The sequence below is a fragment of the Brassica napus genome, chromosome C6 (genome assembly GCF_020379485.1).
Source record: "Brassica napus cultivar Da-Ae chromosome C6, Da-Ae, whole genome shotgun sequence".
Classification (NCBI taxonomy): domain Eukaryota; kingdom Viridiplantae; phylum Streptophyta; class Magnoliopsida; order Brassicales; family Brassicaceae; genus Brassica; species Brassica napus.
This window is the reverse complement of record NC_063449.1, coordinates 4,211,126-4,341,308: the sequence shown is the minus strand read 5'-3', so window position 1 is coordinate 4,341,308 and position 130,183 is coordinate 4,211,126. Positions and strand designations below refer to the sequence as shown.

Below are 130,183 nucleotides of genomic sequence, written 5' to 3'. Positions count from 1 at the left end.
TTTCTTAAAAGTAAATAACTTTCCTTTTTAATAGATAATTGTATGTTAAAAAATTAAGACAAAAAATAACTACAAATATTTTACATTTTTTTTGTCATCTATTAGATTAAAAATAGGTTTGCAATAGTTCTTACACAAAGCCGGCAATGGACTAATCCTTTCCGGAGCCATAAGCCGGCGCGATACAAGTTACACCCGGAGACACACGATGATACAACCCAAACTTAAGAAAACAAAGAAGTGAAAAAGAGGCTAGAAGCATACTGGAGACTACATAAGGACTTCAATAACGATGAAACTGATCTGAACCGGAAGCAGGATTGAGAGGAAAAACGAAACACGTCTAAATTATTAGAGTTGAGCTGAAATCTCCACCACTGTTCCCTTAGGGAACCATACAGTCAAACTAACACACTTACCACTTCTTCAAACAACAGAAGCCCCCAAAGAACAAGCCATCAACTCGAGCAGCCAACGATGAGACACATACACGTTTGGCGATCGACTACTCCAAGACCGTCGCAATTGAGCATAAGCTCCACAGCCCATTACCAAGAATCCGGAGAACCCGTAGGTTGCAAACTAAGGAGCTGCACAACTTCCCCGTTCCGATGCTTCATCAAATGAAAACCTAAAAACGACCCCAATGTTGAACGACCAGACTAACCAGAGACCACACGAAGCAGAATCCGGACACCTGAAAGAAGAAAGGACAGCCTAGAGCCCACAGCAGATAGACTCCAAATGAAAGACCCAAGCAAGATCTCCTTCCACCCAAGTCGCCACACCAACCAAACTCCAGAACGCCATAACCTCTAACACTCCTTACACAACCGAGAGACAGAAAATGAGATATAAGCAAAATAAATCACCAAAGACATGCTTGAAAGCCACTTGACCAGGTTCGATGGAAGAATTATACACCCACATCAGAGCCAGTTTAAACTTGCCACCGCACACTAGAAAACAGTTTCGAAACCAGAGAAGTACGCCAAGCTGTCTGAAGAGTGATTAAAATACTCAATCCCAAAACAAAGATCCCCAGACAGGAGACGTCAACACAAACAACCTGAAGACCAAGCTTCACCAATCTCAACACCTTAAGAGAAAGTACAAACAGGAGGAGTTCAAAAACAGTACAAAATCCTTAAACTTCCCGCACCGGAACCCTACCATCAATCCTGCAACCACCGCAAAGAAGCTTGCCAGACCTCAACCTACTGAACCTCCAACCCAGCTCGAGCAAGAGAGGATCCACAGAACAAGCGAATCTCTCCCCAAAACCATATCGAACCTTCTACCAACAAAGACGTTGAGAGCCGAGATGAAGAAACCAAAAACTAAGAGCAAGACTTACAATAGACGGAGCAAGGAAGAGAACTAGACCGGCGGTGGCGCTATCGGAGCCACCACGCGCCGGTCGACGGAGATCCAAACCTTTGACGGCTGATGAGCGTTTGGGGGAGACGAGAGAGTATTTTAGAAAATTTGATTTTTTTTCTATCGAGGAGTGTGACAAATATTTTACGTATATATTTAGGTTTAAGCTTTCACATATTATTTTTACAAAACACAATAGTATTTACATGAAAAGTATTACCTGAGTATTTTTTTTTAATTTCCTGATACAACTCAACTTATTATTATCCTTATGACATCTTATGATGCTAGCATAACTTTTAATTTTGATGTTATTGTCGTACATAGGTATATGTGCATATGATAAATATGTGTTTATATGTATAAGATAAAATATATAAATAATTAAACCGAATTTTTCTATTAAAAATAAAATAGTTGTATAAAAAATCTAAAAGAAATAAAATAATTAATTTCCTTTTTTAAAAGTCTAAATAAAATAAAAAAGTGAATGTAATCTTATTTTTTTTTATAATTAACTAACTTTACTTTTTAATAATTTTGTGTTAAAAAATATAAACCAAAATTAACTTCAAATATTTCACCTCATATGATTGTAATAGGTGTCGATTAAAAAAAATTAGATTGTGAATGTGTCAATAGAACTTCCATTATGTGAAAATAACTTCTTCTTTCCTAAAATCTTAAATAAAAAAGATTTCTAAAAGAAAATTCTTTTCTAATCTTAATCAATTAAGAATTTTTCTTTTTTTTTAAATCCTGACCAGAGAGAATTGTAAAATTTTATTTAATACTAATTTTTACTTCAAAGATTTAATGATAAACATGATAGTAACAATTATTCAATTTACAAAGAAAATTTGTAAAAATATTAATGATATTGAAAAAATGAATTTTGAAAATTGCAACTTTTAAAAATAGTTAATATTAACTGGAAATAGTTATTTGATAGAATTGTTTTTTAAAATCCTAGACAAAATATAATAGTAAAATATTATGTAATATTAATTTTCTTTTTTTAAAATCCTTCAAAACTGTATAAGAATATTGATAGTTTTTTTCCATTTTTATAAAAAAAAATCGTAAACAAAAGAAATTTGTATAATATTTTTAAGTCCTAACCAAAAAAGAATTGTAAAACTTTATTTGATATTTTTTTAAGAGAGTGTTTGATGATGAACATGGTAATAAAATTTTTTAATTAACAAAAGAAGTGTAAAATTAGTATTGGTACGAATTGTGAAAATAGCAATTTTAAAAATATTTATTAATAACTAAAATAATTATTTGATAGCAATATATTTTTGGGTTTTTTGCCAAAACTAACCCACAACTTAATTTTATCCCAAACTTGAATCAAATGCAAAACTAACCAAAAAGCCTAGTGAAATTACAGCTCAACCCCTTGTGACCAAACAAAAAAAATAGAAGCCATTTTTACGAATATAGCCCCAGTAAATCGTCTGAGTCGTTTGAGATGTTGGAAGTCGTCTGGACGACTGAAGTTTAAGTCGTCTGGTACCAGTTTATTTTAAAAACAATTTATAAATCTTGTAAAAAATATTTTGATGCGTGAAAAATAAAAATCAAGTAATTATAAACAATTTTAAGTGATATAAATTAAGATATGATAAAATTGATTTGTTTTGAAGATAGATGAGTGGAAGTAGTGAATCATGAAATACTTTGGTTTAGGAGTTTGGCAAACATGTATTGTTAGGGTTAGATTTTGGAAAACTAAAATGTTTTTTTTCAAAAATTAGTTTTCACCTATATGTGTTTATTTATGTGTATAGTAAACACTTTTCAAGTTTGATTTGATTTTATGAAGTCTTTAATTAGATAATTAAGTTTAGGGGTTATGTTTAGGGTGTGGGCGACTTATATTTCAGTCGTCTGTTGAATAATTTACTCGGACGACGTATATTTAGTCGTCTGTTGAATAATTTACTCGGACGACTTACATTTCAGTCGTCTGGTGAAGAAATTAAAACAGATGACTTACATGTAAGTCGTCCAAATATTCCCGCCTAAAATTTTTTTTAAAAATTATTTTCCCGCTTAAATAATTTAAACCAGACGACTTACTTGTAAGTCGTCTAGAAAGTCTTCTATTTTAGTTTCCTGCTAAAAATATTTAATTTCCCGCTAAAAATATTAAACTCTTCTGGACGACTTACATGTAAGTCGTCTGTTTTAATTTCTTCACCAGACGACTGAAATGTAAGTCGTCCAGGAAGTCGTCTGAGTAAAAAATATTTAATCTAATTGGATTTTTTGTCTCCCTATATAAAGAAAAATTCACATATTCTCTCTCCTCCTCTCAAATGGCTGCAACAAAAATGTAATGTTCATCATTCTAAAACTCTCCAACCTCTCTCTAATCTCTTTGACTTGAAAACACCAAACTTCATATGAATTTTTCAGTTTTGTCTCATGTATTTCTTACTAATTTATCTCTTTTACAGGTTTTTAATCAAATGGTACTCATCTTCCATTAATTTAAAGGTAAATTTATTAATTTTAGATATGTATTTTTGTGTGTTCTATAAATGTAGATTTATCTAATCTTCCACTCATTTTCTCTATTTTTAAGTCATTTGAACGTTTTTGGATATGCAGGTTTTTCAGATCTGGAAGACTTCTTGGACGACTTACCTGTTAGTCGTCTGGAAGTCGTCTGGAAGTCGTCTGGACTTCTTGGAAGTCTTCTGACAAAGTCGTCTGGACTTCCAGGAAGTCGTCTGGACTTCCAGGAAGTCGTCTGGACTTCAGGGAAGTCGTCTGGACTTCCAGGAAGTCGTCTGAACTTCATGGAAGTCTTCTGACGAAGTCTCCCTTTCATAATAAATCTGAGCGTTTTGGTAAGTTCTTATGTCTGATTTTTCTTCATTTGGGAACTTCTTGTTGTATAAAGTTCTTACTTTTTTCCCAAACTAAAACTCTCCAAACCCACTCTAATCTCTTTGACTTGAAAACACCAAACTTTATATGAATTTTCCAGTTTTGTCTCATGTCTTTCTTACTAATCTATCTTTTTTGTAGGTTTTTAATTAGATGAACTCATCTTCCACTAATTTAAAGGTAGATCTATTATTTTTAGATATGTATTTTTGTGTGTTCTGTAAAGGTAGATTTATCTAATCTTTCACTCATTTTTTTCTGTTTTTAAGCCATTTGAACGTTTTTGGATATGCAGGTTTTTCAGATCTGGATTTAATATGCAGGTTTTTCAGATCTGGAAGACTTCTGGGACGACTTACCTGTTAGTCGTCTGGAAGTCGTCTGGAAGTCGTCTGGACTTCTTGGAAGTCTTCTGACAAATTAGTGGTCTGGACTTCCTGTAAAGTCGTCTGGACTTCCTGTAAAGTCGTCTGGACTTCCTGTAAAGTCGTCTGGAAGTCGTCTGAACTTCCTGTAAAGTCGTCTGGACTTCCTGTAAAGTCGTCTGGACTTCCTGTAAAGTCGTCTGGACTTCCTGTAAAGTCGTCTGGACTTCCTGTAAAGTCGTCTGGACTTCCTGTAAAGTCGTCTGGAAGTCGTCTGAACTTCCTAAAAGTCTTCTGACAAAGTCGTCTGAACTTCTTGGAAGTCGTCTGAACTTCTTGGAAGTCGTCTGGACTTCTTAAAAGTCGTGTGGTCTTGTCTACTCAAGTGGAATCCAAGCTTGTCTTTGTAGAGGAATGATCTATAATAGTTTTGTTTGTGGTCTGTTTTGTGAATTGCATGTCTACTCTTTTAGTTGTGAATTTTTTGTAAAATCAGTAATAATGTTTTCCAAGATGTATTAAATGTGCTAACAATGTGTTTACACATTTACAAATCAATGAAATAATAGACTTCAGTAGCCTTTTTCTTATCTTTGGATCTCTCATATGCAATAATAAACTCCAATGGCCTTTTTCTCATCTTAATAAACAAGAATGTTGGTACCTTTATATTGATACAACATTTTAAGAAGTATTTTAACCTTTCTTCCAACTCATAACAATAGTCATCATTATTGTCTATAACAATAATACTTAAGAGATGGAAACAAACAATAGTAACTAGTCAAAGCATATCATATTTTATTATAAGTTTGCGTTGAAAAACTTAGTCAAATTTAGTAAAACTAAGGGAGAGAACATATTTTGTAAATATGAGTTTTACATATCTTGAAGTTACTTATCACTCTTAAAAATACAAGTTATTCAAAAACTAACGTAGAAGACTTAAAAACTAGCGGAGAAGACGCGGACGACTTCAATCTAAGTTGTCCAGACGACTAAACTATACATTGTCTGGTCAACACAGAGGTTATTTTTGCAATTGACTTTGAAATCTGTTATTTCGGACGACTGAAAAATAAGTCGTCTACTATTGTTTGGCTAAAAAAAAAACTCCAAAAAAGCTAGACGACTTACATTTCAGTCGTCATAGGTTAGTTTTGCATTTGACTGGATAATTTCAGAAGTTTGACTTTTCTGGACGACTTACATTTCAGTGGTCTAGTGAAAATTAAAATAATAATATTTTTTTAAAAGTAGACGACTTACAGTTAAGTCGTCATAGGTTAGTTTTGCAATTGAAAAAAAAAACTTCAAGATTTAATTATATACAGACGACTTATAATTCAGTCGTCCACGAGACGACTGAAATGTAAGTCGTCCAGGATTTACGAGGTTTGACCAGAATCTCAGAAAAAAATCCTGGACGACTTACAAGTAAGTCGTCTCGTGGACGACTGAAGTATAAGTCGTCTGTGTATAATTAAATTTTGAAGTTTTGTTTTCAATTGCAAAACTAACCTATGACGACTTAACTGTAAGTCGTCTACTTTAAAAAAAATATTATTATTTTAATTTTCACCAGACGACTGAAATGTAAGTCGTCTGGGGAAGTCAAACTTTTGAACTTATCCAGTCAAATGCAAAACTAACCTATGACGACTGAAATGTAAGTCGTCTAGGTTCTTTGGAATTTTTTTTGAAACCAAACAAAAACAGACGACTTAACTTTCAGTCGTCTCAGGTTACAGATTTCAAAGTCAATTGCAAAAATAACCTCTGCGTTGACCAGGCGACTTCCAGGTAAGTTGTCTACAGCCAGACGACTTCCCAAGTAAGTCGTCTGACGAACAAATCTGGAAAAAAACTCGATGTCATACCTTAAATTGGTGAGATAAGTTCCTTAGCATACATAAGGCTTCTCCAAGCACACAGAATCACAAACGAAAGTAACCCACCGAGAATCGTTAGCTTCTATGACTCTATGAACCATAAAAAATTTAGAATCAAAATCTTGGGTTTTTTTAGCTCATTGTGGAGAGAAAGTGAGAGATATGTTGTGTTTAGTTCACAAGAATGGAAAAAGAAGAAGGGTAAATCGATTTTGGGAGCATTAAGAGCTTCAAATTGGTTGTTCATGGTGGTTGTGGTATTGATGACAATGGCAATCTTGTAATAACTTGAAGATGATGAGGGTGAGAGAGTAAAAATGTCATTTTCGAAAAAAAAAAGAAAAAAAAAATTGATGGCATTTTCGTAAATTATATGAACTTGTGGGGTGAATAGGGCAAAACCAATTTTCAAAAAAAAAAGAGGTTAGTTTTGTGTTTGACTTTAAGTTATAGGTCAATTCTGCAAAAAGCCCTATATTTTTTTATGAAATTATAAATAGAAGATAATTGTCATAGGTTATATGACAGTAATTTACCTTTTCTAAAATCTTAAGCAAAATTGTAAAAGTGTATTTAATATTTATTTTATTTTTTAGTTGTAAATAAAAAGGAGATTTATAAAATATAATGTTTCATTTTTTTTTAAATCCTAGCAAAATGAAATTTTAAAAACTTATTTAATAAAACATTAAATTAATACATAAGAACATGTATAATATTGTCATTGATTCGATTGGTGTATTTAACTTTCATTTCGTTTTTACTTTTCATTTCTTATTTTGGATTGTGTTCAGTTTAAATGTTTATGTATAGTATTTTCTCTAATCCTTAGTATAAATTTTATAACAACTCATCTATGGACCATGATTATAAAATACAAATATTAACTGGAACTTATGTGTGAAAATGTTTTAATTATAAAATAAATCTCAAACAAACATATGCAAAAAACAATCATAATACTATAATAAAATGATTTATTACTTTATGGTTTTTATTAAATTAAAACATCAAACAAAAACCGGTTGCAACGCAACGGGCTCATATCTTGTGATAAATAAAGTTAGATTCAAATTATTCTTTTATTTTAAAATATTGATAACCTTAAAGACTATCTATAAGCATTGAGGATGCTCTTATGACAGAACACACGCAAAGCAGCACAAAGACACGTCTGAGGCAAGCTTCAAGATCAGTTCCTCCACAGAATTGAAATCTTTCCTAAAAATAATTAATGCCTCCACTAAGCTTTCTATAATATGAAATCTTATCGTGGCCTGTAGTAAGATTGGTGGCCGGTTAAAATTAATATAAATAATTTGCTTAGTTTAATTAGAAAAAGAAGACATAAAGAAATGCCAGCGGTGTAATACGAGTCCTTAGCTAAAGAAACGAAATCACGTCCCGTATGATCCAACACGCACGAAGCTCTAGACATAATTAATGCCGCCACTAAACTTTGTATAATATGAAATAAACTTATCTTAGTTGAAATAAGATTGGTGGTCAGATAAGGTTAGAAGGACAATGGTGTCGTGAGCATATATGTGTCTCCTGCTTCTCTGCGGATTTGTCGTTGATTGGATTAGTCGTTTGTAAGGAGATGGTTAGGATGATAGTCTGACAGTGTGTATTCTTTTGTGTTTCATTCTGTGCTCTTCTCAGGTTTGATTTTCTCGATGGTGTGGTGATGCGGGGGCATCATGCTTGACCGGCAAGTAACGTGGTTAACGTTATAACTTAGGATTTTCCAATTTTATATTATTTACTTATAATTATTATAATTCGGGCTTTAGGTCTTTTATTTTAAACATGTTTATCTTAGGGTTAGGGTTGGTGTTTAGCTTTGGCTTATATATAGCTTTCTTTGTCGTTGTTTATGAATCGGACTTTGATAATTAATAATAGAGCTTTTGCTTATTCCTTGTGAGATTTGATTAAATTCATTTATCAAGAAGTTGGTCTCAAAGAAACTATCGCAAGAAACTCTTTGATCGATCCAAGAACAGGTCTCTAGAACCCTAAAGGCTCCTTGATCGACCGTTCAACGGTTTGTACGCTGCGCCATGCGGAGACTCTTGCACTCTTGTTTTATTCAGGTTCAGAGAATTGGGTTATATGGTGATTGGTGAGTCTGACGCCATATGTCAGATCAAGGGCTGTGGACGCTGCGGTATTGCTGTTGAAGGTAGGACTGGTGCTTTCGCTGACGTTGGTAAACTTAGAGAGAGTATTGCTGGAATCGTGTGTATTCACATACGTAGTACAAGACTTATATACAACTCTTAGGAGATCTTCTAGAGAGTATCATATCTTCTAGTCCTTATCACACAATGATACATACTTATCTACTACAAACGTTATCACAACCGACATACCAACATACCGGCCTTAACCGTACCAATCCATATCCAACACTCCCCCTCAAGTAGGAGAGTGCAAGTTGCGAACTCCTAACTTGGACAGTAGACAGTCAAATGCAGCACTCCCCAACGCCTTTGTCATAAAATCTACGAGCTGCTCCGTCGTACGAACATATCTGGTGACTATCAAGTGATCCAGTACAGCGTCCCGAACACTATGACAATCGGCTTCAATATGTTTTGTTCTTTCGTGGAACACAGGGTTCGCGGCGATGTACAATGCTGCCTTACTATCGCAAAACAACTCCATCGGCATGTTATGTTTTATCCCCATGTCTGCTAGCAATCGTTTGAGCCACTTCATCTCTCTTAACGCCGCAGCCATCGACCTATACTCAGCCTCCGCCGATGAATGCGACACAGTATCTTGTTTCTTTATCTTCCAAGAGATTGGTGAATCCCCAAGCAGCACGATGAAAGCAGACAAGGACCTGCAAGTGTTCGGGCAAGAAGCCCAATCAGAATCACAGAACGTTCGCACCCGAAGATCGCTCACCGCTTTCAGCATAACACCCTGGCCTGGACACCCTTTCAGATACTTCAGTATGCGCACCACGGCATCCCAATGAACTTCTCTTGGCTGATGCATCACTTGCGACAAGACATGAATAGAGTAGCACAGTTCTGGACGTGTAATGGTAAGGTACACAAGTCTACCAACATACCTCCTAAACCGTGTTGGATCTTTGTACAAAGGACCCTTATCAGAGAGCAGCTTGTGGTTCTGCTCCATGGGAGTAGTCACGGGCTTACAGCCCAGCAAGCCAGCCTCTGCAATGATATCAAGTGCATATTTTCTCTGCGACAAGAACATACCCTGCGGTCCTCTTGCTATCTCAATACCAAGAAAATATTTCAGCTTCCCCAGATCTTTCATTTTGAAACACTTGCTCATATAGACCTTGAATTTCTCCAGCATTACCAGATCATTCCCTGCAATGACCAGATCATCGACATACACCAGTACTCGCAGCGACTTCCCATCCTTTATATATGTGAACAGCGAGTAGTCCGCATACGATTGTTTGAAACCGAAGGTTTTGAGAGCACTTGTGAGCTTAGCGAACCAACAACGTGGTGCCTGCTTCAACCCATAGAGAGATTTCTTCAACCTACACACCTTTGATGGATCGTCTGTCGGAAAACCTTGAGGCAACTTCATATACACTTCCTCCTTCAAGTCACCGTGAAGAAAGGCGTTATGTACATCCATCTGATGTATCTCCCAATTCAAAGCCACCCCTACTTCCAACATGGTTCTCACGGTAGTCAACTTAGCTACCGGTGCAAACGTCTCATCATAATCCACCCCCTCGGTTTGCTTATTACCACAAACGACCAAACGTGACTTGTACCGTTCGACCATCCCATCTGCATTGTATTTGATCTTGTGTATCCACTGGTTACTCAATGCCTTCTTCCCTTTTGGCAAGTCTACAACGTCCCACGTCCTTTCTCTTTCGAGTGCAACCACCTCGCTAGACATTGCCTCTCTGAAACGAGGATCACGCATTGCTTCTTTGAAGCTTCTCGGCTCGATCCCTGCGGTTACAGCGGCAAGGAACACTTGGTGTTTCTCTGAGAAGACCGCGTCAGAAACATAAGCTGATATCGGATGAGAGGTGTTGTTACCTGGACCATTTGTAGAGGACGATGATGGAGGCGGTGATGATGAAGACGAGACAGGTTTATGTTTATCAGAGAGACATTGCGAGTTGTAGCAGATGTAGTCTTTCAATTTGACCGACGCCTTCGGTACTCGATGTCCCCTTCCAAGCTCTTGTACTGGCTCAGATGCGGGTGCTGCTGCAACAACTTGCTCTTCTGTAGGTACAGATTCAGAACTCGTAACTTCAACATTCGCATGTACAGATACACCAGCGACTACAGGGGCAGCAACTTGAGCATCCACTTCCTTAGAAGCTGTTGATTCTTTCGCAACTTCTTGTGATTGACTCCCCCTGCAGTCCATCACCGCTCGCGCTGTTTCATAGTTGCCAAGATCAACATACACAGCTACCGGAGTACTTGTGTGATCTGGTGATACGATTGTGCTCTCCATGCTGTATGGAAATGTTGTCTCGCTGAACACTACATCTCTGGAGACAAACACCTCATGTGTTTCAAGATCGTAGCACTTCCACCCACGCTTGCCAAATGGATAACCCACGAATATGCAACGCCGGCTACGCTCCTTAAACTTGTCTTTATCTCGCAACATCTTATGAGCAAAGCACAGACAGCCGAAGACTTTAATGTCTGTGTAAGATGGCGGCTTTCCATACAGACACTCATAAGGTGTTTTGCCGTCGAGTAAGCTTGATGGCGTTCTATTGATAACGTGAGCTGCAGCGAGCACACTCTCACCCCAAAATTTCACGGGCAGGTCTGCTTGAAACAACAGTGATCGCGAGACGTTGAGAATGTGATGGTGCTTACGCTCGACTCTGCCGTTCTGCTGAGGCGTTGCAACACCCGAAGTCTGATGTATTATACCATTCTCCACAAAATACTTGGATAGACACATGAACTCACTGCCGTTGTCGCTTCTGACCTTTTGCACCAGGCGCCCGAACTGTCGATGAACCAGTTTACAAAAGTTTGGTAGTACAGTCTTTACTTCAGATTTCTCGAGCAACAGATGAATCCAGACTGCTCTCGAAAAATCATCAACTATTGTTAAGAAGTAGACTGCACCACATGAAGATGGTTCGCGATACGGCCCCCACAAATCAACATGTATCAACTCAAACGGAACTGAAGCTTTATTAATACTCTCGGCAAAAACCCCTCGAGTCTGCTTTGATTTAAAACAAATTTCACAGCCTCCGAACTTGTCAGAGCTGTTTAAAACACCAGATACAAAAGGCAAATTTCCTAAGACACCAAATGAAGGATGTCCCAATCTCCGATGCCACAAAGTCTTATCTTCAGCAGCCTTAACTCTGTGCCCTCTTGCGATCGTGATATCCCGATAAACATAGACCCCGTCCCGTTCTTCACCGGCTCCAATCAGGGTCCTCGTAAAACGGTCCTGTAAAATGCAGAGAGTGTCAGTAAAGATCGCAAAGCAGCCAACTTGCTTAAGTAATTTTGCAAGTGAGAGTAATGTGCAATTTAAATTTGGCACAAACAAAACATGAGACAAAGTAATAGTCTCAGACAGTCGCAAAGAACCGCTCATAGACGCAAACACCTGACTACCATCTGCAAAACTAACGGGACAGCTGACTACTGCTTTTAAATCAGTCAGCAACTTCTCATCACCAGTCATGTGATGTGAGGCTCCGGTGTCTAGGATCACCTCACCCGTCTGTTTCTTACCATTGAGTTTATCCGGGATCAAGTGCGGTTTCTGCTGCTTCAAAAACGCTGTCAACGACGCCCATTGCTCAGATGTAAGAGGCGACACACCTCCCCCTGCTGAACCCTGGGCGGCATGAGCACGAGGTTGATTACGTCCTCTGCCTCTGGCTCTTCCGCGACCACCATGATCTCCTTCACGATTGCGTTCTGTCCACCACTCTGGAAAGCCGATGATCTGTCAGCAGTCCTTCTTCTCATGGCCTGAGCGACCGCAATGTGAGCACAGCACTACTCCTCCACGTCCCCGTGCTGTCGCTGCAACAAGACCATTCATGGATGCAGTTTCTATTGTCGACTCAGCCTTCGTCACAAAGCTTACAGCTTCTTGTCGGGACTCCACACGAGACGACAACAGATGCCTCTCTTCTCTCACAACCCGCTGATACACTGAGTTGAGATCAGGAAGCGGCTCAAGCCCAATGATGTTAGTACACACATTACCGAACCGAGCATCGTCGAGTCCCATCAAAAACGCATGAACCTTTTCTTCTTCATACTCTTGAGCGATCTTCTCTGAAGCACCACACGTACACGTAGGAAGTGGTTTGTGACTTAACAGCTCCTCCCACCTCAGAGTCAAACGCCCAAAAAACTCCATCACACTCGCACCATTCTGCTTGCAGGCTGCCAACTCCGCCTTCAGCTGATGCACTCGTACCGCATTGCCCACGGAGAACCTTCTCTTCAGATCACTCCACATCTTGTATGCGTCTGTTGTGAAGGTCACCGTTGATCTGACTGTGGGCGAGACGCCCTGATCCAACCCACAATCATTGAATTGACTGTCTTCCACATCTCCGCTTCTGCGGGATTAACCTTCTCATCAGGCATCACCAACGACCCGTCAATGAAACCCGTTTTGCGCTTGGCACGAAGCGCGTTCTCTAGCTCCGACGACCACTCTGCGTAGTTCTCTCCTGTCAACTGGACTGGAGAGATCAACGCACCTGGGTTATCAGATGTAGCTAAGAAATACGGCGAGAACATTTTGTTATTGATCTCGTGACCGCCACCGGCGACTGTTGCCAAATCTTTACTCATATTTCTCTCTAACAAATTTGATCTTCACTCAAGCTCTGATACCATGTAAACTTAGAAAGAGTATTGCTGGAATTGTGTGTATTCACATACGTAGTACAAGACTTATATACAACTCTTAGGAGATCTTCTAGAGAGTATCATATCTTCTAGTCCTTATCACACAATGATACGTACTTATCTACTACAAACGTTATCACAACCGACATACCAACATACCGGCCTTAACCGTACCAACCCATATCCAACAACGTTGCCTCTGTTTTTTCTTCAACTCTAGTTTGGTTACTGTTCGTATGTTCTTCATAGCATTTATCTCTTGGTTGTGTCGTTGTCTCGACTGGGTTTCTATGCTGATTTGATTCATAGTATGTTTCCTGAGTTTGGTGTCTCTCATCTCTCCTTCGTTATTCAGGTGGTCTTCAATCGCTTGTGGCTTTTCTAATTCGTTCTTGTTTGTTCGGAGTTTGATGGGTCGTCTTTGGCCTAAATCAGCAACTGTGAGTCGTTTTGAGGATTATGGGTTGTTATTGACTTCTCTTCGGTGAAAAGGTGTGAACCGGTGGAATTATATTGGCTTCTTCTCGTTCTGCTGTCTCATATGGTGGTCTCTGTCTCTTTGTAAGCATCTGGTAGTTCTTAGGTGCTTGGGCTTTATATTGTTCTTCGATCTTGAACTTTTTCAATTTTGGATTATAGGTTTCGACTTAGTCTCCCATTTTTGAGATCTAGCTTCGGGAGATGTTATTGTTTTCTTCCGACCGGAAAAATGGTCATTTCATACCCAACATATCGTGACATGTTTAATTCATACTCAACTTATATGACTGTGCAAAAATATATTGTAGTTTCGACAATTTAAAATTATATATGTTGTTTACGTTTTTGGTGAAATCATATACTTGTCGTCACATCAGCTATCATGTCATCAAATTTTCTTGACGTGGATGCTACGTAAGCTAATTTTGCTGACGAAGATGTCACATGTACGATTTTGTAAAAAAATAAAATAAAAAATAATAATATTTTTTATAAAAATTAAAATTTATAAATTTTTATTATTTAGTAAAATTAACAAAAAAATAATCAAATAATAAAATTTAATCTTATATAAGAGATATATTTGTAATTTTTTTTTTTGATGACCCCGGTATCCGGAGCCTCGAGGGGATTCGACTAGCGCCAGTGACCGTCCATCGGAGCTTAGCCGGAGAGCCCGCCGAGGCATCCAGGAGGACCGGTGATCATCCCCACTAAATCCCACCTATGGCCAAACGTTAGTAAGCTTCTCTGTATTGGGCCCGAAGGTATCTGTTGGAGTACAGGTTGGAGTTTTTAGATTTTGGTTCTATATTGTAACACGTGGGTTTGGAACGATTTTGTATCACATCCTAGAACCCATAAAATAACAATATATCGTTTGGATTCGGATTATATCGGATCCGTTTGGATAAACCGAAGTAAAATCTAAAATTTTAAAGCAAATCATAAGAATGTATAGTAACACTAATAGGATATTAAAGCAAATCATATAATACACTAATAGGATATTATATTGTAATACTATTTATTAAAAAATGTTTAAGCAAAACCTCATCACACATTGCACTGTAAAAAAATTGTGATTAACTAAGAGAGCTTATTGAATTAGGTGTTCGACAAGATTTTATACTCTTTACATTTCAAAAAGATTCACATTTAGTAAAAAATAATTGTTTCAACAAAATATATTTTTAACAGTAAATCGTAAACTTCACAAAACATAACTGTATTTATTGAAGTTTCATTAGTTAAAAGTTTCATTAGTTAAAAGTTTGGTGGTCGAGTGATCTTGTATGTTATCCTTACGGGATGTCTCCCTTTTGATGATGCAAACCTCGCGGTTCTTTTCCGTAATGTACTTTTATTTCTTCCCTCCGTTTTCAATAGTTTTTTTTTTTGCTAAATATAAATGGTTTTTTTTCTTACCAACTTTTAATTTGCAAGTCTTTTATCCGAGCTAAAGTGTGTTTTATCAAATAGTCTATGTTTGAAGAAACATACTCAAAGCTGTTGCCATTTCAGATATTCAAAGGGGACCCTCCAATACCTAGATGGTTATCACCCGGTGCTAAAACCATGATCAAGAGAATGCTTGATCCAAATCCAATTACGAGGATGACAATCGCAGGTATTAAGGCCAATGATTGGTTCAATCATGACTACACTCCTTCCAATAGCGACGATGAAAATGATGCATCTTCATTCCAAGAAGATGTAAGAAAATGTTGCATTGGTTCTTATGAATGTTCTTTTAGTGAATTGCCTTTTTCATGAGTCTTGTGGTTTTGGTTCTGATGGTGAAGGTATCTGAAGAAGAGAAGAGCCCTGATTTTCCAACCGTCATCAACGCCTTTGAGTTGATCGGAATGTCATCATTTCTCGACCTCTCCGGTTTGTTTGAGACTGAGGTAACAGTTCAATCTTGTCCTCATGTACTTTGTTTCAAGATGTATTTTTTGCTCATGATAAAGTTTTTTTTTTGTGCACTGTTTCAGAAAGTATCAGACCGGCAGATAAGATTCACATCAAATAGGTTAGGCATAGATGTATTGGAGAAGATCAAAACAACCCTTATGGAGATGGGTTTCTACGTACAGAAGAAACACACAATGGTGAGAATCTCTTTTTCTCTTGTCTACTACTACTTTAGTTGTTGCAAGCAGTTTAAGTGGTTTCTAAAGTTGAGAACTGATCTTGCTTCAGTTAAAAGCAATCCAACAAGAGAGTAATCGAAAAGGGCAAAGCGGGTTATCATTAACGGCAGAGGTTTTCGAGATCATCCCGTTGCTTAATGTGGTCGAGCTAAGAAAGACACATGGTGATTCATTATTATATGAACAGGTAAATATTCTTGTAGCAAATAAATTTTACATCTCTATATCTTTTCTGTAGTCTTGACATAAAACATCATATTGTTTTTGTGTTGGTGCAGTTGTGCGACAGATTATCAAACGAATTAAGCACATCATCTCATGTTCAAAAGCTTTAAAAGGTAGACAGGAGCAGGAAACAAATGTGAAACTATTCCAAATTTGCATCCGGAATGATAGAGGATTTATGTATATAAATTATATATGATAGAGGATTTATGTATATAAATTATATATGATAGAGGATTTATGCATATAAATTATTTTTAAAAATGTATATAAATTATATATTACCTTGTATAAAATTGGTACATTAGCCAAAGCTGTAAAGTATATTCTTTTGTAAACATTACATTGTCCCCGAATCTGTTCATTAGCAAGTAATAGATTGCATCCGATGCTTAATTACTGATTAGGCCTAAAACTCACTGGATTATGGTTTGATTACTTGGCCATTAATTGATTTACAATGAAGATGTTGATGATGTTCATAGAATGAGGAAGGAGAGGAGGCGTTTTCAAGACTAAAACAAGCTCTTACTACCACTACCTGGTTTTACACTGCCATTTTGTGATACAAAAATATGCATCAAGAGAAGGCATAGGTATTGCGCCAAACAATTTTACACTTAGTTTTTTTTTTGTGATAGCAAAGCTTCTGTACACATTGCCTTAGTCATGTGTTCCATGAACTTACTAAGCATATCAAAAATTATTTTCATGTAGTTCTTGATGGACTCATTGTTCTTCTCACATAATGATCAAGTCGCCAATAAGCTCTTGGTTGTTCTCAATTTTGTATTTTGTTGTCCAAAATGAGTGTTGATGACCTTCACAAATATTTATTATATGATAATGATAGTATCTATTTTATTAAAACATAAAAATTATAGAGAACTAAAATTTGTGTGCCGTGTTATTTACAGTTTGTGCTATTGAAAATTTTAATTTTATAGATATTTATTAAATCAAATATTATAAAATCAATTTTTAATTAATTAATTAACATTTAACTAATTAATAATATATTTTGCATCTATTTCTTAATTTAATTATAAAAATATCCCTTTATTGTTATAAATTTTATAAAAATATTTTACTCTATGTTCTTCTAAATATTAAAATTAAATCGTAAAAAACTAAAATATAAATATAAATTAGATTATATCATTTTAAATTAAACGAAAAAAAATATTTTTATGAAGCATATATTTTGTAAGTATAATTTTATATAAACCAAATACTAACATTCACCTCAAAAAAATATAATGAGTAAAGAATTTAAATAAGTGCTATCTTATATACAACTTTTGAGTTTACAATGAATAAAAATAATAAATCTATATTAATATTATCATCTAAAACAACCAGATTTTAATATTTCTCCAATTTTTCATTTTCACAAATATATTTTTAGTTTTATAAAAAATAGAAAACAAATAAAATAAACAAAAAATATTTCATCTCTAAAATAAGTTAAATTTAGTAAGCTATATATACTTCTATATTTAAAATAAATTGTCAACACATTTTAAATTATTAATATAAAAAAATAAGAAACTGATCTGAAAATATCGAAAATATTAATATCAAATATATATGGTTTATCTAAAATTTTACATAAAAAGAATCAAGCTTTTTAGTGACCTAATGCAATAAGGATAAAAAGTTAAAGACTTGCCTACGCGCAAATTCTCGCACTTGAAAAACAACATGCAGGGTGCAAATTGTTATTACTAGATGGATTTGTAGAATAATAACGGGTGGAAGTACATTCTTTCAATTTTGATTAATTTTAGTAGGGAATTTTTGTTATTAAACTAATTAACTTACCTTAATATAGAACAAAAACATCGTTGGAAATGAAGTTCACAACATAAAAAAAAAAAAAAGTTCAGGGTCCGTTTATATATAGTGCTATAAAATATGTTTAGAGCTAGTTTCAGTAACTAAATAGTTGCGAGTAGAATTGTCTTTTAAAAGGATTTGATTCTTGATGTCTCTCAAGCAGCCAAACTCTTGGAGGCAATCTCAAAGACATTTTCAGATAATCCATTAGCTGACATTATCATCTCCAACTGTGCCTGCAAACCACAACAGCTCCATCTAAACATTTTTCTCTTATAGATTATAAAACCAACAAAAGCTAATGGTTTGTTGCGTCTTTGAGAAAAGAAACAATACTGGTTTTTGCAGTTACCTTGGCCAGAGCTTGTCGGGTTTCATCGTAGCGCTTCCACCTCGAAAAGGCAGATAACATACGAGAAGCAACCTAGACTCAGACACAAGAATAGCAAGTCGTAAAGGTTTGTTTATTGTCAACAAAAGATAACACACAGGTTTAGTTTTGGGAGCCAAACCTGAGGATTGATTTTGTCTAACTGGACAACAATGTCACCCAAGAACTTGTAACCTGATCCATCTTTGGCATGGAAGTTCACTGGTGAACCGCAGAATCCTCCAATAAGCGAGTAAACCTGAATGATCGTTGTTTGTAAGGCATGGATCTGAGAAAGAAAGTTGCAAAATTGATTGAGAATCCACTTGCCTTGTTTGGATTGCGCAGATCAAAAGCTGGGTGATCCAGAAGCTTCTTCACATTCTCCACATTGCCGGGAATGTCGGATGACGATTGAAGGAGGAACCATTTATTAACAACCTGAGAAAAGAAGCCAGATAAATCTCAGTATGGAGGCAAGAAGGAAGTAACTTGTGAGATATTAAGAACCATACCAAGTAATCGCCCTGCCACTTGTTATAGAAGTCAGCAAGGACGTCATCACGGGTTTTACCCGGGTTCTGGGAAAGAGCTGCTAAAGCAGCAAATTGGTCGGTCAAATTGGTGGCCGACTTGTATTCACTCAATGCAAGTTCCACATATGATGGGTCCTCAAGAGATGCAAGATAAGCTGCATTATTTCATTTCATTAGTAACTTGAGTAAAGAGAAGCTCGTTTTACTTAAGAATGACTAGTAAATGCAAACCTAGAGCCTGTGTTCTTCAAAGCACGCCTCGCCATATTTGGGTGGTCAAAGACATAAGCCTCTGTGCTCCTATTGTTCTCAACCTGCACAAAAAACAGCGGTTGAAAACTTTGGTCCCAAAAGATTAACTATGTAGAGAGAAGACATACTATCTTTAGAAGCTCAGTTTTGAGTTCAGACGCAAGCTGCTTTCTAACAAACTTTATACCAACATGAACAGCATCAGGATCTGCCACGGCCATCATGGGCTAGGAGGAAGAACAGATCATCATCCGAGAGATCAGTCTCAACACGAACTGGCGCACTGAATCCTCTAAATAGGGATGGAACAGGTCTTTCAGCTATATCAGAGAACACAAACTCTTCTTCTTTCTGTACGTAAGCAAAACATAAGCACTGGATGTGGAATACAGTGGAGGGGAGGGCGATGTAACGTATACTACATACATTACAAAACGTATTAAGGAATTCTCGACTGACCTTAGTCACTCGAAGTATTGTGCTGCTGCTAGAAATGGTCTGCAGTGTACCATCATGATAAACAGAGGAGAGTGTAATGTCTTTCCCACTCGAGTCCAGAAGACCAACAACCACTGGAATAAATGTAGCTTCTTTTGTGGGCTGCCCCGGAGTCGGAGGTATCTCCTGGCTGGAAAAAATTATAATCAAATCAATTTGTATCAACAACAAATCCAATAAAGGCAGGGCATTCAGTTCGGTGTAGAAACAGTCATTTTGATAAGAACAGAACCTGAATTTCAAAGAGAAGGTACGGGCTTCAGCATTGTAAGAGGACGCCACTTTGACGACTGGAGTTCCAGCTTGAGAGTACCTAAAATATTAACATTGTTTACATCCTTAATATGAAAACAAGACATTATACAATCCAAGTATGACTTACCATTGCAAGAAATTAGCAAAATCTGCATTGTTGGCATCGCGCATAGCAGCAAAGAAGTCTTCACAGGTCACAGCTTGCTCATCATGTCTTTGGAAATAGAGATCAATACCCTGTAATATATTCACTCACACACAGAGGTGAGCTTAAGGAGCACGCAATAAAGACCTAGCTACTGAATTCACACCAAAAAAAAAAAACAGTTTTGGAAAGCAACCTTTCGGAAACCCTCACTTTCGAGTAGAGTTTTGTACATCCTCGCAACCTCAGCTCCCTAAGAAAAAATTATACAGTCAGCTAAGATTTCTTGCTTACTGCATATAACAGCAACATTATTGTCGAAGAGCCAAACCTTTTCATAAACCTGAAACGACAACAAAAAAAAAAGAAAACAAAGCATATTATCAGAATTAACATATAACGGACTGACAGGAAATGAAACTGCATATGAAAATTAAATTCTTAGATCCGTACCGTCACTGAGTGCGCAGAATGATGGCCAGACACGTAATCCAAGTTTAGAACAGTTACGAAAACACAAGCACGTTAGATTGGAACACAATACTGAGCAAGAATCCCAGACTTCTTAAGTAAATAGAAAACTTGCCTGTGTAGAAGTTGTCCATCTGTCAGAGAAAGATAAAGAGCCATGTTTTATCAACACCGAACGTAACATGTACATCATAATTTTCAAGGCAAGATAAGTAACAAGAATCTCTAACCTTGATGTATGAATGTGGGCGAACAGGATGTGCCATAGGACCAGCATCCTGGAAATCAAACAACAAAGGATTTGGATATTTAAAAAAATGAAACAAACTATGTAGTGGCCTAAAGGAGTACAAGACTACGTACCTCCGGGAATTGATAGATCCTGAGCGTTGAAACATCAGCAATACGCTTTACAGTACGGCTTCCCATGTCAGATGAAAACTCCTTTAAAAATTTGAGAAGTATAATACGATTAGAATAGAGAAAATTTTGCAATACGCAACTTACAATTATGAAGAATAAATGTACCTGATCACGGAAGACAGTAAGACCTTCCTTTAGACTGAGTTGGAACCAGTCACGGCATGTCACCCTATTATCACAAATAGAGTTTTAGTCATATACCAGGCCGCATAATAACAATGTCTATCTTGTGCAAGTTATTGTGCAGACAAGCATATAAGCAAAATTGGAAGATTCAACCAACAAGAAGCGATCATTTGCAATAAAGAGAAGATAGATGAAGCTGACCTGTTACCTGTCCAATTGTGGAAGTACTGCACATAAAACAACGAACGACACGTTTATTAAGAAAATAAACATACACAGTATAAGATTCCATAAACAGCATAATGCGCGATTACATACTTCATGACCAATAACTCCCAAAATTGCTGCATAATCTGCATCTGTTGCAGTTTCTGGAGATGCCAGGACAAGCTTGGAATTAAAAATCTGCAAGGTAGACATACTTCATGATCAAGAAGATAAAATATCAACACAGATACGTTATTATTATAAAGAAGGGTAGAATTACATTCAAACTCTTGTTTTCCATGGCTCCCCTGAATAGCGAACATAAATCAATTAGTTTGATTACTCTCGACAAAAAGAAAAAAAGTAAAATACTATCTGTTCATACATGTTAAAATCTGGAACGGCGACAATGTTGAAGAGATCCAGGTCATACTCAAGGCCAAACACCTAGAGGAAAAGGTTAACCCACAAAATATTCAGATTCAATACCCTAACAAATACAATATTTAAAAAAAACTTTTGAAAGTACTTACATCTTCATCCCACTTCATGGCCGCCTTCAGAGAATACATGGCATGAGCAGTCTTTGGTAGATCTTCTGCAGGAGTCCAGATTTTCAGAGATACCTCCCTACCAGAGCGTGTGGTAAATGTATCATCTCTGCTCGCTAGCTGTCCAGCCACCAGAGCAAATAGATAGCATGGCTTCTTGAATGGATCCTCCCATAAGGCAAAGTGCCGACCTCCCTACATTTCAACGAAGAGATTTGCGTTCAGCAAAGACAAAAGGTGAGACAGAAGGTGTCACTATGTTGCTAACCTCTATGTCTCCTTGGGAAATAAGGTTTCCATTGGACAACAATACAGGATAAAGTGACTTGTCAGCTTCAACACGGCATGTGTACTTCGCCATAATATCAGGACGGTCCTAATCATTGCATATAAAAAACACTATGTAAGAACATCAATAGTACTATCTCAACAAGAGTCATCTTTATATAGAAGTGGCAACCAACCTGGTAAAATGTGATTTTTCGGAAACCCTCTGCTTCACATTGTGTGCAAAAGTTCCCAGATGACTTGTAGAGCCCCTACAGAATAAACATAGAATGGTTAAAATTGTTCTAGTAACAGAAGAAAAAAAAAAGTAAAGGAACATATGCAGAAAAGTTTACATCAAGTGAAGTATTCTTGTGGGGGTATATCTCAGTATCAATTTCCAGAACAAAGGACTCCTTGGCCGGCAGTGAAGGCAGAGTGAGATGACGAGAGTCCAACTGGTAATCCCCTTCCTTGTCGAAGATAAAGAGAGACCAGTAAGCAAAGAAAAGTGAGTTATTAATTTTTTATAATACGGAGTTGATTTTAGTATCAAAAAATTATTTGGTAATATTTAGAACTACAGAGTGAGCATAGAGATACAAAAAAGAAAAAAGAAAAAAAAAATCTGCAGGTTTAAGCATTAAGTGGATACCTTCAGAAGCTTGCCCTCAACTTTGACAGAAAGTAGCTTCAAGTCATGCCCATTCAGGACCAAGGGAGCAGAGGATCCTGGGCAACAGAATACTTGTTCAGAATGCGATGTGAAAATAAAAGAGAGAGGTAAAAACAAAGCTTAAAGAAACTATTAATGTCAAAACAAGTAACGTACCTTTAACTCGAGGGGAAACCTTGATTAAAGAGCTAACAATTGTTTTCTCTTCACCTAGAGAGAAGCTCAGATCCACCTAAGCTTTTAACATCAGAATGATAGTGATTCTACTCATTTGGAGATTAAAGAAGGGTGGGTAGCATACAGTTTCAAAGTAGTAATCAGGCTTGGTGTAGTCCTTGAGAAATATTTCCTTAGGTGCATCCATTTCAACTTTATCCGGAACTGATTCAGTGGCAACAGAACAAAACAGCTTCCTACTGCTTTGCTTATACCTCTGGGATAGAAAAACAGAGAAAGTATTTTAGATTTTGCTACAGCAATTTTGGGTTCTAATTATCATCAGGGAAGGATAGAGAGAGAGAGAGTTACATCAATAGAGTGTGATGGAAACCGATTCTTGGTCAAACAAGTAACCTGATGCAAATTGAAGATTATTCTCGATTTAGATTTAAGTAGAGCAGTTGAAGAGATAAAAGAAAGAAACAGAAACCTGAGAAGCAAGGAAGGGTGTAAGTCTCTTTGGTGAATTACGTAATGGAAGAGGACTGGGAGCCTACAAAAAAGGGAGTTGAAGATGACAAAATTAGAGAAGAAATTAAGGGAATTTATAATACTTGTTACAACCAAATTAAAAGCAAACTAACATATGCATACTATACGAGTGATCAAAGCTCGAACAAACTCAAATCATTTAGCTTGGTTCAGAATCGAACAAACATTAATCCTATTAGTAGCTACAACCGAAGGAAAAGGTAAAAAAGGTGGAACCTAGCCACAGTCACACTTCGACAAGGAATTATCAATTGAGCCATAGGAAGAATAAAACACCCAAAAACCTCTATAGATTCAATCTATTAAACCCTAGAAAACTCTCTCAACCAGAGAGTTAAAGGTTAGGCCTACGGACTTTATATATGAAAATCGGATAGCATTTTAAAAGAGAAAAAAAAATGGCCAAAGAAAATTCGATATTAATATAACAAACGAAAATGGCGACGCAAGTGAATAACAAAAAAAAAAAAAATGATTGATCTTGGGATTCGACTGACGATCAAAGTCTAGGAAAATCGATCGGAGGAAGAAGAAGAGAACATTACCGAGATCCGATTATCAGATGAAAGAGGCACAACTCATTCAATCAGAAGAAGAAAACACTGATAGATATATGAATAATTGATGTTTAGAGATTTTCACACACGTAAGCCCAGTTCTTTTGCTGGACGCAGTGAGTCACCAAAATATAAAAGAATTTAAAAGGACAGGTCAGCAATAAATTAAAATACAGAGCTAAAGGATTGACGCAAGCCACAAAGTTAAACATATTCTCTTGTTATTATTTTTTATTTTACCAATAAAGTTGGGTCAAATCTCCAAAATAGCACATTTCTAAGTTTATATCAAAAAAATAGCACTCAAAAACTAAAATGACCAAAATAGCATTTTATCTTGGGCAAATCTCCAAAATAGCACATTTCTAAGTTTATATCACAAAAATAGCACTCAAAAACTAAAATGACTAAAATAGCACATTTCTAAGTTTATACTTTGAAAATTTTAATTTTTTTATTTTTCAAAATTTGAAATCTTATCTCCCAAACCTCATTTCTCAACTCTAAACTCTAAACCCTAAACTCTAAACCCTAAACCCTAAACTCTAAACCCTAAACCCTAAACCCTAAACCCTAAACCCTAAACCCTAAACCCTAAACCCTAAACCCTAAACTCTAAACCCTAAAATATAAACCCTAAACTCTAAACCCTAAACCCTAAACACTAAACCCTAAATCCTAAACCCCACCCTTTAACTCTAAACCCTAAGTTTATGACTTTTGATAAAACATTAAGTGCTATTTTTGTGACTTTTGACATTGAATGCTAGTTTGGGAACATAAACTTGATTTAATGCTATTTTTGTCTTTTTCTCTTTTATCTTTTGAAAATTTTAATTTTTTTATTTTTCAGAATTTGAAATCTTATCCCCAAAATCTCATTTCTCAACTGTAAACCCTAAACCCTAAAATCTAAACACTAAACCCTAAACCCTAAACCATAAACCCTAAACCCTAAACTCTAAACCCTAAACCCTAAACTCTAAACCCTAAACCCTAAACCCTAAATCCTAAACCCCACCCTTTAACTCTAAACCCTAAGTTTGTGATTTTTGATAAAACATTAAGTGTTATTTTTGTGATTTTTGACCTTGAGTGCTAGTTTGGGAATAAAAACTTGATTTAGTGCTATTTTTGTCTTTTTCTCATAAAGTTTCACCATTTATATTTTTGCATTTTAATTTATATTTTAGTTTCTAACAAATATTTTATATCAATTCTATTAAAATAAAAGTCATGACTTTTTCATGTGTGATTTTTTTAATTTGAATCATTTTTTATAAATTTTATTGAATGAATTTCTTTAAAACTAATAACACATAGCATCTTTGAACTAATTTAATCATAATATCTTTTGATATCTTTTCATTTTAAATATAAAAATATATTTTAAAAAATCTAAAAAATCTGTTTGAAAATATTTAACAAGATCTTAATTTTCAAAAATATATGTAAATATTTTCATTAATTTTGTAATTATTTTTAAATATTATTATACATTAATATATTCAGTTATAGTTTATAAAATGAAAAATAAAATTATATCCTTTTTATCTATTATATAATCATAATCAATCGTATATAATCATAATCAATCTTATTAACAAATTTATATATAATTTATTTTCATATTTATAAATATTTATGTTCAAAAATATAATACGTTGGTCAGACGGGTTAAGATTAGCAAACTATATAATTATAAATATTTATGTTCAATTATCATTTATAAAATGAAAACATTTTATCCTATTTTATCGATATTATAATCATAATCAATAATGTTAAAATAAAATTATTATATTGAACAAAATATGATAAATTTTTGTTAAATTGATAAATTTTACTTTCATAAATAAAAACATTCATGTTAAAATTATATGATGACAGAACGATTTAACATTAGCAAACTATATAATACATATATAAAATTAAGATTTTCTATATACAATAATATATTGGGCAAATCTCCAAAATAGCACCTTTCTAAGTTTATATCACAAAAATAGCACTCAAAAACTAAAATGACCAAAATAGCACCTTTCTAAGTTTATCCATGAAAAATTTTAATTTTTTTTATTTTTCAAAATTTGAAATCTTATCCCCAAAACCTCATTTCTCAACTCTAAACCCTAAACCCTAAACTCTAAACCCTAAACCCTAAACTCTAAACCCTAAACCATAAACCATAAACACTAAACTCTAAACCCTAAACCCTAAAATCTAAACCCTAAACCCTAAAGTCTAAACCCTAAACCCTAAACTCTAAACCCTAAACCCTAAACCCTAAATCCTAAACCCCACCCTTTAACTCTAAACCCTAAGTTTGTGACTTTTGATAAAACATTAAGTGCTATTTTTGTGACTTTTGACCTTGATTGCTAGTTTGGGAACATAAACTTGATTTAGTGCTATTTTTGTCTTTTTCTCTAATATATTATCTAAATGAATAAAAGTAAAAAATATTGCTAAAAAGAAATCCAGCTTTAAAAGGCGGGTCATAATTTAGCATAAATTAAATACAAAATAATTTTCAAATATGTTATTTCATACATATATTAATTTGTTTAATAACTAAATGTAAATACAATAAGATAAATATATAATAATAAGCAACAAATACATATGACGGCTCTATACAATTTATTACAACATATAAACAATAAAATTATTAAATTATTGTATCTGAAATAGTTATATAAACATTTAAATATATGATTAACTTCTTAAAAATGTATATTACTAATAATTTAAAATAAATATCTACGTATATAAAACTGAAAATAACACCTGCGGCAACCTCTAGTTTTACTTTAAAACATCAATCTATCAAATACAAAACCAAAATCTAAAACATCAATCATTAAAATTGGATGAAGTATATAACAAAAAAACGATATTTTTATCAAACAGGAAAAAAGATTTTACAAAAGGAATAACAGAAATTGTTTGTTGTGTTTAAAAAAAAAATGCAGAAATTGTTTGTATTATATGTATTTCAACATTATATTTCGTCTTATCCATTTTATTTCCTTTGCGGGTCTCATATAAACGTGTCAAATATTTATAAGTTCATGCTTTATATATATATATATATATATTGAACTTTCATGTTACATAAGCACAATAAGTTAAATCGTCATTCTCTTCATAACAATGTCGACGTAAATACTTATCATAATATTCTCAACGTTTTAAACTTACAAATATTTATCGTATTTTACATTACAAAATATGACATGTTAAATAACATGATTGAATGAAATGAGAAGTACAAAAGAAAATGAAAGAATGATCAAATCATATATGGCTTCAAATGAAGAATCATTATGATAGTTCATCAGCACATGAACAAAAACCAGAATCAGCAAACCCAAAATATATGTATATGCATAAAATCTTTATATAATAAAATAAAAAATTACTAAGTTTATAGCATCAAAAAGTTAACATCACCAAAATTTAGTGGTTTCGTTTTTCTGCTGTGAATGTCATATATATAGTAGATCGGTAAACGTTTCTAAATGATCTAGCATTCACGATAAGTTTTGAAATATAATATTTTTTAATAAATTATTTAAAAATCTTATGCTTATAAAGTATGATTATTTTTGGAATATCTTGTTAGTAAAGAAAAAGAAAATATCTCGTGAGTGGATTGCATCCGAATTTTGGTTGGAAGATTTCATTTTAAATATTTAAATATTAAATGCATGAAATTATGAGAGAAGATATCTCTTTAGTTGATTGCAACAACTTTTTTATTGACATGTTCCACTACATGACACATATTCCACTAAATGGCACAAAAAATGCAGATCAAAGAGAAATGCATATCAAACAGAACAAAGACAAATCATGCAGATCAAGCAGAACAAATACATATTGAACTAATTCAATCAATTATTTTATTTAAATAAATGTTGAATTTTTAATGTAAATTAAATATCTAAACATAATACTACTGATTATAACTAAGTAATAAATATCATGTTGACAAAAATATCAATAAATATCATCATTTTAATAAGTATAGTGAAATTTAAAATTATATAAAAATTCATCACAATTACATAAATTATAAAGAGTATCCTTGTTTTGCTCATATTTTTTGTATATTTATTCGATTTTGGTTTTTTTTTTACCATTTGGTTCAACTATAGAACTAATATTATCAATTTTATACTCCTTCCATTCCAAAATAGATGATAGTTTGGAGAGTTTATGATGTTTCAAAATAGATGATGTATTGATATTTTTATATTATTCTTAGTTTTATTGAAAACTGTGTGACCAATGATGTTTTATACTTATTTTTTAAGGATTGACTGAATTAATTTTAGTTCATATTTTTAATGTTACTTTTTAGAAAAAAATGTAAACCTTAATTCTTGTGCATTCACTCAAAACATCAAGTATTTTTGGAATAGATGGAGTATATGTTATTGTATCAACAAAATCTTCATTTAAAATTTCAAAATTTAAAATATATAAATGTATATGTATATGTAAGAACAAAAAATATGTTTGATATTTCATTGATATTAAGTAATTATAAATAACCTTTAACATTTATAATTATATGCAGTCAAATTATGAACTACCAAATATGAAAGTATATACATAAATGTATGAAACTAATTTATATGAAAATATTAATTACTTTTTGAATATATAATACATGATTTTATTGATCATATATTTTAAAAAGATACAAAATAACATGTATAACATTCTGAAACTAAATTATAAAAAAATATGCAATAAAAAAAAATGCAATCAAATAACCGTTTCTCTCTCGCAAGCGACACAAAAGGCGAAAACAAACAACAGTTTCTCTACAACAATCCCCGGCCGGCGTCGGCTCCGGCGTTGGTTCGTACTCTTGTTATATTATTGTTTATATGTATCTTAAGCTTTTAGTTCAAATAAATTCATTGTCGTTGCTTAGTTTAATCAAGCGACATGATCTATCGTCACACCATCTCTCCTCTTCCTGGTGCCGTCGCGTAATGTCTTCGTCATGGACAAACAGTTTTCTGTTTCTCCACTGGTTCGTTGGGCAGTTAGGAGGTTTGGATCAGAGCTTTGACGAGTCTTTTTTCTCCCTCATAGGTGAGTCTATTATCTCCATTATTGTTGAGTGCAATCTCCCAACAATCAAACCATGGTGGTTTTGTATTGTCCGTGTATTTCCATGGCTTGTTAGACATGGTGGTCTTTTCCATCCAGAAAATTCTTTGGAAGGAATACTAGTTCTATGGAACAAAAAAAGGAATCTTAAACCACCATGGCCATGGAGAAGATTGTGTACGTCATGTTATTTTGACATTCTGACATGGACGATGGTGACTCCATTAATTCAGAGAGATGTGTTTAATCTCTATTTGACAACAAGAGGAAATACGGCATGTTTATGTGAAGACATGGAGTGGGAGACGATGGAGTTAAGTGCTTATCATTGTCAGTTTGAGGGATTATTTATGATATGGATAGAGACTACAACAAATCATGTTATCTCCTGGAGCGGGAGTGTATGGAATGGGCAGCGATGTAACAGATGGATCGCACCCACTGATCTGTTAAGTGATAAAAGGAGTTGGATCACAATAAATGATAGCCGAACACAAGATCATATAAGACCGAGAACAAAAATAGATAAAGTTAGCGAATCAGTCTATCCTGCACAAGAGTTAGGAAGCATCGTGTTATTACTTTTCTATTATCATGTTTTACTTAAAAATGTATTTGTTGTATGTTTGGATTCATGTACTCTCTTAATCCTCTTTTGATAATAATAAAGATAAGATGTTATAAAAAAAAAATGAATATACAAACTAAATATATATTACTTTTTATAATTATATTTATTATATTGTTTTAATGTGCTTTCAAAAAATCTATCATTATGGAACAATGATAATATGTAAGAACATAAAATATGTTTGATATTTTTCATTGTGCATGAATTCACTAAATTTATTTATATAAAAATATTAATTACTTTTTGAAAAAATTATACATAATTTTTACTGGTCATATATTTTAACATGATAAGAAAATAATATCTATAACTACATACTGAAACAAAATTATAAAAAATATAAATATATTAACTAAATATAAGCTAAAATTTTATAAAAGATAAATATAATTGAATAAGTCTAAACAAGCCTATACAAAACAAATGTAAATTTTTATTCCATATTTCATTATCTAAAGATATTAAATAAAACTTAAATAACTATCTAAAATTGTAAATATTTGCAATCAATATACGAGTTATCAATAACATGCATGAATTCATTAACTGGTTTATAATTAAAAAATATTATAATATGACATTTAACTTTTGTTCACAACTACTCCTTACTACTCCTTCTGTTTCATAATACTTGATGTTTTTTTAGTAGTGCACAAAAATTAAGAAAATTACATTTCTCTAAAAAAATATTTTAAAATAGAATTTTAAAATCAGTTAACCAATTATAAAAGAGACTGTAAAATTTAACTGGTTGAACAGTTTCCAATAAAGTTAAAGTTAACATCATCTATATTGAAACAGAGAGAGTATTAATTATTGTATTTATGTTACATATTATCAACAATTAAAATTAAATAAAATATAAAAATTATGTTTTTATAGTTTTCCGAATATTATATGTGATTATTTAGTAAAGTTATATATTTTATATTATATAAAACTAACAGCCAAATAAATAATACACAAAAATCATAATATGTAAATTATATATATATATATAATTGTCTATGAAGATATTATAGAATATGATATTTAAAGAATAGATCAGTTGGTCATCAAAAAAAAAAAGAATAGATCAGTTTAAAGAATTTCAATAGAATATATTTTTAAGAAAATTTTAGTTTAAGAGAAAGAATATAGAAAAAGAAAGTGAAAGCACATGATTGAAGATCTGTAATCTGTTACGCCAGCTCCTTCTTCTCTTATACATGCAGAACAATTATTTATAACCAAATATCAATCTGCTATCGAAGTTTGGGAGCTCTCTCCTTGGACAGCCAGCTTCAACTCATCTCAATGCACCTCCTTTCAAGAGGAACTCCAGACCTCTCGCCGGCGACTCAACCTACTGCCAGTGGGTATCACCTCCAACATCTTCCCCTCGATCTATCTGCCGGGGCCTATGGCTGAGCCGTAACAAATTGATCTTCGAATCCAAGACCCTGTCACAACAACAATTAGTTAACAAAGAAATTGTGTCGTGCAAGGAATGGGAATTTGCTCAAGCGATCATACCCAAGCCAACTCATAACAAAGCGACGCCTCGCTTGGCCCCGACGCCGACGATCGATACTATCATCTGCCACACAGGTGCAGCTTGGAACAAAGACCATAAAGTCACCGGGCTCGCCTGGATCTTCTCCAACCCCCGACTCAACCGAAATATCCAGAGGTTCCTTCCTGCAAACCGTCGTTTCGTCTCCTCTTATGGCTGAGGCCTTGGCGATAAGGGAAGCCCTCTTGCATGCCTCTGCCCACCACTACAAACGTATCTGGCTCCGCTCAGATTCCCAAGGGCTGATCACAGCCATCAACTCGAATCTCCTATCGATAGAGCTCTACGGTATTTTATCGGATGTTTATTCGATGATTTCGTCTAAGTTTCTTTCTGTTTTGTTTTCATTTATCTCAAGAACCCTAAACGGGCCTGCAGACTCTTTGGCTAAGGCTTGTCTTTGTATGAACCCTTTGAACTTTTAAAGCCCTTTCTTTAATTAGTGAACCCTTTCAGTTGTTCAAAAAAAAATATCTATCTGCATGCAGGTCAATTTATTTTTTTTTCTTTTTTTTTGGTTTTGCTACTAAAATTATGAATGGACAAAAAATGCAGTCTCATCTGTATTTAAATAATCTGCATTCTATCTGCATTTTTTCTGCATGCCTTAGTTTAAATATAAATATATATACAAAACAAAAAAATCTAGGGAGTAGACTACAATATTCCTGGGTGGATCTGTTTGCTTGGGCTTCTTGTTAAATTGATTCTAGGTTCCAACAGTCTATGCTTTCATCCTTTAGTGTTTATAGCTTATGTTTGGTTCCAAAGAATTCTTGAATTTTGTTGGCTTTTGGCTCCAGAGGACATGTTTGTTCCTGCTGGCTTTGTTTCCTAATCATGTATCCCAAATCGGTAACTTTCTAAAGTTAATGGAATTCTGACTGGTGATTCTGGAAACAAGAAGAATAAATAGGAAAGAAATGTAGAGGAATAAAATAGCAGGAATGAAAAGGAACTAGTGTTCTTTCTCAAATTTTAGAAAGAATGACTTTGTTCTTTATTTCTTTACAGAAAAAGGAATGAAAGAGAATGAGAGAAAAAAATTATTCATTGTGAATGGTGATTTTTTTTAGGAACGTTAGGTAATGCATCGTTCCTCGTCATTCCTTGGTCACCATTCGTAACCTACGTCTTGCATCCAGTTTTGGAACCAGGAACGTGTGTGTTTTAAATGTTCCCAACTCTTTTACCCATCTGCCAAAATATCAACATGTAAAACAGTGGAAATCAACTCTTTTTCAAATTTTATCTAAAGAAGGAAGAGAATCGGCTGTACAGAAATACCAGGCTTGTAAAGTCATCAAAAATGACATGAGGATATTGCTCATACATCTTCCACATTGCTTTCTTGCTTTGGATTTCATGCCTTGTTACCTTAAACAAAGGGAACTCTGGATAACTAGAATTGTAAAGAAGTAAGATTTGGAAAAGAAAATCATGGAGGTACTTACCACCACCGACCTTTAACAAATGCTTCCCCATTACCATCGAATAAGCCAAGCCAGAGACTTTACGACTATCCTGATCAGTGATCTCAATAAGGGGACCAAGAGTTGTCCAACAGCGATGCCAAAAACTAGCCGTCATACCCAAACTCACCTCAGACACACACAAATGGTCTTGCCATAATTCTAAGCTTGCAGAAGTGTTTCCATATCCAACTACTATCTTGCATAGGTTGGAGAGCACAAAACTTTTGAGAACCTATAAGATGGTCACCCACAATAGCCATAACGAACCATATGAAGTTAAGAGTATAACCAAATGAGCTTTTGCACAAGGACCTTGTTTCAGGCCCCTAGACGGTTGAGGCCAAGTCCCCCACTCTCACGAAATGACTCCTGCTGGAGACCAAAAGTATCAACCACAACCCTATTCTTCTAAAAATCTACACCGTCAAAGTACGACAGTTGAGCGTCCACTATGGACTAATAATCATTTGAAGTGTTTCAGTAGTAATTACTGTTAATTTCAGCTTCTAATTGAGCTTGATGTGCCAATAAGCTTCTAGTGGAGTATGACTTGTTTTATTTGTCCTTAATATAAAGCAATGTCAAACCAATAACTTGTCGATGAAAAGGATGGACGAGACTATTGAATGCTCTAAGCAGGTAGGTTACATAAACAAGCATGTAACACTAGAGTCTGTGGTGCTATGATCTCTAGATAACACTCATCAGTGTTTAGATAACACTCATCAGTGTTTCTTTTCCAGTAGTTATCTCTTTAAGACGTGAATAGTATACAAACTGATATAAAAAGAAGAAAAGAAAAACAAATCTAAACAGGGATCAACTGCACACGCTCAGAAGTCAGAACTGTCTGTATCATAAAGACCAAGCGGGTCCCGAGCTAATGTGTCTGGTGAAAAACATTTATAACTCTCAACTCGGAGACCCTACAAATAATTTTGGCAATTGCGTTTCGTTTTTTCATAAGAACTAAATATTGTTAAGTAATAATAACCGACATAAATTCTATTAAGAAAAAAAGATTGGGTTCCAAAAGAAAGACACAACATACTGGCCTCATTCCCATCTGTACGTTGCTCAGACGGCAGTGTGGGTTCCAAGCTGAGTCCGCCCGATATGCGACAAGCGCGACGTTATCAAAGGAGCTTCCTCATCAATAAGCTCTATTCCTCTGGGGCTCTCTCCATCCGACGAGCTCTTCGCCTTCCAATCCTGCTCACAGTCATTATGAGTAAATAGTGATAGGTGATGCTTATGAGGAGGAGACAGATTAACTGGCTATACCTTGGTGATTCGATCTGGGAGGCTATCAGTGATTGGTTGAGCCGCTTTCACATCTTTAATTTTTATGTAATTGTACATTACAACCCCACAGAGTGCTGCATCATTAAAAAGAAATGAAACAATGCACATGAGAACTTAATAATAATAGCCTTGTCCAATTTGTAACGAAAAGGAAGTAACAAACCTATTGCGTATCCGATAATGTTGAGACCAGTGATTGTGGACTCAGGGAATATGACAGTGGAGAGGGCTATGAGGATCCAGTCTTTGAGAACGCCAGCAACCCTGATGGTTACTGCTCCTGTTCTTCCGATTACTAAGAATATGGAGAAGTTTAAGGCAAGTGCGCATAGAGCGTTTGAGAAAAAGATCCAGAAGTTGAATTGTATCTGCGACACTTCTATGCTGGGTTTCTCCAGTACATACCAAGGCAAGGACAGGAAAACAAAGCTGCACAAAATGCAAGAAGAAGATTAGATGTTTAATGTACAGTGGAGGCCAAATCAGGTCACAGTAAGTATTACCTGCAGGGGGCTATATAGTATAAGCTGGTGACAGGGTTTAATGTCAGGCCCTTTTTCTGAAGAAGAACTTGAGTTAGCACCAGTCTAAGTGCTTCAGCAAAGATGCCCGTGACCTGGTAGACCGTCCCGATAATGTTGAAATTAATTTCCCCATAGGAGGAAACCACAACTCCAACACTGACCAGCAGCATGTTCAAGAAGACGTCACACCTTGCTTTGTCAGTTCCACAAACAACGGCCATGATAAATGTTGCTACCGGCACTGTCATAAAACATGCACGTTTTAAAAAAAGCTTTGCAACATGGTTATACAAATGTAGATTTTGAGCCAAAGGGAGTTGAGTGTGTGTGTGTGTATACTTAGTGCTTTGAGCATCTGAATGAAGGCAACTGAAATGTGCAAATATGCAGTATTGCCAAACCTGTGAAAAAGGGAGACAGCAGGTATGACAAGCAATGGCATCTATAAACCTACTACGCCCCGCTGTATATGGAAGAAAAGACTTACCAAAGGCTGGACGCAAAGAATGCGCTTATAGGTACCACACAGGTTACGTATCTGGAATCCAAGAAATTATGTTAAAAAAAAAAAAAAAAAGAGGGAAACTACATAAGAAATGGAGTAAAAAAGGGGCTTACATTTCGAATGTCATTTTAACAGGAGAGACAACCTACATTATACAAGAGGAAGAAGGGTACTTTATTACTTGAGGATTCCGCTTCCGCATACTAAAAACATATATATAACACATGCCCTCATGCTGTACTAAGAGATAAGAATAATAATACCTTGAAAACTCGAATAAGAAGGAAGGCGACAAGCCCAGAAAAGCCCATGTGGATCATAGTCAATGTTATAGGAAGGGGGAAGTTGAAGTATTTGGGAGATAGAACCCACTGCCAAAAATCAAATCCATAGTCAAGTCTCAGAATGAAAAGACAATCCAAATCTCTCAAATTATATAGTTTCAGAGATGACCTTGTTGTAGAGAATGACTCCAGAAGAGAGTAGAATGTAGATGAGTAAGTAGCTGTATGTTAGCAAAAGCGTCTTGTTTACCATCTTCTCTAAATCGCCGTCTGCTACTTGTGAGTGCGACAGTCACTCAATACAGTTGTTCAATACTCACAATGCTGACATCATCAAAAAAAAAAAAAAAAAAAAAGAGTATAAAGCACCATCTCACTAAAACGCAATCAGATCCGAGGAGATTCGTAGCAATACCTCGATATGAGAAGCCGAGAAAATGCGAATCTCGGCCTTGGAACACAAGCGCGAATCTAGTTTAACATCAGCCAAAGATCAGGAGAGCGATGAAATTAATAATAATATATTTTACCGAGGATTGCGAAGAGAGTGAGTGATTGAAGGGAGACGGCGAATCAGTGAAGAAGAAGATTTATTATTAATTGAAGGGAACGGAAGGGAAGGGACGTAGAAGTTTGTCAGAGGTGGAGGAGAGAAGCTACTGTTTGCATATATCTCTTGGCAACAAGAGGAGAGATTTACAACTAATAATAATACTATATTTTACCGAGTTAATTAATAACAAGAATTAAATAGATTTAACCAAATAACGGTGGAGATGAATCCTTCATTTCATTTCGTTATGAAATATTTGGGGGTGAATGGGCCCCATAATATCATGGACATTTGATACTTTACGAATTAGGAGTAGTCATTTTAGTATCCTTTCGGAATCAGTCTCGGTTTATTTAGATTTCAGATTTCTCGGCTTAAATATTTTATTCAATTCGGGTATTTATTTAGGTTTAGGTTCAGTTTCCGTTTGAATATTTGCGGATTCGTTTCAGATTCGGGTACAGATCAAAATACATAAACTTAACATAAAATTTGTTTAGCTTGAATATTTGGATGGAGAATTAATAAATTATTTTAAGTATTTTTGGTATTTTGAATATTATTTAACCATTCTAGATATTTACTTTTAACTATTTATATATATATTTTCAAGTATTTTGGACAACTTCAAAATATCTTATATATTTTGGATATTAGATCTAAAAATAACTAATATATTTAAGTATATAAATTTGATTCAAATATATTCGGATACCCAAAATATTTTGATTCGGATCTTCGGTTCTCTAAATACCGAAGTTTTGAACTCGTTCGGATATTTAACTTCGGATATGATTCGGTTCATTTTATTGGATTCGTTTTTTTTTTGCCCAAATCTGCTTACGATAATCGTGTTTCCCTAATTTTCTAATTAGGAAAATGATGAATTAACACCATAAAATTGTTACTAAGGGGGCATCAAATTTTGTATTTGGTAGCATCTTATTCGTATGATCTGTGATATCATATAAGTTAACGATAAACAAACAAGATTTGTTTTTTTTTTGTCTTGCCACTCGGAAACTACATCCAGAGAGTAGAGACATACATACATAGCTCTTCAAAAGTGGGGACTTGATTGAAGAGTTTATTGTATAAAGGTTATATGTAGGAATAAGAACCTAATATTCCCAGAAATTTACACATACAAAAAAAAAATGACTACACTTTTGACTAATCATCATGAAGTAGAGAAGCAGAGTGATTAGGATTATCTTTTATCAATAATGTGGAGTCGGTGGGACAGAGTGAAGAGAGTTTGAAGTGCATCACCACAAATACAATGCTCATGTTTGGTCTAAAATTTGCCTCATATTGCACAAAGAGTAGCTGATCATCCATCTTATAACAAATACAAAACCAGAACCAATTGTCATGAAGAATGAGGACAACAACTATTGCTTGAGCTTTTGCATTTCAAAGAAAAGGGTAAATCAGAACTTGTTTTTTTCGCTACATTGATTCTAATCTCAACAGAGAAAACTAGTCTTCTAAGTTATACCCAAAGTAAGTTTCACCTTTTATGCTGCAATTTAACAATAGGATAAAGAAAAGCAATAATGACGTGCTTTATAGTATAGTATATAACTCGGAAAGAAATTCTTGATCTGGCTGCTTACTAGAGTCAAGTTTCTTGATGGCAGCTGCCTTAACGCCTTTGAGAAAATCGTAAAACAATATTCCATATGAACCTTCATCGATCAAGACCTTCAAACCATATTTATGGGTTATATCTATCAACTCATCCAGTGCAACACAAACCGATCAAGAAATCAGAAGCACCGTACAATGAGACATTATAGTCCCTAATTATCTAATTAGGCAACAAAACGTGCATGGCTTGGATGGATCTTCACAAATCACGACAAACCTCCCTTTGAAGGCTTCCAATCGCAATTGCATGTCGCTTCGGCCCTTCTTGCAGAAGGCTTAGCGGTACAAGCATCACTCTCCCATGCCATTCATCTTGGCTACACCAACATCTAGATTCGTTCAGACTCCCTTGTGCTCATTGGAGCCATAGTTTCGATCTCAAAACCGAAGGATCTTCACGGAGTTCTTTCGGATATCGAAACCTTATCATCACGCTTTTCTTTCTGTTTTTTCTTCACTTTCACTCCAAAGAAGCTTAATGGACCAGCAGATCTTGCGACAAAATCTGCTTTCTGTAATAAAAATTCATCATGCCCTCGTCTTAAACTTCTATAATTTATAAAAGCTTTGGTTGATAAAAAAATAGACCTTGAATTTCCTCAAAGTCAACGAAGTTAATCCACTCCGGAAACGGGATTTGAACCGTCCAAAGTACCCCTTAGAATATATTAGAGTAAATTATGTAATCATTGTTATAAACGTGATGGAACGAAGATGTCAATGTTTGCTGCACCGAAAACATTGACATTATGTGCGAACGTTAAACATGTGGAGCCCACCGTCACTATGCATGCACAATAACTTTACTTTTTCATTTCTATATAAACGATCGTTTCGATCAATTGTAAACACACCATTCCTTCTTCCTCTTATAACACATTCTCTTTCATTATCAGTGTTATCTTCTTCCTGCAGGTATAAAATTTTGCCCTTATTTAAATTTTCCGATACTATAAAATTATAAGTTATTTTATAACACGTTATCAGCACGATCACTCTGCGATTCAGTAAAATTTATATTTATCATATTTACTCAGCTATAATGGCCGGTATACCGCCTATATTATTTATATGTATCATATTTACGCTGCAATAATGGCCGGTATACCGCCTATATTATTATTAATAATTTTATAGTGGCTGTTTTAATTATTATTATTTATCTTTATTAATGCGGGCGGTATGTCGCCTCGTTAATAAACCTTTTGCTAATTACACTATAATTATTGGCTTGGTTGTGCCGCCACATAATTTATTTAATGTTATAATTTTTATATCACCATAATATGATTGATATTTGTTTTTTTATTATATTATGGTTATTATATAAATGTTTGGTCACCTATATCAAATATTATGAAATTTACAGAATTTAATTGACTGATTATTACTGTATTTTTAGATTGATTTTCGGTTCATACGATTTAATCCCAACGGTCACAAAGAAAAATTTTCAAAAATTTTTCTCTTTTCAAACGGCTATGAACAGTGTTTTTAATCTATAAATACACTCATACATCACTCATTTACTTCTTCCAAAACATTTCATCTTCTCTCAAATATTTTTAAATCGCTTCATTCCGGTTTTTCATTGCAAGAAAGATGATTCGCATATTTTTGGTCTTATGTGCAATTTTTATTTTTGCTTCTATGTACGGTCTTTTTATTGGAGAATTTGCTCCTGAAGAATTTACGCTTAATGTCGGTTTACTTTTCTATGCGTTGTTTCTCCTTGTAATTGCGTGTATTAGTAATATAAATGGTTCATTTTAAAATTACGAAATTCTAATAAAATATATTATTTTGTGTGTTAGAAATACAAATGGCAAACATCGAGAAACTCCAGTTCTCGGCTCTGAAAATAACTGGCGAAAATTACATCGAATGGATCACAAATGAGAAACCTTACCTTGTAATGAAAAAGATAACCGAAACAATAAGAATCGGTAACAAATCACCGCCCGAGCATATAGCCGAAGCGATAATCTTCCTGAAGAAGCATTTAGATGAGAATCTAACGCACGACTATGCAAGCGTAGAAGACTCAGCTGAACTGTGGCAAGCTTTAAAAGAAAGGTTCGATAACCAGAGAGAAGTCAACCTCCCTCACGCTCTAGAAGAGTGGAAAAATCTGAGGTTCCAAGATTTTCAAAAGGTTGAGGATTACAATTCCGCTGTCCTGGGGATAGTTTCACTCCTAAAGTATTATGGTAACCCTGTCTCTGAGGCATAAATGATGAATAAAACATACAATACTTTCCACAAACAGCTTCACTTCTTGCCCGAAATTTACGGAAAATGCGGGTACACGAGAGTTTCTGAATTGATAGTTGCGCTCATGTTGGCTGAAAAGAACAATGAGCTCCTGATCAAAAACCACAATTCCCGACCTACGGGAGCCAAAGCATTTCCTGAAGTGAATGCTACGGCGATAGAAAATTCGGAAAGGAAAAACCAGACCAACCGAGGTCATGGTCGCCGTTTCAACAACAAACGTGGAAAAACTTACAATCCCAAATGGAAGGGATCTAACAAGTGGGTTAGATCCGGACAAGTTTCTAAGGGTAAAGAAACTCAAGAGAATACCACCCAGAAGCGTGAGACAGTGTGTTACAGATGTGGCTGTAAAGGACATCGGTCTCGTACCTGTCATACTCCTCCACATCTCTGTAAGTTATATCAAGAGTCCACGAAAGGAAAATCTAAAGAACTGAACCTCACTGAAAACTTTAAAGGGACATCGTACCTCGATGCCTCTGACTTCGCAAATGAGCTGGACTAAATTACTCCTGAAGAGAGCCGAAATGCTTATAGTAAGACTATTGAATAGTTTTTAAATATTGTCATGTATAATTATTACATTTCCTATTTTAAACAAATAATGATTGTTTAACGTCACCTTAATGTATAATTATTGTGTGTTTCCTTATATGATTGTTATATGAATGAATTTTATGTTTTCTTTTATTAATATTTATGACACTTTCAGAAATGGATCAAAATGCTAATGGAGCAAAATCCTAGAAACGGATTCGAGAAATATGTATACCAGATAGTGGAACAACGCACACTTCTAAGACAAAAGATATATTTCTCTGATATAAAACCGACAAGAATTGTCGTCAATACAATATCAGGTCCTGCAGACGTGATTGAAGGAGCTGGTAAAGCAAACTTTACGTTGCCGAATGGAACAAAATTTTCCGAAAATAATGCTCTATATTCTCCTAGTTGTAAAAGGAATTTGTTGAGTTTTAAAGACATATATCTTCACGGATATGATACTCAGTCTACAACTGAGGATGAAAAGAAATACATGTATGTAACTTCTGAGAAATGTGGCAGAAAACACATATTGGAAAAGTTTCCAGAACTTCCTTCAGGGCTACACCATACTTATATCGATGAGATCAAATCAAATCTTGTAGTAAAACAGAACCCAGAAGAGTTCACATTATGGCATGATCGCCTCAGCCACCCATGCACTACAATGATGCGTAAAATCATAGAAAGCTCACATGGTCATTCACTGAAAATCCAGGAGATTTTCTCAAGGGGATAAAATGACATGTGTTGCATGTTCTCTAGGAAAATTGATCGTAAGGCCATCACCAACCAAAATCGATAAAGAATCACCAAAGTTCCTTGAAAGAATTCAAGGCAATATATGTGGACCTATACACCCACCTTGTGGACCATTCCACTATTTTATGGTATTAATTGACGCATCCAGTAGATGGTGTCTATTATCATCTCGAAATGTGGCATTTGCGAGATTTCTAACTCAGATAATCAAACTGCGAGCACAGTTTCTTGATTATACTATTAAAAGAGTTAGACTAGACAACGCTGGTGAATTCACATCCCAAGCATTCAATGAATATTGTATGGTAACGGGAATTGAAGTTGAACATTCGGTTGCTCATGTTCATACACAAAATGGTTTGGCTGAATCTTTAATTAAGCGTCTGCAATTGATAGCAAGACCATTGATCATGAGATCAAAACTTCCAACCTCTGTATGGGGACATGCCATTTTGCATGCAGAAGCACTCATTCGGAACAGACCGAGTGCATACCATAAGTATTCCCCACTACAGTTAGCGTTTGGTCGAGAACCAAACATTTCCTACTTTAGAATATTTGGTTGTGCGGTATATGTGCCTGTAGCACCACCACAACGTACAAAGATGGGACCACAAAGAAGATTGGGAATATATGTTGGTTGTGATTCTCCATCAATTATACGATATCTAGAACCACAGACTGGTGATGTCTTTACGGCACGTTTCACCGATTGTCATTTGATGAGAAAGTATTCCCAGTTCTAGGGTGAGAACAAAAATGTAGAAAATGATATCAAATGAAGTGTACCTTCGTTACTATATCTTGATCCTCCTACTAAAGAGTCTGAACTAGAAGTTCGACGAATCATGCATTTACAGAGTATAGCTAATCAGCTACCTGATGCATTTGCAGATACCAAGACGGTAACTAAATCTCATATACCAGCCGTGAATGCTCCTGCTTGTATCAAAATATCAAATGAGCAAGGAAAAGCAGATGATACACGAGAATCTAAAACACGCTTGCAGCGTGGCAGACCTGCTGGTTCTAAGAATAAAAATCCTAAAAAACAGAAGGATGTCAAGATAAATGACACGTCCAAAATAGCAGAAAATATTTTAGAAGAAACAAATAATGAGGATACTGAGAAAGTTGACCATCATGAGTCAGAAAGGAATCATGAAATTTCTATCAACTACATCCATAATAAGAAGATATGGAATAGAAATGAACAAGATGATCTTGATGATGCTTTCTCATATATTGTGTCAAGTGAAATAAATGAAGAAATCGATGATCCAGAACCAAAATCTGTCAATGAATGTCAAAAGAGACATGATTGGGAATAATGGAAAGATGAAATACAAGCCGAACTTGATTCGCTTAATAAACGAGAAGTATTTGGATCTATTGTACTCACACCTGCAGATGTGAGACCAGTTGGGTACAAATGGGTTTTTGTTCGAAAGCACAATAAGAAAAATGAGGTTACGAGATACAAAGCTCGTCTAGTGGCTCAAGGTTTTTCTCAAAGACCTGGAATCGATTATGAAGAAACGTATTCTCCAGTTATGGATGCAATCACGTTTAGATTCCTGATGAGTCTAGTAGCTGATAAAAATCTAGAGATGCGTCTCATGGATGTTGTTACAGCCTATCTATATGGATCATTAGATACTGATATCTACATGAAAGTTCCTGATGGATTTAAAATGCCAGAAGCATTAAGTTCCAAACCTAAAGAGTTATGTGCTATAAAGTTGAAACGATTTAACATGGATAAATCAACTCCTCTTAGCACCCCGATGGTCGTTAGGTAACTTAATATTGAAAGTGATCCATTTCGATCACCTGAGGAGAAATAAGAGATACTTGGTCCGGAAATACCATATCTTAGTGTAATTGGAGCGCTGATGTACCTTGCAAATTGTACACGACCTGATATATCATTTGCTGTAAATCATTTGGCAAGATTCAGCTCAACTCCAACCCGAAGACATTGGAATGAGATTAAACATATTTTTCGTTACCTCCAAGGGACCATTGATTTAGGCTTGTTTTATCCTAAAAGTTTAAAAGGTCAAATGGTTGGTTTTGCAGATGAATGATATCTTTCAGATCCACACAAAGCCCAATCGCAAACAGGATACGTTTTCACAATCGGAGGCACTGCTATATATTGGCGTCCTCAGAAACAAACGCTTGTGACTACTTTTTCAAATCATGCTGAGATCATTGCACTCCATGAAGCAAGTAGAGAATGTGTATGGCTAAGATCAATAAGCCGACACATCTGTTCAAGCAGCGGGATTGACGAAAATACGGAGCCAACTATTCTATATGAAGATAATGCAGCATGTGTTGCTCAAACAAATGACAGATATATCAAAAGCGATAGAACAAAACATATACATCTGATGTTCTTCTCATATACTCAAGAGCTCGAGAAGAAGAAAGAGATTGAAGTGAGATATGTCCGATCATGCGACAATGCAGCTGGCCTCTTCACAAAATCACTTCCTACCTCGGTATTCAGAAAACATGTCCATAACATTGGAATGCGTCATCAGAAGGATCTATGACTGTTCATCCGAGGAGGAACTTACGTAGTTGTACTTTTTTTAGCTTACTATGGTTTTTCCCATTGGGTTTTCATGGAAAGGTTTTTAACGAGGCAACAAAGACGTTAAGCAAGAAACGATAGTGACACTGGTCTCCAAGGGGGAGTGTTATAAACTTGATGGAACGAAGATGTCAATGTTTGCTGCACCGAAAACATTAACATTATGTGCGAACGTTAAGCATGTGGAGCCTACCGTCAGTATGCATGCACAATAACTTTATTTTTTCTTTTTTATATAAACGATGGTTTCGATCAATTGTAACCACACCATTCCTTCTTCTTCTAATAACATTTTCTTTCATTATCAGTGTTATCTTTTTCCTGCGGGTATAAAATTTCGCCCTTATATAAATTTTACGATATTATAAATTATAAGTTATTTTATAACAATCATATAATTTTTCAAATCAATGTTAAGTAGTATTGTGGCCGTCTCCGTCGTCGAACCCTCATTTCAGGTGAGTCTTCTTCCATTCTCTCGCCTTTACTGTTCCTTCCGATCTGGTGAGTCAACTTCATTTTTTGATCCATTTTTGTAAATCATCATCATCATCATCGTCATCATCATCATTGCGGCTTGGCATCTTCCATTAGTTCTTCTCCACATTTGATTTGAGAATGTTACCATTCATTGCAAGTGTTGTTTCGATTCCCGGATCTACATTAAATCTTTCAACAATCCACAATTTTAACGAAATGTGCTTAGTGATTAATCTCTTAATACTTGTAGCTATGTTCTTAGAAACAAAACTACACGATGATGATGCCTTCAGGTAAATTGTTTGCTCTCTGTTCATATTCAACTTTCCATGAGTTCGTCTAAATTCCAATGCTCGATGCAGTTTAACTTTCAATAGTTACTTCTACTGTAAAACTTCACTGCATGTTATGGTAGTCAATTTTTTTCAGAGCTGGGGTTTGATTGTTTCACAGGAATGGCAAACAAGATTGCAATGCTGGTTTCAGAAGCGAGGAACAAGAATGCTGTAATAAACACATGTCTTGGAGTGTCTTTTATTGTTTTGGGGTTAAGATCTGATAAGCAGCAAAAATATGTTGAGGCCTTACAGGAGCAAAAGGATTCACTCTTCAAGTCTAACAAGGAAATGAAAGTCACTATGTGGCATTGGAAACAGCAACTCTTTGCTGATACGTCCACCGTTGTTGTTCCTTTGTCCACGCTTAAAGCCATCTATGGCGAAGTCACCACAAACACTCAATCTGGTAAATTACTCTGCTTTCTCTCTTTCTCTGTTGCTATCATTTACAAAATTACGTGTATCTTGGATGTTTCTCTGTACCAGTAGAATAACAAAAGATACTACTGTAGTGAAGCCTTTTCATTTCACCTGCCGTAAGAGTTTGCCATATATATAACCAGTAACAACCGAAGCTAGCTTGCTGGTTTGAAAACCTTCTATCAAGAAATCTTTTATTAATACAAACTAGAGTAGTTTTCTAGGTGGATGAGGCTCTTACATGGATCCATTAAGAAACCTTTTGCATTTACCGAATACTAAGAGAAATCGAACATAAGTGATATGCTTTAGACCCTGATGGGAAGGAAAAATTGATAGCATCATGATTAAAAGTCGCATTTGAGATTTGCTGAGCATTCAATGAATTGGTTTGTGTTTTTTCTTGCTGCAGGTGAAACAGTCAAGGAAGAGTCTAGAATGTCTACTACCTCCAGGATCATGGTATGAGAGGTTCTCAAGTAAAGATTTAACACTTTTAGTCTCATTATTTGTAATTTTAAACTTGGCTAGCATTAAATTGTATGTAGTTCATTATGGACCCATCGGCCCAAGATTAGGTCTTGTTTTTTGGATTAAAGATTTTCACTTGATTTTATATTCTGTCCATGTAGTTTCGATTTATTGATAAAGCATGTTCCAACATTGATAAGTTCAAGATTAGGTCTTGTTGTTACATGAATAGAAAATTCGATGTTATTGTAAAGTATAACCAAAGGAGTAATGAGCTTTGTGATATGTATTGACAAATGTTGACTTTTTAGCTTCCCATTCGCAAAACATCACAAAATAAAATATTGTCATAAAATTTACAAAGTGGAAAACATTAGACGAATCATCATGAAGCAGATAAGAGATGTGACTCGGATATTTGATCAATAAGTATCCGAGTATCGTTTGTTGATTTGGGATTGAGGTCGGGTCGTTTGTGTATCTGTCAACCGTAGAATAGCAAAATGAGGAAACTCCAGTGAACCCATTTCATTAAACCTGCTTTAAGAACAACTGAATAGGGGCTTTGCTAGCTTTGGTACCACTCATCTATCCTTGTTTAAGGTGTGATTATGGATCTTTGTACTGTGCTAGGTATCTAGGTTGATAGAGACCCTTCCCAAACACAAAAGAGAATGGAGTTTGAAATGGATAGGTTTTTAGACAAACGTGAAGGAAAATAGGTATGATTATGATTAGAAGTCGCCTTTCAGACTATCTGTGCATTGCCTCTAATTGGTTTTATGTTCCTTCTTCCACGTGACACAGCCAAGCAAGAATCTAAAGTGTCTAACCCCCAGGATCATGGTTTGACAAGTTATTCAGTGGGTTCATTAGAGACAAGCGAATGATTATCATTTAGTCTCATCACTTTTGTATAAATTGCATTCTGTAAACTAGTTTGGCAAGTAATAGTAGCGAAAAAAGTATTAGTAGGGTCCCCACTACTATTTCCCGATATCTTTAAAACATGTTCACCTTCTTCTCTCATCTTTGAACTACAGGGCGGTGTGGCTTTGGAGCTACAAAACCCGGAAGAAAAAAAACAAAGTTTGAAGATGTTACAACAAAGAACATAGATAGTTGCATGTAAAGATGAGAGTGGTTACCGTTAGGATTGCCTTGTTCATAGAAACACTTGAAAAGAGAAACAGCTTCATCTGCCATTATTCCCCCTCTGCACTTGTAGCCTTTTCCTCTTTGAGTTTTCTCACTATCAAACACATAGTTCAACTAATAAAGGCAGTTTCTTAATAAGGTCCTATAGTGATCATAAGACCCTTACCTGATATCAGAACTCACTAAGTGAAGAGACAGTACGGAACCACATCCCCCAAACTTATCATTTGCACATCCATAATACACTTCCTTTATACCTTTAAGAAGATCAATATAACTTCTCATCAGCAACAGTAAATAATAATGTTAACTTCAGCTAGAGGAATCATACCGAGAAACGACAAGGCAGATGCACACATAATGCAAGGTTCACAAGTTACGTAGAGAACGCACTTGGAGAATCTCTCAGCGACTTGAGAAGGCGAGAGTCCATCTTTCCGCCAAGGTCCAACAAGTTCATCAATTGCTTCCATTTCTGCATGTCTTGTGGCCTTTTTTTTAACACACAAAAAGGGTCACAAAAGCCTCAGTAAAATGGATGAATAAACCAAGGTTACAATCATTTCTTTCTTCGATTTATATAACTGAAAAGGCTAGCTTAGTTACGTCTGAAAGTTGTGAATGATTACATTGCGTGTCTCGTTTGTTCTGTTTCTTCCTGAAGCAATAACCTTACCGTCTTCAGTAATGACACATCTGATAAAAAAAAAAAAAAACAAACCAGAATTTTAAGGAAGCTAAGAAACACAAAGTGAGATGAACCAAAGGCAAGAACTAGAGACCCCACGGGAACTTCAAGAGCCTCCAAAGCAAGCTTAGCCTGCAATTTAGGCAGGGTCAATAACTCTATAGAGTAACAAGCTTTTGAAGTTTTAGGGAAACGAAACAAACTATTCCGATATTATGGAACCAGCAGCACAAGTGTTACCTGGTGCAGAGCAAAACCCATATACTTGTGTGACTCCTCAAAGTGGTCCTCTTTCACTAGTGATGCCATTAGGTTGATTATACTTGGCTTCCCCAGAGAGAGAGTCAACAATGAATCCCTGATAGCACATATTCAAAATAAAACAAGGTTTAGTGAATGAAACCAGAAAGCTTTGTAAACAGTAGAGATGATATGAAAGCAAGTTCCAAAGTTCTTCTAGTATAGAGAAAGAATCAATCTCAACTAGAGATTTGATGAATGATGATGCATGCTACAGAAACAGGGACAAACCAACTTGAAAAGAAATTCCCAAGCTAATTATTAGTAGAGACAACAGACATGAAGGAACAGAAACCACAAAGAGATTAGCACAACCAAGAGTGTGCGTGTAATTAGAATTAAAGATCGTACCAAAGAAAAGCGTCCGTAACCAATACGAAGTAACCAAATAAAAACCAGAAGAAGAGGAGCGGGACGAAGCGAGAGAGAGAGCTTCCAGTTACCACGCCAAGGCTCTAATATTTTCTTGTTACGACGCCGTCTTTGTCGAAGCTCCACCATAAATAGGCCCACTAAGAGCACCATTAACGCTTGGGGGTGCCTAAATTTTTTTTTTTTTTTAAATTTGTTTTTCGTCTGATTTAAAAAAAAAAAATTAAAAACGAACCAATCACGGTCCGCCACGTGTCAGTGGGGCCCATGAAACAGTGCAAACACTGAAAAAACACGGCGCTTGATCTAGCGTCTTTGGCGTCGGTGCTTCCTCTTTTGCTATGGACCCCACCCGTTAGCAATTGTCTAAGCGTCCTGTTAATGCTGGCGTAATGATATATTCGGCCCAAATGTGGAAAATTAAATACTCACTGCTCCAATTAATTGGTGACGGAAGTTACCGTGTTTGTTTTTCAGAATTCATACAAGTTAGGTCGAAATTTTGGTCAAATTATTAATACATGGATTCTATTCTTTCCGCGATTCTGATGAAAAAAACTCTTATTTTTAATTTTTTTCAATTTTCAGAAAAGGCTATTTTTTTTATTTTTTTCATTCATCTGGTACCAATCAAAGTTTAATAACGTTTTGAACACAAAAGATTGCGCATATGTAATAACGATTACATCAATATTTGGTTAGTTAAATCATTTCCTATTTTTTGGCATTATCCATCCATAGACATTAGAAGCAGAAAGCTTTTGCGGTTGCCTTAAAAACACTTGCTTAATTCAATATATATCCAAAATAGCACATCTACGGTTTTTGTCCATAAACTATTTTCTGATGTCAGATACCTGAATGTGAGCCTGTGAACAAAGATATTACCTATCAGAATAGTTTTCACTTCTTATTCAAGATCAAGAAACTTAAATTGAAGTAATCAAGAAACAGACAAAGCATAAGATAAGAATACATGATGAAAAAAAAAGCATTAGCGTATTAAGTAGACGGGCTAGGGAAGCTCAAGATTATGAACATAGAAAACAAGAAACCAAAGTATACCAGTGGTACTAAGAATAACGATATTTGACGTCATTCAACAACCAAAACAATCATCAAGATTCTGTATAAACTAACAGGAAAAAGCTGACACTCTCGGTTTAAGAAATTTCAAGAATCGTTCACAAATTACGGGATACAAAGAGGAGAGAAACAATCTTAAGAAACTGCTAAAATCGATACCCTCTTCAGGTTATGTTGCTGGTAAAGGTGTTGGCATTGTGTAACCTAGATCAATCAATTTTCTGATCAACATTTTCTCAGCTTTTGCCTACACAAACATAGAAGAAGTCAGAAAAGTGTAATAAAGCTACACCAAAAGGAGCCCAAAGAAAGAACGAAACCTCGAGCAAGGGATTGTTTTTAGGGATGTTGCAAGCTAGGATAATACTGGGACCAGTCTTCATCACTAGAAACAACACAAAAAAAAATCAGACAAGTTATCACTCACTGTAGAAAATTTACAATTGCAAGTTTGTAATGATCAGATTTCTAACCTAATCTACGCGCAATGCCAGATCCAGTGTTATCAGATGTTCCACCAAGTAACGAAGTAACACTTACTGTATTGCTCTGCCATATAAACAAACAAAACGTTACAATTCAGAACACCAAATTAGACATTCGAGATCTTATGTTTTTGATGAACTAACCGGTCGCGTTGAAGCGGCTGCGTATAAGTTCCCAAATTTGGCGGAGTTATAACCAATCCATACATAAATCTACAGTCAGAACAAAGTCCACTTTTAGTTCTGATGAAAATCAAAGACAAGAATTAAGCAAAAAAGAAAAAAAGAAAAAAAAAACCAGAACCTGCTTTGCGAGACGGATGATCTGGAAGTGAAGAGTGACATCATCGAGAACTTCAGTGAAGCACGAAACCTTTACGCCGTCCTCGTCTTGGTTCACATCGGCGGAATCAGTGATTTTAACCTGAGCAACGGAGTGAAGAACTTGGTCGTATTCAGTCTCCATTGTGTCTCTGAGTCCAATGATTCGTAAGATGGTTCTTCTTCTCTCTCTCTCTAAACTTGTGCCGATGATTCGTTTCTGTTAGTCTGCCGGCGAGGAGGAGGAGAGTAAAAAAACGCAATATTTCCCCCACGAAATCTTTTGCGCTTTGCTTCACTTTTGGGCTTGAACAAACCAGCAACTAGCCCAATAAACACTTCAGGCCCAAATGTGCATATCCGAGTTGTAATTTCACACCCCGCAACGAACAACAAGCGGAATAGCGGATAATTTAATTTGGTTATTAGAAAAAAGTACCCGTAATTGTTTCGGTACAGATGTTTTGTTCAAATATTGTAGTTAGTAGTTACAAGAAGACCGACATATAACCCAAATTATATGAATTTTAGGAGTGGGCAAAAAACGAAAGCAAACCAAACCAAAGCATATGTTCAAACCATTTGGTTAAAGATTTTTTCAATCCAAATGATTCGGTTTGGTTTAAACCGAAACGAAAAACCAAAGTTTTTAATCAAATTAATTAAATATAGTAATATAATAATAGTATTAAAATTTAATATATTTAACCATTTAACCTAGACAACTAAACATCTTATAATATAAAAAAAAGATATTGTTTCTCTTCTGGTAAGTCCACACGTCAGAAAATCAGTGTTTCTGGACACGACACGTGGCATGATTTAAACATTTCGCAAGTTTTGGTTTTAGGCTATTATTTGGGCTTGATAAATTGATTAATTCATGGTGGGTTGCTTATTGTTCGTAGTCCGTTCTAGGAGCATCCGCCTTCTCCATAAAATAACTTCACTGAAACCCTAAGAGACGATTCTGTAAATCTTCTACGAGAAACTTGAAACGCTTGGTGGTTATGCCCAAGCGAAGAGACGTATTCAACGCAGTCATCAACCATTGTCGATCAATCCTTCAAGCTTCCCCATTTATTGCCTTCGTCAATATTTACGACTATAAAAAGGTTTGTTCTACACCTTGAAATTCATCAGTTTTTTTCTTATTATTCTAAACTTCCTGAGAGATCCATCCTCGAAAATGGCTTTATTCAAAAGCTTTTGATATGGCTGATGATTTAGATTTAGATTTGTTTCTTGGTTATGTTTGTTGATTTTGTTTCATTTTGTTCTTTTTTATATTATCAAAATTTTAATTCTAAATCTCCTGTTTGTGGGAGAAAATTTATTTCAGAAGCTTACGTCTTTGGGAGATTATTTGATTACAAATATGTTTGTTCATTTTGATTCATTTTGTTCATATATTGATTATCAAAAAAATTAATTCAAAAGGTTATATGGAAATTTTTGATTTTGTTTGTTGATAATGTTTCCATCTGTTCATGTGTTCTTCGGACACGGTCTCTTTGGTACCAAGTTTTGGTGGAACAGATAGCGTGGTTGGAATAACCAGAATGCCATCATCCTTGATACAGATGGTACAAAGTTAAGCTACGAACAAAACTAAGAGGCCTCATAATGAAAGAGCGGAACCTTGAGAAGTGAGCCAATAGCTACCCGCATCTGGTTCCTAATAGTGTTCAGGTTCCTCAATCTCTTCACTGGCCAGCTCTGTTGTCTTGCCTTAGGTATTCACTAACACTTCCCCTGCTCATCCAAGTAAACCTAATCAATTCAAAATTTTTGTGCTTTCATTCTGTTGTCGATACCTACATAGATTTTTGTGCATTCCATCAGACAAAACATAATGGAGGTGGTGTATGACTGGGCAAAACGATCTAAGTTTTATGAGATCATGGAGATTGCTGTGTTCTTAAAGGGAGCTTGGCTTGATCAGAACAACAAGGAGAATGGGAGGAAGTTCTGCAAAAAGCTCATAGTAGCTGGAAATTTTACATGCTAGAAGAAGCTGTTTCCCAGATCAAGAGAGACATTGTATTTGCAGCATTTGGTTTATCTCCACCAACATTAATGGAACAAAAGATTTCAATAGGATTTCACCAAGGTTTTGTTTTACTCTTCAAAAATAGTTACATGCAATCTACTTTCCAACTATTCACCAGCAAACATCATTTTTCTAGAATGCAAAATTACTCAGAACTTTTAACTTTAACAACACAAATCAATTCCAAAGCGATAAAAATTCTTAGTAACCCAAATATTAGTGAGATTTTAGCTTATGAATAATATAATCCGAGAAAAAAAAAAATACAAATCACTAACTCAACGTCGCCGGGTAAACTAACATAAAACTCTACAAACGGGTTATAAAGTGTTGTCAATCGCATTGAGTATATCTCAGCAATTTTGTCATCATCTAACAATAAAAAGAGACTGAAAGTCCACAGAGCGCCCTGCAGCAAACATGACCACCTGGAATCGTCATTAACCAGAGCTAAATATTAATTTTTGAGTGGTGATTTTCTGAAAATGTTTGTAGTTTGGTTTGGTTTGGTTTGGTTTGGTTTGTGACTTATTATTCATTTATAATAGGTTCTCAACAATTGGTTTAGAGAACAATAGTATTATGTTGATTAGTTTTTGACTCCGTTATTTCCAATCATAAGATAGTTTGTTTTGGTATGAGAAATAACCTGATAAACTCATTCGTTTTAGTCAGAAACCATATTAACCAGTTGCATTTACTTTTATTCTGCTAAAATTTGATCAACCTATTTAATTGGTTGTATTTATTTAACCCAGTTACTCTAATCATCGTTTAAATAATAAATTATGGACACGGTTTATACATCGGTTGAAGTACCAAAACTGGATATTCAATGATACTAAATGCAAAAAAAAAAATCAATTGTACATATAAACCTAAATGAGCAAAAAAATAATAATAATATATATAGAATATAACTAAAATTTGGTTAAATTTTAATTCATTTTTCTCATTATTCTATATAATATCAATAATAAAATAAAATAATTTCAAATTTTGTAATATAATTTATAATCAGATCATGTATATCTATAGAAGATATTTATTTAAATACAAATAAATTAAATATTTATAAAAGCCCGGGCGTAGCCTGGGCAAACCCCTAGTAATCTTATATATTATACTTCTAAATGAATAGTAAAACACAGAACTAAACATAAAATTAAAAAAATATGAATCTCATACATTAATATCAAAACCGAAAAATTACCTATGATATTTATATTAGGTTTGAAGATAATATATACAATTATTGGATTACATTTTCTACATTTTATTGTGATGTTTGAATTTACGTTTAAATATGAAAAAATAATAATTTTAGTGTCAAATGATGATTTGTTTTATGCTTTGATAGATTTAGGCTTTCAAATTCATGGTTTTGTTTTATCACATTGTGGTTAAGATGTTATCGGAGATAATGATTGTTGAAAATATTTCAAAGTTTATCGAGGCAGGCCCGGCCCAGACTAGTTATATGACTAAAGGTCAGCAAAATAAATGTGCCCTTTTGCAATATACATATTCGAACCCGGCATTACTTATAGAAAATGAAACAAACTTAGCCACTACACTACAAAATATTAGTTCCAAGGGGCTAGGTACGTTGTCGATGCATTGTGTTGTTTTGTGCATGTAATTGTATTGTTTGTTTTTTTGATAAAAGTTAATTTTGTCATGTTGTCTATAATTGTCTACGAATGGAGGATTGAAAGTTATACATGTTGATTAGGTAGATCTAACAATGACCATAGTATTCATTTCGTTGTTATTTTTTTTAATCTTATATTGGTATAGATTTGATTGACCTCTAGCGTAAAAATGATCAAAGATAACCGAACTTTTGTAGTTGTTAAGTTACGGCTAAAATAGTGTAAGGAAAAAAGTTTAAATTTTGATTTTAAAAATTTTAAATGTATATGTACAGTAAATAAAATAGTTTTCTTAGTTTACACGGATTTTATTGTGAAACTTCTCAAATGTAGTATTTTTTGTAAAATTAAAGTAATATGTGAAGATATTTATATATTTATATTGGTATATAACTATTTAATATAGAGGTTTAGCGATTTTTTTATAATAAAAATGGTTTTGTGGTTTTAAAAAAAAAATTCAATCGCAGACCAAAAAAAGAAATTGGTATAGCTTCATGTTTCAAGAAAATAAACTGGGTTTAAATTTTTTAGGTTTGAAATTTGGTGGACCTTAGAACATTAGTTTTCTCTGCTTCTAACTCAACCGTTAGGTCGTTTTATTTTTCATCGTCGGGAGTGCTTCTAGGTTTTCAGTTATTAATTCAACCCAATGATCGTCCACCCCGCCAAAGGCATCTAGGAGCGTAGTCCCGCGCTTCCGAAAATATTTTTTTTTCAATATGGAACATTATTGTATCAAACATGAGTAAATGTATATAAACTGACCAAGGCTTTCGACTTGTGGTTCCTTGCTGCAATTGTTTTAAGTGACTTTGCGCAATGGTTAATATGGTGTCATGAAATTATTGAAATACTTTAGATTTTGTATGAATGGTCATTAAAGCTAATTTTGTTTAATTAAATTAAACCCTACAATTCACACAATTTATGTAAAATCAAAATTTATTAACACAATCATATACAGATCACAAGATTTTCTCATAATATTAGCAAAAGTCTTAAGAGTCCAAAAAGATTGACAAAAGTCTTAAGACTCAATTGACCAAAAGCAAGGCCAAGTCAAATCTTTGAATAAAAAACATTAAAAAGCTCAAGAACCTATGCATCTGTAAGTAAACTTACTTCGCCTTTGTCTTAGATTTCTTGAGAAGACTGGAAGTTCTGAACTCAGCATCGTCTCTAATAAAATTCCACCAGAGAATGGTTAGAGGAACTGTGGCGAGGTGCCAAATAGAGTGAGCATCAAAGTAGCCTCCATACGGAGGGAAATCATATATCTCTAAAAGCATAGCTAAACCTGAAGCTATCACAACCACCCACAGTTTCCAATTAGAAGGATGCCTAAAAACAGCTGCTCATCTTTCCCATAGGAAAAGCTGACCGACTCCCATGGCCACACACACAATCATATTCCAACCTGTAAACAACATTGAACTCACAGAGAATGTGGAGAAAAAAAATGGACCTGGTTTCAAATAGGGGAAAGAGTTCTTTGTATACCATAGTCAAGTTTGTAGAAGTTAATGTACAGTACGTGGGTGGTGACTAAAGCTAATACTGGAGCGGATACCATGACTCTTGCAGCCTCCACCCGAACATCAAAGGTTCTTAGGATGGATACGATGAGTGAGAATCCGAGAACGGCTATTGCAGATGAGTAGTCCAACCTCTTTGTGATGTCAACATCCCTGAGAAACCATAGAGACAGATCACCAGAAGATTGTGGATGATAAAAGTAATGTGTAGATGATTACCGAGTGTGGAAAATTGCACTTCAGAACCAAGAGTTCATGGACAGAAACCAACATATTCATAGTAACCCGTCCTATCTTGTTTGAGAGGCAACTTATAGTATAGTGTAATGAAGAAGGAGAGCCAGCCATGGAAATGCATCGCTAGGCTTAGCACAGAGAAAGTAACAGAAGCAGGGTCCTGACAATGACCATGGGCTCTTCTCATCATGGCTACCATGTCCGTTTCCTGAACAAATTCATTAAGTATTCCAGTTCTCTAAACATAACATCTAAATGCTGTAGCTTCTCAATCTTACCATGGTATTCTCCATTGAGCCAGACATGCAATGCGTGGCCAACGTTAGAAACTCTAACAGTAGGCTTGCTTCCTTTATTCTTAAGGTCACTGTCATCTATCTTGAACTTATAATATAGAAAATTAATCAGATAAAATTCTTATGTTTCTTTTCGATGTTTTCTTCTTGAAATTCTAATTCATAAAAAGAAATCAGACTTGTACGCTTACTTTGTTGTGTACCATCCGTAATCAGACTTGTTTTTGGACCGGTCTCGGTGAACACCTTGAAATCAAACTTCTTATTTGCCTTCTTTGACTTCATATAATTCCCTGCAGTGTGATGAGAGACAATCTTAAACATACAGCAACCAAAAAAAAATGAAAGTAAATAATCTCTTAATTTTTTGTCGATACAATACCTGAGTAGAGTGGTTCCCATGAATTCACCATGCTTCTTGATGTTTTTCGAGTTCCAAAAACGGGGGAAGTCGAGCAACAATGAACGCTTGATAAAGAAGATTAACTAACAGAGGTTCTGAAGATTCATCTATAATTTATAGGTTTGGCGTGAAGGAAACTGAGAGGTCGGCATCGCTTCTGAATTAAATGACGAAAACATTAATTGGTAAATCAAGAGACATACGTTGAACAATAGGGAAGATTAATGTTTGGTGTTTGTAGAGAAGCTGAACGGAGACGGCAAAGGTAAAGAGACGAAGAACAATTAAAAAAACCCTAATCGACAAAACACTGTGTTTAATAACATAATAAAACATTAATTGAACGAGAAAAATCAAATCATACTATATAATTTAAAAACCAAACGCGAGAACAGAATTACTAAACCAAACCGAGAATCATGGACCCCACGGTATTTATAAAATGCATACGTGTACACCTTAAGGAGAGAATAAACTCTCATATCATAAATATATATTAGTTTTGGCCATCAATGTACAAAATATCCTTTAGTTTAGTGGTATAAATGTTGGTGTTTATATCTCAATAACCCGGGTTCGAACCACATGTTTGACACTTTTTCACATTTTTAAAAGTGGGGTCCACAAATGTGATGACGTGTCGCATCGGGAGTGATATAACTGGCTCATTATAATATAGATATGACGTGTCGCATCGGAAGTGATATAACTGGCTCATTATAATATAGATTATTAAACTTTGGCGCCTAAAGCTCTTGCTCCTTGGGATTTAGCCCCGGTTGGCCTTGCATCGAGGTAGTGAGAACAAGTAAACTTAATTCTCGAAAAAAAATGGATCTATTTTGGATTAGTGATGAGTCTTTCAATCAATATTCTTATTATGATGTCTTAAGAAGATGAAGATATGGTTTTGGATTTTGTGTCTATGAAAAAGTGATCTCCAGCTAAATTCATAAAAAGATTACAGATGAAGTATTGTCCAATGTTGGAAGGGATACGTTACTCGAGGTAGGCTACACCCCATAGTTCGGGCTTTTACTAGAAACTGACGCACACCTTTTATGTAGTGAAAAATTCCATGTGTTCCTTGAAGCATATGTGGTTTACAGGTATATTTATGATCTCTACAGATAGCTGTTGCAATCGATGATTGCTCTCTCATTGACATAAGTTTTGTCCAAATGTTTATATTTACTCTGGACTAATATACATGTTAAAGTTTGACTCTCATCTTCAGTGTTCATCACTTCCTTTCAGTAAACTATGGAAACTTGGAGTATCTAGACATGGCAATGGGATTTCCACTATAATTTTAAACGTCTTATTTGGTATACCTTGCCTGTATACTTATCGCATTGTAAACAATGATTGGATGAGCCTGACACCAAAATCATGGGATCACAGTAGGTTAGTTTATTTCCAAGAATAACTCACATTTTTAATATGTTTGTTTGGAGCGGTTTGAAACTTGAATGGCTCATGGATATGGATTGCGTGCATGCAAGTGTAAATTGGCGTGTGGTTAAGGCATTTTACACGCCGGTGAAAGAGTGACATGGCAGATGAATCAAAGGAGACAAATAAATTGGGTGAATTCAAGTGCATCACTCCTTCAAGAATAAAAAGGATTGTGTTATCTGGTCAACACCAAAGAATGCCTTGATTCTTGACTTTGAACGTAGTATAAATTAAGATTTTGGTTTTAAAAAAAGTTGTTCATATTGTGTTTCTCCTAAATGGTGGAAAAAGAGTTCTTTAGAAATTTCATTACGCAAATATATTTGACACAATTCATCTTCTTTGTTGGTTATGCTTTTTGTCTGCCTAACTGCATTTATCATATAAAATGACTCAAAATTGTCTTAAACACCACATTTCTAATACCATTTTTAATGTTTACTCTAACTATTTTTATTTTCACTTTTAAATGGGTAAAAAAACACTTATAATCGTAGGGTTAACTAATCTAGATTTATGGTTTAGAGTTGAGAGGTGAGGTAGGGTTTTGGAATGTGTCTCTTAATGAAGAAGGTATTTTTGAAAATGTCTCTTTAATGACGGTAAACATGAAAATTCCCCTAAATTAATTTGTATTTGTACATGACAAACATAAAATCACAAAAATTTATGCTAGTAAATATTATATAAATTAAAAAAATTAAAATTAACTAAGAATATTTAAAAATCTATGGAAACATGAAAACAAGGATTAAAACATTAAATAATACTAAAAATTTGACAAATAATAAACATAATATAAATATAATCTAAGAGAATACAGAGAGAATGTTTTGTAATTTATTATTTTGTGTTTTTGTCTCACTGTTTTAAAAATCCAATTAAGGAGAATATATAAGGTTTGTTCGCTATTTTTTTATCTTGTTAATGTTTTATGGGTTGTGTCTGTTTATAATTCTTTCTTTTGAGTGCCACTAGATTTATTTTCAGTACTTTTTTTTTGAATTGAATGTTAAATTTAATTTAAAAAAAAAAGACTGTTTTACATCAAAAAGATGCAACATTGATTGAAAAGAAACCAATTGAAACTCTATTACTCTATAGACTCCAACCCCTGTTTGCTTCTTTTAATCTTCTCTTGTACTAAACCAGAAAACAATCCCATCTAGCTTTATCTCCTCTCCTTTGCAAAATTGTAAACTTGTGACGTATGTTCTTGTCAATTCTTCTAACCAAGAGCGCCACAGGACAAGAGTCTTCACCATGTCTCCTTCTGTTTCTTTCACACCAGATCGCATGGACTGTCGATTGAAAGATATATTTTACAGTGAAAGTCTGAACTTTACTCCAGCTAGAGTCTCTTGTTATTAGCCTTAGAAGCCTCCCCCAATCCGCCGTATATTGATCACCCATCACCCCCTTCATTAACTTCCTCCAAACCTGCTCAGAATAAGAGCACTCAAAGAACAAGTGATGCAATGTCTCCACCGGCTCCTGACAAAGCATACAAGATACATTAGCATTCACATTCCAGCTTCTCATTCTATCCCCTGTTGAGAGTCTCCCACGCATTGCAACCCATGTGATAAAGGACTATCTCGGAGTTGAATGCTTGAACCACACTGCCTGGTACCAATAACAAGTCGGAGAGTTTTCCCTTATGCTTAACCACGTTTCTCTTGTAGAAATTCTCCTCTTTTCAGTTCACAAATACAATAAGTGTCTCTTTCAAATTCAAGCTTACTAATTTGATTATTATTATATCAAATATTTTGATCCAAAATCTGCATCTCATAAATAAAACTATGATAAAGAACGTAATTTAATACATTGATTACCAATATGAATACTAAAGCTTTTTAATTTATAATATTAATTTAAAATTTGTATCTAATTTAATAATATAATTTTTATAAAAATAAACATTATAATTAAATATTATTAAGTATACTAGGGGCGGTGTCCGCGCTTCGCACGGATTACATGTTTAATTGAAGAATATCAAAACAAATAACCTTTGCACTTTCTAATCAAGTCCTTTTAAAAAAAAATCACTTACACAGATTACTTTTTGAAAGGACATAACTTCAACAGATAGATAGGAATGAATCTGATTGAACAAAAAAAGATAGGAATGAATTTGTTGAGGGGCTCGTGAATTTTTGCAAAGGGGCGATGGACTTGTGTTTTTGAGATTAGAATTGTTGATGTTATTTTGCATATAATATGTTTAATGTCGTCATTCATTTGATTTAATGGCAGAATATATTAAATTTAATTCTCAATAAATTCAGTAGATACTATTTGACTCATAATTGACATTCAAAATATGACCATACGTATTTAAATTGACAGTTTACGGTTGCTGTCAAGGAAATTGTTATTGATAAATAATTCCCAAATCTGATCACTATAAAAAAAATAATATGTCAGCTAATTTTACAGTAGCCTAAATTGGATAAAAAAGTTGACCAAGTAGAAGAATATGAGTATAACAATTTAATATGGACATTAAACAATCCATGCATGCATTACGTTCTTAAGTACGTATACGTATGCAAAAATGCATGTTGATCAAACAACTTAAATAGGTTAGGAATGAAAACCAAACCACTTAATATGATAATGCTGATCATTCTGAAACTTAACTTCATAACAAAGCTATGAATAAAAACCAAACAACTCAAATAGGAAACCAAACCATAAAGTGTTTCGAATACTGAAATGTCTTAGCAAGAAGCAGAAACAAACTGATGAAAAGAAACATAAGTAGACTGTTATTAGAGAATCATCCTGACTGGGCAGTCTGTACCAGCCACTGATGGAGTGACCATTCTGCATGTTCTCTAGCCACTACGCTTGGCACGTTTTGGTTTCTTCTCCTCTTCAATAGCTGAAGCGCCACCACCACTACTCTCAGCCAACTCGGTGTTCTCCACTTCAGTTACTGCTGGCGTCTTTAGTGGGGGATTCTTTGGTGGTAACTCTGCTGCTGATACTATCTTGGTAGCGGTTAAGGACATCCGGGTAGAAGTAAAGTTGTAGTGACCCACCTTGATCCTGAATTTCTTGGTTTGGCCGATTGTATCAGTGAAACACTGTGGCAGTGGAACATCAAGCTCAGCCGCATCTCCCCCATTTTCCTAGTATGACAGAACACATTAATCATCTTGGTGGACGGTATGATTAAATAAAGTGTCAAGATTATGGAAATTAGCATTCATCATCAGAACAACCAATACCTGAACATAAGCGTCGATCAACTCTGTGGCTTTCCTGCCTGTGAGATCTTTCCCAGCATCTCCGAGAATGATGAACGTGCACTGCTCATCATTATCATAGACAGACAGCTCCACCCGATAGCTGTATAAAATCCAAGTGATTGGTACACACATTCTCGAGTGAAAACATGTTCGAGGGGAGAAACTTACTTGGCTACTGCAGTAGCATTTTCATTCCCGCATTTTGGACAAAGCAATGTTGTCGGCCCACGGTTTAACTTGGTCTGGCAATCCTTGCAAGCAATGTAATACCACTCAGTGCCAAGCTTGACATCATCAATTGTGGCAATGCAGTCAAAGTAGGCAACCTAAAATTACATCACACGGGTTGTCAGCAACTACATTGAGAAAAGTGATTTATTCTAATAACGGAATGGGATCACCTGAGCAGGCTGACGCTTGAGGAAGACGGCAATCTCACTTATTGTGAGGGTCTCAGATTTGATCACCTCAACAGGGTTGACCAAAGAAGTCACAGCAGAGTTCGTCGTTAACCTTGCAGATAATTTAAAATGAGGCGATCAGCAAAGGGGTTAACACATAATCGACTAATCTATAAAAAAATAAAGTACTAACCAGGCCAAGTATTCCTTGGTGGGGTCAACCTCTTCATCGAAGAACACTCTTGATGAAGACATTGAACTTAAGCATAACTTCCTTGGCAACACAGAAGGAGTTAGTGATAGGGTTATCTAATTGAATTTGAGTGATTAGGAAGTCTAATATGGAGTGTGAGATATTACCACCGAGTCTCTTAGGATTGACCGTTGTAACCAAAACAACCGTTGGAGTGTCTGCACATGCGTCAAACTTGACGCGGAAATTCACCGCAGCCTTGTCCCATAGGTAGACGTTAATCACTGGACCACTGCAAATTTAAAAAAATAGATGTTTCAGTAAGGAGCATAAATTAAAAAACAATGGCTGAATTATAGTAGCTTACTCTTTAAGTTGCAGATGAACCAACACTTTCCGAGAAGCTGAGTCATCCTTGATACACAAAACCGGACGCTCATGGAGAGGATGCCCATCAACCAGCTTAAGGTGGCCGACAACATCTACAACACAAAGTTACACTCATTGTTACTCAAACGGTTACAAACAATCAATTGAGAAGCTGTAATGGGTTAACCTTGATAAGAAAACATCTAAATCTTACCGTGAAGATCTCCTCTGAGATCGCAGTTTGCTTCAAAATCTGCAAAGGAATGGATTCTGAAGCTCTCTGTCAAAATGGCTTCAATGTCTTCTTCCACCTTCCTCAGCTCAGAGGCATGTGAGATGCAAATTACCAGCCTCTGGTCAGCAACATGGTACATCACCTTGTTGATCGATGCATAGTAGTTTGTCAGTGTGTAGATCATACCACACTTGAGCTCTTTCTCGTATTGGTTGCGACGGTTCTGACCGATGAACCCCTGAGCCACAGTACCCTGCATAACAGAGAGTCAATATTGGGTCAGTCGAATATCTAAAAGTATTGGGTCAGTCGTAATACCTATCACAGATACGCTAATCTGATTTCAAGCTGATCAATCAATTTTTTATCCAAATATAGTTGCGGTGAGTTAGCAAAACAACAAAACTGGATTGACAAAACAGTTTAAGTTCTGATAAAGACACGCTCATTTGAACATGAAGACAATTCAAAGATACGCTCATTTGAACATGAAGACAATTCAAAGATACGAATATACGCCTATACAATTTCAGCTCAAACCAGTTGATCATTTTATTTTTCAAAGATCCTACTATAGGAAAGGGCTTAATTTCATCTCAAATCAATCAATTAAGTTTTTACCAAGATACGCCTATATAATTTCATCTCAACACGACTGATCAATTTTTTTTGTTTGAAAATACGCTTGAGACCGGAACCAACCAATCAAGTTTTCTATCAACAGAGCCTATATAATTTAATCTCAAACCAATCAATTAAGTTTTTATATAGTAGGATACGACTATATAATTTCATCTCAACACATCCGATCTATTTTTTTTAAAAAAAATACGCTTAAGACCAGAACCAACAAATCAAGTTTTATAGTACGATACGCCTATATAACTTCATCTCAACACAACTGATCAATTTTTTTAATTTTAAAATACGCTTAAGACCATAACCAACCAATCAAGTTTTATATCAACAGACGCATATATAATTTCATGGCAAACCAATCAATTAAGTTTTGATAAAGATACGTCTATATAATTACATCTTAACACAACTGATTTTTTTTTTTTTAAAAACACTCTTAAATAATCACGGTTCTTCTATTCCAGAAGCGAAAACGACATCCAAAAGGAAACATGAAGACATACCTCTGCGTCGATCAGAAGGAGCTCGATCCCAAGAAGGATCCCTGGTCCTCCTTTGACATTCTTGCGAGCATCCCAGAAACGAAGAAGGCGAAACTGCATGGTGGAATCTCCGGGTCCCGGTGAAACTTGTCGGAAGAGGAGGGGAGGAGAAGATTCGCCGGTGCGGATTGCGGCCTCTTTCGACATGATTACGGTTTAGAGCTAACGATCTGAGGGGAGAAAGATATGGGTAGGATCTGAGGTAAGAGAGATGAGGATATAAATAGGCAGCTAGATATAAGGCGGAGGAGGGATGTGGAAGGGCTGTAGGGATCTTGAATGGAGGCTTTAAGGGAGAACATTGAAGTTCCAGCCCTTTCATCGGAGGCGTTTTGCGGGAAGATTAGGGGAAGACGAAGTGAATCGCCATGTGAGAAAGGTAAATGGGGGAGACGGCGATTAGGTTATTCAGAGGATGAGAAAGCTGTGTGCGCTTTGGCTTGAGTCTCAACAATACGTAGATTAGGGTTAATGGGCTGGGCTGGGATAAAGTGAATTATCAGATTGATGGGATTAATGGGTTGGGCTGGGTGAAAGTGAATTATCTGAGTTTGGCTTGACTCAAAACAAAAGTACGGAGTCGCAAAACAAAAGTACGGAGCCGGAGAATGAGTTAGCGCACATGAAGCCAGATCGTGGTTCATGAGATTTTAAATTGAAGCCCAATCCGGCAGTGACGTGGCAATTTGATTGGCCCTGATTATTTTGAGCGCGTGGATAGCTTTAGGAAGCTTAAAAATAGCCCTTTTTATATAGTGGGATATATATTAGTCCGCACAAGGTGTGGATCATCAATTGGTTAACTGTGAAACAAAAAAAAATAAGACGGAGGAGATTTGCGGAAGCAAACGTCGTGTTGGATTCATTTAGCAAGGAGAACCCTAGGCTGCACCATATGAAACTCGAGGTGTAAAGTGAGGTTCTAGGGCGAATCCATGAATCTAATTTTTAAGAAGTTACTTTCCCTGATTTTGATGATCAGCTCTGGTTACATTTTAATCGTCTACCTACATTTCAAGATTGTTTAAGTTCTCAATATTCAACTGTTTCTCCTTAATGCGTTGTTTTGCTTCCTTTGTTTCCTCCTATCTTCCTCCAGTTGTTTCTTTAGCCTTTCACAGCTCATACTGGAAATCCTAGAAAAAGGTAATTGTTCTATTCAATGCATACACAAGAAAAAGTGCAAAAGGAAACCTTAAGCATCTAGTTTCGTAATTTAATATCTCTTGTTCTGGCACTCGCTTGCCTACCCCGCCACATCCAAATCCATCTCCGGCGTGAAGATCTGTTGGTGATGTGACTTTGTTTCGGGTCGTCGTCTTCGCAGATGGCGTGCTTTGACTCGTTGAAGCTGAGAGGGATTTGCAACGCGGCGCCTCTAGCGACTGTGCCGCCGCTTCATCCTCCTCATCACCGAAGTAAACGTCTCCACTCCCGACGCCGGATCTTCTCACCGGTGGAAGAAAATGTCGCTTTGGCCTCTGCCTTCAAAGGCTAATCGGGTATGTGTCGCCTGACCTAGAGGTCTCGGGACCTCGGACTGGTTGCGATAGGGTCATCTCTGTCACTCTGTCAGTCAAGATTAGGCGGTTAGCTACTGAGTGATGCATTAATTTAGCTCCTCTCCCCTCCTTTGTTGTTGGTGTTGCTGGTTGTTTGGATTGGAATGCAGGTTGAAATGTGTTGGGTGATGCTGCCCCTTTCTCTATACCGACTTAGAGGGCGAGTGCGGTCGAGATGGTTGAGCGCTATTAAGCACTCGTGGTGTGTGTTGTCCCGTCTATTGCTCAATTCCGGTTTTAGTTCTTTCCCAGCCCGGACCTAGAGGACAGTCCTTGAGCGGGTCTGTTTCTGTACCTCGGAGAAAAGCAATTTGTTCCGGCAGACATTGAATCCACTTCCCACTAGCGTTGTGTTCCTCTTGTTCTAGTTTCTCGGGTCTCTCTTTTCATGCCTGTCTCAGCTCAACCTTCCATTCTGTTACTACAAGTTTGTATCGATACTTGATGTCCTGTTCGCTACAAAGCCGAACGGTTTCAAGTTCAAATGATTTTGCTTCCATGTTTTTTACCTTTTTTTGCCATGGAAGTAAGTTTTAGAGGTCTTATAGTTTGTTTATAACATCTTGTAAGACTCAACAATTCATTTCTGAAATGATATTTACCATTTAGCAAAAAAAAAAATGTTAGTATCATCACCATTCTTGGAGGTAACTGAAATAATTTGTGATAATCCCTTGTTTCAAAACTAGCTTTTCTATTTCTAGGTTTTGGCGGTTCAATAACGCAGCATCAATCACAATTTGAAGCATTAAAACACTAAGATATTTTCCGATAAAGAAAAAGAAAATCAGCCAACCACTACAAGAAAACAGCGGCATACTGAGGGAAAAAATCGTCGGTATGTCGTCGGAATAACGCTATTCCGACGACATACCGACGAAAAAAGTCCTCGGAAATAACTCCTCGGAAATTCATCTTTCCTCGGAAATCCCTCGGAAATTTCCGACGGAATTCCGAGGAAACCCTATTTCCTCGGAATTTCCGAGGACCACAAGTTCGTCGGAAATTCCTCGGAATATTCCAAGGAAGATGTCGTCGGAATATTCCGAGGGATAAACTTCTTCGGAATATTTCCAAAATTAAAAAAAAAAATTATAAATTTATTTTTTAAATTGAAATTCGAAAATATAAAATTAAAATTGAAATAGAAAACATATTTAAAATACAAAAAATAATAAAATAGTTTTTATAAATAAAAAAAATGTTTTATAAATACAAAATTAGTTTTAATAAATATGAAATCATCTTTTTATAAATACAAAATAGTTTTTATAAATACAAAAAATAATAAAATAGTGTTTATAAATCAAAAAAAATATTTTATAAATACAAAATTAATTTCAAAATATGAAATCATCTTTTATAAATCCAAAAAACGAATTTATATACAAAGAACGGTTTGTATATTTAAAAATAGTTTTTATAAATACAAAAATAAAAAATAGTGTTTATAAATCAAAAAAATGTTTTATAAATACAAAATTAGTTTTAATAAATATAAATATTTTCATAAATATGAAATCATCTTTTATAAATCCAAAAATCGAATTTATATACAAAAAACGTTTTGTAAAATCGAATTTATATAGAAAAAACGTTTTGTAAATAAAAAAATAATGAACAATTTATAAAAAAAAGTTCTAAATCAATTCAACACAACCAAATCACAATTCTAAACCTATTACACAACAAATCACAATCCTACCCAATCACCCTAACAAAAATCTATCAAAAACCTTCTAAAATCATCAAATCTACTTAAAAACCTAACAAATAGGACCTAAGAGAGTGGGATAGGGTCCTTACATGATTTGTAAGAGAATGGAAAGGATTCGCCGGAGAGATCGTCGCGAGAGAAGGTGGAGAACGCAGGAAGGAGAGAGAGATCGCCGGAGAGGAAGAAGAGAGAAATGGGGAAGAAGATGCGTTTCGAGTTTATAAAACCTTGGGTCCGACGGATATTTTCCGTCGGAATTCCCTCAGTATTTTCAATTTCAATTTTCGCGAAATATTTGGCGGCTTGTTTGCCCGGTTAAATGAAAATATTCCGAGGAAATTCCGACGGCCACTTAAATATCCGTCGGAATTTCCTCGGAATATTTTCTTTAATTCGAGGAAAAAGAATATCATGTGCATGTATTTCTATTAATTTATATTGTTCCTCGGAATTTCCTCGGAATATTCCGAGGAAATACCGAGGAACTAGTGTTTGGGGTTTCAAAACATCAATTTTTTTTGCCGTATTTCATTTCTTATACAATCGTAATGCATACCATTGAGGATTCTTTGTATAGATGAGCATAAACCATGAAATAACAAATTTCAAAACGAATTGTAAGTATTCCCTTTACCGTTCATTAAAGTGTATAAGTGTTTCTCTTATGTTGTGGGGATTTCGTTCATACAATCGGAAAAGTGTTTATTATAGGGTAAGGAACAAATTTTTGACTTCATAATGAACGTAAGACACTTAATAAGGGTTATATAGGTGTTATTCAAACCGCAAAACGTTGTTTTCGGTTTAAAAACTCTATTTCCTCGGAATTTCCTTGGAATATTCCGAGGGAATTCCGAGGAAACCCTTTTCTTCCTCGGAATTCCGTCGAAATATTCCGAGGAACTAGTGTTTGGAGTTTCAAAACGTCAATTTTTTTTTTAAACGGATCGATCGATGGATATATGTCCAAAAACGCATCGATCGATCACTAAGATGGACCAAAGCGTAACAATGTGATCGATCGATGAGATTATCCCATCGATCGATCGAGGATATCAAGTGTTCCTCGGAATTTCCTCGGAATATTCCGAGGAAATTCCGAGGAACTAGTGTTTGGGGTTTCAAAATCTCGAATGTTTTTTTATAAACGGATCGATCGATGGATTTATGTCCAAAAACGCATCGATCGATCACTAAGATGGACCAAAGCGAAACAATGTGATCGATCGATGAGATTATCCCATCGATCGATCGAGGATATCAAGTGTTCCTCGGAATATTCCGAGGAAATTCCGAGGAACTAGTGTTTGGGGTTTCAAAATCTCGAATGTTTTTTTATAAACGGATCGATCGATGGATTTATGTCCAAAAACGCATCGATCGATCACTAAGATGGACCAAAGCGTAACAATGTGATCGATCGATGGGTATATGTCCAAAAACGCATCGATCGATCACTAGTTCGTCGGAATTTCCACGGAATTTTGTAAAATCCCTATAATATTTCCTCGGAATTCATCGGTTTTTTCCGAGGAACATATTTTTCCTTGGAATTTCTTCGGAATATTCTGACAGATTGATATTTCCTCGGAATTCCGTCGGTATATTCCGAGGAAATTCCGACGATTTCATTTTCCGTCGGAATGTCCGTCAGAATACCGCTGTTTTCTTGTAATGAACATGACACATACAACTGAACTGATGATCTTTTCTTAAGAGAAGAAAAAAAACAGAGAACAAGAGTTAAATCTCTCCAACTGACCTCACTCACTTGAGGCTGCTTAAAAATTGGAGAGTTCCTTTTGATTCGTTGATATGATGCTACACACATGACCATGGAGCTTTGATAAGTCAATTGACTAATCTGCTCTCCAGATATTTATAAAAGCCAGTAAAAATGAAAAACCTGACAATATCAACAACTTATTTTACCTCGTTTGGTGGGTTAGTGTATGTAATGTAACTCTTCTCATTACAACAAAGCGCAAGACGAAGAATTCGAGTCAGTTTACTGATATCTTGTATATTTCCATTATCTTATCCATTCATCCATGTGCATTTTGATCATATAGACTAGGATTTAGCCATGTTTAGGTTGCATTTTGCATACATAAGTCTTTATCAGGTATTGGAGTACCACATGGAGTTCTCGGAGACATTTGGGTGTGTTTGGAGCTCGAAAGAGGTGTAAAGATGATCATTGGACGAGCAGAGCGTTGGGAGCGACTTCCCGGAGCGACACCAGCAAGTCGCTCTGACCTGCCTTTTCAGAGCGACCTTACCAGAGCGATGCGGAGAAGTCGCTCGCCATTTCATCCCGGTGGAAGCCGAAAACTGACCCGGAGCGACCTATCAGAGCGACCACTCCAGGTCGCTCCCGAAGCCCAGAGCGACTTGGCCAGAGTGACACCCCGAGGTCGCTCGCATTTCTATCGCATGACGACAACACAATGGAGCCAGAGCGACCTCTCGCAGCGACACAGCGAGGTCGCTCCCGAAGCATGGAGCGACTACTCGGAGCGACGAGCAGAGGTCGCTCGCATTTTCATCACTCGGGAACGCGAGAACGAGTCCGGAGCGACCTCTCGCAGCGACACAGCGAGGTCGCTCCCGAAGTGTGGAGCGACTACTCGGAGCGACGAGCGGAGGTCGCTCCGCGTCTTATTTCTGCTCGAACTTATGATTTCTCAAGGGCCTTTTGGTCATTTCATGATGCACGTTTTTATTTTCTAAACCTATGTTTTAATACTCTGTAAGCCACCAGGGAGGCAGATCCATATCTTTGTTCTGAAGAAAACCACCAAAAACCTTGAAAAAGGGGATCTCTTTGATTCATTGATCACATGTTCTACTGTTGATTTCTATTCTATTATCTGTATTTTCTCTGAATGATTAATCTGAAATCCAATATGGGTTTAAGAGGAATCATGGAGATTAGTGAGTAATCACCTTTTGAATTCATGGGTTAGGGAGATTAAGGGTGATTAGGTTAGTTCTAGGATGTTTTAGTGTAGATCATTCTTGTTCCTTGCTAGTAGAGTATTCCTAATGCATCTTCTGAGTTGGCCACTCAAAAGTTGATCAATAGGCATTTCCCACCCGAAAGGTGTTTGATGAAATGCCTGAGACAACTCTCCTAGGCTTTTAGTATACTTTGCCAAAGACATTTGTTGTTAAAGGTGCTAAGATAGCTAATAGACTTGTTAGTAATGATTGTTTTCATATTATCCAACCAAAGACATTTGATGTTTGAGATATGTTAGCAAATGAGCATTTATCTAGACATAGAGCTTGCTTAGAATTGTGTCTAGGCTTAAGGTTGATAGTTTGATTGATCATTTGCCATCATTAGTTCGATACTTGATCACCCAAGGTCTAATCCCTATGCCCATGAGTTCTCTTTTCCCTTAGTCAAGAAAGTATCATTTTGTTATTGCTTTCTAGTATTAGTAGTAGTTTAAAACTCATCTAAATCATTGGTTGCACTTAGATTAAGTGAGTACTTGCATTCTCAGTGCTTTGATATCCCTCAGAACTGGTTCGACAATCACTATACTACAACATTTGTCTTAGGAGCCTTGAAAACTCCTAAGACCATTTACTATCTTTGTATGATATATGTGGTCTATAATAAAAAATGTCAGAAGTGAGCTGAGTTGTATCGTTGTTACATGTAGGCGTAGCCAAATAAAGGATAAAAAGGATACCTTAGTATTTAATTTTCACTTAGTTTATTGATGATATTACATTGAATCACTAAACTCTTATTAATTTAATTCCCTTATGTTAACCGTACTCAAACTAGACCAGCTTTGGGCCTTTGAAACTCGCTTAGATCTAACCAAGTATAACCAAATTATAGATTCCATTAAAAGAAAACATGTAAGGGAATAACTAGCTTTCTTTTTTTTTTGGTCAAAAACTAGCTTTCTAAGAAATGAGTAGTTATAGTTAGCAAAAAAAATGTTTCAAAAAAAAAAAATATATATATATATATAATTTTCATTATGGACAAACAGAAATACATTAAAATTATAAATGAAATTAGCAGATGTAAAATTTAAACATAAGCCTAATCAAAAGAATTAGAGATAAGCGTTATTTGCAATTTATATTTGTAAAGTAGGTGAATCTATATTGAAAAAGGAAAAAAATAAAGGAAATATATTCCAAAGCAGTTACTAGAATAACAAACTCAGCTTAATGAAAATAAAACACAAGCCTAACTAGAAAAGGATCCGAGAGATCTTTGAAAAAAGGAAAAAGAAAACTTACATATCAGAAACCGGATTATATTATAATTAAATAATCCTTTCTCTTAATGAAATGGCAAGTAAAATCCGTAAGCGGCAAGGATTAGGTTCCTTAGAAGGTGTTATAAAAAGAGAGTTAGGGCCTTGTTTTTTCTTACTCACATATTCATCAACGTTCTCTGATTTCTATTAATAATGGCGACAACAAGAAGAATGTTCTGCTTCGTGCTCGTGATGGTTCTAATGGGATGTTGTTGCTCGGCAAAAATCTACAAAGTGGGAGACTCGAAGGGATGGACAGCGAAGCACGGTACCTATTATGATTGGGCTAAGCGTAACGAATTCCAAGTGGGGGATTCTCTGATGTTCCAATACGATGGCAACGTCAACGACGTCACTCAAGTTTCCAGTCGTTTGGAATACCAATTCTGCAACTCCCTTTCTCCTAAAGCTGTTTACAACACAGGTTATCACTTCTTCATCACCTCAAATCATTCTCAATGCGTAGCCGGACAGAAACTCGTCATTTTGGTCGTCCATGACCATCCGATTCCTCCTCCACCACCACCGAGAAAGATCCTTCCTTTCGGAAAAGATTACAAGGTCGGTGACTCCAACGAATGGAGGGTTCCTGAAGAGAGTGACTTCTATTCCAAGTGGAGTGAGGAGAAACAGTTTCATGTGGGAGACAATCTTCTTTTCTACTACAACGACCAGGTCGATGACGTCCTTGAAATCAACAGTGATATTGAGTTCAAATCATGCGACACTGCTTCTCCTGTTGATGTGCACAATGCGGGACAAGATCTCATAAGGCTAATGAAACCAGGAGTCCGCTATTTTATTACCTCAAAGACTGGTCATTGTGAGGCTGGGCTTAAGCTTCGAGTTGTGGTGCGACCACTATCCAAAAGTGTTCCGAAGAAGATGCAGTTGTCACCTTTCGACCGCTTCATCAACTGGCTACATGAGTCCTTCAGACCCCACCCCCATCACTAAAAAAATCGATTTTTTTTCTTTTTTGTTGTTTTAGCTTAGCTTCGTAGTGTTTTTCTTTTCTCGCTCGTTTTTGTACTTTATTTTATTTTCCAAATAGTGTGTGTTTCTACTTATTTCTATCGTTGTGGAGAGATTAATTTGATTCAATAAAAATATTTTCCCTTAACCCTAGCTGTATACACATAATAGACTCCATCGACCTCCATGGAAAACAAAGAAATTGAACAAAGGCGAAAGAAAAAAGAAACAATATCCTAATGAATTAGACAAAGAATGAAAATAAAAGTCTATCACGCGTTTCATATAATATGGCACATTTTTAAAAGTCGAATTATATGAAACAAATAACCAACACACATTAGCAATAAGTTCTGATTGGGTTCTACTCTCTTTTTTTTTTTTTTGCTAAATTATAAACGCTTTTTTTCTTTACACCTCTAGATCCTTCTTAAGTAAATTGGAAAAAATATAATTAACAAATATTAGCAACCAAGTTTTTTGATTTAGCAAAATTTATAGAGGAATTTGCCAAATACTACTCAAAACTTGATTCTAAATACAAACATATACTCAAACTTGAATCAAATGCAAAACTAACCTAAAAGATTTGTGAAATTACAGCCAGCCCCTTGTGACCAAACAAAAAAACAGAACTCATTTTTATAAATATAGTCCCAGAAAGTCGTCTGAGTCTTCTGAGATACTGTAAGTCTTCTGGACCACTTCCAGGAAAGTCTTCTGGTATAGTTAATCTTAAACATAATTTATAAATTATGTAAAAAATATTTTGATAAGAGAAAAATTAAAATCATGTAATTATAAACAGTTTTAAGTGATATTTATTAAAATATAATAAAATTGAATTGTTTTCAACTTAGATGAGTGTAACTAGTGAATCATGGTATTATTTGCTCTAGGGTTTGACAACATATGTTGTACTATTATATGTATTCTTAGGGTTAAGATTTTGGATGGCATAAATGTTTTTTTGAAAAATTAAATTCTTACCTACATGTGATTATTTGTGTATATAGTAAACACTTTTTAAGTTTATTTTGATTTTATGAAGTGTTTAGTTAGTTAATTTAGTTTAGGGGTTATGTTTAGGGTCCAGACGACTTCCATGGTGAATAATTTTAGATGGACGACTTACAGGGAAGTCGTCCATACCGGACCAAATCCTTTATTTTACCAATGTACTTTTAAACCTAACCGGATCATTTACCGGACATATAAATACTATTTTTTTTCACTTTTTCACAACTTTCCAAAACCCTAGCGCCGTTTCTCTCCAGAGGCAATTACGAAGGTGATTACGCTCTGATTTCTCACCGCCGGTAATCTCTCGTTTTCAGTCGTTCTCACCGCCGGTAATCTCTCCTCTTACGACGAATCTTGTTTCTACTTCATGGCATAGAGTATTTAGTAGTTTAAACTGACCATCCGCTTCCTTTGTTTCAGATTTGAAACCGCATCTCGTTGAACTCTGCCGCCGGTAAGTTGTTTCTCTTGTCTTAAGGCGTTTAGCCGCCGTAAAACCCTACTAATTCTAGTCTTGATTCTTCTTTTCCCATTGATTTTTGCATATCTGTAACCGCTGGTGTCGTTGGAAACCATATCTTCTCCGACTGTAAGTTATCCATCTTTTAAAGAAACAGTTTTTGTATTTATTCAGAAATACTACTCAGACGACTTTCTGGAAGTCTTCCAGAGTGTAAGACTTTGTAGAAGACTTCCTGGAAGTCTTCCAGACGACCTAAGTCTTCGTTGAAAGTCTTCCATAGTGTAAGACTTTGTATAAGACTTCCTGGAAGTCGTCTCAGTAGTCTTCTCACTAAAATTTACATGCAAGTCTTCTAGTATTTGTATTTAGAATAGTGTGCTTGTTATGTGTTTGAGATGCTTGTTTTTGATTGTTTTGCAGGCCGGAAAATGGATTTACCAGCACTCCCGATGTGGATATATACATTAGGGGAAGAGCCCCAGCACTAAAGAGCATTTTGTATCACACTGATGACTCGAATTTATTTACTGCTCTAAGGCGAGCTCTAAACGCTGACGAATATGAGGAGCTGAAGGAGTCGAAGTTGGGAGTGTTCATCAAGTTCAAGGAGCTGAATTTTGGTTGGACTTCAAGGCTGGTTCATTATAAGCTCGGTTTCCAGCTTAAAATCAAGAAGAAGTATGAGCTCAGGAGTCTCGTTGGTCCACAACCGGTGAGGTTTTCACTGTTAGAGTTTGAACACCTCACTGGTCTGAACTGCGATTACATCGAGGACCTGGAAAATCCAAGGTGTGAGGTTACGAAGGAGATGGCTGCTTTCTGAGAGATTATGGGTGTTGATGTCGATGCTGGGCCAACTACTGAACAAATAATAGCAGCATTTGGGAGATGCGAGGAGTGGTCTCAGTATGATCGCATGCGGCTCGGATACCTTGCCATCTTCACTGGATTCATTGAAGGGAGAAAATACTCAACCGCTACACGGGCTAGTCTTGCAAGGCTAGTGATGGATTTAGAAAGATTTAAGAATTATCCTTGGGGGAGAGTGACGTTTAAGGTGCTGATGGAGTCTTTGAAGGGAAAAGATTTGGAATCAAATTCATACATTGTTGATGGGTTTATTCAAGTTTTCCAGGTGTGGGCGTACTTTTCTCTGCCAGAATTTGGTGCTAGTTATGGGCATCCCATACCAAACAGACCATCTCCGCTGTTGCTGGCTTACAATGGTGGCAAAGGACTTTGATGTAGAGGACCCAGACGCGGAGAACATAATCAAAGTCATGTTTAATGTGAAAGCTAATTGGAAGGGGGACCATGGATTGCTGGAAAGTCACCAGTACTAACCTGAGTGTGAAGAAGGAAGTGAGTGCAGCGGAGACAGAGAGTGGTGTGAAGGAAGAAAGTGCAAGACCTCAGAAGAAAGCTCGTAAAGAGGTTCGTAAAGAGGCTTCTCTTGATGCTAGTAAAGTGCCTTCTGCAGAGGCTCGTTCAGAGGCTTCTACGTCTGTTGGTGGGATGACCAATGAGCAGATTAAAAAAAGCTTCATGGACATAATTGATGCCATGAGGGATGGGTTTGGGATGTGCCTTAAGGAGATCAAGTTGTTGGGGGATAGGATGTAAGCTGTGGAGAAGAAGGTGGGAATCACCAAAAAAGGGACTGCATCTAATGAACTTCAAATCACAACTTCAAGTCCGCCAAAGCGTGGGCACGAACCCGGGGTTAGTACCAAAACCTCTCCCAAAATCACAGAGAAGAGATTGACTAGACAAAGTATTAGGAATAAGGAATGATGTGCTTTGTTTCTTGTGTGTGCTTGGATGAATCATTGTATGTCAGAACATGTGTGTTTGTTTCTAGTGTGCTTGGATCATTGCTTATGTATGGATTTTGTTTGATGTGTGAATTGGATATTTGGTTAATATTTTATAAACACATTTTTTGTACATCGAAATTGCATAGTGAAAGTGTGAATAGGGCGAAAGCAGGAAAGAATGACCCCCAAGAACCGAGTTCCTCGAAAGACCTGAGTCTTGTGATAGCAAATGAGCCCGAGGGGAAACCTACAGAACAGAGTGGTGAACCTAGCGTTCTTGTATTGGACAAAGGAGTACCCACTGATTCTGATTTACAGAAGGGGAAAACTAGAAGGCAGAGAACGAAGGATGCTGCTATGGTACATGTCCGTGGAAAGAGTGACCGAGCAAGGAAACTTTCTGCCTCACAGCAATCTCCTTTTAAGGGAAACAACACTACCAAAGTGATCATTCCAAACAAAAGGGTTGGCCAAGGCTATGATCCTTTTTCACCCTTTGACAAGAAGATGTCGAAGGTGCTCACTGACTGGGTGAAACTTGATCCGTAAGTGAGAATGTCCCATAATAGCTTCCTTTAGTATACAAAAAATTATTGCTTATCTACATTTTGTGTTTGCAGTTATTTTAAAATACCTATGGACAAAAAACCACGTAGATGTCCAAGTCGGTTTTATCACACCCTCTGAACCCCCTTAGAATAGCTGAACGACAGAGTAAGTCTTCTGCTATGTCTTCTAGTTTCCCACTTACCAGTAGTTATGTCTTCTCTAGAAGACTTAACAGAAAACTTACCAATTAGTCTTCTGTTATGTCTTCTAGAGAAGACTTATCAGACGACTTACGGTTAAGGCGTCTGGTAAGTCTTCTCTAGAAGACATAACAGAAGACTTACTAGACGACTTAATTGTAAGTCGTTTGATAAGTATCTCTGACTTGTATTGTTTTATATGCAGCATATGGATGCTTTTATTAATGTACTGAGGCAACGGTACCAAGATAATCCACATCATTTCAGGAGCGAGAGACTGTGCTTTCTTGATCATGTATTTTCTCGGCAGTGGTCTCACAAGTACCCGGAATTTAAGAGCGACGAGGGCAACATCAACGGCTTAGGAAGAAGACTCCCTGGTGGGGCGTGGAATTATCATGCAGGTATTGTACCAACATTTTGCCAATCTATGAAGGTTTGGGGGTTGGATGTGGATGATATTTATGCGCCAGTGAACTTCAGGAACGAGCATTGGATTGCTATGTGGATATTGATCTCTAAGAAGCACATAATTGTCTGGGACAGCATTATATCGCATATTAGAGCTGCAGAACTCGATGTGGTCATGGAGCCTTTTGTCACAATGGTTCCTTATCTGCTTGTTGAGTGCGCTGGCTCTGACGAAGAACGTGTCCAACACACACTAGAGCCATACACATATGAGAGAGTTACTGTTGGAGTACCTCAGCGCTGAGCTGGTGATTGAGGCGTGTTCGCTCTGAAGTACATCGAATGTCATGCTCTTGGGATGTCATTTACTCCAGAGTTTTGTAACAAGAACGCGAAGGCTATAAGGGAGAAGATGGCATTGGATATATTTAAGGAGACTCCTGAAGGCCATTCAAAAGAGAACGAAGACAATGATGAGAACCTGGGAACTTATGACGAGCAAGGTTAATGATGTTTTATTTGTACTTGAACTTGTGGGATGAAATGTGCTTTTGTATGACAGATTAGGAAGATGTTGTTTTTGTAACAGGGTCAGGATAGGATGTAGTTTTTTGTAACCTATCCTCGTACCAAACTATCATTTCGTAGGAAATTAGTTTGGTAGTGTTGTAACCTTTCGGATAATCTAATATAATAGTGGAGTTGTTGTCTTTTTAAGTTGCAATTTCAGATAAATTCATAACACGTAAACTCATAACACATAACAGATAAGCAGATAAATTCTTAATACAGAGAAATTCATAACAGATAGTCATAACAGATACGCAGATAGATAGTCTTCTTGACGACTAATCAGAAGGTCTTCCAGGAGTTAAGTCTTCTGGACGACTAATCAGAAGGTCTTCCAGGAGTTAAGTCTTCTGGACGACTCCTGAGAAGGTCGTCCACGTCAGTTCTTACATTGTGGACGCGTATGGCCAGTTTCTTTGCAGACCGAACAACTATAAACCCTGTGTTGCTTCCGGGGTGTGCGTCCTCTCATCCTCGATAGCTCTACCCAAGATTGTCATCTTGATTTCTTATGTCTCCCTGGACCACACTTTACTTCCGGAGGAAAGCATGTGTGTACCTCAACTTGTTGTCCAGCATAAGGATATATATTCTCTGAGTATCATGCAAACAAAGTATCCTTTGAGTAGACCGGGCATACAAGTGTGGAGATATGCAAACCAGCATATGATCCAGCTGCTATGGCATGAGCGCAAGGTCTTTCTCGACACCATAGACACCACAATCACACTTTCGATGTTCCAAATCAACAACACAGTCCTTTTGCCACTTTGCACAAAGAATCGCCATTCATCAATTTGTTGGACAGACATTGTATCCGCTATCTCCGATCGAACAGCAAGCAAGTATTCAACCCGCCGACTATGTTGAGTTGTGAGACTCAAAGCATCTTCTCTCCTTTTCCAAAATCACCTTGATAGCTTATCCCTTATGAACTCTAACAGGAAATGAATCGAAAATCCTCTAGCTTGCTTCAGTACGGAATTAATAGATTCAACGATGTTTATAGTTTTTATGTTGTACCGGTCTCCCTGACAATGAACCCTTGACCATAGGGTCACGTCGGTATTCTCCAAATATGTTACAAGTTCTGGGTTTGCACTCCTTATCTCATCCATGTACCGGTCAAAAGCGTAAAGTGTATGAGCATAAGCAGCACCTTTCACCAAGTATAAGAGATGCTTCCCTTTATACTTTTGGACAATGTTCTGTTGAAGGTGATAATAACATATTCCTCGGGTAGCCCAAGGAAACACCTTATCACACGCATTCTTAATGGCCGTGTGCCGGTCGGAGACTATCACCAGAGGATACTCATCAGATACACAACTCGCCAATTTTGTGAAAAACCCACTCCCAAGATTCATCATTTTCACCATCAACGATCGCAAAAGCCAATGGAAATATCTGAAAATTACCATCTTGTGCGGCTGCAACAAACATAACACCTTCATACTTCCCATTTAGGTGAGTCCCATCCACCACAATGACCCTTCTCTGATACTTAAAACCTCAGATAGAATCTCCAAAGGAGAGAAATAGGTACTTAAATCTATTTTGAGAATCAAGTTCCAGACCAGTGATAGAACCCGGATTTGCTAAGGAGATTTGCTCCAAATATGAAGGCAGACGCTCATACCCATCTTCCGCTGATCCTCTCACCAATTCTTGTGCATATAACAATGTTCTGTATGAAGTGGTGTAATCAAGTGTCATGCCAAACATGTTCTTCATGGCATCTTTGATATGCTGCGGATTCAACCCATCAATGATTCCAACACGATCTATGAAAATCCTACCAATATACTTCGGAGTACAGTGTTTCCGCTGGGCGATTATGTCTCCCACATAACATGTATGAGTTTCCACATACTTGGTTACTCAAAAAGTGTTTGTCTCATGTTTCACACTCGCTCTGATCTATCATCCACAACCATTAACCCGACATGTTGCCACAAGGAGAGTTTTCATTGACTTGTATATTCTGAAGGAGAACTTACGCCTCACCGCTGTCAACCGCAACTCTGAAACCAATGCATCCTTACTAGCAAAACTCTGGTTGACATAGATCTTGCTACCATACGATCTTCCTCCTTCACTACCATATGTCCCTTTGAAATCTTCAAAACACATATCATCATCTTCTTCCTCATCCTCATCCTCATCTTTAACCTTCTCATACTCACTGTAATCCTCAGCATCATCAACCGCTTCAGCAACAATAGGGATATCAGCATCCTCGTCGCCATCATCCCCCTCCCCATCATGTTTTTCATCTTCAGCCATATCATCATCATCTTCGTTCACTTCATCAGCTTTATTCCCTTCATCAGCTTCATCCCATTCATCATCCTCTTCCCCTTCCTCTGAAACAGCTATCATCTTGCTAAGGCTTGATACACAAAGACGTACTTCATGCATTTTAGCTATCTCGAGCAAGTTCTGAACTTGTCTATCACTTGTAACATGAATAGGAGGGGTGTCTGGGGTCATCTGTTGCATCATTGCCTCTGGTAATAAGTAGGCTAACTGCACAGACTCTGTGTTCATGTCTAGGTTATAATCTTCTTGAGCCATTGCAACAAGTTCAGCATGTGTCGAACCTTCACTCAAAAAGAAAAGTCTCGCTCCTTTGAACTTATCAACCGCAAAATTCCAACAGCCATCTTTCAACAACTATTCTCCATACACTGCATGTAACTGACGATCCAACTGAAAAAAAAAACAAAAAAAAAACACATTAGCAAACATAGAACATGTATGAGTTAAAAGCACATTAGCTATAAACTTTAATTAACATGAATGTTGGTAACCTAATAAATATCACCAATTAAGTTATAAATTTCATTCAGTAGCCCAAATATTCATTAATAAACATGAATTAACAAGAAAATGTTAAAAAGTCTTTATAGTTTTAGAGAAAATGCAAGTTTATTAAACATTGACGCAGACGACATCCACGGAGGTCGTCTGGTAGACTTCCGGAGAAGTCGTCTATTTAGGTTATTTTTGCAATTAAAATTTTACAAAGGACGACTTCCAGAGAAGTCGTCTCTACAGCAGACTTCTTTGGAAGTCTTCCTTTGTAAATATTGGCATACTTTTGTTTAAAAAAAATCTCGAGAAAACCAGAGACGACTTCCATGTAAGTCGTCTAGGATAAATAGGTTAGTTTTGCATTTGACCTGATTGCGTCAGAAATTTGACTTTCCCTGTAAGTCGTCCAGTAGAAAACCAAAAATTTAATATTTTATTATAATGAGACGACTTCCATGTTAGTCAATATAAGTCGTTTCAGGGTTAGTCTTGCAATTGGAAAATAAAACAAAACAAAATATTTTTTTCTAGACGACTTACCCGGAAGTCGTCCGCCACACGACTTACATGGAAGTCGTCTAAGATAAGCAAGGTTTGACCAGAATCTCGGAATAAAATCTTGGACGACTTTCTTGTAAGTCGTCTGGCGGATGACTTCCGTGTAAGTTGTCTAGAGTAAATTAAATATTTAAGTTTTATTTTCCAATTGCAAAACTAACCTGAGATGATTTACATGGAATTCGTCTCGTCATAATAAAATATGAATTTTTGGTTTTCTACTGGACGATAAGTCGTCTAGGGAAAGTCCAATTTCTGACACAATCCGGTCAATTTCAAAACTAACATGTTTATGCCATACGACTTACATAGAAGTCGTCTCTGGTTTTCTCGAGATTTTTTTTTAACCAAACAAAAATGGACGACTTCAATATAAGTGGTCTCTAGAAACAGATTTAAAAGTCAATTGCAAAATTAACATCTCCTTTAACCAGACGACTTCCACGTAAGTCGTCTACGCGAAGAAGACTTACCCAGAAGTCTTCTTCGCGAACAGATCTGGATAAAAACTCGATTCCATACCTTAAATTAGTGAGATAACTTCCTTAGCACACAGAAGTCTTCTCCAAGCACACAGAAGCTCAAACGAAAGTGACCCACCAAGAATCGTAACCTTCAATGCCTTTATGAACCATAAAAAAATTTGAATCAAAATCTTGGTTTTTTTAGATGAATATGGAGAGACAGTAAAGAAATGTTGTTTTTATTAGTTCATAAGAATTGAGAAAAAAGGAAGTGTAAATCGATTTTAGGTGCATTAAGAGCTTCAAATTGGTTGTTCATGGTGGTTGGTGTATTGATGGCAATGTCAATCTTGTAAATACGTGAAGATGATGAGGTTGAGAGAGTAAAAAAACCTATTTTTGAAAGAAAAAAAATTAATGGCATTTTCGTGAATAATTTGAACTTGTAGGGTGAATAGAAAAAATGAAATTTTCAAAAAAATCATAGGTTAATTTTGTGGTTGACGTTGAGTTTTGGGTCAATTTTGCAAAAAATTCAAATTTGAAATACATTTTCATTAAAACCAAAGATAATGAATTTATTCTTCAAATTCTTCTCTTGTATATCTCTGTACTCCAACGTAAATATTTTGATTTTGTATTTCCACATCCCTAGCTATTCCCATATCTATATCTATAATATTATTTGGGAATTGATTTTTCGCATTCGAGTTCTCACGTTAAAAGTTAGAGTGTTTAATATCGTTTATACCCTTATCTTTAATATTATTTGGGAAGTGATTTTTCGCATCCGAGCTCTCACGTTAAAAGTTAGAGTGGTTAATATTGTTTACACCCTTAATGAAATAAAATATATAAATTTGCAAAAAAATTAAAAAAAAAAATTTAAAATTTACATGATTAGATAAGTTATTAAAATTAATAAAGAATTATCCAAAATTTAAAAACATATATTTTGAAATAAAAAGACAATTCCTATATATATTATGTTGTTATAGGAAAATACCTTTTAATGAAAAAAAATTAAATTCAAAAACAGAAAGCACATAACTTAATATTAATCAACTAAAATTCTAATCTTATATAATTGAAAAGAGAATATTGAATGATTTCTATGATTTATTTATTAATAATGAATATAGTGTACAAAGAAATTTCCAAATAACTTATAATACCTAAAAATTTCAAATAAAACATAAATAAAAATATTATCATTATAGTCATTTAATTAGTAATGTATTTATTAACAAATAATTATAAAATGTTTATGCTCGCATGCACGGGCGAAAAGCATAGTTAAAGATAAATAAAAAAAATATTTTTAACAACAAAACACAATGCTTTATTATATTCTGTCTACAGGCTAGCTTAATAAATTACCCCGGGTAAGACTATATATCATTTAAATGAAAAATTTGAAAATCTTTTGCACGATTTCCTTTAGCAAAGAAGTCAGCCCAAGTATTACGTCACAAGCAATAAAAGATATAGAAATGGTTCATGCAGTTGACCAAAAATTTGAAGGAATTTTTTTTCAAAGTATACTTCATGCCAAGTTTACAGTACTGTATGGAGACTTCAATTGATATCTTTTTGCATGTCCATGAGAGTGTCACATGAAAATCTTCGAAGTGTCAAAAGAAGTTTGAAAGCGAAATTGGCAAACTTCTTGTAACACCTATGGGACTTCTTGTGACATGCAGAAAGAGTTCAGGTGAAGTGTCCATACAGTAGACTTTGCAAAACCAACCTCGCTTATCTACTAAGAAAAACTAACAAAATGGTTAATTACAAAACTAACATATGCATTGACAAGAAAACTTCACATGAAGTTTGTTTGGTAATCAGAGTTCACATGAAGTCTCCTTCGTGAAATATATCTTTAAAATTCAAAAATCAAGTGAATATTACCGAGATCGGATGAGAGTTTATGTTTAACTTTCCCAAGCACTTATAAATTTTTATTTAAGATGAATAAAAGATACACATCCGCTAATGACCAAGAAGAATTAAAATTGAGGAAGTACAATGAAAATGTTATTTGGAAAATGATGACTCGAAAGTTTTTTGGTGAAATGAAAGAGGTAATGAAAGATAATGAAGTGTGTAGGTAATGAGAGAAACGAGTAAAAAATCCTACTTGAAAGCATCAATTTTTGTTGTTCATAGTGGTTAGCAAAATCGATGGTGATGACATTTTCGTAAATAAGTAAATGATATAAGGTTGTTTAAGTCATTTTGGGATCTTCAGAAAACAATTTCTTTTTTCTACAGAAAAACACTTTCATAATTAATTTTGTATGTTAGGTATATATGAATGTGAAAAACAATGAGAGAGAAAAATGTTAGTTTTGTGTTTACCAAAAAAAAAGAGAGTCATCTTTTAAAAGAAGCCAATAATTTTATTTGATTTTAAATCTCCAAATAACAATTTAAAATAGTTTATTTTATTGTACTTTGAGTAGTTCTTCAGACATCAGGAACAAAAAATACTCTTAGTTCCAAATTTTAGCAAAAAAAAAAAAAAAATACTCTTAGTAAGTATTATTTCCAATAAGCATTATTAGTTCGCTCACTGATTCATAGTAGGCAACAAACCGTCGTCTGGTTACACTAGACAACAAAACCAGATCATAAAACCTCATACACTAGATCTTATTGCATATAACTTCGAAATTCTGACATAGAGACAGGTAAACGCGAAGTATTATTATAAGTGATCGTATCAAGGAGATTGGTGAGAAGTAGGGATGCCAATTCCTGGAGTCCGCCTGCATGGTCGGGGTTTCGTAGGTTTCGGATACCATACTGCTGGAGAAGCCCCACACGAGTTTGAAGATGGTGTCCCTATGATAGGCGCTCCCCCAAACCCCCACGCTGCTTTTTAGCATCCAAAATATTCTTATAGAGGTGTTTGATTTGCATAGGTGGAGAAACTGATTTCACGTTGGGTGTATTCAATTTTTTTACTGAGTCTTACGTAGAAAGTTTAATGAAGAAACCTCACAAACTTGACCAAATCCGTTTAAAATATTCAAACATTTTTTCTAACGATTGAAAACTTTACATAAATTCGGTGAAAATTTTCAGTCGACAGTACTGTTAAAACCAAAAAAAAAACTGCCGTTAAATTTTGTCTGCGTTATTATCATTGATACCTTAATATTATACTATGTATATATCATGCAAAGATACTTACCCAGTTTGCGCCCACTAGATTCGACGAGTCTAGCTTGAGAGGAAAGAGAGAACAGTATAAGAAGCAGTGGCAACACAAGTGCAGCAATATTTGGAGACTTCGAACCCATTTTCTTCTTCGTCTTATATTTGGTGTTTGCAAGTATTGGTCATACATATATAGAGGAAGCAAAACCTCATTTTTGATATATTTTTTTATTCTTAAAACCAGTACTATTTCGAAATAAATAGGGATCAAAAAGTAAACACGGTTTCGACGTTTGCTTCAAGATTCGTTATTGATAAAGAAATGGCTAAGATTTGAATTTAAGAGATAGTGTTTTGTCCCCTTCTTATAAAAATCCAAAGACACGACTTCCTTGCCATTTCATTATTCATATTAGTCCAGAAGAATCGTAGTATAGTTGTCCTGAGCAATAGTGTACGTTGGCTTATATCAACATTCAACAACGACTCATATAACTCTTTCTATTAAACCGTGCGCCCATCTTGAACCAAAATCGACTACTTTTCAAGATCGATTAAAAATGTATTTTTTACCGCCTAAAATTTTGACAATGACGAAGAGACTAGTGACCGACTACTAAAATAGTGGCCGACTACTAATTGTTGTTGAATTAATCACCGCAAATACTTGAAACCAGAGGATAATCCGCTTTTTTATACTAACGTTTATTCATTAAATGGTTTTAGTATTTTGCAACACTAAAATTTTCATTGATTGTAAAATGACGAATATAAATATTTGACTTTTAAATATATCATCGTTGTTAGAAAGAGTTAACGTATAACAGCTAATTTTAATTATTTTTAAGATTTCATATGCACAAAAAAAAAAAATTTTGTGGCTGACACAAATCACAAAGCCCAGATAGGCAACATCGATTGTAAAATGACGAAAGGAGATCATGTTTTCTGCTCTCGTTTTTTTTTTATTATTGACTCTCTATAATTGATTTCATTTTCTACCTCTATAAAATTGTACTGTTGTTCTCGTTTTTGCTTCCCTAATATGATTTTTGTTTTTTTTTGAACTTTTTCTGTGAATTACATAAGTATCAATTTAAAAAGATGGACATGTGTAAAAATTAGTTCCACTCTAGATACATATCTAAGGATCAATTTTTTGAAGAAAATCAGTGGTAAACTCTATTCACGGTTAGTATTCAAATATAATATATCAAGCTGTTATAGAATATAAGTGAAGACTCGAAATATAAATCTCTCTCTAGTATATATTTATCAGTTCGTTCTAAAAATCTTATAATTCTAAAACAACAAAACAAATTACTTATTTTATTAAAATACGCTTTTCAGATTTAGTTACTTAAGAGTATACCGATAAAAATATATATAATATTTTACCATTTTAGTATATGCAAAATATGTATAAACTAAAAACTGTTTGATTTATTAAATGATAAATCATAATACTTACAATAAATAGTTCAAATATTTCATTCTTAAAATTATAATAGCTATACAGCAATATTAGGGAGAAAAAAATATTAGACAAATGATTAAATCTCTGATTGATATAGTTAGTTTAAAAAATGATAATATATATTTATATGAAACAACATATTTTCTAATTAAGCATTCTAAGAATCATCCTAATTATGACACATAGCTACGAAAACATGTTGTATTGCTCCACGATTAATATATAGGGAATTGTCCGTGCTAGAGACTTTATGGATTTCGTTTTGTTTTAAATTGTGGCTAAGTTTATAAAGATAACAATTTACAACATTATGGTAAAGTGATAAATTGATTTTAAAATTTTAGTTTAAAATTTATATAAATAAAAGATTTGGTGAATAAGTTTAGGTAAATATCATAAATCTAAAATCTGGATACAGCACTATATAATTAGGGTTAGTCCGTCCTACGGGTGGAAAATTACAATAAAACTATTTCATATAAATATATATTAATTTTAGGAAGTATTTAAAAATCATTATAAATTGAAAACTATATTATAAATGAATTAATAATGAATAAAGATCATATTGTTAGCTTTAATAAATATTTTTGGTTTGAACTACAATCACAAAAATTTGCCGAGTAATTGCATTAGAAGCAGAAAAGAACATGTATAATTATCAATCGACAACGACGATAGACGATAATAGAGAAATGGAAGAGGCGATTGCCGTGAGAAAAGAGAGTTCGATTCATTGCTTTGGAAGCAGAAAAGAACAGTTATAGTTATTAATCGACAACGACGATAGACGACAATCGAGAAGTGGAAGAGGCGAATGTCATGACGAAAGAGACTTAGCAAGCCACATTAGAACCACGTGTAAATTTTGTGTTGATCAAAATTGTGCTGATGTGGTTTTTTTTTTTTTTTTGTGCAACTGTGATAATGTGGTTAAATAACTGTGTTTGATCGTACATTTTTTTAATGATGTAGACGGGCATGAACCAAACATTAATATGACTATTTATATGTTTAAATTTTATTTTAAAAATAGTGGAATCATGTTTTATTTTATGTTCTGTCACGGATATAGTATTCATTCTAGCCATCTACTTAGTCTAGAAATAATATAGTAAGTATTACATACATATTTATCTTGGGTAAAGAATACAAACAAAACTTTCTTCTATATTCTATCTTAGCTAGATTTCGTCACGTAATATTATAGCAAGATGTCTTTAGTCTACTTGTAGCTTTATTACAACTTATAACCACGACTCTATGAAATACCTTTTCGTTTTTATGTGTCATAACTTGTTCTGCTTTTTACCTTATCATACGCGTACCGAAGAATAAACCTCTCACCCTCTCTTCAGTGCTCTGTTATACGTAGAATACATATTATATGCAATCACGAAAATATGGAAACTTCCATATTTCCGTAAATATCTTTTCCTAAATCTACACTAAATCTACCATAAATCTCTCAGTATCTTTTATCCCACGATTTTCTCCTCCCACGATCTTTCTCTCCTTAGTTCTTTGTCTTTTTCTCTTCTTCATCGACATAACCATCTATTCTCTATATCAACACAACATGGTTCTAATCTTTGTTAAATCTGGTGTTTGGTTGTCGAGTTGCAGTGACCAGTAGGGTTTCTTGGCACTGGTGTAAATGGTAGAAACAAAGAGAAAACAATAGAGAAAACAAACAAGCCTCTCAAGTCTTTCTTCAATTCTCATAGAAACAAAGATACAAATGTACCAAGAAACATGTTTGGAGATGTGAGTTAACGGACATGGTTTCTAAGTATGAGAAATGTTCCTGCCAAAGAGTCTAGGTATGCCTTTCTCAGGGTCGTTTTGCTTCACAATGGACTCACCAACCAAACCTGCAAAATTTAAATAAACTCACAAATCAGCATTTTCAGTCATCTAATACTAACACTCTCAACAATAATAATCAAAGCAAGTACCTCAACAAGGGCAGCCAAACCAAGCTTCTTGGAGAGCTTAAGCAAGAAGGTTATTTCCAGGTCAGTCAATATAGCAACAATAAGCAATACTGCGTCAACACCTTTAGTCCGATCATAGTAGATCATCTGCCATGGATCTACAACAAACTCTTTGCATAATAGGAGACAATGCAAATAATATTCAGAAGAAGCAAGGCTTACAAAAAAATTGTCTTCATCATTAAAAACAACAAAAGAAGAAAATAGAGTTTGCTAAGTGAGGATACCTTTACACCAGCACTTCTTATTGCTTCCAAGTTTTCACAGCCTCCCTGTCAAACCAAACCAAGATAAATGCTGTAAAAATAAACATTTTGCAAATGTGTATAAGATGTCTGCAAGTGAATACACAACAAGTGAAACCTTGAAATACTTCTGGTCAGTCAAAACACTGAGAAATGCTGCGCCGCCTCTTTCATAAGTTTGAGCAATCTCAACCTGTCAGCAACACATCCGCATGAATCATATAAGAACTATTCAAAAGAGAAAGTGTTAACCCCGTCCTTAAGGTCAAACTGCAAAATGACAAAGACTACAATTTTTCTTCAACTTTTACTAAGCTTAATAAGAGTCCTAATAACTATATTTTGAGAAGACGATATTTAACATTACAGAAAGGAATAGAAAATAAGAAACATACATGATCAAAATTCTCTTTCAAGATTCCTCTACTTGGAGAACCCTTCTTAACCTCAGCGATCAAAGCAGGGAAGCTAGTTCTATGATGAGCCAACCTAAGCGCACCTACAAAATCCCTAGTGGGAGGAGCATTTTCTACAGCTTTCTTTAACGCTTCAAGTGGGTTCAGTTCCTTCATCTGTAAAATGACAATCACCATTAACAACTCATAGAGCCTTGAAGAAGCCAAAAGGGGTTGTAGAAGAAGGAAAACTCTTTACCCTGGAAACTTCTTGGTCTTTGTACCATGTAATCTCCTCCAAGATGTTACTGGGAGAATCAGCAACTTGGCCGTTAAGCAATCTCAGCTCAAACGGGCCAGAATTACCCAGTGGAGCAATGCTTGGTGGTTTTCTCCTGATTTTGATACCTTGGTTAATAGCTAATTCATTCTGATACACGTCTACTTCCCATTCCTTGATTCTAACATCATTTTCTACTGAAGAAGATGTCAACACCTAAGCTATCCTTCAAATCCGACAACCAAAGAGGAAAAGGCAAATACTTTCAGCAACATAATTAGATAAGAATATCCCCAAATTGGTTTCAGCTAGGGTTTATAAATCGAACATGAGAAAATGCGAGAGATCATAAATAATCAAATGAAAGACGCGACCTTTGTTAATAGGTTTTTTCATAGAATCAAAAGAGACAGAAGAAGCAAGAAAGTTTAAATCACAAAGGGAAGAAGACGGTGCCACCGCACCTGTTGAGATCGGATTGTGAACTGCGACGGAGATCTAGAACTGATCCTTGTGTACATGGCAAAACCTGAAACCGGACGTCTGATGGAGACATAACCGATACACCGATAGAGAGAAGGTGAGATCAGTCTCTGTCCAGCACTTTGAACCAGAAATAGTCCATCCATTGTCGGAAATATGAAATGCTTTCGGGAGTTGATGATGATTCTGGTTGAGTTTTATGGCCATTGATACGGCTAGAAGGTTTCGGTCGAGAGAAGAGAGTGTCGTGAAATTAGGATAAAAAGTGAAACGCGACAGTTATGTGTGTTTTACTTCTTTCACGATTTTTTTTTATTTCCTTTTTTTCTTTTTTAAAAAAAAACTTAAATATATTACGAAAAATCATAATAAATTAGGTTAATTAAAAGATAGAATGGTATTAAAAAAAAAATATAAATCCTAGTTACCCAAATAATCTTCTACAAGTCTTTTGAGACAAATCTTAATTGAAAATGTCTATTTTTCCTAATTTTCTCTTTTTTTTTTTCCGGATGGTCGATAGAATCAGCATTCAATTTTGCTAAAGGAAAAAAAAATAATTAAAACAGAATTGATTAAACCTTTTATTTATCGCATAAAATTATGGTTCAGTTGTTCCGGTTTAATCATGTGTTGGTACGATGCCTAAACTTTTGTCTTCTTCGTCGTTCGTTGCTAATCCGTCCTCCTTCCTCAACGAGTTTCTGATCCGACTCAGTCCAAACCAAAAGCTTTGATTTCTAGATTTCTCCGAATCTAATCTCTAGTTCGGTTCGGTTCTCTACTCTTTATATCTGTTTAGACATCAGTGTGATTAACTGCATTTGAAGCCGTATGTTTCAAGATTTTGAAGTTTGGGTCATAATCAACATTGTTTGAGCTGTGTAGATGGATAGTGGAACGCTCAACATCAAGAAATGGGTAGTGATGTATCCAGTCTACATTAACTCAAAGAAAACTGTTGCTGAGGGAAGGATGATCAGTTTGAGTAAAGCTTGTGAGAACCCAAACTGCATTGAGATTAGTGATTGCTGCAAGCATTTGAAACTCCCTAGTGCCGTCGAGGTACATCCCCAATATTGGAACTTTTCTTTGATTAGTTTGCAGAGAAGGGTTTATGATTTAAGTTCTTATACTCCTCAGATTGACAAAGCGTATCCGCGTGATTTCATGCAAGTAGGGAGAGTTAGAGTTCAGTTGAAAAGGGAGGATGGCTCGTGTTTCTTATCCTTTTTTAACTTAAGTGATCATTTGAACTGAGCTTGAGGTTATGTGTATACAGAAAAATACTTACATTGCTTTATATCTTTTAATCTTGCTGTGTTCTCTTTGTGGTCCATCTGTCCTCTGAATGTAGCCTACTTGTTATCTAGTCTCTAATATGAACTTTGAAGTTTGAACAATGTTCTGCAGTCTGCTACATTTTTCTTCATTGTTTGATCTCATCACCAATTTCAAAATTTGATCTGTTGGTTCTATGAATATGTTCCAGCAATCCCCAGAATTCTCCATTTATGTCCAGCATCATTATTACAATAACTTCTTCATGTGAGAAAACAAGCTGTTAATATATTTTCTACATATCCTCTCATGCATTTGGAACTTTAGGTTATTGTGCAAGTTGTGTTTATGTTTGTTATGATATATTACTGGAATATATACATGTGTTTACCTTACGCTGTTAGGTTTTTAAATTTCTATCTTTCTCTGTCCAATTCATCCTTTGATAGGCTTCTGTGATATCATAGCATTTATTAAGATGCACTACTTAGCTGTGTATATAACTTGTTTATGTCAAATAATTTTTCTGGCAATTTTGCAAGACTTCTGAGATGTTTCTGTTTCATTGATACTGTTGCATCTGTGTATCATGCCCGTGAAAAAGTGAATGTGTGATATCCATTTGGCTTCTGATATGTTTCTGTTTCACCTGTGCGAGGAGTTCCCATGTGTACTCATTGTGTTGATATATATGTTTTCCTCTCTCTATCTCTCTCATTCAGTTTTCTTCATTTCATCACTGTGCATTCACAGTCTTGGCATCATCACATCAATAGACAAGAACGAATGACAAAAGCAAAAGAAACATGAAATATTATTAGCGCTTGTTTTTGCTTTATGTGCGTTTGCTACTTTCCTCCGGTAACGATCAGGAAACACTGTTTAATTCAATCTTTCAAACGGCACATTCAGGATCTCTTGCCATGACTATTCTAACGTTTGGTCGTTAACAAGCCTATTGTATCAGTCAGATCCGACATCGACCCCTTTGTGCTTGAAGAAGTCCTTGGCCTCGGCAATATCCTGCAAAAAGACCAGATTGTAACTCGGGAATTGAGCTCAAAGAGCAAGACAAGATTTGGCAAAACAAAATGTTGGTCTTAAAGAAAATACATGCTGCAAGAGAAGTGCTTCTTGGGGACAGGTAGGAAACTGCATTAGGCCGAGACCAACCATTAATAGACCATAGCATCCGAGAGATACTACAAAGTAGATGGGTAGCTGTAAAAGAAAAACATTACCAAATCAGAACACAATCCTAGTAGTTTCAAAAGATCAAAGGAGGTTTACTCACCAACCATGTATTATAGCCTGGAGGAATGATTGCAGCCTGCAGAAGACCAATCCAGAAGGCAGAGACTGCCAACAACAGGCTCAAGATCTTCACTATATGCTTCATTTTGTCCTTGAATACATGCAGATACTAATAAATCAATGACATAGTTTAGGTTCACAGTTTCATTAGCTACCACTGCAGATCTCTCAGGGTAACATCATAAACACAAGTTTCAATCTCTAAGATGATCAGATCCTGTCAGAACTGATAAAAAAAAAGGAACTAACTTGTCTCCGTTTCTAGGGACAAAACAGACAAGAAGAACTCAAACTCGGAATTGAGGAGGAAAGGAAGGAATGTAGACTCACAGTTGATAGATGAGATCTTACCTCTAATCGATCAAATCAGATCGAGGGGGTAACAGGCGGATATGCGAATTAATCTAACATACGTGTCGCATGCTCCACAGCTGTATTCCTCCGGTCTAAATATTTTTTTTAATCCGGATTTCGATTCCTCGATTTGATGCGGTTTCAGATCAAATTCGATATCTTTCCCACTTTTTAACTAACCATCAAAATTAGTGCTGTTCGTTTCGTCGCAGCAGCTTCCCGCGGCTGCGTCGGCGGCTGCGTCATGTTCATTTGGTTGTTGTTCGTTTTGCAGACGCAACCGCAACCGCAGACGCAGATGCAACCACACATTGTTGTTCGTTTTGTAGACGCTGACGCTGACGTTGGAAGCAGTTTGGTGTTGTTTGTTTGACAACCGCTTTTAATTTATATTTTAATTTTATAAATTTGTAAAGCTGTATTTTAAATAAATAAAATGTAGTTTAAATATATTTACATCCATAAAAATATTATATTTAATTAGTAATAATTTTTTAGTCAAATATACAAATTTAACAATATTTTTTTATCATAAATTATAAGCTAAATTAAAACAAAAAATATTATATTTAATGTCCAATTAGTTATATATGATATGGTCTATGTAAATTTAATTTTATATAATTTGTGTTATAGTAATTTGTTAATTCATATTTAACATATAAAAGAATTTTTATGTGCACTGATATTTTTCATGTAAACTATTTATCGTATATCAATAGAAATATGCTAAAAATTTAAGTGCAAATTAATAATTTGCAGAGTGCAAATGATGTGGGAAGAGTTTGATCTTATACACAGGAAGATGCAGAGAGAGACATCGAAAGAAGTCATGATCTTATACAGTGGAGAAAACATTTTATTTTATAAATTATTATGTCAATCCGATCTTAATACTCCTCAGTGGTCCACAGGGGGGAATCCAGATTCGTAATTTAGTGGGTGCACTAATATTAATTTAATAATATATTAAATAATATATTAAAATATTATATTAATTAAAATATAAAGTAAATATTTATTAAATTTAATACCATAAAATATTTTCAACATTACTTTTCATCAGTTTTCCACTATTGTATTTACAATATTCAAATTTATTTTAATAAAAATAGAATAGATAATCATTAATTTTTTGTATATTTACAAGAGAATATCTGTTCATATAAAAATGTTTTTTTCTGCAATGTTTTACTACAAAATAAGAAGTTTGTTTAAAAATAAGATATTTTGTTATTTTTAGAATTTAATGGTAAACTAGTAATTAAAAATATACAATTCAAAATTTACGTATGTAGTTTTGGAGTTTAAATTATTTTTATTTACTTAAATAGGCTAAGTTTTTTTATTGTTAGAAACTTTTAATAGATAAAGATTTTAAAACAAAAATGTCTTTTAAATCCAAGATTTATTGATTTCTTAAATCGAGTGAATTATGTTTATATTGTTAAATACATTTGATATGTTTTGTTTCTTTCTAGAGTTTATCTATTTTTGTGGGTGCATGTTATAAATTATTATGGGTGCACATACAAAAATTTGTACAAAAATACATTAATTTTCAAACAAATTATGGGTGCACAGGCACCCCCTTCCCACATCCTAGCTTCGCCCCTGGTGATCCATATAAAACTTGCGTTGTTGATATCACCAAAGCTCACTCCCCACCCAAGAAACTGCAACAGCTAAAATGCCTTGGGTTATCAACTTGAATCCCGTCCAATTCCCTCTTGAACCTGTCGTTGGAGCTCGCATAGATCATCTTGCTTCTCACCTTATCTGTGTCAGGGCACTTGGCAAAGAAAAAATAAAGAAGTTTTCATCAGCAATGCTAGTTATATCAATCTTTGTAAGCTGAAAAAACGTATCAGCAATGCTTATTCACAACTAAAAAGGGTTATGTTTTAATCAAGAGCAAGTCTGTAGTCACACAAACCCTGATGCTACTAACATGTGTGCTATAAAATCCATTAAAAAAATACATAAAATTGATAACACATAAGATCTTACAACTCCATAAGGCACCACCTGATGATCTTGATTACAACATAAGCCATTATACACAGACACGGATATTCTAACAATCAAAGTGAAGCTGAAGCTATGATCCTATGTGTTTTCAAAGCTGAATTCCATTAAAACAACAAGCTGCAAACAACAACAAAGCTGGATATTCTGAACAGAGAACTAAGAGAAAACATACCTGGAGTTGTTATTCCTAAGAGTTTTGGCGTTTCCAAATGCTTCAAGAACTGGATTTGACTGTATACAAACAACAAAATCGAAAGCAAACCCATCAAAAATCGAATCTTTAACTCTTACATCTTACTACAAACATCACAAAATCGCAAAACAGAGAAACCCATCAAGCATCTGAATCGCAAATACATCTGAATAGCAAATACGAACTCATCAGACATCTGAATACAAAGAAGAGGAACCTTACAGAGTGAGAGATGAAGCTTTCGAGAGCTTGAGAGACGAAGCTTGAGAGAAGAAGCTTGAGACGAGGTGAGATGAGATGAGCTTGAGACGAGGTGAGTTGAGCTTGGAGATGGGTAGATCGAGAGAGTTTGAGATGTCTGAGATTGAGAGAGAGAGAGCTCGGAGATGACGGAAAAAAACTGATTAATAAGTGGAAAAACTGTACACTTCTTTCTCTTGAGTTGGTTGGAGGAAAAGAAACTGCTTTTTCGATGTAATTTAAATATTTCGAAGAGAATTCACAGTCCTGTAGAGATTAATTAACGTTTTGGAGGAGATTCAAGTTTATTGCCTTTAAAACTATTCACCATAGGTTAGAGCAACAATCATTCTTTCAAGCTTGAATCAAGTGAAATTGCTCAAGGGATGATATGATCATATTGATATGTAAGAGCACATGGTTCACATGAGATATGATGACATACAATATTATCAATAGCAATCAACCCTCCATTATTCTTTGAACCTTTGAAGTAACTTATGTGCATTTTCCCAACATTTTTTTTGAATTCATCTGTAAAAAAATTTCTCATATTTTTCTTGGTTGCTCCAACCAAATTCTTCATTATTAGTAGGATTCACATTGTCCTTACAAATATTTGAATTATTCAATTTACTACAGAGATAATTTAAAGTTGTAACTCAAACATCTATACATATTGCTACTCAAACATTAATTCAATAAATTAGAAGTAATTCATAATTGGTTACATTTATGAGTTATAACTCTTAACTCACCTTGATCAAGTTTAACTCATGTTACCAATCAAAATCTATAATCTACAAAATTTTGAGTTTTACATTCAACACTACGTAGAGACCCACGCAGAAGCGTTGGGTGAACATGTATGAAAAATTAAAATTTTATTTTCATTTTAGTTCATTATTTCTATTAGACCATTATATACAAAATGTACAATATGCAAATTTTAATCATATACATTTATTACATATAGAATAACTTGGGTTATGAATTATATTGGGTAGTGCAATATGGTTAGTTATCTCATATTGGAATTTTGACATAACCCTTTGTTCTTATACTCTTTGGTAAGTTCATTTTCGAAAGGTGACCTGCAATTTCAATGACATAACCCTTTGTTCTTATACTCTTTGTTTGTGTAATAGCTAAGTGATGGTGATTGTCTAGAAGAGAGTCATGAGGATGAAGAAAGATTCCATACACAGTTGCATAATAAGGCGAGTTATATTTGGATTACATTTATTCAATGCATCTATAAAAGCTTACTTCCTTGGAATCCAAGTCTGTGGTCTGAACTTATTTTACAAACCCACTGCAGGTGTATGATACTTGGTGAAAACATGAACACGTCTCCCCCAGCCACAAGCTGCAGAATGCTTGATAAACACAAGAGCAAAGATAGCATATTGACACCATCTCCAACCTTTTTACATATTTCCTGCAACAACGTACACCCAAGACACCAGCTTTAAGATCAGATATGAATACTACAAACCATCAATCCTAAACAAACGCTTAAAGCTGATTTCAAAAGCAAAAGCAAGACTAAAGATGGCATATCAAAAAAGCTCTAATTAACACCTTTGATTCTCTAAAAAAAAAGTTAAGCCAGGTCTGTCTTACTCTACCACTAACGATCAATGCCAAACCATGATTTCCTTTAGATGATCGAAACCAGATAGTCGAAACTCATCTCAACGCAAGAGAAAAACAACAGGTTTGGAAAAAACCTCTAACCTTTAAAACGAATTGTAACGGCCCGATCCCCCGGCGCCCGACCGGGGTTATCGAAAGGGCGTTATGGACACGTGTCTACTCATTTAGACAACCTTACGTGTCCCGTTACTGGTCCCAAGATTCGACGGACGCATAACCTTCTTTGAAATACCGTCACACCCACACCCATATACTTCTACTTACAGTCCTGCGCACAGGAAAATGGAAGGGAGGGATGAACAACAAGTCACTCAGTGAAGTGCCTCTAGACCAGTCTGCTCGCATGACACTCTATACTACTCTATGCGGGAATTATGACTGACTAGCAACTACAATCAGTTAATGCAACTTAACATTTCATACCATCATCATTACCAATCATTCACAATTCTCTACATTTCTAGCAACCTAACAATCAACCAGTACAATGATCTCACTCATTGCCCCACACATCAAACCATAGACTTAACCGACTCGACATACAAGAATGCCTCCACCTTATGACACCTTTAACACCCAATTTCGCCTCTCGCGGTTGGCACACTTTTTATATCCCGCCTCTCGCGGCTGGCTCTTCTTTCTTGCCCCGTAGGTAGTTCTCGCTAGACCACTACCCCATATTTTCTGTGGGTGCCCCAACGGGACACTACCCCACAGTTCCTATAGGTGCCTAGCGTAGAGTTATTACCCCGCGGCTTATATAACGTAGACTCTAGACGCCCACCCGTTCTCGGTGGCCCAAACAGGACTTCAAACAGGTTCATTGACACGTTCACCTTCTCATTCACCTTCTCATTCTCATTCTCTTTCACTTTCACATTCACTTAGACTCTTACTCATACACGTTCACTAGACGCCACCCGTTATCGGTGTCTCACACAATACACATCGCATTCAAGTTCTACTTACAGTAACATTAACAATCAATACTCATCAATCATCTTAGCATTCGCTTCTTCTAGCATCCTAGCTTTATTCACAATCAATCCATGGGACTACACATCCAATCATACAAGCATCATTCATCAACCAATCATCATCACAACAACATTAACCAGTTCATTAAGTCTCATTTATCAGTATGAGTGTTCTTATGCATCATGATCCATTCATCTATCATCCTAACAATAACATGTTCTATCAACCTAGCTCTCAAACATGTATTACTCAATCCTAACTCCAACATAAAGGAGTATACAGGATCATGGGAGAAGATTGGGTTCAAGACACTCCACCTTAGCCTAGATCTGGATCCGGATCTGGAAACAAGAGAGAAGGGAGAGGAGATCTGAACAGATCTGGAACAAGGAAACAAGAGAGCTGCGAGATCTGACCACCACCACCAATCAGCTGCAACAACCACCACCACCACCAATCAGCTGCAACAACCACCACCACCACCACACGGCACCGGCGAGGAGGAGGGAGAGAGGAGAGAGAAGAGAGAGACGGCGCAGGGGAGAGAGAGCTCGGCGGCTAGGGTTTTCGGTTTCCGGGAATTCTCTGCAGAGCTTCGCTTCAGTTTCTGAATGAGACAAAAGAATGGGCTGCAACTCTTTTTATAGGAAAAGGTGAAGGAAGCCCTAGGTTTTTGTCAAATGGGCCGTAGAGAAGCTCATTCTTTTATGAAAATTTTAGGGCCAGAAACCGGACCGTTACACGAATCATCTCAACTTCTCTTTATTCAAGCTCTTCTTAGCCGCGTCCATAACCTTCTAAAGATACCCTTCAATCGGAACGGCGGGCTCCAAGTTCCAACGCTGCCATCTTAAGCTTCTCTGACAACGCCTCAATCGCCACTTTCTTCATATTTAAAAGCATAGTCTCTGCCGCACGCTTTCTCTATGTTCTCCTGTTCTCCTTCGCGAGCCTTTGACTCTGAAAGAACAATTTCAGGTCACCAGCTCCAAAGTCCATAACGATTGAAATGATGTTTGATAAACACAAAGATTTAGGTTTTTGACTTTGACTCTGAAAGAACAATTTCATAAACTATGTCGTTGTTTGAGTCAAAATATGTGTATTCCTTTAATTAAATAAACTGTTATATAAGTAGATACCAAAGACATATATTGTAATTTTTTTAGCAAGTGAAGGTCCACTAAAAATAGAAACTGAAAATGACCGTGGTGATGCCATGTTAGCTAAAACGGTAAACCTCTAAATCCCCCAATATATTAATTGAGAATCATTTAAAAAGTTGTAACCTTAAGGTTTTACTAATTAAAAAAAGATCTCGCTTAGATGTCACTTAATTAGGATGTCAATTTAGTTTACGTGGCAGCTTAAGAATCAATTGAAAAAAAATGTTGGTCCAAATCTAATTATTACGGAACATTATATTAACCCAAAATATAAAAAACGTATATTTTTTCCTTAAATAAAAACTACGGAATTACCTAATATGATTAACATATATATGACAATTAATGACTAAATAATAAAGATTTGATAACTATTTTTGCATCCTTCTTCATTTCTTTTTAATTTTATATTATTAAAAAAAGATTAAACAATCACATTAACCGTATAATAAAAAAATAGTTGTTTTCTTATATGTTATATTTTGAATTTTTTAAATGACTTTAAATTACAAAAATTTGGAAACCTTATATGTTATATTTTGAATTTTTTTAAATGATTTTAAATTACAAAAATGAGGAAACCTTATATGTTATATTTTTCCTTAGATGTTAGATTTTTTCTTATATGTTATATTTTGAATTTTTTAAACGATTTTAAATTAAAAAAATATAAGTTTTCCTTAAGCATACGACTAAAAGCATTAAAATAACATGTATCAATTCGATGGATGATTTGAAACCTTTCAAAACCATATGGAAGATAAAAGTCAAAAGAATTTAACTGTGGAAACAATACTGCTCACTTTTTTCAAGAATGCGTTCGGTGAAAAAAATGTTTTTGTGTCATAATTTATTTAATGACCAATCCGATCAATCCATGATATATTAATTATAGTTTAGTTCCACAATTTTTAATTAAAATTGATCCGGTCCATCGAAAAGAAATTATATAATAACAACAAAAAACATTATATATGTATAAATAAAATGATCAAATATATTAAAAATTATCGATAATATATATAAATAAACTCACCATGCGCAAGGCGCATGTCTTATCCTAGTAAAATCTTATTATATAAAGTTTAGTTCTCCAAAGTTGTTAATTAACATAATTATAACACATGACACTTAAAATTTAAGATGGTGATATGTGTTAAACTATTTTATAACTAATATTATTTTCTATATAAAATTTCCTTTTCTAAAATCCTAAACAAAAAATATTTTTAAAATAATTGATTTAATACTAATTTTCCTTTCCTAAAATCCTAAATAAAGGTTAATTGTAACATGTTATGTGATTGTAATTTTTCCTTTTAAAATTCTGACATATGTTAAAATATCTCATGATTAGTAAAAATATATATAATAAGATAGTAAAAATCGTTTTTTAAAAACAAAATATTTTAAATATTATTTAATATTATTTTTTCTAAGATTGTTTGTTTCTAAAATTAGTTAATACTAATTTTCCTTTTCTAAAATCCTAAAGATTTAATTATTTGATAGTATGTGTCCTTTTCTAAAATCTTAAACATAAGAAAATTAGTTCTTTTTATTTTAGAAAAATCTTATATGTTTTTATAATTAAAATTAATTAGTTTTTACATGCATTTGGCGTTGTTATTGATTTGATTGGCTTGATACAATTTTAAATCTTTTTGTATTTTCTTCTACTTTCTTTTTTTGAATTAGGTTCGATTTAGATATTAAAGTATGGATATTTTGTCTAAGCCTAGGTACAAGGTAGCTAATAACTCGCATATGCACATTGGTTATTAAAATATAAAATGAATCAAAACTTACGTAACAAACAAATTCTTATTCATAAAATAAGTCTCACACATAATATATCTAAAAAGTCATAAAATTATAATTAAAAAATCTATTTTTTTAATGTTTTCATAAATTAAAATATCAAGCAGGACCTGTGCAACACACAGGCCGTATCTAATAAATATAATTTTTTTAAGAATGGTTGGTCTTTAAAGTTGCTTCTCTTTTAATAACGAAGGGATGTTATCAGTTTTCGTTTTGGGCCGAGAATGTATTTAGTGGCTAACGAAAGTGTTCTAATCGAAACGGCGTCGTAATAAGAAAAGATTAGATCCTCGGAGCGACCTAGAAGGATTACAAGTGGTAAAGCGTTTCGGGGAAGAAGCCGAAAACTTCTGTCGGATCTGGAAGCTCTCTTCTTCTTCCTCTCCTCTGTTTTTTCAAACGTCGTTTTTTTTGTGTGGTTTTCCCGTTACTGCTTCTCTGTTGTTGATTCACAGACGCTTCTCCCCGGTACGGCCTCTAACTCTAATCACAAACACTTTGGTTTTTTGTCTCTTTGTGGTTACTGTTTCTTGTTTCAGTTCTTCGTGTCTGTGCATATGAGTAATTAGCATGATTTTCCTCGGTATTATCTTTCAAGTTAGTTCATCGCAGCTTTGGGTTTGTTGTGTTGATAGGGACTGTTCATAAAGATAGTTCCTTTATGTTGTATACTAATAATGATCATTGTATTGCTGTTATGTGCTATATATATGTAGATGGAGGTGCAGAGTCTAATAAGCTTTGATTTGGACCCTGGTCCTGTTGATCAGTCTGTATTGGTGTGGCAACATGAGCATAGATCAGCTGCTATTTGGGAAGATGAGGTGTATTGTAGTTTTTACTCATTTATCTCTTCTTTTTTTTTTCTTGTCTAGCTTATAAAAATACTGAGCCTTTCCTTCGCTTTCAGGTTCCTCCTCGTGAACTGACATGTCGGCACAAATTATTAGGCATGCGAGATTGGCCTCTGGAGCCTCTTGTGTGTCGGAAGTTGATCGAGTTTGGGCTGTACGGAGTGTACAAGGTTGCGTTTATACAGCTTGATTATGCTCTGATAACAGCTCTGGTGGAGAGATGGAGACCCGAGACGCATACCTTCCATCTTCCTGCTGGAGAGATCACAGTGACTTTACAAGACGTGAATATACTCTTGGGTCTCCGTGTTGATGGACCTGCGGTTACCGGTAGCACGAAAAACAACTGGGCCGATCTATGTGAGGACCTGTTGGGTCTCAGACCAGGCCCTGGAGATCTACATGGTTCTCATGTGTCCTTAGCATGGCTGCGTGATAATTTCCGGAATCTTCCTGCTGATCCTGACGACGAGACGCTGAAGTGTCACACTAGGGCTTTTATATTAGCTTTGATGAGTGGGTTTCTTTACGGGGATAAGTCTAAACATGACGTGGCTTTGACGTTTCTCCCTCTTCTAAGGGACTTTGATGAAGTGGCTAAACTTAGCTGGGGTAGTGCAACGCTAGCACTTCTCTACAGAGAGCTGTGTCGGGCGAGCAAGAGGACTGTTTCCACCATTTGTGGTCCTCTTGTTCTGCTTCAGTTATGGGCGTGGGAACGGCTGCATGTTGGCCGTCCAGGAAGACTTAAAGATGTCGGCGCTTCGTATATGGATGGCATAGATGGTGCTTTGCCAGATCCATTAGGCTGTAGGTAAAATTGACATGTACTTCACTGTGTTCAGTTTTGCTCTTACAAATTTAATTTCATTAGTGGTTTCGCTTATACAACTGCTTGAAAACTAGGTGGAGAGCTTCTCTGAGTCATAAAGAGAATCCTCGTGGAGGACTAGACTTTTACAGAGATCAATTTGACCAGCAGAAAGATGAGCAGGTATGAAACTGATCTTTTACAGCACTTTAAGCTATGTTAATGTAATGATACACATAAGGCAAACTGATAATGTTTATCAAAAGATCTCTGATGCGGTTGTTGATGTAAGATTTTCTTTAATAATGTGAATGTAGGTCATATGGCAGCCTTACACTCAAGATCTTCTAGCAAAGCTTCCTCTTATATGTCTTAGCGGTCAGAACATATGGCGAACCGTGGCACCTTTAATTTGTTTTGATGTTGTTGAGTGGCACCGTCCTGATCGGGTGCTTAGACAGTTTGGTCTTCACCAAACAGTTCCAGCACCTTGTGATAACGAAAAGGCTCTTCATTCTATTGACAAAAGAGGCAAATCAGTATATGATTGGTCAGCACGTCATAGCCGACACATTGGATTGTGGGAAGCACGTGAGTCATCTGTTGCTTTCGGTGAGCCAGAGTGTAGACCAATGGACTATAACGATCCTTATATGGAGTGGTACCGCAAAATTACTAGAAGGATCATTAGTCCTATGAACGAGAGGCGCCCTGGGCAATTTCTACCCACTGGTTTTGCTTTCCAAGTGCTTGTAAGTTGTAATGATCAGCTTCATTAGATTCTAAAGTTTTTTCTCCTTGCTTTATACTCATTAGCCAATATATATAATTCCAGGTTCAGAGAGTTGCAGCCATTCATGCTCGATCTAAGTCTTCGCTTGAAGAGGAACTTACTGTTGACACCGCGAGGCAAACGTTACAAGATATTGTTGATATGTGTGCAGGCGCCCTTCAACTCAACGCGCCTTTAGGCTCATTGTCTAATGGTAGGTTTCTGCAAGAACTATTAGAATAATGTTTAGGCTACAATTCGTTTTCTTAGTGACTTGGTGATGTGTTCTTTAACTAGTTTTGTGGGGACTTATCTTTTTTAAATTTGGTACTATCTTTATTATAGGCTCTGTGTCTCAAGCTCCAAGTTCAGGACCATTTCCGATGTCATCTCAACCTACACGTACAATGATGTCGCAAAAGCCACTGTCTAGCGATATGGTTTGCTTGCCTTTGAATGAAATGGAAATAGATGATGGTCTCTTAGCCGAACCTTCTGAAGGGATCACACCTGTTCAGGATATAGGATGTGAGCAGTCTTTACCATCAGTATCCCAGAAGCCTCTTTTCTGGCCTACGGGAGGCAAGCTTACTTTCAGTTGGATTTGTGATGTAATGTTGGGCTTTGATTGGTCATCGAGGAATCTCCCAGCTTGTGAATTCTCAAACGTTCTGCCTTTTAACGTCCTGGATGAGCTGATTCTCTCTGCCTCCAAGATCCTGAGAAAAGAGCCAAACTGCGTTAGGATAGACAGTGACAAAGCAAAGGTGGTTGTGGTGGGAGATCTTCATGGGCAGCTACATGATTTGCTGTTCCTTATGCAGGATGCAGGGTTCCCAAATGGTGATCAGTTCTATGTGTTCAATGGGAACTATGTGGACAATGGAGCATGGGGTTTGGAAACCTTCTTACTTCTTTTATCATGGAAGGTAAGGTTATATCATCCTTCAACTTCTATTAAATTAGACCACATTTTTGATTGATATTTGTGATTTTCTGCTAGGTGTTTCTACCGGATAGAGTGTTTGTTCTGCGTGGCAGTCACGAGAGCGAGAGTTGTACATCATTGTATGGATTCAAAAATGAAGTATTAACCAAGTATGGAGATAAAGGAGCAATTGTCTACAAAAAATGCTTGGAATGCTTCCAGTTACTCCCTTTGGCATCTGTGATTGGTGGGAAGGTATTTACAGCTCATGGAGGTCTTTTCCGTGATGTACCAAGCTTTCTCTCTGATAAACAAGAACGAAGCAGGAAACGCAAGCGAGCTCAGAAAAATCAAGAGGATAACAGTGTTCTTGAGACTGATAGTAGATCTGAGTCCTTGCTTCTTGGCTCGTTGAAGGATTTATTTAAAGTCAAAAGGCGTGTTATCAATCCTTCTGCTGAAGGTTCAAACCTGATTCCTGGTGACATTCTTTGGTCAGATCCATCAACCGATAACGGCCTCTTTCTTAACAAAGAGAGTGGCATCGGTTTGCTGTGGGGTCCTGATTGCACTGCAAAGTTCCTGCAAGACAATGATCTTAAGGTTAGATCAATCAGTTTCTGTTAAAACTCAGTCCTCAAAAACATCGCACTTAGAAGCTTTGAGAATTTGATTGAAGAAACTGTTACTTTTTCAGCATCATGATGCGATTTCTTTTTATGGCAGTTGATCATCAGAGGCAAGGAAGCCCCTCACAAAAGGGCACAACGAGATGGTCTTCCATCAATGATTGAAGGGTTTTCAAAAGACCATGAAGGGCTTATAACTTTGTTCAGTGCTCCTGATCATCCTCAGTTTCAGGTATGCTTTATTGGATTTTTGAATGTGATATTTTCAACCTGTAGTAAGCTCTAGCGATTCAACAAATGGTTATGTGAGTATTTGTTGTCTTGTATGCAGGATACAGAGGAGAGACACAACAACAAAGGTGCCTACATAATCTTGCAAACTCCCTACTGTGAGGAGCCTGAAATTCATGTGTTTGAAGCAGTATCTCCGAGACCAAAGGTACTTCTACAGCTAATGACGAGATTCCTAACTTTTGATCTCTCTTTAGTTTATTCTTGATTTGTTCTGAGTTCTGACATCCGCAGGCTGAGGCGTACTATAGAGGCCTGATTCATTCAACTGGAACTTTAGTACACAACAATACTAATTCTGTAGCTGTTGATTCACCATTCTCAGCGCCTGATGACAAAGACAGTTTATTATCATCTGAGAATGTAGAAGATAAGTCCATGGATCTTTCTGAGTCGATGGAAGTTGATGAAGTTACAACTTTTGGAACTCTAGTATCTGATGATAAAGATATGGTTGATTCTTCAGAGCAGACTAAAGATTTTTCCAAAGAACATGACCGTTCTGAGACTGCAGAGATTAGTACAGATTTATTCGATGCAGCCGGCAAACCGGAATCTAGACCTCCTAACGTTATTGACAAGGAACCGCCACTAGCTTGTGATCTTCATGTGCTTGATTCTGGGAAGTCCATAGAATCCTGGACAGAGAAGGCAGCAGATGAACTAATGGCAGTTGATGAAATTGCTGGCGTGTCTGAATCCACAACTGGAGAAGAAAATGATGTAGAAGCCTCCAACTCTACTAAGATCTCGGAAGAGAGAGCAGAAAAAGAGAGAACTAGCGACTCTCTTGAGTTTTCAAATAACGTAAGCGAAGAAGAGGCTCCAAGAGTAAATGACTGCAGCACCACTGGTGACGCAGCAGTGGAATTAGAAATCACATATGATGAGAAACCAGAAAGTGCAGTAACTGAAGTCACAGGGAACGATATAGCCACCGATGGTGCTGAGAAGACTGCACTTTCAGCCAGGAAACTCAGTTATTCAGAACCCCTTGAAGATATGGTTGATTTTAATATGGAAGACATAGCCACCGATGGTGCTAATAATGATCCGGGGTCTGTGAATGGTGGGCTCAACACAGACTGTACCAGTTTATCCAAATGTCTAACCAGCAAATCAAGTGGGTCTGAGCCAGCGGTGGATCATGATAACCTTACAAAACCTTCTCGTGACAAGGATCATGAGGAGCCTGCAGACAAGCCAGAGAGAGTAGTCAAACTGGTTACCTATTCTAAGCGCAAGTCATCTGACAAAAAACAACTTATTGATTCTAGTGAAGATCCTCAGCAGAAGATCAACGAGGCTGTTGATTATAAGACCAAGACTGTTCTTGACAAGTCACACTCGGTTCCAAGAGATATGGACTCCTGAAGTCTCGTTCAGCTGGTCTTCTTCCCAATACAGGTAAATCCAATCTCTATTTTAAACCTACAAGACACTCTTACAGCGGTGTTAATGTCTGTTTTTCACTTTTGGCGGTTCTGTTTGATTTGATTTAGTGAGTCTGGTTGTTACTTATGGTTAACAGGCTCTGCAACATTTTATTACCAACACAGGTGTACGCCATGACATTTTTGTCTCACATGTCTTGAGTTCCTTTTGCAGATGATCAGCAGCTAAATCTCTTCAGGATGTTTTCTCAAAGACAATGTACAGTGGCCATAGTAGCCTAGCTTTTCAAATCCATCTTAACTGGATCCGCTTTGCTAATTTCAGTTTAGATGTTAAGAGAGTTTGATTAGTCGGTAGGATGGTGATATGTGTACACCTGATATCTTTTCTCGAATTTAGCTTTCTCAGTTAAAATGTAATTTCTTTTTATATTTAAGAAATAAGCTGTGTTTATCATTTGTTGCAGACTCTGAGCTGGAACCGGATTATTCTTCTTTTTCTTTTAAATTACATGAATGTTAACTCATCTTATACTCAACCCAAACGTGGTGGTCCAAGGGGATTTAAAACTTAAACTCGCTACAATCTCATATTTGACAGTGATGGATTATGTGATCGCATGTTTATAATGTATTAACAGTGACAATAGAAGCATTACAGTATCAGGAAACATAAGACCAAGAGGAGTTTGCAAGCTTCAGTCTAAAACAAACAAATAAAGATGAAAAGGAATGGGTACAAGGGACTTTTATGTTTTGCCTTCTGATGATTCTTTCATTTTGTGCGCAGCCAGCTTCCCACTTCTCTTTTCCTTATGGTGCTATACCATGAAGAAGATTGTTGTAATTGGTTCAGTGAAAGTTAAAAAGTCAATGAGAATCATATTTTAGTAGACTTCCTACTAGTAGACTTCTAATGTTTTAAAATAGCTTTTTCTGTAAAATATTTCAAAATAGTGTTTTAACCTAAAATAGTAGCAAACCAAAACACATAGATTTTGTATCTATAAATTTAGTTTTATATAAACAAAATATACATATTTAAATGAATAGATGTAAATCTTACATTTTTGGGAAAATGATTTAAAAAATTTGAAAGAAAATACCTAAAAAATAAGATAAAATTATGAGAAAAATATAAGAAAAAAATTAAAATCATATTTGCGTAGACTTCTGAAGCTTGCTTAAAAGTTAAAGTTAGTAGACTTCATTTGCAGTGTACTCAATCCGAAAAAAAAATAGATTTGAAAAATATATACATTAAAAACATGAAAATAACTTTAAATCTAAAAACTTTATAAAATATAATTTGTAAGATAAGATAGTAGTAAATTATAGACATAGAGTTTGAATATGTAACTTTTTGTAAATATAAATACAAAAACACACATTATAGATGTAAATCTTACATTTTTGGGAGGAAGAGATAAAAACCATGGAAGAAAATACCTGAAAAATAAAGATAAAATTATGAAAAACATAAGATAAAAATATTAAAGTCAATTTCTAATGAAGTCTCCTTAAAAATTAAAGCTAGTAGACGAAGTCTACTATATCACATAATTTTCAGATCTGATAAAATTTGTACACTTGAAAATGTGAAAAAAAATATTTTTTAAATCTGAAAAAAAATTATAAAATATATTTTCTAAGATAAATTAGTAGTACAGTAAATTCATAGAGTTTGAATATGTAACTTTATTTAAATATAAATACAAAACACACATTTAAAATTTATAAATGTAAATCTATCATTTTTGGAGGAGATAAAAACTATGGAAGAAAATACCTGCAAAATAAAGATAAAATTATGAGAAAAAAAAACATTATACAAAAAAAAAAAGTCACCCCTATTTTTGTAGACTTTTTTGTAGACTTCATTATAAAATTAAAGTTACCCCTATTAGAAGTCTACTATATCAAATAATTTTCAGATCTGAAAAATATGTACATTTGAAATTGTGAAAAAATATTTTTATATCTGAAAAAAAAAATCAAAAGTATAATTTATAAGATAAAAACTAGGAAAGTAAATGCACAGAGTTTGAATCTATAACTTTATTTGAATATAAACATAAAAAATACACATTTAAAATTTATAGATCTAAAACTTACATTTCTAGAGTAGAAAGTTATAATCATGAATGAACCTAGTTCATCTTCACATTCAAAGAATTTAGAGAGAAATGAGAGAGAGTTTTAGAGAGAATGGAGAGAGTTTTAGAGAGAAGTAAGAGTGAATTTATAAATGTGTGCATTAATTTTAGAAAGATATTGTGTAAATTTCATTTATATAGAGAGACAAAATTGCAACTTGGTTAAAATTTACGATAGAGTAGACTTTTTTGAAGTTTACTAAAATTAAAATTTTGGAGTAGACTTTATTGTAAGTCTACTTAGTAGACTTTTTCGAAATCTACTATGATTATTTCATTATTGTTGTTTATTCTCTATTGTTTTAATAATTTTAATATATGATTTATTAAATTTATGTATTTATTTTTAATATTTAAAGTATATGATTTCACATTTTAATTCATAAAGAAATCAGTTTAATTTAAAATTTTAATTCATAAAGAAATCAGTTTAATTTAAAAATGATTTTTTTACACAGCAATTAAAATAGACTGAAAAGACGTCTACAGTGAAGTAAACTTTATTGTAATTCTACCAAACCCTAAACCACAAAACCCAAACCCTAAATGTTTGCTTGATAACCAAAAAGTCTCAGTTATTGTATCAAATATCGAAATATACAAAATATAAACTACTCAACACTAATATGCAAATTTAAATCAAGAAAAAAATTCAATCCTAAAAATCTAACCCTTTAAGACATAACATGTTAGAACTTTTTGTTGCTAAACCATAAACATTGTCTAACACATGGTTACCAAATCAATATATATTCTTTTAAATTGTTTAATTATACAAAATTTTAATTTATAAACTTCATATTAACCCTTATATCGATGAATAACTAAAATTTTCACAAAAATTATTTTTATATATTTTTAAAATTAAATTATTAGATCAAATTACGACATAGACTACAGAATAAGTCTATACATTAGACTTTTTAGAACGTATATATAGACTTACGAAATACATAATTGTAAAATAACTTTCTGTTTTTTGGTTAGTCATAGAGGTTAAATAGCATGTTTGCCACCATTTTAGGTTGGTTTTTTTTTATGGTTAGAATCAATATTTAAGTCGTATTTGGCAAATCTCCCATATTTTTTTGAGAATGAATGTTAGTGCAGTTATCAAATAATGTTCAAGGGATGTGAATGGTCAAAATTGAAATTAGAAAGTCGGTTTGATGACACATTTACTTGGTTATTATGTCCTCTAGGTTTTGTTTGTCGAAAACCTAGGAAAACGGCGCCGTTTTTGTTGCCGCAGATTCGTGGTTTTGGTAAGCGACAAGGGTAAAATCGACTTTTCAAGGGACAAGTCAATAAGTAGTAGTAGTAGATTCACCGGTTGAAAACGCAGCGTTTAAGCACCATCAAAGCCTGGGGGAATCTGCCTTTGCGCGTCTTCTGGTTTTCATTTTCTCTTAATTTATCGAATCTCTCTTCTCCCTCCTCTCATTCTATTCTAGGGTTAGGGTTCCGATTCTGCAGAGATTTCTGCCCTTTTCTTTTTGTCAACTCGTAAGCGGTCTCTTCTAAAGCCTTATTCGCTTCTTCTCTTTCTATCTATTTGAATCAATCGAAGAACTTGGTAGGCTAAGCATGTCGTGATTCTCCCAAATTTCTGGTGATAGGCCTAATTTCTCCTACTGCTACCCGTCCCGTGTTTTCTGTATATATCCGAATTATTTCAATTAATTAGCGGTTCTCGTGATTTTCTGGGTGTTTAGGTTTCCTTCCATCTAATTTTTAAATGTTTTTGGGGCTCTTTTTGTCGGTTCAATTTCAGATTATTTTGAATTTGTTTGTGCGGGGGACATTGTATTACAAAAGAATCTCTGAGCTTTGATAAGTTAATTTCGTTACAGCAGCTGTTACGAATGTTCATGTTGTCTTGTGTTAATTTGCAGGTGTTTTTTGTCCAAACTCCATTGAAACAAAGTTAATAAAAAAAAGAAAAAGAAAAAAGAAGAAAGCAATGTATACCTCCGAGGGAGCCCAAGCCCCTGATTTTGTTGCTGACCAGGGCATCTATTACCCCGTTGATCCCAATTATGCCTATTATTGTACAGGTATATATCTCTTGTCTTCATTATGCTATCAGTTTTTTTTACTCTTTGAGCTTTCTAACAATCTTGAATATTCCCTTTTATTCAGGTTATGAGTCGCCCGGCGAATGGGAGAACCATCAGATGTTTTTTGGTGCGGATGGTTCACAAGTCCAGTACCAGGTAACCAATATAAAGACTTCTCATTTATTGTTGGATCTTGTTCTCATTCACCTTTACCATCCAGGGTGGGCAGAATGAAAATTCTCCCTATATATACTATACTCCTAGTTATGGATATGCACATGCACAGTCTCCTTACAATCCCTTCAATCCTTACATCCCTGGCGCTGATTCTCCTTTCGTTGCTTCCCAACAATTCTACCCTCTTCCTCCTTACCCCACCCTCGCATCGTCGTCCTATGCAGCTCACCCTGATATCGTCTCCAGTAGCTCAGCGAACTCTTTGGTAGAGACTGGTTCAGCTGCTAACAGGGGTCGATCTGATGGGAGAGGGTCCAGGAACAGAAACGCTTCAGCTGCTGATGGAATCCAGAGGAATCCCCCTTCTGTGAGCAGGTCCTCCGAGAAGCCAAGGCCTAACCCTGGAGGACAAAACAGACCACTATCAACAGAGAAGAGAGTTTCTACCCCATTTCCGGCCCTCCAGGTATTATAGTTTGATAATAGGATGTTAACGAAATAGGAGAAAAATATACTGAAATGATTTAACTTCAAACACTTGCTTTTATAGTTCTAAGCGTGGTTTGTTACTGATGGCATTGCCACACCCTTATATAGTATATAATATTATTCTGAGGACATGTGTATTCATCTTTGCAGGGAAAAGCTATTTCTGTTAGCACTCAATCCGTTGACGTTGTTTCCAGTAGCAGAGTCTCGTCATCTGGACAACTAGACATTGCTCCTCCACCTGAACGTAATGGTCTTTCATCCACTGCAACAAACAATAACAATCCCCGTCCCAAGCTGTATGGTGTGCATGCAAATATAAGTTCAAGATCGAAAGGACCGAGAAGTCAACTTGTTGTTAAAGCTTACACAACAAAAGCTGGAAATGCTGACGCTGAAGGAAACATTGTGATCGATCCTAATCTGTATAATAAAGAAGATCTCCGGATCGATTACACCAATGCCAAGTTTTTCGTGATTAAATCGTATAGTGAAGATGATGTTCACAAGAGCATCAAGTACAATGTCTGGTCGTCTACTTTGCATGGGAACAAGAAGTTGCAGAGTGCATATGAAGACGCTCAGAGAATAGCCACCGAGAAGTCTTGTGAATGCCCAATATTCTTGTTCTTTTCTGTGAGTTTTTCCTTGCATATGCTGCCTTTGTTTGTGTTAACACTTTTGTCCCTTATTCTGTGATGTGTTGCTTTTCTTCTTTAGGTCAATGCTAGTGGTTTGTTTTGTGGCATGGCTGAGATGACTGGTCCAGTTTCTTTTGAGAAAGACATGGATTTTTGGCAGCAAGACAAATGGAGTGGAAGCTTTCCTGTCAAATGGCACATTATTAAAGATGTTCCCAATAGCTATTTCAGGCACATCATATTACACAACAATGAGAATAAGCCGGTCACCAACAGTCGAGACACACAAGAGGTGAGTGAATTCTCCTGCTAACACTCGCTTTGAAAAGATTCTCGATATTGTAATATTTAGAGCTAAGCTATGGTTTTGTTTGTTCTGCAGATAATGATGAAACAAGGTCTGGAGGTGCTAAAGATATTCAAAGGCCATGCGGAAAGGACTTCGCTACTTGATGATTTTGCGTATTACGAAAACCGCCAGAGAGTCATGCACGATGAGAGAAACAGGCTGCCATACAGGAGCTTCCTTAGCCCTGTACCAGTACCCAGACCTGATATCTCTGACAGAAACAAGAAAAACTCTGTGGATTCCTTCAAGATAACCTCTTCTTCAGAAACCAAGGAGGGTCCTTCGAAATCAGACGGGAATGAGCAGACCACCGTAAAGGAAGGTTCTAAAGAAGATACTACTACTCTCATTCAAAAGAAGATCACCTCTCTCACCGTTAGCCCGACTGATACAGACTCCAACCCAACCACTGGTTCTCACCTCAACCAGAGTCAAGCTAAGTCTAAACCATCCCCCTCTGTCTCTGTCAAGAAGACCGACCCTCCTGAAGTGGTTGATTCTCCTCTTTCTGAAGACAGTGACACTGTCAAAGTTGGATCATTGCCCATCAAAGTTACCGGGTCTCCTCCAATTGTAACTGTTGGTACTATTCCTCTGGACCCCGGCTCACTTCAGAAGAAATAAGCCCCTGGTTTGATTTATTATCTCATCTGTCTCCTTATATTTGATCATCTTCTAAAAGTTAATCCCTGCATTATACTCCTGCTTCATCATATATGCCACATGTGGCGTATGAGGAGATGCTTCTGTTTATATAGCTGAGAGTCTTGACTGGTGACTTGAGATTTCGCAATTATGTCAAACGCCAAAAAGAGTATCGTTGGTTGGTGGTTGCGTTTTGGTTATTTTGGATTTGACCGGAGAATTATTGCGTTTTGAGTACTTTTCTGTTTTACTTTTCCAATTGTGAAATTCCCAGTTTTACATTTCCTTGTATGTTGTTGGTGTTCTGTTTGGTCATTTTTCAACTCAAACAGTATTCAAAATTGGAGATCAAGTATTTTCTTTTTCTCGTCAAATATTTTCCATCTTTCCAATGGCATTTGCATATTATAGGTAACTTTTCTAAGTAACTCGAGAATTATAAGGAACCTTTTTTCACTTGCTATCATATTAACTGCTAGTTCATAATCTTTTCATGAGTTCATGCATCTTTTTACCATCTGTGGGAAAATTTTCCCCTAACAGACAGCGTTCACAGCAATCCGTATAATATTTCACCCTTGTTTTATATCCCAGAAGTTTAAAACCAAATTTTCCTCAATTTGAATATAGTTGCTCACTTGCACATGATTGTTGGTTTTAATGGTTTATGATTTAACCAAGTTAAATTAATGACATAAACCCAAACCTAAACCGACTGGAAAAATTACCTATAAACCACTGTATGAAACGTCTGTGTTTCATTACTCGTTGCAAAAGATTTATTAAAAAGCCCATTAGCCCAAATATGACGAATAGATAATATAACGGACCATATAATAATAAGCCCATCTAAAAAACTCATCGCACATATAAGCCTTCTAGTAAAAAAAGCCCTACAAGGGATGACCCATATACAACTAAAAACAATCCTTCATCACGTGGTAAATTGACAACCATCTAAATTTTACCCGAGATCAGCAACCCGGATTCGAATTATACCCTTCCTCCACTACCGGGGATCCATCAAGCAAACAATCAATCGGCGGAATTGTCAACGTCTCTTGAGTCCCATAAGCGTTCCAACAAAATGGATCATCCACGAGCTCTCCTTCCTCCGGCAAAAGCTCGACCTCAGACATTGTGATGTTTGTACAAGCGACGGTGTCGCTACATGCGAAGTGAATCGGCGCGCTTCTGACGTCGTAAGTCCCTTTGATGTTACGGTACTGGACGTCGAAGACTCGAACCGCCGATGTCTCATTGCGGCAATCCTTAGATTGACAGTAATATTGATCGACGATGATGCAGTTTAGGACATTCTCCATCTGGATGTTCTCGAATAAGAGGTTAGAGACAGAGCCAGTTCCCCCTTGCCATGTTTTGACTCGGAGGCCATTGTCAGAATCACGAATCACAGTGTTTCGGACGGTTATGTTGGAAACGCATGCTTGAGAATTGTGCACTCCTAAACTCCCGATACTGCGTTTTCAACAAATTATTACCGATTAGAACCCTCTATTCGCGGTTGTCATCTTATTTTACCAAACAAACAAAATAAATATTTTTTTATAAAACACAAACAACACAAATAAATAAATAGTTAGATCGTTGATCAAATAAATAAATAAATAAATAAATAGTAATCGTCCAATCATACTCGAATTACTACAAATTGTAATTTTGTATAGAAAATATTTAACCAAATTCTGAAATGTTTATATTATTTATTTCTTGTCAAGTAGTTCCAAAATTCGATTTTCAGTAGATCATTCAGCTAGTATCCGTGATCTATGAGACAACAGACTTCGTTGTGGGATCAATTCTTTTTCTAAGGGTGCAAATTCAAGAAAAAATGTAATCAATTCAAAAAATTAAATCAAATTAAAGTTAAAAAAAAAAAAAAAAATTTGTACAAAAAGAATTAAAAGAGAGAAACCTGATCCCGTGACTGGGCCCACAAGTGACACCTTGAATGTCAATGTCTGAGCAACCAGTTCCAATTGAAATGCAGTCATCCCCTGTTTCAATGTTTCATTCCCGATTAATTTACAATACGTTTCCAATGCTACATTATTGATTGTTACTACTTTTATAGAATCTCATGTCACGTTCAATAATATTCGACTAGAGAAATAAATATACAGAAAATCGTACCGTTGCTAACGACAGAGTTGTGAATGGCCACTGATCTGGTGTTCCCGAGATGGATACCATCGGTGTTAGGACTTAGTTTTGGAGATGAGATTTGAATATCGTTGATTGACACTCCTTCGCATCCGTCGAATTTCATGTGAAATTGCGGGCTGTTTTGGATTCTCAATCCTCCAACCTCTATGTTGTTGCTCATGAAGAACCGGATCATCTACAAAAGCAAAAATGAAGGTGGTCATTCGACCAAATTAAACAGGTTTTTAGATTTAGCGATTTGGTTCGGATTAGATTCGACTTACAGTTGGACTAACACATGGTTCGGACGACGATGATCCGTCTGGTCCCTGAAAACGATAAACACGCATTAATCTTTTAATTTATTTCTTGTTTCTTTCAAATATCTATATATGTAAATCAGAGCGGAATAATAGTACGGTTTACTTGTCGCATGTTCTATTTTGTCACGGGCTCACGGTCATGAATTACAAATTTAATATTTTCAGATTCCAAATAGCAGATTTTTCTTAAGTATTTCATACATATTTAGAAAAAAAAATTGATTGTAAGTATATCATTAACTATGATTTAATATATTTTCAATAAATTTAAATCCATAGTAACTAAATATATTTCAAAGTTTACAATTCATCCCTATTAGCAAATAAAATGCATAAATTTAAAATTTCATATATGAAATAATTTTAAAAAACATTAATCTTTTCCAAATGGAAGAGAATAAATAATCATATATTTTTAATATAGTTTGTTAAAATAGTTGCAAGTGGCGAAAGTTATAGCTAGGTTTGAAAATAATTACCCGATGAGGCTTGCAAGGTAAGTCCCACCATTTTTGACCGTTTCCTTCGACGGTGCCTTTGCCGGCAAACGTGAAACCATCGAGGCGGTAAAAAACTAACCATTGACTTTTACTGTCCTTCTCTGGCCACTCTTCTGGTCCATCCGGAGGCATCAACACTCCATCCAACTTCACAACCCAACAAAAGAAAATCATGTACTGAAAAGAAAATTACATGCTAACCAAATTTAAGTAAAAATGGTTACTATTATACTGATTGAAAAAGATTATTTTTATTTTAAAAAATAATTGATCGATTTTTGTGATTATTTTTGATCAATTTGTTAACACGACTCTCACATACGGAGGTGAAACATTTTTTTTGTTTGTTCGTTAAAATATTTCTTTCCTGGGAAGAGAAGAAACGTTTTTGGATTGCTCACCTGAAAGACGAGTCCCGGTTTACATGGACCAGAGAAAATAGTGGAAGTAATTTTAAAAACGCCGCCTTCAGGAGCTAAAACAACGCTGGATTCAACAGCACAAGCGGCTTTCCACGCAGCTTTAAATGCTGCCGTATCGTCACACGAGCCATCACCTACTGCCCCGAACGACGTCACGTCAAAAATGCATCCCGAGTCTGAATCTCCTGGAGCCGGGTCTGGATTCGGGTTTGGGTACGGGTCAGAGGGGACTTGAGGTGGGTTAGCGGTTACAGCTGGAGGAGGAGGAGGAGGAGGATCCGAGAGACCGCGTCTCTTGTGGTAATGAAATCTTCCTCGTGCCACGTAGATTAATTGACCAAAGAGGAGAGTGGAGATTAAGTAAACCACGAGAATGCCACTGAGAATGCGCATTGTTTAATGAAGATGAATAAGAAGAAAGAGAGAGAGAGAGAGAGAGAGAGAGAGAGAGAATGCTAAGAGAGGAGGAGAGTTTTGAGTCTGTTATATAGCAAAGCATGCCAAGCACAAACACACAGAGACAATGGAGTTTGAAGTCCGTGGAGGTGACACGTGTTGATATATGGTTGATTCTTGGAGTCTATCTACCGATGTTGTTTTGGGCTTGAGATTTATGGTATACTTAAAAATATATTCTAAAAGTGTTTTTTTTTTTTTTTGTAAAAATTCTAAAAATGTTTCTACGACCTTTCTTTTCTTAAACTTCGACTTGTCTTTTACGACCTTTTTTACAACAAACTTAATGTTTTATCTATATATCGAATTTTAGCTCATCTATAAATTGATACAACGGTAAAATATTAGGAGGGTATGTCGTCGTCATATACGATTTCTGATTGGTCAAGTGAATACATTTTGAAAATCTACTTCAGTAACATAATAAAATATATATTAAAGGATTATATTTTGTGTATCCTAGTTAAAAACCTTTTACTGTTTAAAAGGTAATATATTTCTTCTCTATTGTTTTCAGATGATCAATATATATGGTTGACATAATGATCAGTACTACAGTTCATAATATATAACCATTATTTTAAACACATAACTTTTTAGGCCTACTACGTCATTTTTTCTTTTACTGTTTAAAAGGTAATAGATTTCTTCTCTATTGTTTTCAGATGATCTATATCTATGGTTGACATAATGACCAGTACTACAGTTCATAATATATAACCATTATTTTAAACACACAACTTTTAGGGCCTACTACATCATTTTTTCTTCTCTAATTCATATTTTTGGTCACTATGATATTTTAAAAATAAATCCAAAAACCAAATTGAAGATATAAAATCAATATAAAATAGGCTAAAATATAGCTGAATAAGAACTTCAAGCACATCGTGACAATTTATTAGCCAATTCATAATTTTGTATTATTAATTGACATTTCATATGACCTAACTAATTATGAGTGGTTTGATATATATTACTTGTATTTGCTCAAAGTTTTTCCACGTTTGGAACACGTGTGAATGAGATGTATGACATGTAATGGAGAGAGAGAGAGAGAGAGAGAGAGAGAGAGAGAGAGAGAGAGAGAGAGAGAGAGATACCACGGTAGAGCTTACTGAAATATGATCGTCTCAGGAAAACAACCTCGTAGACTGCCTTTGTTTTAAGTATTTAATTTCTATGCAAACAACAACACAAACGATTATGTCACACGGTAAGTGTACTGTTTTGGTAACTACGGTAACTGTATGGAATTATATTTATCTCGTGTGCGGTCAAGACCGCACGTCCCCTATGCCTCTAAGAGCATGACCAACGGCGGTATGCTAGTAAATCCTTAGTTAATAAAAAAATTAAAAGTAATAATACAGTTACAAATGAAGAAATTATCGGTTCTAAAAAAATGAACTTTTAGGAACTTACTGAAAAATTTTAGAGACAAGTGTCTTCTTTTAATTGATCAGACTATTAAAAATTAAAATTCAAATAAAAAACTAAACACTACAAGAAAACATCGTAATTCTGACGGACATTCTGACGGAAAATGAGATCCTCGGAATATTCCGACGAATTTCCTCGGAATATACCGATGAAATACCGAGGAAGACATATTCCTAGAAAAACACCGACGAATATCTGATGATATATTATAGCCGTTGGAGAGCCATTGGAGATTTTAAAAATTCCGAGGAAAGAGCCGTTGCCGTCGGTATTCCATCGGAATTTCCTCGGTACTGTCGGCAGCATTCATCTATAAATACCCACACCCCTAACCTCTTCATTCACTCCATTTCTTCATCCTCTCACATACTATATTTACACACGAATTTGATTGAAAAAAGCATGTCTTCTTCAAATTATTATCGTTCTTGGATCGATCGACCTCATTTGGATCCGAACACGAGATTTCTTACGGAAGCAGAGAGAATTTTCTGGATGGATGCTTACTTATGTGAGTGCTTTAAACAAATTAAAATATTATTTATCACATATTTATACTAATTCACATATATTGATATAACATATATATGTGCTATTAATGTTAAGCTAGATGGGCTTCCAACCTAAAACCAATTGGTGATAAGTGGAGTGGCTCATCTATCTTATATATTATTAAGGATCCTTTCCAACATCCGATGTGGGACACTTTGTGTCTAATATGCCTCCTCGAGATGATGAGCGCCAATCTCGGAATGCTCGGGCAAAGATCGATGGGCCAACTTTGGGCCAAATCGATGTGGATCGGGTTGGATTGCGTGGATCGGGCTCTGATACCATGTTAAACTAGATGGGCTTCCAACCTAAAACCAATTGGTTTTAGGTTGGAAGCCCATCTAGCTTAACATGGTATCAGAGCCCGATCCACGCAGTCCAACCCGATCCACATCGACCCGGCCCAAAGTTGGCCTTCGATCCTTGCCCGAGCATTCCGAGATTGACGCTCAAAGAGCCATCATCTCGAGGGGACGTATTAGACACAAAGTGTCCCACATCGGTAGTTGGAAGGGATCCTAAGTAATATATAAGATAGATGAGCCACTCCACTTATCACCAATTGGTTTTAGGTTGGAAGCCCATCTAGTTTAACATGGTATCAGAGCCCGATCCACGCAATCCAACCCGATCCACATCGATTTGGCCCAAAGTTGGCCCATCGATCTTTGCCCGAGCATTCCGAGATTGACGCTCATCATCTCGAGGAGGCATATTAGACACAAAGTGTCCCACATCGGATGTTGGAAAGGATCCTTAATAATATATAAGATAGATGAGCCACTCCACTTATCACCAATTGGTTTTAGGTTGGAAGCCCATCTAGCTTAACAATTAATAGGTGTCTACTGGTATGACCAGAGGTGAAACATTTGACGATTGGATACGCGAGATGGTGCGTGGAGCAGAGTATGTTGTGAAGTCATATCCGAGATTTTGTACTCGAGGATATGCATTCACAACTCAAAAGAGGAGACGTTCGAGTATGACTTATGATGCTGGCGTTTGTTCTGCATCTGGAGATGATGTATACTACGGAAACATACGGGAGATTATAGAAATCAAGTATCCAGGCATGGTTGGATTGCGCTGTACTGTTTTCTATTGTGATTGGTACGACAACACTCCAGATCGAGGTGTGAGAACAGATGCATTTGGTGTTACATCAGTACATTCGAGGCGAAAGTTGCAATATTATGATCCTTTCATTCTTGTTTCTCAGGCCGATCAGGTAATTAAATATACATATATCAATTATTCATAATGATTCATCATCATGTGTATTAATAACACTTATTTACAAATTAAATAATTTTTTAAATGTTACAGGTTTGTTATATCAAGTACCTCCGGGTTAGGACCAGAGATGATCCATGGGTCACTGTTACATCACTCAACCCAAGAGGCCGAGTTCAGGGAAGTTCTGAGCTGGAAGACCAACTACAACCAAGCACATCCGGTAACTTAAGTGCAGCAGAAGATTTATCTGCAGTTGGCCTTGTAGTCAATTTAACCCACTTTGGAGAGGAAGCCGTCGTTCACGTAGAGGATGAACCAGAGATTGGAAAGTTTCACCAAGATCAAGATTCAGATTCATCTGGTGATGATGACTCGGAAACAGAGTAGCATTGCCTTTTTTTTTTAATATAAGAATACCGAGGAAATTCTGAGGGATAATAGGATTTAAGGATTTCTTCGGAATTTCCTCGGAATAGTCCGAGACTTTTCCGACGATTTAGGGCTTTTCTTTTAGGGTTTCTGTTTCCTCGGAAAAGCCTCGAAATATTCTGAAGAAATTCTGAGGAAATCCAAGTGTTCCTCGGAATTTCCTCGGAATATTCCGAGGCTTTTCCGAGGAAGTAGGGTTTTTAAACCGAAAACAACGTTTTGCGGTTTGAATAACACTTATATAACCCTTATTAAGTGTTTTAGACTGATTATGAAGTCAAAAATTTGTTTCTTACCCTATAATAAACACTTTTCCGATTGTATGAACGAAATCCCCACAACATAAGAGAAACACTTATACACTCTAATGAACGGTAAAAGTAATACTTACAATTCGTTTTGAAATTTTGTTATTTCATAGTTTATGATCATCTATACAAAGATTCCTCAATGGTATGCATTGCATTTGTATAAGAAATGATATAGGGCAAAAAAATTTGATGTTTTGAAACCCCAAACATATGTTCCTCGGAATTTTCTCGGAATAGTCCGAGGAAATTCCGAGGAACAATATAAACCAATAGAAATACATGCATAGGATATTCTTTTTCCTCGAATTAATGAACATACCGAGGAGATTCCGACGGATATTTAAGTGTCCGTCGGAATTTCCTCGGTATATTTTTATTTAACCGGGCAAACCAACCGCCAAATATTTCGCGAAATTGAAATTGAAAATACTGAGGAAATTCCGACGGATAGTTTCCGTCGGACCCTAGGTTTTATAAAGACGAAACACTTCTTCTTCCCCATTTCTCTCTTCTTCCTCTCCGGCGATCTCTCTCCTCTCTGGCGATCTCCCCCTTCTCTCGCGACGATCTCTCCGGCGAATCCTCTCTAAACCTACACAAATCATGTAAGGACCCTATCCCACTCTCTTAGGTTCTATTTGTTAGGTTTTTATGTAGATTTGATGATTTTAGAAGTTTTTTGATAGATTTTTGTTAGGGTGATTGGTTAGGATTGTGATTTGGTTGTGTAACACGTTTAGAATTGTGATTTGGTTGGATAATTTGTTGTGTTGAATTGATTTAGAACTTTTTTATAAATTTTTTATTATTTTTGTATTTATAAAATCGATTTTTGTATATAAATTCAATTTTTGGATTTTACAAAACGTTTTTTGTATATAAATTCGATTTTTTGGATTTTACAAAACGTTTTTTGTATATAAATTTGATTTTTGGATTTATAAAACATTTTTTTATTTATAAACACTATTTTATTATTTTTTTGATTTATAAAAACTATTTTTAAATATGTTTTTCAATTAATATTTATTAAAACTATTTTTAAATTTATATATTTATTATAACTAATTTTAAATATTTGTCAATTAATATTTATTAAAAATATTTTTAAATATGTTTTTTTTAATTTACAGGTCTACTGGTGATCAGACCCGGTCTCGATCTCGTCGTGCCTCACCACGAGGTCGTAGTGGTACGGGGAACCACTCTCAGGGTTCGTCCAGCCGCTCTCGGAGGTCGAGCAGCAGCCACTGTCTGGATTCTTCATTTCCCGCTCTGGTTTTTGCTCCCGCTGCTGCACCCCCTTCCGTTGCTGCACCCCCTCCCGTTGCTGCACCCCCTCCCGCTCCTCCAGTCGTTCCGAGAGTGATGACTGTTGCCCAGTTGGTTCAACCGCCTGGTCGTGAGCATCTTCCCTATCTCACTCCGTGTCCAAAGGGACGACGTCAAACATGGTAATTAAAAGTATTTTTTTCCCTTTCATTAAAATTTGATTCATTATTAATAATTAGTTTCTTATATTAGGTTCAACCGATCCGGGAACGGGATCAGCGCATGGATCAACAATATGATGTATTCGAACCTCAGCAAGGGATATCCGACTTTCACTCACTTCCCTGCCGAGGACCAAGAGATGTGGTTTCGTCAGTTTGCGGTAAGTATTCTAATTTTTTAACTTATATTTTTAATCTTTAATATAAAATATCTGCAAATTGTGTTTTTTTTTCAGCAAGAGTTCACCTGAAATCCCGATCACATGAACTTTATCTGTGACGCCTTCGTCCATAAAGTTATGGACAACTATGGGAAGCAGATCTACGAGTGGAAGCAGAAGTGGCTCATCAACCAGGTTTTTTTAAATTTATTAAACAATTTTTTGAATTTATTAAACTATTTTTGGATTTATTAAACTATTTTATATTTTTTTATTAAAAGGTCCCGAAGTCGATCAAGAACACGGTCTGGGAGGAGTTGTGTGTGCATTGGGATAAGGACGAGACGAAAGCTACCTCCGTGACCAACTCCGCCAACCGCAAGAGCGATCGTGGCGGGAAGGGCATGTACAAGCACAATTTGGGTGCCCAAACTATTGCCACTCTGGGGGATCGCTTGGTAAGTTCAATCTTTTTTTTTTTTAATTATTTAAGTATTTTTATTTTATTTTTATGCATTTGTTCTAATTTCTAATGTTTGTTTAACTTTTGTTTTTTTCAAGGCGGATGAAAATGATGGCGAGCCGGTTGATGATTTCGTCCTAATGAAGACAGCGCATACCAACAAGCACACCGGGGAGATTGATGATGGTGTTGTGAGGGATGTGGTCATCCTGATCGAAACTCAGAAGGAAGACGAAGAGACCCGTCTATCTCAGCTTCAAACGGACCTGGACGCCACTTCGACGGCTTCGACCAACTTGTCCCGGATTCGAATCAACGAAATCGTTGAATCGGTATGTTCTTTATAAAAAAGTTCAATTCATTATTTCTTTATTTTCATTTTATCATCTTTTCTATTATTTAAATTTGTTTATTTTCTATTTCAGTCGGTTCCAAAGAAGAAGGGACGTTTGGTCGGTTTGGGTCGCCGAGCCCGGTCGGTTCCTCCTTCTGCACCACAGGCCTATGTTGATCCAGAAGTGCTTATGGACCAGTTGAAGGACAAAGATGACCGCATAGCTGCGTTGGAGCAAAAGATGGCGGATCAAGAGGCGGGATGGGAGGCAACGAGGAAGCAGAACGAGCAAATGATGGAGATGATGAAGAGGATGTACCCGAACGAGCAGTTCCCGTAGTTTCTTTTTTTTTTAAAAAAAAACTCTGAATGTTTTATTTTGGTATGTACAACTTTGAATATTATCTAATATGTTTTCTATTTCAATTTTAATTTTATATTTTCGAATTTCAATTAAAATAAATAAATTCTTAATTTTAAAAAAAATTGTTTTTGGGAATATTCCGAGGAAGTGTATCCCTCGGGATATTCCAATGACAACTTCCTCGGAATATCCCGACGGATACACTTCCTTGGAATATTCCGACGGCAAAGGTTTCTCGGAATATTCCGACGGCAAAAGTTCGTCGGAATATTCTGATACCTCTTTTCTCTCAGAATGTTTCTGAGGACCGTTCCATCGGAAATATCCGAGGAGATACCGACGAACAGTCCTAGGAAATGTTTCTTCGGAATGTCCTCGGAATCTTTAATTCTCGGTATTCCCTCGGAATTTTCCGAGGAAATTCCGAGGAAATTTCACTTTCCGACGAGAAATTTCCGACGACCATTCTCGTCGGTATGTCCTCGGAATACCGTTATTCCGAGGACATACCGACGATATTTGTCGTCGGAATACCGGTGTTTTCTTGTAGTGAAAATACATCAAAAATATTTTTTTTTATTATTAAAATTTTCATTTGAGCATACTCAATCGTTGGAGATGTTCTTAGAGCATGATTAATAGGGAGTTCTTAGGGTGGGATTCTTAGCGGAATATAAGAAACCGTCTCTTAATTTTTACTAAAAAAGCTAAGAACCGGCTCTTAAATAAGATATTTAAGAGCCGGTTCTTAGCTTTTGTAGTTAAAAATTAAGAGACGGTTTCTTATATTCCCCTAAGAACCCCCCATTAATCATGCTCTAAGCCTCTAACATTTCTTCTTCTATTTTAGTATTTAATATTTATCAACATAAAGCCATCCACAATCGCAGCTCATGAGCATTAGAATATTAAAAACATACAATTAGAAACAAAAAAGAGAAGAGATACATGGAATAGTTAAGAGTATTAGACCACTTCCAACTTAAAACCTCGTGGTAAAAAATAGCCGGTTCTTAGCCAAGAGAGAAGGCAAAAAACGCTTAGCCATTAATAAAGCTGCACGTATAGGGTTTTTACCGATTCTAAACGTGATGTTTTAGACAGCGGTTCTCTTCCTTTTTCTCATTTTCATTTTTGTTTTTTGTTTTTTTTAAGAACTTCTTTTAAACCTCATGGTAAAAAAATAGATCGACTCTTCTATTATATATATATATTAAGGATCTCTTTAAACTACAGATGTAGAAAACTGTCTCTCTGATATATGATTAGTCCAATTTTTTCTTCTATTTCAGTTTTAATTATTTAATTCAGTGACGTTAAAACTACTAATATCTGTCCATCAGTTCCAGCTTTAGTACATGTGGCTCTCTAATGTTTATTTCTCGTATTATTCTACCTCATTGTTATTGTTTTCTTTCTTTTGGGTTGTTGCTTCCGGAGATATTACCATTTTCTACCGGTTTTTGTAATCAACAATGTGTTTCATTACGAAAAATTTAATAAAATTTTGAGTAAAAAAAACTACTAATATTGTTTTGTTGGATACTCTAAGCGGATATCTCACCACTGATAATGCCGATACTAGTCCCCACTCGCCACCCTAAATTTTCAGATTAATAATAAAAATCAGCAGTACAAGGCTCATTTGTAATACTTGCTTTTCGTCTCCAATCCCATGCAAACAATTGCTACGTAAACTTAAAAAATTAACATTTACTTCTCATTAGAGAGTATCATTCCCATAAAACAATAGTTTGCTCGCTTCATGCATTCAAGTATTATATGTTTGACAACAGAATATGATCTCTCATACCAAAAAAAAAAAAAAAAACAGAATATGATCTCTTATATATTATTTGAAAAATATTACAACATTTTATCTATGACCTAGTAGCATTCCCATAATACAATACTTTGCTCGCTTCATCCATTCAAGTATATTTATGTTTGACAACAAAATATGATCTCTTACATATTATTTGAAAAGCATTACAACATTTTATCTATGACATGTATCATCAATAAGATGATTCATAGAATTTTTAAATAATTAAATTGGTCGACTGAAACATATATTATACTTTTCATCAAATTAACCATAAAAATTAATTATAATGTATAAAAGTATTTTTTATTCTTTCCTTAAATAAAAACTACGTAATTACCTAATGCGGCTAAGATATATGACAATAAATAGTTTTAAATAAGAAATATTTGATAACAATTTATGACTCCTCTTTTATTTTTTTTAATTTTATATTATTAAAATAAATTAAACAATTACATTTACCAAATACTAAAAATTTGGATTTTCCATATATATTATATTTGATTTTTTTTAAAATGCTATAAGTTACTAAAATCTTACAAGTCCCGCATTAAACAATTGTGATCTATGATTTAAAAACAATTATAACAAAAAGGAAATAATTATAAAAATATATGAATAGAAAATCTCATTTAATAGACCTTCCAATTAAAAATATATATATATTAAAATTAAATTATATAACATATAGAAATAATAATATTTTATTTTCCAAATTTGTATTAAACAAGTATTCAAAACTTAATATTTTAATTTAAAATTGGCATTCAATTTTTAAAAATGAATATAAATTATTAAAACTATTAAAAATCTCACAGTAAAAAAATTGTTATCAATGATTTATTATTTTAGAGAAAAATATAAATGGCCATAAAATCATATAAGTATAAAACCTCATTTAATTGATAGCAATATTAGAATATACTATATATCTATGTTAATATCATCTAAATTTAATTATATACCATATAAAATATATAAAAATGATTGTTTAGATTATCTACTATAAAATGATTGTAAATAAATAAGAGTAACTATTTTATTGCATGTGTTTATGCCAATTTAATTATATACGTAATAGTTATAATATTTTGTTTATTATTTTATTATTTTTCATAATATGTAAAAGAACACAAAATAAGTAATGATGCATAAAAATAATTTGTATACACAATACTCATCCCGCGTGAGGCGCATATCTTAACCTAATATGTGATTAAAATAGAAACTTAAACCTATAAACAAGCAGAACATGTATAAGCCCTTTTAAAAAAAAAAGCAGAACATGTATACATAAAAAAGTTGGCAGTGAGGGTCTTAGATTTTTCTTTGTACAACAGCTAATTTTCCATTGGTTAACCAAAAAAATAGTTATCTAAATGTAGTGATATATAGATTTTAACAAATCAAATGTTATTGTCTTTTAATGTGAGCTGTTACAGTAGCTATATCAAATGATATCATGATTTTTTTGGAGGATGTAACATGAGTTACCATCTGCTTATATTGATGAGTTATAAATCTGACTCATCTTTAACTCAAATGTTACCAATTATGTACAAAAAGATATATAATACTCCTAGTAAATACTATGTACAGTACACTCTAATAACTATACTCTTTCTGTTCTATAATATTAGATTTTAGAAATATTATTAATAGTTTTAATTTAAAATAGAATAACAAATCATAAATGATGCAGTAAAATATTATTTGTCAACTAGTTTTCATTAAAGTTAAAATAGCTTAAAAATATCAAAACATCTTATACTCCCTCTATTTCAAAAAGATCTATATTTTACAAAAAAAATTGTTTCAACGAGATATATGTTTTACATTTTCAATGCATAAGTTAATTGCAAATTGTAAACTTCAAAAAACATAATGGTATTTATAAAGATTTTATTGGTTAATAAAAGCTGTTGGGAATACTTGATAACAGAAAATAATGCATTGGTAACTAAAATATTTATATGTTTTATTAATAAGTGCGAAAAACTTAAAACATATATCTTTTTAAAACGGAAGAAGTATTATTTTGGAACATCAAATCTTTTCCAAAACAACTTGTATTATAGAATGGCGGACATATTAAATTTTTGTTATATGACTTTTCAGACATTCCTTAAAATTTGAATGAATCAGGCGTCCTGAATATCAGATAACTACAAAAACATTATTAGTACTTGTGTAGTGTTTTAGGTAATTTTGACTTACATAGCTGTTATTTATACAAATGATAAATTTTTTTTTTCTTTGAGCAACATACAAATGATAAGCGTCAAATGATAAGCGTAGCGAAAAAGATAAACTGATTAAAAAACAATTTATACAGTAAACCCTTTCGCAAATGTATATACCACATACCAAATGATTAGAGAACATAATGTTGAGAAGATTTATTTGAAATCTTGTGTATACAGTCGTGATGCGTGTGTCTGTTCTATAATGAAAGGTCGCATTTTTCTCTTTTCTTCGTACTGCTATTGTTCGGAGCATGCTGACGTCACGAATCATGTATTTTTACATGGCCCACTTAAAGTTTTGTTTGCCATATGTGTGAAGTTGTATGCGTCAATACTAATGTCGGAAACTCGATAGGTGTGTGTATCTTCGGATATAGGGTCGAATGAATTGTGAAATAATCGAAGATTAATAGATGATTAATCGAAAATTAGTAATGTGTGTTATTAATATATAAAATTATATGTATAATCAGTGCGGGTCCGGATATAAATGGCGTCTAAAGCGCACTCAAAAAATGTTGCCCTCATATATAATTATTTAATATTTAAAATATGTAATAAAAAATCAAAATGTTATTAAAAACTATCTGTTTCCAAAGAAAAAAAACATCAGTAACACAAAGAGTTTTATGTCTTATGTTTGTTTGTATTTCAAAAATTTCCAGAAATAATAGAACTTACGAAAAGAAAAGAAAAGAAAAGAAAAAAAAACAAAACTTACACATGTAGCAGAGAAAATAAATTTAAGAAGGAGAAGTTTTCTTGCGTGAAACAACGAGAATAGTATTATACTAGGTTAAAATCTGCGCCTTGCGCGCAATCAATATTATATATATAAATTATTTTATGTATTAAATATTTTCACATATTATGAAATAATAAATATATATTAAATAATTTAAAATCAGTAGCTATTAAATATATAATTAAATTGGTGCGAACATATAAATCAATTTTATTAATCCAAAATATATATTTTTTATATTTGATAGGATGTGTTATTAAATTTAAATGATACTAACATAGATAATATATTTTAGTATATTTTTAATATTAATGTCTATTAAATGATGATTTCTACTCATATAGTTTTTTTGATCATTTGTATCTTTTATAGAAAAAATTAAATTACTCATAACAAAATTTTCATTGTGGGATTAATAGTTTTATTAATTTATAATTTAAAAAAAATAAGTTGTCAATGATCGTTCAAAACTAATTGTTCAAAGTAAATTTTGAAACTAAAATATTATATTTTATATGGTTTATAGTTTAATTTAAAACGATATATATATTAATCTTAATAATTAATTAAATTAGACTTTTTACTTATATAATTTTTGTAATCATTTGTAGTTTGTCATAACAAAAATTTTAAACCTTGGATCATAAAATTTGAATGTGAGACTTTTAACAATTTTAGTAATTTATAGCTGTTTGTAAGAATTCAAAATATAACATATACATAAAAATTCAAATTTTTATTATATGGTTATTGTGGCTGTTCAATTTATTTAATAGTTTAAAATTAAACAAATATGATAGAAGATACACTATTTTTTTATCAAATCTTTATTATTCAAAATCATTAATTGTCATATATACTTTAGCCACATTAGGTAATTCAGTAAATTTTATTTAAGGAAATAATAAAGTACATTAATGATGAATTTATTGTTAGTTTAATAAAAAGCTTATTATATAATTAGATGGACCAACATATTTTTCTAATGATTGTAAGAATCATTCTAGTGATGACATGTGGCTAAAAAAAAGTTGCAATGCTTCTCAAATACTTCCTCCGTTTCATAATACTTGATGTTTTGTAATAGTACACAAAGATTAATAAAATTACATTTTCCTAGAAAAATATTTTAAAGATATAATTTTAAAATCAGTTAACCAATTATAAAAAAAGACTGTAAAATCTAATTGGTTGAACAATTTTCAATAAAGTTAAAATTAACCTTAAAATCTCAAAACTTCCTTAAAATCTCAAAATTTCATTTAAATTGAAAAAAACGAACTTTCTAAAACATCATCTATATTGAAACGGAGGGAGTAATATACAGGGGATAGACTTCAAGATACTAGAGTAAAGGCATCAATCAAAGATAGAGAAAAAAAAAGAAAACAAAGATAAAAAAAAGATAATATAACAGAACAAAGGAAATAATCAGGTTTGGATTAACTAATTTGTTTTATAATACATAAAAAGGAAGCTAAACTTCCTAGATAGTTGAGGACGTGTTTAGCTAAGATCGGATATTCTTACGGATTATCAATATGAAAAACGAAAAATAAAAAATAAAGGTGACAATCGAACCTGGCTTCCCAAGTAAAAAATGCATGCGTACGAACCACTAAACCAAAGCATTCAGTTCGATTGTGGCGCCCCAAATAATACATAAACCATGGCGCCCAAAGCCCTTACTTTACGGGTCGGGTGAAAGGACCCGACCCATTTTTTCGTAACATCAGTACGAGTCTGGCTCGACTTCCTCGATCAGATTTGGGCCGTTTTCATATTTTTTCTTACTTAGAATTATTTCAGAGTGTTAGTTTTTTTTCAGATAGTCAAGTAAAGCATAATACGATTTGAATAGATAATCTGAGGTTCGAGTTAACAAGTCAGTTTGCTAAAGGCTATTACATGTTAATCTCGTCCTATATTTACCCAAACCCACCATCCTTCCTTCCTGCCCTTGTCTCGCGTTCAAGCTATGTCTTTACCCTTTCGGGTATGGTCCTGATCTGCATCCAAACAAGGAGGCATAAGCAACAGTATGCTTAGTGAGAGCGGTCATTCCGTCCCACTCAGCCAAGTAAAGCAATCGAGTCAATCAGTCAATAAACGGACATGCTTATCATCAGTCAATTACTTAGCCGACCCAATCGTTCCAAGCCAAAGCGCCATCAGATTCAGTCAAGCCCTAGCAGGCCAATACGGCTCTAGGCGCATGATCTGATCCAGATGCGTCGATGGAAGGAACCGCTGTTCGGACCAAGCCAGAACTTAGCAGATAATTCGAATTAGACAAGCAATCAGTACATAGAACATTCCTATCAATCAGACTACGATTCAGTACGATAGGCTACGGTCACGCACTCACCTTTGTCTTAGAGTCGGTTTGTTCTATTTGATTCGGTCTTTTCTGGCACTTCTTGAGCGGTTTTAGTCGGATCTTCGAACGTTCAGACAGTCGGATTCACCCTATAGACGATCGTTCTTGACTCGGACTTGATCAATCCAGCCAAATATCGAAAGTTCTCTCTTAATCAGACTTTTCTCTCTGGTTCTTTCCTCCATTTTCGTACAGAAAAATGGTGGAATAAGACAAAGGAGACGATTAAAATGGGCAGTTTAGCGGT

The 130,183-nt window shown here is 35.1% G+C and overlaps 14 protein-coding genes, 2 long non-coding RNA genes and 2 pseudogenes across 39 annotated transcripts; 7 read left to right on the top strand and 11 right to left on the bottom strand.

Annotated features, from left to right (window-relative positions):
• The first annotated feature begins 15,187 nt into the window (after positions 1 to 15,187).
• LOC106404674 (CBL-interacting serine/threonine-protein kinase 17-like) lies at positions 15,188 to 16,629 on the top strand. The gene is made up of 6 exons (XM_048761086.1): positions 15,188 to 15,265; positions 15,433 to 15,624; positions 15,714 to 15,818; positions 15,906 to 16,022; positions 16,114 to 16,251; positions 16,343 to 16,629. Exons 2-6 carry the CDS (start codon positions 15,487 to 15,489, stop codon positions 16,397 to 16,399), a joined length of 555 nt encoding a protein of 184 aa, XP_048617043.1. The 5' UTR covers positions 15,188 to 15,265; positions 15,433 to 15,486; the 3' UTR covers positions 16,400 to 16,629.
• Positions 16,630 to 18,098: 1,469 nt separating this feature from the next.
• Positions 18,099 to 23,483, bottom strand: LOC125588283 (puromycin-sensitive aminopeptidase-like). Its single transcript, XM_048759561.1, has 29 exons — positions 23,434 to 23,483; positions 23,207 to 23,338; positions 23,062 to 23,137; positions 22,885 to 22,961; positions 22,586 to 22,702; positions 22,427 to 22,501; positions 22,231 to 22,338; positions 21,945 to 22,157; positions 21,797 to 21,858; positions 21,692 to 21,719; positions 21,523 to 21,609; positions 21,406 to 21,431; positions 21,184 to 21,247; positions 21,019 to 21,099; positions 20,886 to 20,933; positions 20,771 to 20,789; positions 20,638 to 20,642; positions 20,516 to 20,527; positions 20,381 to 20,437; positions 20,167 to 20,276; positions 20,017 to 20,097; positions 19,746 to 19,914; positions 19,494 to 19,637; positions 19,252 to 19,348; positions 19,014 to 19,189; positions 18,829 to 18,939; positions 18,641 to 18,757; positions 18,481 to 18,552; positions 18,099 to 18,364 (listed from the first exon to the last, which is right to left on the bottom strand). The coding sequence occupies exons 2-29, from the start codon at positions 23,267 to 23,269 to the stop codon at positions 18,284 to 18,286; spliced, it is 2,376 nt and encodes a 791-aa protein (XP_048615518.1). The 5' UTR covers positions 23,270 to 23,338; positions 23,434 to 23,483; the 3' UTR covers positions 18,099 to 18,283.
• Positions 23,484 to 33,733: 10,250 nt separating this feature from the next.
• LOC106402429 (probable sugar phosphate/phosphate translocator At1g48230) lies at positions 33,734 to 36,266 on the bottom strand. Its single transcript, XM_022705158.2, has 11 exons — positions 36,116 to 36,266; positions 36,001 to 36,036; positions 35,755 to 35,909; positions 35,565 to 35,672; positions 35,415 to 35,446; positions 35,284 to 35,334; positions 35,136 to 35,197; positions 34,776 to 35,037; positions 34,436 to 34,701; positions 34,252 to 34,346; positions 33,734 to 34,179 (listed from the first exon to the last, which is right to left on the bottom strand). Exons 3-11 carry the CDS (start codon positions 35,836 to 35,838, stop codon positions 34,045 to 34,047), a joined length of 1,095 nt encoding a protein of 364 aa, XP_022560879.1. The 5' UTR covers positions 35,839 to 35,909; positions 36,001 to 36,036; positions 36,116 to 36,266; the 3' UTR covers positions 33,734 to 34,044.
• Positions 36,267 to 44,358: 8,092 nt separating this feature from the next.
• On the top strand, positions 44,359 to 45,882 carry BNAC06G01780D. 6 transcript variants are annotated; one of them, XM_013843812.3, is made up of 5 exons: positions 44,359 to 44,439; positions 44,712 to 44,754; positions 44,915 to 44,967; positions 45,052 to 45,205; positions 45,632 to 45,882. In XM_013843812.3, the coding sequence occupies exons 2-5, from the start codon at positions 44,739 to 44,741 to the stop codon at positions 45,685 to 45,687; spliced, it is 279 nt and encodes a 92-aa protein (XP_013699266.1). In that variant the 5' UTR covers positions 44,359 to 44,439; positions 44,712 to 44,738; the 3' UTR covers positions 45,688 to 45,882. The 6 variants fall into 6 exon arrangements, with proteins under 6 accessions (XP_013699266.1, XP_013699264.1, XP_013699260.1 ...); XM_022704171.1 differs by having other exon boundaries at positions 44,430 to 44,485; XM_013843806.3 differs by having other exon boundaries at positions 44,369 to 44,439; positions 44,915 to 45,205.
• A 91-nt stretch (positions 45,883 to 45,973) lies between these two features.
• LOC106402985 (tRNA-specific adenosine deaminase TAD2) lies at positions 45,974 to 48,345 on the bottom strand. Its single transcript, XM_013843805.3, has 8 exons — positions 48,188 to 48,345; positions 47,777 to 47,894; positions 47,631 to 47,668; positions 47,478 to 47,544; positions 47,180 to 47,339; positions 47,015 to 47,105; positions 46,839 to 46,942; positions 45,974 to 46,751 (listed from the first exon to the last, which is right to left on the bottom strand). The coding sequence occupies exons 2-8, from the start codon at positions 47,843 to 47,845 to the stop codon at positions 46,717 to 46,719; spliced, it is 564 nt and encodes a 187-aa protein (XP_013699259.1). The 5' UTR covers positions 47,846 to 47,894; positions 48,188 to 48,345; the 3' UTR covers positions 45,974 to 46,716.
• Positions 48,346 to 49,227: 882 nt separating this feature from the next.
• On the bottom strand, positions 49,228 to 50,362 carry LOC106404615 (proteasome assembly chaperone 4). The gene is made up of 5 exons (XM_013845323.3): positions 50,084 to 50,362; positions 49,924 to 49,992; positions 49,768 to 49,843; positions 49,615 to 49,679; positions 49,228 to 49,541 (listed from the first exon to the last, which is right to left on the bottom strand). Exons 1-5 carry the CDS (start codon positions 50,243 to 50,245, stop codon positions 49,464 to 49,466), a joined length of 450 nt encoding a protein of 149 aa, XP_013700777.1. The 5' UTR covers positions 50,246 to 50,362; the 3' UTR covers positions 49,228 to 49,463.
• A 313-nt stretch (positions 50,363 to 50,675) lies between these two features.
• On the top strand, positions 50,676 to 52,248 carry LOC111206989. 2 transcript variants are annotated; one of them, XR_002659173.2, is made up of 3 exons: positions 50,676 to 51,215; positions 51,626 to 51,836; positions 51,946 to 52,248. It is a non-coding gene; the product is annotated as an uncharacterized LOC111206989 (long non-coding RNA). The 2 variants fall into 2 exon arrangements; XR_007325389.1 differs by lacking the exon at positions 50,676 to 51,215 and having other exon boundaries at positions 51,229 to 51,836.
• Positions 52,249 to 54,853: 2,605 nt separating this feature from the next.
• Positions 54,854 to 57,021, bottom strand: LOC106405404 (annotated as a pseudogene).
• Positions 57,022 to 60,404: 3,383 nt separating this feature from the next.
• On the bottom strand, positions 60,405 to 65,803 carry LOC106372848. 3 transcript variants are annotated; one of them, XM_048761829.1, is made up of 7 exons: positions 61,965 to 62,076; positions 61,765 to 61,889; positions 61,598 to 61,674; positions 61,405 to 61,516; positions 61,172 to 61,329; positions 60,983 to 61,103; positions 60,405 to 60,883 (listed from the first exon to the last, which is right to left on the bottom strand). In XM_048761829.1, exons 3-7 carry the CDS (start codon positions 61,657 to 61,659, stop codon positions 60,587 to 60,589), a joined length of 750 nt encoding a protein of 249 aa, XP_048617786.1. In that variant the 5' UTR covers positions 61,660 to 61,674; positions 61,765 to 61,889; positions 61,965 to 62,076; the 3' UTR covers positions 60,405 to 60,586. The 3 variants fall into 3 exon arrangements, with proteins under 3 accessions (XP_048617786.1, XP_048617787.1, XP_048617788.1); XM_048761831.1 differs by lacking the exons at positions 60,405 to 60,883; positions 60,983 to 61,103 and adding exons at positions 62,181 to 62,454; positions 63,344 to 65,803 and having other exon boundaries at positions 61,204 to 61,329; positions 61,965 to 62,079; XM_048761830.1 differs by having other exon boundaries at positions 61,765 to 62,033.
• A 5,306-nt stretch (positions 65,804 to 71,109) lies between these two features.
• Positions 71,110 to 71,913, top strand: BNAC06G01720D. Its single transcript, XM_013845156.3, has one exon. It carries the CDS (start codon positions 71,110 to 71,112, stop codon positions 71,911 to 71,913), a length of 804 nt encoding a protein of 267 aa, XP_013700610.1.
• Positions 71,914 to 71,938: 25 nt separating this feature from the next.
• On the bottom strand, positions 71,939 to 84,212 carry BNAC06G01680D (nucleolar transcription factor 1). Of its 7 annotated transcripts, none has more exons than XM_048761064.1 (2): positions 84,003 to 84,168; positions 71,939 to 79,676 (listed from the first exon to the last, which is right to left on the bottom strand). In XM_048761064.1, exon 2 carries the CDS (start codon positions 79,539 to 79,541, stop codon positions 78,888 to 78,890), a length of 654 nt encoding a protein of 217 aa, XP_048617021.1. In that variant the 5' UTR covers positions 79,542 to 79,676; positions 84,003 to 84,168; the 3' UTR covers positions 71,939 to 78,887. The 7 variants fall into 7 exon arrangements, 4 of the variants coding, with proteins under 4 accessions (XP_048617021.1, XP_048617022.1, XP_013700811.1 ...); XM_048761065.1 differs by lacking the exon at positions 84,003 to 84,168 and adding an exon at positions 80,862 to 80,961; XR_007325198.1 differs by lacking the exon at positions 71,939 to 79,676 and adding an exon at positions 83,325 to 83,739 and having other exon boundaries at positions 84,003 to 84,176.
• LOC106404439 lies at positions 74,732 to 76,902 on the top strand. Its single transcript, XM_048759560.1, has 5 exons — positions 74,732 to 75,036; positions 75,381 to 75,779; positions 76,055 to 76,091; positions 76,189 to 76,683; positions 76,729 to 76,902. The coding sequence occupies exons 1-5, from the start codon at positions 74,732 to 74,734 to the stop codon at positions 76,900 to 76,902; spliced, it is 1,410 nt and encodes a 469-aa protein (XP_048615517.1).
• A 3,083-nt stretch (positions 84,213 to 87,295) lies between the features above and the next one.
• Positions 87,296 to 89,690, bottom strand: LOC106404441 (annotated as a pseudogene).
• A 1,223-nt stretch (positions 89,691 to 90,913) lies between these two features.
• On the bottom strand, positions 90,914 to 91,966 carry LOC106402781 (dolichol-phosphate mannose synthase subunit 3). 4 transcript variants are annotated; one of them, XM_013843571.3, is made up of 4 exons: positions 91,792 to 91,966; positions 91,421 to 91,531; positions 91,240 to 91,347; positions 90,914 to 91,149 (listed from the first exon to the last, which is right to left on the bottom strand). In XM_013843571.3, exons 2-4 carry the CDS (start codon positions 91,523 to 91,525, stop codon positions 91,090 to 91,092), a joined length of 273 nt encoding a protein of 90 aa, XP_013699025.1. In that variant the 5' UTR covers positions 91,526 to 91,531; positions 91,792 to 91,966; the 3' UTR covers positions 90,914 to 91,089. The 4 variants fall into 4 exon arrangements, with proteins under 4 accessions (XP_013699025.1, XP_013699024.1, XP_013699028.1 ...); XM_013843570.3 differs by having other exon boundaries at positions 91,421 to 91,549; positions 91,792 to 91,954; XM_013843574.3 differs by having other exon boundaries at positions 91,771 to 91,941.
• A 1,317-nt stretch (positions 91,967 to 93,283) lies between these two features.
• LOC106402784 lies at positions 93,284 to 94,702 on the bottom strand. Its single transcript, XR_001280831.3, has 3 exons — positions 94,241 to 94,702; positions 93,998 to 94,056; positions 93,284 to 93,586 (listed from the first exon to the last, which is right to left on the bottom strand). It is a non-coding gene; the product is annotated as an uncharacterized LOC106402784 (long non-coding RNA).
• Positions 94,703 to 100,141: 5,439 nt separating this feature from the next.
• On the top strand, positions 100,142 to 106,096 carry LOC106406237 (serine/threonine-protein phosphatase 7 long form homolog). Of its 3 annotated transcripts, none has more exons than XM_022704753.2 (13): positions 100,142 to 100,353; positions 100,602 to 100,709; positions 100,796 to 101,553; positions 101,646 to 101,733; positions 101,868 to 102,302; positions 102,386 to 102,536; positions 102,668 to 103,251; positions 103,326 to 103,853; positions 103,977 to 104,111; positions 104,211 to 104,318; positions 104,405 to 104,752; positions 104,804 to 105,577; positions 105,779 to 106,096. In XM_022704753.2, the coding sequence occupies exons 2-12, from the start codon at positions 100,602 to 100,604 to the stop codon at positions 105,542 to 105,544; spliced, it is 3,984 nt and encodes a 1,327-aa protein (XP_022560474.2). In that variant the 5' UTR covers positions 100,142 to 100,353; the 3' UTR covers positions 105,545 to 105,577; positions 105,779 to 106,096. The 3 variants fall into 3 exon arrangements, with proteins under 3 accessions (XP_022560474.2, XP_048617776.1, XP_022560473.2); XM_048761819.1 differs by having other exon boundaries at positions 104,405 to 105,110; positions 105,159 to 105,577; XM_022704752.2 differs by having other exon boundaries at positions 104,405 to 105,577.
• Positions 106,097 to 109,048: 2,952 nt separating this feature from the next.
• Positions 109,049 to 112,455, top strand: LOC106406172 (YTH domain-containing protein ECT4). 5 transcript variants are annotated; one of them, XM_013846782.2, is made up of 7 exons: positions 109,049 to 109,226; positions 109,616 to 109,777; positions 109,863 to 109,936; positions 110,001 to 110,423; positions 110,597 to 111,082; positions 111,167 to 111,379; positions 111,470 to 112,455. In XM_013846782.2, exons 2-7 carry the CDS (start codon positions 109,684 to 109,686, stop codon positions 112,058 to 112,060), a joined length of 1,881 nt encoding a protein of 626 aa, XP_013702236.1. In that variant the 5' UTR covers positions 109,049 to 109,226; positions 109,616 to 109,683; the 3' UTR covers positions 112,061 to 112,455. The 5 variants fall into 5 exon arrangements, with proteins under 5 accessions (XP_013702236.1, XP_013702237.1, XP_013702234.1 ...); XM_013846783.2 differs by having other exon boundaries at positions 109,065 to 109,115; XM_013846780.3 differs by having other exon boundaries at positions 109,065 to 109,332.
• A 365-nt stretch (positions 112,456 to 112,820) lies between these two features.
• LOC106403033 (polygalacturonase At1g48100) lies at positions 112,821 to 115,952 on the bottom strand. Its single transcript, XM_013843874.2, has 6 exons — positions 115,472 to 115,952; positions 115,050 to 115,217; positions 114,532 to 114,576; positions 114,236 to 114,443; positions 114,018 to 114,099; positions 112,821 to 113,560 (listed from the first exon to the last, which is right to left on the bottom strand). The coding sequence occupies exons 1-6, from the start codon at positions 115,883 to 115,885 to the stop codon at positions 113,056 to 113,058; spliced, it is 1,422 nt and encodes a 473-aa protein (XP_013699328.1). The 5' UTR covers positions 115,886 to 115,952; the 3' UTR covers positions 112,821 to 113,055.
• Between the last annotated feature and the right edge of the window lie 14,231 nt (positions 115,953 to 130,183).

Coding starts and splice junctions, on each gene's coding strand:
- LOC106404674 (XM_048761086.1), top strand. CDS start 15,487: ATGATCAAGAGAATGCTTGATCCAAATCCAATTACGAGGATGACAATC. Junction 15,625..15,713: donor CATCTTCATTCCAAGAAGAT/GTAAGAAAATGT, acceptor CTGATGGTGAAG/GTATCTGAAGAAGAGAAGAG. Junction 16,023..16,113: donor TACAGAAGAAACACACAATG/GTGAGAATCTCT, acceptor ATCTTGCTTCAG/TTAAAAGCAATCCAACAAGA.
- LOC125588283 (XM_048759561.1), bottom strand. CDS start 23,269: ATGGATGCACCTAAGGAAATATTTCTCAAGGACTACACCAAGCCTGAT. Junction 22,502..22,585: donor ACAAGAATACTTCACTTGAT/GTAAACTTTTCT, acceptor TTTATTCTGTAG/GGGCTCTACAAGTCATCTGG. Junction 19,349..19,493: donor CCCATGATGGCCGTGGCAGA/TCCTGATGCTGT, acceptor TTTTTTGTGCAG/GTTGAGAACAATAGGAGCAC.
- LOC106402429 (XM_022705158.2), bottom strand. CDS start 35,838: ATGGTAAACAAGACGCTTTTGCTAACATACAGCTACTTACTCATCTAC. Junction 35,198..35,283: donor TTCTTTGCGTCCAGCCTTTG/GTAAGTCTTTTC, acceptor CCTTTTTCACAG/GTTTGGCAATACTGCATATT. Junction 35,038..35,135: donor TCAGATGCTCAAAGCACTAA/GTATACACACAC, acceptor GTTTTATGACAG/TGCCGGTAGCAACATTTATC.
- BNAC06G01780D (XM_013843806.3), top strand. Junction 45,206..45,631: donor CACCACAAACACTCAATCTG/GTAAATTACTCT, acceptor TTCTTGCTGCAG/GTGAAACAGTCAAGGAAGAG.
- LOC106402985 (XM_013843805.3), bottom strand. CDS start 47,845: ATGGCATCACTAGTGAAAGAGGACCACTTTGAGGAGTCACACAAGTAT. Junction 46,943..47,014: donor TTAGTGAGTTCTGATATCAG/GTAAGGGTCTTA, acceptor TGTGTTTGATAG/TGAGAAAACTCAAAGAGGAA. Junction 46,752..46,838: donor TGAACAAGGCAATCCTAACG/GTAACCACTCTC, acceptor CGGGTTTTGTAG/CTCCAAAGCCACACCGCCCT.
- LOC106404615 (XM_013845323.3), bottom strand. CDS start 50,245: ATGGAGACTGAATACGACCAAGTTCTTCACTCCGTTGCTCAGGTTAAA. Junction 49,680..49,767: donor TGGCATTGCGCGTAGATTAG/GTTAGAAATCTG, acceptor TGTTGTTTCTAG/TGATGAAGACTGGTCCCAGT. Junction 49,542..49,614: donor AAAACAATCCCTTGCTCGAG/GTTTCGTTCTTT, acceptor ATGTTTGTGTAG/GCAAAAGCTGAGAAAATGTT.
- LOC106372848 (XM_048761829.1), bottom strand. CDS start 61,659: ATGTCTTCATCAAGAGTGTTCTTCGATGAAGAGGTTGACCCCACCAAG. Junction 61,517..61,597: donor ACCAAGGAATACTTGGCCTG/GTTAGTACTTTA, acceptor ATTATCTGCAAG/GTTAACGACGAACTCTGCTG. Junction 61,104..61,171: donor AATGCTACTGCAGTAGCCAA/GTAAGTTTCTCC, acceptor GATTTTATACAG/CTATCGGGTGGAGCTGTCTG.
- BNAC06G01720D (XM_013845156.3), top strand. CDS start 71,110: ATGGCGACAACAAGAAGAATGTTCTGCTTCGTGCTCGTGATGGTTCTA.
- LOC106404439 (XM_048759560.1), top strand. CDS start 74,732: ATGGATTGCTGGAAAGTCACCAGTACTAACCTGAGTGTGAAGAAGGAA. Junction 75,037..75,380: donor AAGTTGTTGGGGGATAGGAT/GTAAGCTGTGGA, acceptor GAAATTGCATAG/TGAAAGTGTGAATAGGGCGA. Junction 76,684..76,728: donor ATGAGAGAGTTACTGTTGGA/GTACCTCAGCGC, acceptor TTCGCTCTGAAG/TACATCGAATGTCATGCTCT.
- BNAC06G01680D (XM_048761064.1), bottom strand. CDS start 79,541: ATGGCTCAAGAAGATTATAACCTAGACATGAACACAGAGTCTGTGCAG.
- LOC106402781 (XM_013843571.3), bottom strand. CDS start 91,525: ATGAAGCATATAGTGAAGATCTTGAGCCTGTTGTTGGCAGTCTCTGCC. Junction 91,348..91,420: donor CAGGCTATAATACATGGTTG/GTGAGTAAACCT, acceptor TTTCTTTTACAG/CTACCCATCTACTTTGTAGT. Junction 91,150..91,239: donor AAGCACTTCTCTTGCAGCAT/GTATTTTCTTTA, acceptor GTCTTTTTGCAG/GATATTGCCGAGGCCAAGGA.
- LOC106406237 (XM_022704752.2), top strand. CDS start 100,602: ATGGAGGTGCAGAGTCTAATAAGCTTTGATTTGGACCCTGGTCCTGTT. Junction 103,854..103,976: donor TGCAAGACAATGATCTTAAG/GTTAGATCAATC, acceptor TTTTTATGGCAG/TTGATCATCAGAGGCAAGGA. Junction 104,319..104,404: donor CAGTATCTCCGAGACCAAAG/GTACTTCTACAG, acceptor TGACATCCGCAG/GCTGAGGCGTACTATAGAGG.
- LOC106406172 (XM_013846782.2), top strand. CDS start 109,684: ATGTATACCTCCGAGGGAGCCCAAGCCCCTGATTTTGTTGCTGACCAG. Junction 109,937..110,000: donor GTTCACAAGTCCAGTACCAG/GTAACCAATATA, acceptor TTTACCATCCAG/GGTGGGCAGAATGAAAATTC. Junction 110,424..110,596: donor CCCCATTTCCGGCCCTCCAG/GTATTATAGTTT, acceptor TCATCTTTGCAG/GGAAAAGCTATTTCTGTTAG.
- LOC106403033 (XM_013843874.2), bottom strand. CDS start 115,885: ATGCGCATTCTCAGTGGCATTCTCGTGGTTTACTTAATCTCCACTCTC. Junction 115,218..115,471: donor AACCGGGACTCGTCTTTCAG/GTGAGCAATCCA, acceptor TGGGTTGTGAAG/TTGGATGGAGTGTTGATGCC. Junction 114,444..114,531: donor AACCATGTGTTAGTCCAACT/GTAAGTCGAATC, acceptor TTGCTTTTGTAG/ATGATCCGGTTCTTCATGAG.